This window comes from Acartia tonsa, chromosome 9, assembly GCF_053477335.1.
Source record: "Acartia tonsa isolate MP-2025a chromosome 9, ASM5347733v1, whole genome shotgun sequence".
NCBI classification, from domain to species: Eukaryota; Metazoa; Arthropoda; class Copepoda; order Calanoida; family Acartiidae; genus Acartia; species Acartia tonsa.
In genome coordinates, this window is record NC_137268.1 from 12937633 (window position 1) to 13081811 (window position 144179).

Sequence of the window (144179 nt, forward strand, 5' to 3'; positions counted from 1 at the left end):
CAATAAAAGCTTTCCGTTACGGACTGACCCTAATAATAGAAAAGATTCGCTTCCAAAAACAATATTGTTATAATAAGAAATTATCTGATTACAACATTTACAATAAACCCCTTGCACATCTTCCTAATTGACCGCTTTAAATAGCCTGTGGCATGGTGTGAGGAGGGGTAATTAAGAAAGGAAGGGGCAATTCAAGGCAGTATGGAAATTAAATGGGGGGGGGGGGGGGATTAAAAAGGTAGGATATTATTAGCAGATTAAGTCAGTTAGTTTCATTCATTCAAACTGTGCATTTATTTATTGGGGATAGGAAATATGAACAGTTTGTTTTGCTTTTTCATATTTTTCTTTATTCAGTAAGTTTTGTTATTAGTAGTGAAGCTACTCTATAATTCACGCCGCATTTCATTTTGTTAGTTTGTTGGGGAAAATGTGATTTTCTCGGCTGCTATATGAGATAGAAAAATGAAAATTTTTGTGATGATGCTGTGAGTATTGGTGCAAAAAATATGACGTAACAAAAAAAATTAGCCAATGAGACTCGAGAGGCCGTTATTGACCAATGGTAAAATTTATAGTGGACTCTCATTGGCTAATTATTTTTGTTACGTCATATTTTTTGCACCAATACTCACAGCATCTTTTGTGATTGTTCCATGTACCAATGAGCGTCAAGTATATAATTTACTTGGTCCGTCAGAGTATCAGTCATGCTACATAAATATTGTCCGTAATTCCCTCTATGTTTGTGTGTCTTTTGATGTTGAATTAATTGTTTAATTTACAAAATTACTATTGATAGGGTAGGTTTTGTTAGGATGTACTTATAATACTTTTAATCTAGGTTGATTCAAAGCAAAGACATAAGTTTCGAAGAAAGAGGCTTAATCCTTAAAGGTAAATAATACAATATTTTTTTGTAACTATAGGTATGATTGTTACAGATGTAAAAATGTTTTATTTATTTTGCATTTTAAAATTATAATGTTTTTAACATATTTCTAATAAAAATAAACTATTCTAAGACAGGCTAGGTTAATTGCTTTTGTAAACATTATAATAATATTCATAAAAAAAAATTAATTTATAATTTTCTATCTAGAATGTAATGCAACGGTGAAGTACATAAGCAGCTGGCAAACCGGCTTTTCCGGTCAGCTGATAGTTAACTCTGTGACGTCACGACCACTAACAGCTGATTTGGACGATACTGCTGAGTGGCGCATTGAAGTCATATTCTCAGGTTGGATAAATAGATAGATAGATGATGCTGTGAGTATTGGTGCAAAAAATGTGACGTAACAAAAAAAATTTGCCAATGAGAGGCCGTTATTGACCAATGGTAAAATTTATAGTGGCCTCTCATTGGCTATTTTTTTTGTTACGTCATATTTTTTGCACCAATACTCACAGCATCTAGATAGATAGATAGATAGATAGATAGATAGATAGATAGATAGATAGATAGATAGATAGATAGATAGATAGATAGATAGATAGATAGATAGATAGATAGATAGATAGATAGATAGATAGATAGATAGATAGATAGATAGATAGATAGATAGATAGATAGATAGATAGATAGATAGATAGATAGATAGATAGATAGATAGATAGATAGATAGATAGATAGATAGATAGATAGATAGATAGATAGATAGATAGATAGATAGATAGATAAATAGATAAATAGATAAATAGATAGATAAATAGATAGTCTATAGATTATTAAATTTATTTAGACATTGACAGAATTGTGTTTTTTTTTTAGATTTTGTGACACTACCTACATTCTACGGAGCAGATTTGCTAGACTTTAATGGCCACAAATTGAACCTGATAAATCAACCAAATAATGGATATCTCTCCAATACAGAGCCTTTGCTTTTGGATTGGGAGGTAGGATATTTTATGTTTTTACGAGAAGATTTCTATAACTTCTCCGTTTTCGGAAGCTTTACATAGGTCATAGGGATAGCCTTAGGCTCATATATTACCCTCTCTTCTCTAGATACTGGGATATACACTTGTAGGCGTATCGAAGTCCCCAAACATATGGTGTTAATTTAGTTCCAACTGCTTCTATGATAGCAATGTTTTTTTTCATGCTTTCAAATGTTGTGTAATTTTTAAAAGTAAAAGAATTAACTTACTATATTTATCATTTCTCTACTTAAAGACATAATATTGTGTTTTAGGGGGGTGGGGCTTCAAATATTTACTATTCCGGGGGAGGGGGGGGGGGGATGATACAATACACCTGGATTTACCTGGATTTATGATGGTTCCTGTGGCCGCTCGGATTGATTGATAAAAAAAGTTTCACAAAAAAGTTGCATATTTGTTCCATTTGAAAAATCATGACATTTTGAAACTGTAACTATAACACAAAAAATGATGCTTTTTTTTTGGGGGGGGGGGTTTATAGGCATCCACAAGAATATTGTTGATTATCAAATTATATATTAAATTTAGGTGGGATTTGAAAGTGGACAGCAGGCCCCTAGTATCCAGGGAATTAAACTAAATGGAAAGAAATGTGACTTACAACCATTTCTAGGAGAGACAAGCACACCAGTTCCTCAGTATGTCAACAATTTATTTATTACCTCCTATTTCTATACATATAATAATAAACAGATCTACATAAAGTATAGATGTGTACTATACAGATAACTACCTCCTCCCATTTTTCAATGACCTTTTTCGTCGGCTATCAAATTGTTTTCTCTACCTGGCTGTTTTAATATTCCCGTTACCATTGGTTGATTTTCAAAAACCGAATATAGAGTCGTCACAAGGTCATTGCGATAGGGAAATGCAGTTATTTAACCCTTTCTCCCTCTAGTGTTTTACTCTAATTAATAATGTAACAAGATGTTTGTCTGTATGTTTGTTTGTTAAGATCTTTTCAATGGCTAGACAAATTTTCAGGGAAGTTTTAAATTGGCCACGGGAAGGTTTAAGTCTTTTTTTATATTTGACCAGAGGGAATAAGACAGCTAGCAAACAAAAATAATTTTTCAACAAAGGAGAAAAAAATTAAGAGGAAATACTCAAAGATATGTACAATTTAACTTTATCAAATATAAAATTGAATGATTACACTTATACAAAATAGAATTATTTATTTTTAGAATTCCTGACCTAAGCCTACCCATTAGTAACAAGGTTGATTACAGCAAAGCTATCCAACTTTCAAATTTGTTCTTTCAGGCTCAAAGATCAGGTTACAGTAATTTTAGGGAGTTATTTTTAAGCAGAGCTCAACCCACTTACCCTAGACATGAATTAATCATTATTATCTTATTTTCTTATGGCTTGGGGAGCTTTATACTAGAAAAAAAATATTTCACTCTCTGTAACAAATTATGTCTAAAAAAGTACAATGTTATAAGCGACAAATTTACTTACAATTTAGTTTATACTTATACATTTATATTCTGCTTATTCAGTTCAAATAAAAGTGTTAATGTTCGTTTTTCCTACCGTTTTAGAGCCTCGCTTTTATGGATGTTGTCATCCTTGTTTTTTACTATAACAATTCAGGTATGCTAAACGCTGACGGTCACTTTTCTTACAAGGAAATACCCTACAGAGGTGATTCTGCACTGACTGATGGTCGTGATCATGGGGTTGATCTTATAGGTGGTTATTATCAAGGTAGTAAACTTATAGTTAATGGCTGCTTAAGTCATCAGATTATTCTAAATATTTAGAGCCCGGCAGCCGCGCCTCAGCAGCGTTTAAGTCTAAGGAATATCAACATTTCTAGATTTTGAAAATCAGCTGGAAGTCAAAACTTAACCCAAATATGGCAATCTCTATTTAATTTTTAAAAATGTAACATCCAATCGGTTTTATATTTGTGGCTTGATCTCGGCAAACGTGCAGCTACCGAGCCCTGCAAATTTGTCAAAATTAGATTTTTCACTTTATACTGATATTTTTATGGTTGCATCCAAAACCTAAGGTTGACCCCATTACAGAAATATAAATAATAAAAATGTAGTTGGTGAAAAATTTTTATTTTGTAAGGTTGCGTGATTGTTAAACTAAACTAAAAAGATTTCATATAATATTAGATGTTATTTATGATACATTATTTGTACAGATGGAGGTTATGTGAAATATACCTTTCCATTAGCAGCTTCAACTACTTTGTTGTCATGGGGCCTCATTGATTTTCAGGTTAAATTTCAATCTTTAATATAAATAAAAGTTATATTACTGAATAATATATTTTACTATAACATATATAAAAGAAACTAAATATTTTCAGCAAAATTTCAATTAAGACCTTATTAAAATATCTGGTGAATGTGCCTAGCAAGAAATCCCCCGAACCTTATTTTTGGAATCCCCCCTCCTTTTATTTCGATTTCCAAATTACGGAACTGGGGTTCTATGCTCTATTAGGTACTTTGAGGGGAACCGCTTTATATATAACTACTTAAACTAAATCATCCTTATATTGATAACAGAATGGATACAGACAAAGTGGAGAATATGAATCAACATTAAGAACAGTAAGATGGGCCACAGATTATCTAATCAAGTGCCATACAGCTGAAAATACACTTTTCGCACAGGTACAGCGATTCAAATATAGATATCTATCTATAAGTGTTTGCTTGTTGGCCAGGATGGTGACAGGGTTTCAATCCTGATTGTTACAAAATTAGAAGAATACCTGTTTGGTTACAAAATAATTAAGTACTATCCCTGTATTATCTAGTGATATTATCCAATTTATGTAGTCTTATAATATCATTAAATATCAATCTAGAGACGGAGTAATATTGTGTATCATCATGGGGGATATACATCAATTTATCGGGATTTTCTAAAGGTTGGTGATCCTGTATCGGATTGGGGACAGTGGACAAGGATAGAAGATTCCATATCAACCAGGCCTTCATTTAAGATTGATTCAGATAATCCAGGTAAAGATTTAGTGGATCTTGAAAAGAAATCGTTGAAGCGGGTTTTATCATATTCTCAAAGAAGCCTTTCTCCTATTTCTAGCCCCTGCAAGGACCTATTTCCTAACCCTGTGGGGCAATCATTAACATTTACTAACCTAAAATAAAAAAAGCTACTGTGAAAATACGATGAAGCTTCTGTTTTCGTTTTCTTTCCATGATCCCATTTAGTTGTTAAAATGCTCTTTTTTAGATATTCGTTAACTTAAAATTAAAACTATAAACTTTTTATCCTTTATGTGGGAAACTAACCAGAGAGAAAAATATATTAAATTAGGAAACTTGCCACATTTGGGCAAGGTTCGGTGATAATTAGTTATGATAGAAAAGTTTATCTGTAATTGAATTATAAGTTGGATTGAAAGACGTAAAACCAAATAGTCAACTAAAACAACAATAAAGCAATTTTGTTCTTATTTATAACAATCCACGGGCTAATACTGGTATTAATATTATGCTTTGCATTTTAGTATTCGTGGAAATTTGTCTGTAATACGTTGTTATACATGATTTTTCACAATGGCTGAGAACCGATTCTAATCCAACGGATAATTATCGGTGTTGAAGTCATACTGGAAAGACTTTTTCTATTCTACTATAAAATTGTTCTGTATCATACAGGTTCAGATCTAGCAGCTGAAGTTTCGGCAGCTTTATCAGCTGCTTCCATGCTGTTTGCCGCAACTGATTTTCAATATGCACAGCTGTTAATAAGTCATGCCAAACAGCTGTTCAATTTTGCTGATGTCTATAGGGGAAAGTATCATTACTCTGTACCTGGAGCCGATATACATTATGGGTAAGATTTATTTTGAAAGAGCTTTCCGCGGATATTAAAATGAAAAACTATAAGATTAACAGGATTAAAGGGGCTAACAAAACTAGCGTTAATATTAGTTTTTTTTATTTTAATATTCGTTAAAAATTCAACTAAAACAAAATAATTATTTTTCACAATATAAAAAAAATCTGCAAAGCCTTTGTCTGTTTTACATGATTTTTCAGTATCGCTGAGAACCGGTTCTAATCCAGCGGTTATTAAGCGGTTTAGAAGACATACTGGAAAATGTTATGTTTTTTCCCTTTCCAACTCAATTGCAACAAAATAATTTTTTCGCAATATTAAAAAAAAATATCTGCAATTTTTTTTCATGAAAAATCTACTAATTTTATTATGTTTACTAGGTCTAGTGGATTTTTGGATGAACTTATGTGGTCATCATTATGGCTGTACAGAGCAACTGGAGAACAACTATATCTTAGCAGAGCTCAACTTTTCTTTCAGAACTTGGTGCTTTGAATGTTTTTTATTATATATCTAATCAGCTATGTTCATAATTTTTCAAAATAAATTTATATATTTCTAAAAGCAAAGATTTTCTATAATTATAGTACGCACTTATCGTTGATGTTAGCATGTTATAATTGTTTTCAAACTTAGTATGAAGCTCAGCTTCTAAAATTATATTTTCTAACTTTTAATTCTAGAATACAAATGAGCTGTCAGATTTTTCATGGGATAACAAAACCCTAGGTGCTCTCAGTCTTATTGCACAAATTACAGGTTAATATTTTTAAATTTAGGAAATATCTTGGCCAATATAATTATCTTGGCTGCTACATAAGATAGAAGGCTTAAACTTCTTGTTGTCAGACTGCTATTAGCAGTTTTTAGATATTTTTATATTTTTCCCATTTTCTTATGTGTTTTTTGTTCCTATTTAAAAATTGTTGTAGGGTACGGTATAAAAACTAAATTTACCGTCCTTCTAAAGGATTTTAGTATCGGCAGATGAGAGGACAAGTAACTTTTTTTTTTCATATTTCAGCAAATCTTTGAGGTTTTCAGTCCGATTTTCAAAATTTTGGGAGAATGATATTGTTCTGAGCATTCAGAGTATGTAATTTACTTTGGCCGTCAATCTCTTAGTCATCATACTAAGTATGAATTTAAAAATTACAAATACGTGAGAGAGGTTTCGAGATTTTTCTTCAAATATATATTATTGATTTCAACAAATGCTACTTTTATCGCATTATCCGATTTTTTTGTGTTTTATTATTTATGATGTTGTCATCCTTTTTTTAATTCAGGGGAGGCAGAGTATAATTTGATTGTGGACAAATATTGTTCTGACTTGATTTCAAGACCACAAACCCCTGGTGGTCTTGCAATGATAAATTATCGAGGTTAGGTTGAAATTCTTTTGATCCTTCTTAACTTTAAGCTTTAAACCAATATATTTGTATAGACCATATCCTATTATCTTTTTCTTGTGTGACTAGAAAAAAATGACCCCTCCCACCAATTTTTGTTTTCTTTTTAAAACTACATCTTTTATCATCTTTGCTCGTAATGACCGTTTTACTTAAAATTAATATCTTATTTAGGTTTAATATATGCCTCAGCCTCAGCAAGTGTTATTTGTCTTCATCATGCAAGTAATATGGATAAGAAAGGAATTCAAGATTTTTTTTTATTTCATAAATTTCAGTTTACAATTTGAATAATTATCTTAGAAGTAGTATAGTTTTAAATAAAAACAAGGATGACAACATCCAAGAAGCGAGGCACTGAAACGGTAGGACAAACGGACATTAACACTTATTTAGTGTCAGAACTGAATAATCAAAATATAAATGTATAAGAATCGAAGCAAAATTGTAAGTAAATTTGTTGGAAAACTGCTTTATACAGGATAATGTTTATTGACATACTTACATATTTAGGACTTGTTGTCTCAGAAATCAATTATACCAACAATCAGATCAATCGGATGATTACATCACATAAAAATTTGTTGTTAAAAAGTAAAAAATCAACATGTTTAAAATGGACGTACGGAAATTTTGGTAATTTTATAGAGTTGCTACGCTTTCTAAATCGTACCTAACTACTAAAGGAATCAAAATGCAAAATTTTAAATCGATAGGACAATTCTAACGTGCCTAAATTAACGAAAAAAGCTATCCGTTACGGACGAACGTACGGACGGATCGACCCCAATTATAGAAAAGCTTCGCCTTTAAAATATGCTTACTGTTTAGGTCGTAATTTGTTTTGTATTTCTACAAATTTTCATTTCTAATTGAAGATTTATTCAAATAGAAAAATGGGGGGGTTTACTAAAATGAATAAAAGCACGAGTAGGCTAAAAAAATTCCAAGTCACATGTCTTGGTATATTGGAAAAGGTAACAACAAAATTTTTTATTGGGAGCTTTTTGAGAATATCCGCATTAAAATAAAAAAAATGCGCTTATCCCATATTTTCAACTATTTCAAAATATGGGAAGGGGTGGTTCTCTTCTCGCTAGTACTTTCAGGGAAAGAACTTAAGTATGTTCTTAAATATTGTGATATATGGTTTTAAAAATTTTCTTTTTAAAGTCTTGAATTATTACAGGAGAAGAAGTTCAAAGGATTGTGGATTTTTTAAAAAGCCAAGCTGATTATATACTAGGCAAAATATTTGATAAGAATAACAGCATACCTTAGTATTTTATGTAATTACAGAGTAGCTTTGCAGCTTTGCTACTAATATGATTTTATAAAGTTAAATAATTTTTTCCAATGCTAGCTTAGAAATTCTTTTAATAGATATGTAGGAATCTATGAGAATAAGGAAACCCTTAACTCGTAACCTAAGAAATTTTTCAGTGTCGCTTCGAAACCGTTTAATATCCGCTGGATTAGAACTGGTTCTCAGCCATAATGAAATACTATATATAGGTCGTCTTACAATTTTCCATAAATATTTAAATACAAATCCTAGAATTGACACCAGTTTTTGGCTTTTTTCATTTTATTAATCGCAGAAAGCTGTCTATAATACGATGTGAAAAATAACTATTATAGGATTTGGCCCAACCAGTGAATTAAAAGAGAAGTCAGTTAGTTCTATATTAGAATTATTGTCAAATGTTATGTTATACAGGATTGAACAGAGAATTTCAAAGTTATATGGTTGGTTATGGTGATTCCTATCCTTTAAGGTAAGAATAAGAATTATACATTCATCTGAGAATAAAATTAAACACATTGCAGTACCTTAAATCTACATGTCAAGCGTAATCTCTTTTATTTTAACTTATGGTTCTACCATCTCAAAGGCATTATACAAATTTCGATTGTTGTAGCAAACTGACATCTTAAGGTTATCAATCTGCTCTTTGATTAATTTTCCAGTATGGCTTCGAATCCGATTAATATCCGCTGAAAAATCATATATAGCATCATATTACAGACACATTTCCACAAATATTAAAATAAAAATCATAATCTTAATACTTGTTTTGTTAGCTCTACTTTGTATCTTTTCTCTAAATTTGATTTACATATAGATCGTAAAGGCCCCTTCTAACAAAAGTGGTTTTAATATTATATTCTTTTAAATTTAATATCTTCGGAAAGCTGTCAATAAACGATGATAGATATATAATACAGTATTTTCTCAAATCCCGAAATTGAATTTCTAGGGCACAGCACAAGTCATCGTCCTGTCCCACCTTCCAGAAATGTTCCTGGACAGATTTTGAATCTCAGGTAAATTCAGTAAGGGAGGTCAGATAATGGGCTGTAAATTACACTGGTTGGTACCCATTGTTTTAAAACCACATTGGGTTTTCATATAGAATTTTGATTGGTTGGCTCCATACTATTAGTGTCTAAAGTTTCCAACCAATTAAAAATCAAAAATATTACATCATTTGTAAAAACTTGGGTCTTAGAATAATGGTACAAAGAGGTTTCTAGGTTTTTTGTGGATGGTAAATCCTCATTCAACAGTTTTTGGGTATGTCCATGGCACCCCGAAACTTTCTGTGTGTGGAAGTAGGGGTATAATCGAATGTGTTTAAAAAAAGTATATAACCTTTTCTCTAATGTCCTTAAATCCATTTCTGAGAAATGTACTTTTAGAATCCAAACCCTTGGAAACTTTGGGGAGCAGTGGTTGCCGGACCAGACAAAACAGATCAGTATACAGATGAAAGAAATAATGGAGATCAAAACAGGAATATTTCATGCATTAATCTTATTTAAAAATGACAGGATCTATGTCTACCCATCTGCCTGTTTGTACCAAAGGATCTCTAAAATGTAACTTCTGTAAATTCTCAGGTCCTGTAAAGGTATAGACGCAGAAAAAAAAACTATTTTAATCTTTAATTTTAAAACTCAAATTGAACCCCCCCCCCCTTCTCAAGTTCCCCTTGGTGCCTTTAGTAGTTCCAATTACACAAGAGATTTACTGTTAATGAACAAAACTGATGAAATATAAATCTAGGGTGTCTCTAGAATATAATGCAGCTGCTCAAACATTATTTGCTGGTCTAATTCACTTTGAAGACAGACAAAAAGTAAAGATTGTGTTCAATTAAAATAAATGGTAATGCATGTTAGATGTACCTATGCAATGAAATAAGTATTTATGTATTTGTGAAGCTTTATTCTTTCAAATAAAGAAACAGATCATTTGCTGTTGTTATAGGTTAAATTCAAGTTTTGTATTGTGTTGTCTATTTATCCATAAATTTGTGTATTTGATCAAAAATTATAAAACAAAATATAAAAATGTATTTATACTAAAAGCCATGGGAAAGTGTGCCATTGAAATTGAATATTTGTAGAGAAGCGTTGTTGATTAAAAATAAAAAACAAATACTTTGCTTTGCTTTGAGTGAAAGCTATTAGAATATAAGAAAATTTCTTTGGACATTGGTTTTCTTTTTGCTCCACATTCTTATATTTGTTTGGTAAAAACTATTGGAGAAGTAATCTGAAAAAAATATAACAAAATTTATTTTAAAAATTTGTTATGAGGACTTTTTTAATCTTGATATTATTTTTTATTTAAACTTATCATTCATATTAATATGCCAAATGATCCCATAAATCTGTAATTCAATTTTTTTCTCTAGAATCTTATTCATGCTAATTTTCTTGTTTTGTTTGATCCTACAATTTACAAAATTGTGATTGCAGATTGATTACAAAATGGCCCAATTTTCACTTTCTTTTTGGTGTCTACATTCACTAACAAGTAAAATTTAGTTTTCATGACCTTTAGTAAGGGAAATGACAATGAAAGGGTAAATTCCCCTGCATTATAAATATACTTAAGAAGTACTCAAAAAAATCTTGGACAAATGTCCTTCCAGGACAATATTAGCCAATAATATGAAAGAATTTATCCAGAGAGTTAGTAGAAGACCAAATTTATGTGAAGTGACTCTATATAACTAAATTACATAATATTTACTTCATACTTGAAGAAATAGAACAAATAGTGAAAATGCTTATATTTAAATGAATACCATAAACATATAAGAGAAGAAAAACATTATAAAATTTATTTCAAAAGGTTCATAATTTAAATTGTAACAAATATCATTGTTGTTTTAATATTGCTCTCCTTATTCACTATTGAAAGCATTTAAGAAATTATAACTTTAATTGGCAAGATTTTCAAAATTAAAAGATTAAGAAAATATGATTTTAAGCTGCCTTGAATTGGAGATTTGTTATTAGAACCTGCACATTCAGGATTCTTAACTTTTGAAAATATTTCTGTGTCTGGTTATTTTCTTGGAGAGAATGATCAAAGGAAACATTTTTTCTTTCTTTTTTACAGATATACAATTTAAGCTTGGTAAAAAACGCTAAATTTAGAATTTCGGTAAAGGTAGAAGGCTGTATAGACGTTTTTGTTTGCCATTTGGGCCCAAGTATGTTACAGCATTTCTGCTTTTTTCAAGACTTATAATCACATCAGTCCAAACATTTTGTATAAACAAACTTGTATCATCATTCAGTAATTTAAGGGCCCAATCTTCTTTCCATAGAATGTCGTCTTTGTTTTTGTTATTTGTCTCTGAATCAGCTGTTTGAGTGTACACTTCACTGTCAGCTGTTTTATAGCTGGAGGATATTTTAATTATCTTATCAGCTTCAAAACCAGGTGACAATGTTTGGTTTAGTCTATTGACAAACTCATTTATTTTGTGTTTTTCGAGTCTGTCAATACCTTTGCTAGTCATAAATTTCAACTCATAATCAGTAAAGAAATGGAACCAGCCGTTACTCAGCTCCCTTAACCTAAAAATAAAAACCAAATTATAAAAAAGTTAAAAGGTTTTGTTTGCTTTGCTATTAAGAAGTTGACTACTGGCTGATATATCCTACTTAAGGAAGCTGCACTTATATCAAAGGATGGTTTAAACTTTAGGTCTTTTAGGTATAATTTGGATTGGTATACACACTTTATTTTACTGAATAAGAGTATAGATAGATATATAGATCTAAAAATAATTGCTCTAAAGATAATCAGCAATAGTTTTAAATTTTCAATGTATGCTATATTCTGTCCTGGAGAGTTTGTATTACATTTGGAGAAATACTTTTTTTAAAGACATAAATATTCCTGTTTTTGGTATTAAATAAAATTTTAATTTAGAGGGATAGAAAATTAAATAATGACAAAATTAAACATTCAATTTAATAAAAAAAAAGCTTGATTATATTAAAGTCAAATAAGATATATATGATTTTTATTTTTTGCTTCTAACCTTATAATGATGTCACCAGACCAAATGTAGAGGTATGCATTATCATCATAGGAATTGAACTGGTATCCTGTTTGTATAATTTTCCATACACCCCACTCATACAAGTAACCTGAAATAGATTATTGTAGGTTAACCCAAAGCATTTGTCTAACATCTTAAGAGGACAAAAATGCATAACATAAAATACTTTCGACTATCAGAAATTAAGTGTACGTCCCCCCCCCCTTTTATCTCAGTCCCTATTAGAGCTAGAGGGCTTAAAATTTTTGTGCAAGTCCCCTGATTGATTATAAATTTCCGACCTAAAGTAAGTCAAAGTCCATTTTCGCTTCCTTCACCCTTTTATTTAACAACCTTTGTTTTTAGGTCCTTTTTTACTTAAAAATTTCAAATGGCTGTAATTTTCTTATTTTTGAAGCTATAAGAACAATTTTTTAGCAGAAAATGTTTATCTTTATGTGAATTTTAAATTAGAAATATCAAAATATGAATTTCAGCGGCTGCAGCTGTACTTGGCAGCTGCCAGCCGCCGCAGTCGGCGGGAAAACGGCGGTGGATCTTTTTTATACGTTTTGTAGACATGTAAGAAAAGCTTAAGTTTTAATTTTGACGTCTCTAAGTCAAATATTGCGGCCACAGGAGTCTTTTAAAGATTTCTGGAGACCTGCAGGATCAGGACCTGCAGGATTATACTTGGAACCTGAATCGACTGAACACCTGTATTTTATATGAATATGTACAATAAAGGATATTTTAGTATTTTGATAAGATAAAATGATTTGTTTAAGTCAAAAAATATGTTTGCTCTTTACCTGGATGACCCTGCCAGGTTTGCTGGCATCCTGTGCCCGCCAGGATGGAGATATCAAAAAAATTCCAACTCTTAGTTATGTGTCATACCCATACTTAAAAAGTCACGCAGTTTCGGCTCTTTATCTTTCACACACAGAAAATGACATAGAAAAAAACCGGAGGAGGGGGGGGGCCTTGAACGCCCCCCCCCCCCACCGACCGTTAAGGGTTAATACTTTATATAATAGGAAAGTCAATAAACCTGGCAATATTGAACCATTGAACACTGGTACAACTTCTTGTGAGTCTACCTAAAAAAAACAAATGTGATAGGAGGAATGCAGTTTTTTTTTGTTTTTTTTTGCAACTTACATAATCGTTAACCGTTTTTTTACCCTAAGCCTATATTACTTACAATTCTAAGCCTAAGATAATTATACTTCTTTTTCTATCCTGCAGCAATGGATATAGAATATATGTAGATATTATGACAGGGGAAAAATTGACGTTAATTATGGACATCATTTATTGGTCAGATCGTCCATACGGTAGGAGGGGAGGGGATTGGGTAAAGGGTGGATCGGGGGTATCGTTAATTTAGCCAGATACAAGTTTTACTTTATTAGAGTAAATGATAATCTTATGTAAGATCCAAGTAAAAATAAACCCATTGCTGCAGCCGCACTATTAACAAAATTTAAAAATATGACAAATCTTTGACACTCTATCATCAGGTCCAACAACCAAGTATAATTAGAGGAATTTGTTTGGAAGTTCCAACTGTCATAGTAATATTCCTTGCATAGTAATGAGCTGTGCACCTGGCATAGTAGCAGTAAGAACATTTTTAAAGTCTTTAGTTATGACGCTGTGTTAAGCCATGATTCAAAACTATCACCTTCCAGACGGTCTCGTGTTTTAACTAAATCCCTAAGTTTTAGGTTATGCATTTGTTTCAGTTTAAGGTATTATATTCATAACAAATAATTTCAAGAATACAAAGATTATAATCAAACCTCAGATTGAAACATATCATGATGTGTTGTAGAATCTGATTCTGTAACAGATGGGTTGGTAGTTTCAAATTTAGATGATTCAGTAGTCACATTTTCTTCTTCAAGAGATGCAATATTGGCTTTACTGTCTTCAAGAGTATCTTCAGCTGTAATTGTATCATTTAAAGTTTCACCAATGTTAGTTAGTATATCATAATCAATGTATAGAGGATCAGTAGTTTCCTCATCATTTATCAAAGAAGCATCTTCGGCTGAGGTATTTGTAAATTGATCATTTTTATTGTTTGAAGAGGCTGCTTCTTGAAAAAGTATTCTTCTTAAATTAGATTGGGTATCTCCAGCTCCATCTGAAACATTACAGAAATTGAACAAATTTTATGGGAAAACTAAAATGCCTTTGTATCTAGAAAATGAAATTTGTTTCATATGACTAGTTTACATACTAAGAAAGCCATCAAAAATAATTATACTATCTTTTTAGTAACGATCCTGCTCTATAGTTCACTTTTTCTGTATGCCAATCCGTCAATCTGTTACATAATGGAGGAAATTTGATATTGTAGGCTGTCACTCCTAATAAAAATACAGTCTGTCAGTTATTTTAAAAAGATAGTTATTTATAAATCATAATGTTTTTTTCTCGTTTTCATTCGAATCCAGTGGATAGGAACCGGTTCTCATCAAAAAGACTGTGTCTAGCATCGTATTATATCCAGCTTTCTACGAATATAAAAATGTACAATCATAAGATTAATAGCAGTTTTTTAGCCCGTGCCTTCGCCACCTCAGGGCTAAAAATCTGGTTTTAATCTTATACTTGTACATTCTTTATCCGCGTAATGCTGTTTATAATACAATGCAAGAAATAACTACAGTGTGTTTTTTTATGAGAACTTTTTTGAAAGCAATTTTACCCCACTTATAGTTATCAGAAAATAATGATTAATAGCTTATTTTCTTCGTTTTGTAAGGCAATTAGTAGAACATTAAAAAAATATTTCAGTTTTCATTTAAAAAGTACAGTAAAATCAAAAATTCAAAACTTAGGTGTCAACATCTAAAAATGGTTTCAGCGCACTTTTCTTATACCTAAATTTTCTAAGAAAAAAATTTGATTTTCTGTAGTCGACTTTGGGGGGCCAGTACTCCCTCCCTGGTTGAGATATGACCTTCAAACTTTGATATGTTCTAGTACATGTCCCTAATAGTATCTGTATACATTTTTAGCTCTATATCTAAACTTTGAAGTCTTTTGCAGCCATTCTTGCAAAAAGGTTGAATATTTGAGCATAAGAAAAATGCGCTAAAACCATTTTTAGATGATGACACCTAAGTTTTGAATTTTAGATTTTACTATACTTTTTAAATGAAAACTGAAATATTTTTTTAATGTTCTACTAATTGCCTTTAAAAACGAAAAAAATAAGCTATTAATCATTAATTTCTGATAACTATAAGTGGGGTAAAATTGCTTTCAAAAAAGTTCTCATAAAAAAACACACTGTATGAACTCTCTCATTTACTCTTTTCTTTTTTTTCTTTCTTTGTGACCACTGAATATATTATCTTTATTTTTTGTGCGTCGCTACTTATGGATATTGTCATTATAGTGTAGTTTTTTATAATGATATAAAATTAAATATTTTACAATTTTTAACAAAATTACCTGTAATTATTTCTGCACTGTCATAAATTTGCACAAATTGAACCAATAAAACTGAAGATTAAACGAAATGATAAAACAGTGATAATTAAGTTTAATATTGTAAGATATTAGTTTAGTATGATCAATAATCGTATTAAAAATATTTTAGAAAAGTTAGGGTAGGAGTTTCATTTTTTTTTCATTAAAACCGTCAAAATAACTTTTGTTAACTTTGTTATATTTATTGTTTACTTAAAACTTAGAATGGCCGTGAAACTATAATTTTTTGCAATAAAAATGAGACAGTCGCTTGTATAACTTCAATGCCAAAAAAGGTGTTTGTCTGTTATTGAATCCATTTATAAATTTATCTTTCAGTTGTAAACGACATGAGGGATAGAAATATTTATTATTATCATTCATGCCTAAAATCACTGCCAACAAAGTCATTTTCACAATTAAACTGCTACATTAAGTTTCTGAAAAAAAAATAAAAATATTGAATTTAAACACAATTTATATTTCATAAACATTTAAAGTAATATGATGTATGTTTTCTACTTGTCCATGTATCTGTGTGTGTACACACCTTTGGACTCGCCAAACACTAGACTGACAAGATTTTCCTTTACAATCTACAAGGTCCAAGGAAGGTTCATAACTTTTTAGCATGAAAAACCTATATTATTTTTTTTTTATCTTTTAAAAACTGAAATAAAAAGTGATCGTTTGACCATAGGCGTCCAAGGGGGGGGGGTTAATGGGGCGATTACCCCCCATTTAGAATTTACCCCTACCCTGGGGGTGCCGTAGTATTTACCCCCCCCCCCAAACAATATTGGGGGGTGAATACCCCCCCAAAATAGAAAATCTCTAACAAAAAAAATTTTTGCGCGCTTCGCGCGCATTTTTAATACTAAATTTTTGATAAAATTTAAATTACCCCCCCAAAAAATTTTACCCCGGGGGTAAATTTTGGGGGGGTAAACAAATTTTACCCCTGCCAACAGATTTCAGGGGGGGTAATTACCCCCCCCCCCCAAGCAAATTTTACCCCCGGGGTAAAAATTTTGGGGGGGGGTAAAAAAAATTTGCAGCGCGCTTCGCGCGCCATTTCCCCCCCCCCCCCCAAAACCGAATTACCCCCCCCTTAAAAAGATTTTACCCCCCCCCAAAATAAAAAGCTTGGACGCCCCTGCGTTTGACTCCACACTTCACTAAGCGTCTTAGGGCGCTATCGCCAGTATATTTAATAGTTATTTCTCGTATCGTATTATAAACGGCTTTCCGCGGATATAGAATGTACAATTATAAGATTAAAACTAGTTTTTTTAGCCTCGTGTTGTGCCGAAGCACCGGCTAAAAAAACTGTTTTTAATCTTATGATTGTACATTTCTACATTCGTAGAAAACTGGATAAAATACGATGCTAGACATAGTTTTTTCGTATGGATGAGAACCGGTTCCTATCCACCGGATTCGAATGAATACGAGAAAAAGTATTACAACAAAAAAATACATATTTAAAAAATACATTTAAGTAAAAAAAATTACTAAAAATACAGTTTAATTCATTTATGAATTAAAACAGGTTATACATCTTTATTTCACTTTTAAATTACATAAAATAATTGTTACATCAAGAGGTTTGATGTTGCTTCAAGCAGAAACTGTAAAACACTGATTTCTAAAACCTACTTTTAGATAAAATCTAATTAGAAAATAGTTGTGGAGCAACTAAATAACAATTAAAATAAGCTAATATTGGTTGGTTCATTTCTACAAGAGACAAAATAAATTAAAAATTATTAAAATCGAAATATATTTCTTCATATCTTAGAATAGTGTATTTTTTTCAAAAATAGGTTGAAAAAAATACTAGCTTTAAAAAATAATATATGCAATAAAAACCTTTATAAGCTCCGCGACTTATGTACAAAGTTAAACTTAATGAGTAACGTCAATTTGATTAAGTTTCTACTCTTCAATATTAAAATCTTGTTTTAGCAACGGATTTGCAAAAATTATGTAATACAATAATAGATATAATATACATGGATTTAATGACTGGGAAAATTATGTCCTAAGTTTAGGTTGCTAAAATGGAGCTTATTTATTGGCCAGTTCGATACTTTAGTAGAAGGGGAGAGAATAGGATAAATTGGATGGTGGGTATCGTTATAATCGTCATCTGAAAGTACCAAATTAATGGAGTACACGAAATCTGGTTCAATTCCAATATTATTATATTGATTATCATAATAAAATTTTCCTTATAACTTAAATAATAAACGTATTATCAAACATTTGTTATGATATAATGCAATTATATTGAAGTCAAATTGTTACACAATAACAGCACATAGGGTTAAGCACGAATTTCATAATGGATATAGAATATATGTGGATATAATGACAGGAGATAAATTGTCGTTAATTTAGGTCACTAGCATGGACATCATTTATTGGTTCATACAGTAGGATGGAAGGGTATGGGGTAAAGGGTGTGGATGATAGTATCGTTATTTTAGCCAGCTACGTGTTTCACTTTATTAGAGCACATGTAAATCTGGCGTATAATCCAAGTAATAATATATCAATTGATTTCATGTTAATCTTTTAATTTACGCACTAGTACCCTCTTAGATAGTGTGTTTGTTCTAGGATCTAAATCACGACTAAAGAATGGTTGTCTATCAAGGAGGGAAGGGACATTGGGCTGTTTATTACACTAGTCCCCAAATTTTTATGATGACATTTTTGTTCGTTGTCTTAACCACGTTAGGGACTTTAAAGAATTTTAATTAGTTGGTTTAATAAGTTGAGCCTCCAAACGTTTCAACCACAAATTGCAATCTTTAAAAGGAGTATTTTGGTGTATAATCATTGTGGATGTACATTAATTGATCGATCATAGTCTTATCCCTTTAGATCCCTGGTTGTCTATGCTGTTTTGTTCTATTTTCATCTAATACAGCAAAATAATAATAACAAAAAATTATGGTATAGAGTACATAGTCAGTTTTTTAGACTGTAGCTTAATATTTCGATAAATAAATAAACCAATTGATTTCTCAATTACATTTTTAGATTGGGTTTTAGGATGGTTTTGCTATTTTTCTGCTCTTCAAAAAAAACTGGATGCTCGGGGCGCTTCTAACTCTCTAATATTAATGAATTGGACCCCCTTTCCTACAATGTTACTTGATGGTCTGTATGACAATTGGTTGGTTTTACACTTGCAAAGAAGTTAAAAATATAAATTTCATTTTGACCTTTAGATTAGCAGGCTTAAAAATCCTATATTTTTGCTTTTAAATCAGTTGTGTTTATATCAAAAAAGGCCTCATTTTGGTAAAGGGTATGTTATAAGAGATTTGGTGAAAGGTTTAAGGTCATAAAAAAATATTTTTTTTCAAAAAAAACAAACTCTAGTGAAAATTTTTGAAATATTAGTACAGCCGTTTAAAAGATCTAAATGGATAAACATACAGATAGATTCCACTACTTTATAATATTTAGTTTTTATTATTTATTTCTCAGTTTTGTATACTACATTTCACAGAGAAAGTAAAAAAATTGCCTGTAGCATTAACATTTGTAACCACAAGGAAGTCATATATCAACACAAAAATTAGTTTTACTATCTATAATACAAAGTAGCTTGATGTTTGTCTATCCGTCCGTCTGTCTGTCCATCCCTTAAGATCTCGGTAACTACTGAACCGATTGAATTCTGCTCTTCAGGGAATATACCTACTGGACCTGTAGTTGTTTTTGGCTATTTTCTTGGGGGATGGGACACCCACAACACCTCCAAAAATAAAACAAACAAAAAACATTTTTTTAATGTGGTGGTTGCAGAACCAGAGGTATTTGATTTTTTAAAAATTACCTCTTACTATTAAAGTATAAAAATAGAGTGGCACGAGATATACGCAACTCTACCCTGTGTCTACTTTCACCTGGGTCTTTGAATATTAGGTAATAGCGTCGGAAATATTAACACAGCCAAGTATCTACAAAGGAGCAGAACGTAGTTTGCTGGCAGAGGAAAAGGGTGGAGATGCGATCCTCAATTTTCAAATTCTTTGAACGTACATATAAGACTTTTACAGAAATGCTTCGCATCCAAAGCTATCTATCTATGCTTGATATAAAGTCAACACTTTATAGAGCAGATTATGAATATTTGATTGACGTGTGCCCCGCAATTATCCAGTAGCAATCAGGCGCAAGACACAATTACTTTAGCTAGGCCCAAGGCAATATTTGTATCCTTTTATGCATTCATAGGCCTATCTCTACCTATATTACACCATATATGGGTAACGCTAGCCTATTCATGGTAATTTGTATGTGATTTGCTAATAGTATATGTTTATTAAAGACATTATGTTTATTGTTAAAGTAATCATGTAAATAATCAGTACAAATATGTATGCCTACAACCATGCCTGATTTACGTCACATATTAACACACAGACATTTAATTGTACAGACAAACACTAAGATCCTGGTCCAAAGCTAATGTTATAGCATGTACCTCTTAAATTTAGTTAGTTATTTATTGACTCTCCTACCATCAACTTCTCTTTCTGGCTTTAAAAGGTAATGACTTAGTTGTTTGGCATGCATTGTAGTTTAAATTTAGGCCCCTTAGTACTTAGCATGAATTGAGCTTAGGCCTTATGTTAGAGTTCTAACACTTAGCACAATTCACTGCTTGGGACTTAGGGCACATTTCTGTCCTACTCTACTTATAATTTTAACACTTATCCTGTAAATATTTTCATACTTAACTTATGCACTTGTAATATAAATACACTTTATAAAAACATTTTCCTTCCTTAATACTTAATATACTTATATAATTCTGATCGAATAACAAAACCAACCATTTATTCTTAGATTAAAGCAACATAATACTTCGCGTGGGTCTTTTGTTGAGCTTCCACCAGCTCAACCAAATTCGTATTATACTTGTGGGAATAGAGGGTTAAGCATTCTAAACAAACGAACCGACGATGAGAATGTCTATGTGTATTGCAGTAACAGTAGGTTTTTAGTAGTACTCATAGAAGAGCGGTCTCCATATCTAAATTTGGACAAACGCCCCATTCGCACACACAATGGTGCAACTTACCGGTTGTATCTTGGAAAAAATTTTACTTCATAAATTTTTTTTCTTTTTTTTCCTTACCGTACCCGAACCGCCTAAGGCAGGTATTTTTACCAAAATCGAATAGTTGTAGTTATGGCAAAATCGGATTTTCCAAAACCTGTGAAACTATTTGAGAGCAAGGTTAGGACTATGAGGCGTTTGAAGAGATAGGGACTGAAAGGCACGACACAAATGCAATTGAGAGCCTCGTGTACGAGCAGTTGCACTAGCTGACACTCTAGAGGCCCTAGAGAATGCTAGCATATTTGTGGCCATTGGTCGCCGCCCTATAAGGACACTCGCACTGGTTGACACTCTAGAGGCCCTAGAGAATACCAGCACACCGGCACCTCCATGTCTGCCTCTCTTTAGTAAAACACTTGGGTTGGAATAATCTATGATCGAGCTATGTGCAAAACTTTGATTTTCGGACTTAGTCAGATTTTTGAGATTTAGGAGTTGTGCTAGGTGGCGGAGTATATATATAAATCTTCGGACTTAGTATGATTTTTACTTATTCGGAAATTCTCTAAGTGTTGAAATACTTGAATCTTTGATACTTAAACCAGAACTTATTAAGAATCAAGCATGGAGTAACTTTTCATTTATAAGCTATCAAAATACTATTTGTAAAGGACCATTTTGAACTGTCTTATTAAATGAAAACTTAGGAGCAAATCTTATAGAACACGGGAAACGCTGTTAGTTGGGATACATATTGTCTTTGGAGCCATGTTTCTGAAACAATATGCCGAAAGCAGTTAGTACTCTTGAGTCGTAGTAAAGGGCCAAAAGATTATTACAAACTTGTAGCATTTATACTCAAGTTAAACTGTACTAATACTTTGGTACCGTTAGAACCGATTTTCTGAGATTTGCACTTACTTATACATGCATAGGTCTTATATTCCTAATGTAATTCTGATTTATATGCGGATGTATCAAAATAACTATTTCCTCCACAATTTTGAGTTAAACAAAATATTTCAAAGTCTCAAAGATATTCTCAACATCGATCGGTTGGAATGATATAAGTGTAAACAAATTACTTTATGCAATTAGCAAAAACTCCAAAGATTTCCTGACGCTCTGAGCAAAATATTCCACTTTTTGGACTTAGCACCGTTCTATTTCTTTTGTTTCAGAGAAAATTTTGAATTTCTGGACTTATAGTAATTTTTATGAAATTGTGAACTTGGTTGGAAATTTACCAAAATTCGGACTTGTAATAATTGCAATTTTTCCAACTAGATTAACAAACTTCATTTTCCACACTTAAGAGAAAATTTTGTTTTAGAGTAATTCTGTCTTAGCCAAAATATTCCAATTATGGACTTAGAGAGATTCTATTTCTTTTGGTGAAGGATAATTCTAACACTCTAATACTTTATGACCTTAAAATCCTTAACTTATGGAGACTTGCACTTAGTCAAAATACTCCAATAATGGACTTAGAGTGATTCTATTTCTTTTGATTTAAGGGCAATCTCTAAAGTAGCCTTGTGAGGTGAACTGTTAGGAGAATTTTATCTCGGACAAAATACTCCACATCTGGACTTAGAGTGATTCTATTTCTTTTGTCTCAGGATAAATTCACTAATTTTGTACTTAGCATAATTTCATTGAAAAGTTTTTGGACTTAGTCAAAATTCACTAATTTTGTACTTAGTATAATTTCATCGAAAAGTTTTTGGACTTAGTCAAAATTCACTAATTTTGTACTTAGTATAATTTCATTGAAAAAGAATGTTTGACTTAGTCAAAATTTACTATTTTTATACTTAAGATACTTTCATAATTTTTTTCTTAGCCAAAATTTATTGATTTTGTACTTAGAATAATTTCATTAGAAACTTTTTGGACTTAGTCAAAATTTTCCAACTTTGGACTTAGAGTGATTTTATTTTATTTTGACTTAGAAAGTTTTAATTCAATCTCAACTTAGAAAATTTTTTTTTTACGCTCTTCATAAATACATAAATACAATAAACAGTTCACTCAACAATAAGTAGGACATGAAAACTAAATTTTTACTTACTTTGTTAATGCTAACATTTCTATTTCATGTACCACCAGAATTCAGCAGTGAAAGTGAAGACAAGTTAATTACTAGTGATAGTGACCATTAGTGATATAAAAGTATAGTCAACAATATAGGCCCTATATGTATTGAATAGCACGCTTTAAGAGACAAAGTTCTATAAACCAAACGCAGCAGGAGGTTGCAGCAGCCTACCTTGGGAGAGTAGGACGTCTCTAAAAGAAGTAGCAGAAGTACTACAGAAAGTACCCTACTGTCTTTAAATATCCGGAATTATCATAAAAAATTTTTTTTTTATATATCGAGAAACGTATGTTTACTTAGGCTTATTAGCACACAGACTATAACCGAGTAACATAAAAGTGTGTCTACATATAGCCCAGAGTTTTTATAACCTAACAGAATACCTTTAGATAAATAAGAAAAAAGTGCACTAAAACCAGTTGGATTAGTTTTCAAAAGTATAAGGGTATGTTTAATTCAAAGTTGATAGGTTCCTTTGAAGTTTGATTGACAACCTCCACAATATAGGTTGGCCACCTAGTGTAGGATATCACACTTCCTCAGAGTAAACTTGCACTTGAATATTGTATTACTACTAATTATAATTAGATTACATCCGGTTAGATAATTTTGAAAACAATCTTTACATATATAAATATAGGTGTATCTAAATTGTATATCTTACTACAGTTATAAGAATTGAAGTCATAAGTGAAGCCCCAATTTTGCGCAAATTACTTTATAGGATTGGAAGGAAAAACCCCTAATACAACTATAAGTAAGAGGTGGCGAGATCTTTGACATTCAAGCAAAATTGTTGCAATATTATTAGAATATAGACGATCCTTTGGGAGTGAACCTTAGTAAGTTATATTCATAATAGCCCTACAGGAATAAGTAGATCGTAGGCTATAAACACATATCCTTAGAGTGAAGTAAGAATTCAACAAGGATTATAAATTGCTGTTTCTTTTTCTCGACAACCATAATTTGCTAGGAAAGTCGACTCCTGAGCAAACTAAAGTTAATTTGTGAAAGTATATAAGCATACCCAAATTAACTCTGCTGCAAACATTACTTAACTTAATAACTAATTTGAATAGCTAACTAGCTCAAATTGACTTCATAAATAAACCTATATAAAAGTTAAGTAGAGGTGTTTCTACAGTTGAGCTTAATTAAGGATAGGAGTGCATTAGCGCACACTTCAGAATATCAATCAAAGCTCACACGCAAGTATATACGACGTAGAAACAACTATAGGTGAAGTAGATACCACACCCATCTATAGCTAAGCAAATTCAAAGAAAAGAATTGTTAGTTTAAACAAATTCTTGACCGTTTTAGACTATACCCATTATTTGTACTCCTCTCGAACTTTCGCTATTTTTATCTCAAAAATAGTACAACATCTCACAGGCTTTTAAAGAACTTACAAATAGTTCTAAGGCTTTACAACAACTATCATGTCATCTTCCCGCAAGCAAGGCAAGAAGGATGATGAAGCTGATAAGGAAACCACTCCTTGTCGGGGACGCTCGACAATACCTGGTACAAGAACCCCTTCAGCTAACACAGACACTAGAGACTCTGATGCTTATGAGGAGATACAAATATCCAATCTAGAAGAGCCAGAACAAATTAGTGAGAAGAATATGAGCCCTGAATTGAAAGAGATATCTCTGGACTCACTATCAACTCAAGTTAACTCACCAGACTCGTGGAAAACTGATTCCCGTGTGCAAACAACAGTAGCAGAAGAGCTTCTACTCTCACAGAAACTGAACACAATACAACTTGGTAGTCCTAACACGAGCGGTTCACTTGAAGTTAGGAGGAATCTCTGCACAAACTGTACAAAGAGTGTAGTGCACAAGAGAACCAACAACACCAACAGTTCGAAGTCTAAAGAGAAAAGAGCTAACCACAGAGACAAACAAACTGCCAAGATAGAGGCCATCTCAAATTATTATAAAAGAAAATCCACTGTTAGAGAAATGGCTACAAAATCACCCAATCCCAAACCTTATCACAGGGATAACAGGGACAGGCATTTTCAAAGGAATACCAAGCGGGATTATCAGGCTTCTTATAGATTATCACCTGGACGCTACTGTGTAGCATGTGGACAATATTCTCACAACATATCAGATGGATGTAGATTATTGTGTGATGATACAGGAAGGTTATACCCAACTGTATTGACATCAGCATTCTGCACAAACTGTTATAAGATATATGGTAAAGAGTTATACCATTCTCGACACCTATGTCCTGGAAGGCCAGCCATGATGGAACTGTACCATAGTGGTAAGGTGAAACCTAGTGGCGTATTTAGGCAAACATATGAAGAATGGGCTAAAGCCAATGCTAAGGAATCACCTAAAGATTGTAACCTCAGTGGAGTCAAAGCTACCACAGCGGAAATAATTCTCAATGAGCCTAACGATCAAATAGGAGACAACATTACACCAACTAAGGAGGAAGAAAGGAAATTGTACCTTCATTGCTCTGGTTGTATGCCAGAAGAAATAGATTGTAAATATGACTATGACGTACGAATGACAGCCTTACTTGACTCAGCAACAGATAAAAACATCATATCAGCCAGGTACTATAGCAAGTTGTTTGGCATAGTAATGAACGATGATAAAAATCAGTTGGAAGAAAGTCATGAGCCACCAGTCACATGTGCAGATCACAAGATCCCCGAACCCGGAGATGTAACTCTTATGATTCGTCCCACATCATTTTCAAGCCGTCATTACCCAATTCTCTTTTCAATTGTATCTGGAGACCATGAGGATGTCGCACCTATGATAATTGGACTGAATGGTATTAGAAGTCTACAACTAACATGGACTCCCTTCACAGACAAGTACCGATTAGCACCGTGTTTGTATTCTATTCTTCACCCTGAAGGACCACTGAGCAGTATCTTCTGTTCTGACTTCGAGCTCCAGCTCTGTACAGGAGTAGTTAAAAAGATCAAAGCTAAAGAAACCCAAGTGATAGTGATGAATATCAACCACTTTTTCAACCTGGCACCTGGAACACAAGTGATCCTCAGCGACGATCATATTTCAAACGGAAATGCAGGAATTAAGATCTTACCTGGACAAACACAACTCATTATCAATGATGATGGACAACTCAGTGGCAGAGCTCTAATAATCAACAACTCCAATCACACTATCACCAATACAGTTATCACTGGTTACATAGAGTCCAGCGACCAATCCATTGTCAGAGAGGTAGTCGTTGATTTCGATTTCACAGGATCATTCATATATGGACTACCTATGCTACCAGAAATAGATGATTCTGATGACGAATTGGAGCAACTTGCCATAGCCCGAAACACACCAGCTATTAACTAGATCACTCTAGTTACTAGTAACCAACCCAATAATATTCTTATACTAATCTGAAACACAAAATCATTACTCAAATCGATTAACTTTTCAAGCTGATAGATACACTCTAAATCATACAGCTATCGAACAGGGCACTCACATATCATGAGTGATCTTAATCTGATTATCATCTTAATGCTAATAAAATTCCTAGTCTCCTCTAATCCTGAATGAAGTAAATTCGTTGAAAACAGAGATGATGTTGTAGAGTTTAGGTTAAGGTATATGGTTAAGATTGGCAATCTCACACACTAATATTTTAAATCAATATACAAAATTGGGTAGTAATAAAGCTAATGTTTTAAGGTATAGCTCTAGAATCTTCATACATTCTCAAGTAGACAGAAAAGTCCTGGACAACCAGATGTGCCAAAATAACTCTGGGACTTTGCCTAAAGACTGTTATTACTTGTGAAGCAAATCTTACACTAAAATTCAACCTATGACAGACAAGACAAAATTGTATAAAAAAAATATATAGGACATGACCTAGATAGTACACTCCTCCACCCCAGGAGCCCAGTATACTTAGGGAATATCATTAAATTGATTGAACTATCTAAGGCCGAAGTCTGAATCATTGAGCATACATTTTAAATATTCTGAAGAAAGTTGTGGAAAAATACGCACATAAAAGAGAGAAAATTAGTTTAAGAAAATTTCACTTACTTTGAAAAGTTGTGACTTTTCCTTGGTTCTAAGTTTACATATCTATCGCAGTATAAATTGAAAGCAAGCCTAGCAGTTTTCAAAAGATATGGACTTACAGATTTTACTGAAAGAAGACTTTTTATGCGCATATTCACAACAGTATGCATAAACGAACCAATAGCACACTCGATCTCACTTATATTTTCAAGTTAAATAAAACTTTTGTCTCAATTCTAGCACAAAGGTGAAGCTTAGAGGACATTAAGATAATTTTGGCAGCTGGACCAATTTTAGTAGATTAACTAGCATATTGACATGTACAATAATCCCGTCAAATGAAGCTGGCACCACCTCTAGCTTTTATGCAGTAGTCTTATTATAAATTGCATTGCCAGAACTCACAGACCACTTTTATCACCTGATCTATTCCTTATATAATCATACAATACTATATCATTCCTGGTGACAAAATACCAAGCTTATCGTTGCGTTTGCAAGTCAAGGAAAACAGTATTGGAACACCTAACTTTAAGATTTCTTTTGTTATCCTGAAAACCCTATGAGTTATAATTCTTAAGTAACCTTGCAGTCAACATTAGGTCTAGGAAACACATGTCGGATACTTAACCTATCAACATATAATAATGCCTGAAATATATGCCCAAAACCATATTGCGACAAAAGTATATCTAATTTGTACATAACAGTAATAAAAATAACTATCGATTGAAGATCTGCGCGAACAAAACTATACTTTTCATGCTTTTATTATGAGAACACAGCAGCAGTATATATTGTGATATACCATAATCTCACACATCAATGATTTTATTTTTAAGATCAAGTAATTAAGCAAGAAGCCATTGCATACCCTCAAAGAAAATTTCAGTCAACAAAAAAAAATTTTTTTTGGCATTGCATATTGTACTCAGACATCTTTGAAAACTTAAAAATTTTTTATGCGAAAATTCATTCAGAACTTTAATATAACCCAAATACCAATGCATCTTGTCAACGAATGAATAACGGGTTTATTACATTTCTAACCAAAGTATATTTAGTATCACTGAATATACCAAAGAATCAATTTATTACTTGTTTAACCCTAAGACTAAAACAACAATATCCTTCCTGAGAAGAAAGGACAAGTATCAATTCTTAACAGAGACACATAAAAGCTAGGATTAACAAGCCTAAAAATAATGCAATAACAAATACTCATAAAAACTGACCTTAAAAACAATAGCCCCAATGTAAAGGCTTGAACTGTTATAACAACAAACACACTTAATAAAAATGCCATAAAATATTTAAGTTGTAAACGCATATGAGCTAAATTATATTTCATTCTATAAAAAGAGAACACTTTTACTATTCTTTCCTTAAAAGCGATATTATACGCTGTACGCAATTTCTGATAAACAGGGATAGTTAAAAGTTTAAATAACAAAATTCCCCTAGCTCTAATTTAAAAATACCATAACGTATCAAAACCTGCTTTAATTGCTAATTAAAGAATGCAAATACACGAAAACACATAAAAATATAAGGTAAACTTACAAAAAATTCGTGGAATTAATTAAAGCAACACTTTCTACATAAGACCAACTCTAAACATCACACATATCCTCTCACAGTACATAGTAAATTGCAAGTTTTCAAAATAAACATGGTTGAAAGGAGCTCTGATATAAATACAGACAAGTTAAATACCCTTTCAAAATCAAAGAATTTCAAACCAATTGACGAACATTTTGACACTTTCATAGAGGATACAAAAGAGTAATTATAAAGTCTTACAATAAACTCATGGACTAAAAGATAATTAACTAAACGAATACGCTTCCGCTTATATTTCCGGCTAAAGCAAAATCTGCAACCAGAAATATGTGCACATTCATCTCTTTATGCACAAATAAGCAGCGAAAAGATTACCATTATAACAAAAATGCAAACTTAAATAATACAAAACCTATAATTCTGGACACGTACAGAGTTCATATCTAAGAAACATTGAACATAAATTATAAATATCAGATTTCAAGAGGTATTAGTTCACTCCAATAACAATTACTTACATTTCCGTTTACCCTGTAAACTCGGGAACAATATAATAGTATGTTATTCTAATCTGATAACTGAGATATCATAATTTATGTAGAATTTTCCCACTCAAGGTTATATATCCAGTGGTAAAATTTACGTCTTCTCTATTGACAGGGGGAGACCAACCATATACAATACACGTCGACTAAATAAGTCGATCCCTTCAAAAATATTTATACGCAAAAATATATAGAAGGTAAATTGTATATGTATAAGTTTTGAATCTGTATAGTCTAAACAGAATCAAACGAGTAATACAAACTGTACAAATATACGCATGGTACTACATAACCCAATATATACAGAATTGAGTTAAAACACCTAATATAAACCATGTAAATTACACAGGCATAACAATATTATTAGACAACCTATATATACGCCTTGAACTGAGATGAACTTGATTAGTTATTAAGCCTATAACCAATCTACATACAAAAAATATGTCAAAACTTTAATTATAGTTAGAAACCGGAAACGCCCACTCAGAATCTAGCAGTAGCGAAAGTGGGATAATAAATAGATTTTGGAAAAATAAGTTAGTTTATCATAGAACTCCAAGCAGTGAAGACCTTATTTATTAGTGTAAGTGTATCAATCAGAAAAGTAACTTTTGATTTTGGATATAAGCATTTACTAAATAAGCTGTTTAACAATGTATCCTAAGATAATATTAATAATACTAAGTATGTACTACTATAGTACAACAGCAAATACAATGACAGATTTGATACCCACTCACTATCAAAGTGGAGAGTATATAGGCTACACAGCGGTAGCAATTCAATCCATTCAAGTTGATATATCTATAGGCAATACAGCGCCTGAAATAGCAATCTATGATGGCCTGAAGACGCAATTAGACATTAACTACGACGGACGCACATTCACCTCAGCACAAACTAAACTCATAGGCAAGTTATATACCAATAAGATTAGGGACTTGCTTATTGATGTAATGGAACTTATCCGCACGATCAAGGAAGCTATTGAAACAGTAACTCCCTTAATAAGTTCTAACCGTATTGAAGTGACTAATAATGTAAATAAACTTTCTTATAAGCTAGATCATGATAAGTTTGACTTTACACAGTTATTGCTTGCGGAGATAGTACCACAAATCGTAAGTGGTATAACTCTTCATGCCAAAGCAGCTAACTTTGTGCAAACAGCAGAATATTCTTATTTTGATAGCCTGAGCAACTTAGCCATCACAAACTTAGAAGAGCTTAAAGCAGACTTAAACTTCAGACTTACTCTAATTCAAGATCTTGCAAAAACGGACATCACAGACACTATTAAAACTTTTGTAAGGCAAGAGCTTAAACTGGACTATATTCATAATCTCGGATTGGAAGTCCAAAGCCGTTTAAGTGGTGGTACAACATCATTCACCACTATACTATCCATGGAATTAAGTTCTGATCCAATAAAAATCTACAGATATGCACCAATTCCTTTTGATGAATGCTACATCGATTCCATTTATTATTTGGATAAAACCAAAAGAGTATACAGACAATCTTACTATAACGCTTATCTACCGGTTGAGGCTGACCAGTGCCTTAAGGGACTACTTAGCGCTAATGAGACTTTGATAACCAAGCACTGTCCGCTGGCAAAACAGACTTATCCTTATGCCCATGTGCAAGATGGAATTGTCTTTACTAGCTTGAGTGAAAATACTAATCACAGTTTAGAGAATGCATCAATAACTATTACATCCACTCCTTTTATTATAACAGGAGGATCATATAATCTCACATTGGGAGATACGATCACACAGTTTGCACTAGGCTATGACCGACAGACCACGGCACGAACTTTACCATTTGCATCGGAATCATTGTGCCCACCTAAACCTAAAGAACCATTAACCATTAGAACCATCTTCGCTCATATAGAAGAAATAGCTATATACGTGTCAATAACAATTATCATGGTTCTAATACTAGACAGGGTCACTACATTCTTAGTCAGACTCTTGAAAAGGATATTAAGATTATTTCAGAGGAGCTTGCGTATACGTGGTAGAACGCTTGTCCCTCAACGACCAGATGCACATCATCATAACCTAACGGTAATCTACGGCAGGAGAGGTCACCCCGCCGCAACTACCGCTAGTTATCGACCTAGAAACTCAACCAGAATAGTCAGATAAACATACAAGTTAACCTGATTCCTATGACTTGATTTCTAATGTATCCAGATAGAAAGACCTACGGACATTCCCAATGATATAAAAGACTTTGCCAAACGGAAATATAATACTCTCGTACTTACCTATATAATATTGTACTTATATTCTTGTACGTTCTTATAAAAATCTATACGTAATTATTATATGAGTTATCTTAAAAGGTAGTGATAGAAACGGTAAGAAATAAATCGCATATAGTAACTATGATACCAGAAGAACATAGCAGGTAATATTATTACTTATTTAATCGTTATAAAATAAGCGAATTTTAAAACTAGGCTAAACGCTTCCTAAAGGTAACAATTTAATTTAATTATTATCATTACTAACGTGACAAACAAACAAGTAATACTTATAGAGTAGCTACGTAAATGGGAATTTTACACAACATATATTAAACCAGTAATTAACAAGTATATATGTTACTTAAAAATCTCTATATTTATTTTAACAAAAGTAGATAATCTTTAGAAAAGGTATAAAATTTTGACAAATATTTCTCTTTGGTGAAAATATAAAGTTAAAACAATTTTTGAAAACAGAATATAAACTTTTATTTAACAAATCTTTGGAAATAAAATTGCGATAATAAGAAAAATTTCTGACAAGTTTTAACAAATTTAGTTAATATACTTTTTGGACTTAAGCTGTATACTGGCACATAAGAAAAACTTCGAGATCATTAAAAATAATTGAGCGATAAATGCAAAAACTTATAAATATAAAATATATAAATAAATATATATAGGCACATAGCCTATCAACGATTCTACTCGAATCAGGAGAACTCTATTTGGTGAAAATAAAACTTAGACTTAGCTTTAATGAAGGACCTAAGAAAAATTTTACCCCGAAACTTAAGTTTTATGACTATTGTATTGAGACTTAAAAGGAATGTTAAGTTCTATAATTTAAAAAGGAAACGCTATTGACTCTAAGCCTTATTAATTAAATAAATCTTCCTTAATGAGATTACCCGATCAATGATACTACTTTAATTGCTCAAATATTAAAATTACAGACAGTCTTTACATGAGATCTCTTAAAGGTACTTGAATAAGCGTATTTAAATAGCTTTGTCTAACGTCAGTCTTTCAGTCTACTTAGATATTGGTTACAAAAAAAATATATATGCTATTTACAAGTCCTCTCTATATCACAGCACAATTAAAATTCACGATTAATGCACAGGGATGGATATAAATGAAATTTAGAGAAAAGGTACTGAGGCGCAAGTTTGATTAAATATCTATATATACATAACCCTTAAAAGCTAACAAGAATGAATAAATTGTGACATAAGGCTGAAATTAAAGTTGTTAATATACTATTGAGAAAAGAAAAAATTAATTCGCTTATGAAGAAAGTAATTGATATTAAATGAAGTTTTAAAATATGGGCAAAAGAAAATACAACCTTACATCATTACTTCCTTACATACTAAGTTCCTTACAAGCTAACATGTATATACATAACAAAATAGCAACGGTGTAAATTATTTGGTCTTGTACAGTATAAAAGTCATAACGTCTAATATTTTACTAAATAGTGATCACTACTTGACTAGTTACATAGATTAAGAGTTTTGTCACACATGTCTGAGCAGTTTTTGTCTAATAAAATCGCAGTGTCTACGACCAAGCTAACAATCGCCACTTCAACGCGTACGCTTAGGGCCGGCAGAACCCCGTCGCCGAGGGACACCCTCAGCATCGGACTCCTCCCTGCTATTATCTGACGAACGCGCAACTGAATTCAGGCTAGCCGTCTCTGAGGCAGTCTCTGGCGGAAGGGCTGGGGTTGGGGTCTCAACTGTAAGACGCAGCCGTTCTAAGCCTCCAACAATTCTCTCCGGCAAAGGGAACTGAATCTCACTGCCCATAGAACCGAACTGGCTGGATGGGATATCGATCTCGAAAACGTCCACTAGAGGGATTGTACTTTCCGCTTCCTAAAATAGGGAAGGAAATATAAATTAAACAGAAAGTCTTAATAAATACTAGGGAGAAATATAATAATGTCTACCCATATAGATTATTGGACAATCCTGATACTTTTAGAAAAAAAAAGATTATTACATAAATCCTCCAAAGTCATAATACTAACCATTGGAAAGGGATAAAACTATAGTTAAAATAAATTATTGTATATAAGCATAGCTAAACCCACCAAATCCTTTACTTTAAGTCACGTAATTTTGGCAAATAATAATATTAAAAGAATTTAGCAAACTTACCGCTGAAAGGTCTGCTGCAGATGGAGAATCAATGCGACTAAGGCATAAAGATGAACTATAGCTAGATCTCTCCGCGGACCCTCCAGTACTGGGCGGGCTAAACCTTAGCATGGTTGTATAATGCTGCTCCAGGTTAACTGAATTTGTAGCCTAAAATATAATAGATTTTATTAGTTTAATCGCAACACTAAAACAGAATTCAGGAAAATCAGGAAATGAGAATGCCTAAAATCCTGTAAAGCTATATGATTAGGTAGCGACTCAACCCACTTTATAATAGAATTAACATCTTAAAACGGTTTAAAAAGGACTTACGCAACCATACATTTTAAGGTTAATATTCTACCAATATAAGAATTTTAGTTGCAAACACCTCTAAATACGTGTACAAAGGTACGGCCTCTTTCTGAAAATTAATATAGAAAAAAAAACTAAAGCATCTATACTTACATGAAGACGCTCTGATTGATCGAATATCAATGGGCGGAAGCCAGGACTTCCTGACGGGCTGTCCAATCCCGCAGGCACATTACTTCCAGTAGGTCAATCCTCAGTGGTAGAAAGGCGGTGTACAGCAAACAGCCCAACTCTGGACCTCACCTCGGCTGGAGTTGATGGACTAACAGAGGGAGCCTAAAACAAAAGGAAAATATTAAAGTCTTGAAATAACTTCAAAACCCCAATGAGAAGCGTGTGGCACGAGCAGACTCTCAACCTCCCCAGAGGGAAATAATATTAATTTGCTAATTAAGATTATAGTAAAAGTTAACTGGTATCTCAATTTGATTGCGGTAACCGAGCGGATTTCTCTGGTGACATAAAACGATGACAAGCGGTGAGCGATATATATGGAAGAACCGAAAGTCAACGTTGAGGAAGTGAGAATAGGACAGAACAATCCTGCAACAACATGATGCTTTATTAGACAAAACGGGTGGCTATACAAAAAAAAGAATACAAAACAGAAAAAAAAGCACAAAAGAAGAAAAGCTCACCTGTGTATCTGACAGAATATCATCCATCACAGAAGACGCGGCCTCGTAGATGCCTGTATCCGACGGCTCCACGGTTGGCGACGCAACTCCAGATCTAGTCCTGTTACTGCAGTGAAGAAGCTCAATGGTCCGGACGCCTATATCACGGAGGCGCGTACATACATCTCTAATCCAGCGAGCCAGCGACCTGTCTGAGGTGTTATCTAAACGAGTTAAAGTCTCAAGCCCCACAGCGCCGAAGAAGACAACTAAGAGAGCACAAGAAAATAAGCCTAAACCCAACAACAAGTTGAACAAGCCATCCATGTTGAGTGCGTCCAGACTCGTCTTCTGGTCTCTCCTCGACTCGGCAGACCCAGAATCACCTCCGACAACATCGTCACCAATGTCACCGCAGGAATTCTGCATCACCGAATTGAGGAGAGACCAGATGATCTGTATCGTTCTACTAAGCATCAGTGAGAGATGCTTGTTGCCAAACATCTCCCCTTGATCCCTTTCGGACTCTGCAGCATCAAAAGTACTCCCATAGTCATCAACGTCAGCAAGGCTTGGCATCCCAGACGCGTCGCTGTACACTGAACTCGAGTCGTCTAAGGAGGTTTCGAGAAGCGAGGAATTGGCGAGAGTGGCCGCAGCCCCTCTCATCGACTCCTCGAATCTCTCCTTAATATTCTGATGCGCGTCCAGGCTGTCCGGAATATACATAATGAGCAGATGTAAATTTAAAATAAAGGACTAGCGATTCTGAAAGGCAATATAGAAAAATTTAATTTTATGAAAAAGACTGTACACACGAATTTTTCTAGTGTCTAAAGCAACTATGGTTGAGCTACCTACACATTAAAACTTTGATTTATCATTTAAAAGTAAACTTACTTAATTTAAAGAATGTGTAATTAATCTTACATAATTTAACGCTTAAAAATAGCTATCGTTAAGCTATTCAAACATTAAAACTTTGTTTTGTCATTTAAAATTAGATTCAATTAAGTTAAAGAATGTGTAATTAATTTTACATGATTCAACGCTTAAAAATAGCTATCGCTGAGCTATCAAAACATTTTCATTATGATGTATCAAGCAACTAAAACTTATGTACTAGCTAAATCTGAATATTTTTTTTTAATGATGTTTTAAAAGTACCTATAATTGAGCTACCTAAAACATACTCTTATGAACTATTTATTTAAAAGTACCTACGACGAAGCTAGCTAAATATAATTTTCATAAGCGACCATTTTAAATAAATACAGTTGAGTTACTTGTAACGTAAATAACCTATTAATTAAACGTAATTATAACTGAATTAAGTAAAACGAAAATCTTATTTTAAAATCTATAGCAAAATTGTTTTAGAAGATTTAAGTCAATATTCAATAAATTTTGATTACAAAAAGGGACGCTGTAATCAAAAGTTAAAACGAATAAAATGATGGAACATATCTGAGTCAATATAAGTTTTGCTTACGATGAACAAATTTAACTTTTGCAGACGGAAAACGTAAACAAAACAAGGTACGTCAATTTACCTGATGATTCAGATATGTCCTATCAAAACTACAAATATTATATAAAACAAAATCGTCGTAGATTGAAAATATACCCATATTGTTTCTAACCCACTTTTGATCAAAAATATAGTGATAAAGGCCTTATCGACGAAGAAAATATACTTCCTGAGTCTTAAATAAGTGGATAACGAATGCAATAATGGGCGTATCAACAATCTATAACATAAAAAAAAAAAAAAAAAAAAAACATTTATATAAAACAAACGAATTACTATATTTTATCACTTTTATATAAATTCTCTTGAAACTAGCAGTAAAATTAAACACTCGAACGCAAGCTCCGCTCGCAAAGACAATTGTTGTTAAAATGAGCATAATTATTGGGCCGCCAGCTATTTATAACCTCGCTCAAATCCAACCCCTATCACTTTTGACCGCCCAAACATAAACAAAGGGTTGACAACTTATTGTTACGTAAATTTTAATTACGGACGTCGAACGAGATATTTCATAGACATTAAGTCTAAAAGGTATACTTGACAGCGATGTAACGTAAGATATTAGTTTCAAATTGATTAAAATTTATTCATGTTAAAAATAAAATGAAATACAGCTAATACCAACAATGGTATATACCATATGTACATATACAAAATATACAAACAAGGGTTACCAACTATTGTCAGTAAAACCTTATACTTATACATATATACGAGTAATGTAACCAAAGAAATTAATACGATATGTAAATATTAATTGTACTTATAATTTTTATATAAAATATTGTTTAAATTCAGGAAACAGTTATATTTAACAGAAATAGAGATAACTAATCAATCCATTATAGGTCTATCTGTAACGAAAAGAATTTCTATAATATCCCAGGGATAAAATGATTAATAAAAGATTATTAAAAGTTCTTTTGTTTAGATTACCATAGCCAGGATACCCCAAGGAACCGGTTGGAGCACGCGCACTAACTCTTTTTAGGATCTACCATGGACCAGCCTGGAGATACCCTAGATGATCATGGAGTATTGGAGCCCTACCACCACCCTACCTTGGACGGATTACGTTTGTGTTCCTGTCAACACCTTGATGCTATAGACGAGAACAACAACATTATCACCACACCGGAATACGATGGATTCTCAGAGAACCTGTCCATCACCATTAGGAATTTCTTGTTAAATACAGCCCTGAATACCAGAGAAGAGAGTAGAGTGGAGACCGATAGTGACATTAGTTCCAGCAGCACACTATCCCTCTCTACCGATGACCTCAATCAACTCTACTATGACCTGGAAAATCACTCAATCACCTTGGACGAGAATGGCCACGAGGTAGCACAAGTAGACGCCCTTAGCTACATATCTACCTCACCCCCAACCTCAGTCTACACTTCGAAAGAGATCACTTCACCACCCAGTTCATCATCAGAAGAAGCTGAATTATCCAGAATAACCAAAGCAAAAACATTTATTGATGTGACAATGTTAGATAAAACTAAACCCCTCAAGAAAAGAATGTATTCTATTTGGGAGGTTTATCATCTTGTATACCCAGCCATGGGAATAATCTAATGAATTTTTCTTTAAATTTGATGTAGCAAAAAAAATGTTGAGAGGATAAAATGAGGGGTTTTAAAGTTTTTTTTTTTTTTGGGGGGGGGGATATGGAGTGAACTCATGGACGTTTATGGGTTGAGGCATATTTATATATCCCCGTAAAATATAGATTAATAGAAATCCTTGGGAAAAGCTTACTAATATCTAATAAAACTTAAAAGTTGATTATGAAATATCTGTCCAAGCCTAAAACTAATTGCGTAACATGCATACAGCTCAAATTATTTCCATCCAATTTTATTGAATAGACCTTTATATAAATAATCATAATAATAATGCATAATAATTGTCCAATTATTATTTTCTATAGTGGTGTCTAAGCATGTACAAAAATAATAATTGCTTCAAACATGTGCACAAATTTATATGGTTTTTAAACATGTGAAAATTGCTCACAATAGTACATGATTAAATCTACTTATAATTCTATAATGGAAAAAAAGTTAAATTTTAAAGCGACAATCAATAGAACAACTTTAATTGTATTTATTTGATATAATACATAAATAAACATAGATAAATGCGCTTTCCAATCGATTTATTATAAATATAAATATTAACAAAGTACCTTCAAGTTACATAACATAAATATTAAATTATATTTAGTTTTATTAGCATGATAAAAAAATTGTTAATCACCAAACCTCACACTGTACTTTTGGATTCATAGGAGAACCTTTTGGACAATTCCAGTCTTGGGAGAACTCGGGTCTATTTTTGAATGGTCCATTTACACGAAACCTAAAAACATAAGAGGTAGAGTAAATGCAATTGAAAATCAATTAAAAAACCCCTCAATAATGATAAAAAATAACCTACCCCCCAAAAATTATTATTATTAAAATGAAATACTGTCTTTTTGGGGTTATTTTCTTCTCCCTAACTGAAAAAATACATTTTAGCTTAAAAATGGGAGGAGGTTTAAAAAATACTTGCCTAAAACTAATATTAAGCAAACAAACTTAAAAAAAACAGATAAGCATAATAATTTGAGGTGTTTAAAGGAAGCCTGCAACAAATACATCGATCTAACGGCTGAAAGACTGCCACAAGCAGACCCAATACCCCAAATTTGAAGACTCCAGCTTTAATAACAAAAAAAATTTTAGCCATTTTAAAATGACATTTTATGTGCTATGAAAATTTTGAAAGATTTTCATTGCTTATGTTAGAATTGTTGAAACTAAACTACGTAGCCTAAAAAAAAATTATAAGCTTTTTTTGTCATACATTTAGGTTTCTATCATGAGCAATGGAAACCATTCAAAATTTTCATTGTATATAAGATGTCATTTTGAAATGCCTAGACCTTTTTTTGTTATTGAAGCTGATGGCTTCAAATTTGGGGTATTGGGTCTACTTGTGGTAGTCTTTCAGCAGTTAAAGCGTTGTATTTCTTGCAGGGTTCCTTTACTATAATGGGGACTGGGTAGCTAAAAAAATTTTAAATTTACCATACATATTGCATTTTTTTACACACTGCAGCACAAGTGTCTGCCAATCTGACATTGGCATTGCCTTATCATATTCCTTAATTTTACAACTTCTTATAAGCAACAGTATTATATAGGATGGCAGACACAGTTACCTGGATGGAGAATGTGGATCAACCAAAACTTGATTTTTCAGCTTTGCTGGTCTGGATACACCACACCATATACTTGCACTTGACAGCCAAAACAATTGATCTACGAACCAAATTATTAGAACAACAATTGATTGTTGAAATTAATTTTTAAAGATAAATTGTGGCTAAGAGTTTCTCACTATTTCAATGCCAAGTTGCATAAGTTTAAAAATCTTAAAATTAAACAGAAAATCTGCCGAAGTAGACATTATTCTAATTTTAAACTTTTTAAAAATGTTCTCAAAGAATTAAAATTAACTTCACGCAAGTAATAAATGGTCGTAATGTTTCAATTAGGCCAAAATTAATCTTTAAAAACATTGTTACTTATTTTAAAAATGTTATTATTGTATAAAAGTAACAGAATGTCTATATATATAATGTAGTATCTCGCTAACCACTGAACCAATATTTTACAATTTAGCTTCACATGGGTCTAGGAAAAATGCTTTTAACGCCCCTTGAAAGAAAATGACCCCCTCTTCATTTTTTCTTTTCAAAACTAAAATTGAAAATGGGAGTGATCATAATTATACCTTGAGTATAAGGTAATCCAGGTAAGGTTGGTTCTGCTCCATGCTTAGAAATCAGTCTTCTATACGCCCTTTACAAAAAATATTCAATATTTATAAAATTAACCATTTTTTAGACAGTATGAAAACAGCAAGATGAAAAGAAGCACTATATAGCGCCTATAAAACATGACGTCATACGATACAAATGACCTATGATAGGCCAATACACAGACTAAATTGCCAATGGTGGGCCATTTTACATATTGATTGACCAATGGTAGGCCAGTACGTCATTTTTTAGGCACAATAAAAAGCATCAGATGATAAAAATTTATAATTAGATTTCCTTATAATTATTTTTGAACTGCTTTATATGAATATTGTTTGTCTGTACTTAAGGATCTCGCTAACTACTAAACTAATATGGTTCTCCTCTACAATGTACATAGATATCATAGATTTTTAACCAGTTTTAGGAAGAGTACTACAAACCTCCAAAAAGAAATAGCCCCTATTTTTTTAAAACTAAGATTGAAGTTGGGAAGTGTCGAATTCCCCCCCTACCACACTAAGTGATCCTGGTGACCCTATGGGCGAAGCGTCTAGTATAAAATAATTACAGATTGTTCAAACCTTATAGCTTGTTTAATTCCACCATTATCAGCTACATTCTCTCCCTAGATAAACAGCTGCATTTAACTTTTTACAGTAAGAAACATTAAGAAATTATAATATTTTTATTCATAACTTTTTTTGAATCTAAAATATAAAGGCATAACGAGATAGGACATTGGGTCTAATATTAATATTTTGGATTATTTATATAACTTTTGAAAAATATTTAGTAAATAGAATATCTCAGAAAAGTTATTTTCAAAGCAGAATAAACTCACTGGAAATATTCAACAAAGTTTAAAACAAACAAATAAAAACAGGACTATTATGGTGGGTTTTAAAAATATCCCAAAGGGGACTATCCACGAACAAGAGCACATGATTCTAAGTACCTTCCAGCATTGACCCTGAGTATTTTCTTTCAAAATATAATAGGTCACTATCAATAATTATTATATTGACGAGAAAATTTATGTTTCACCACGTCAAGTTGAAGAAAAGTAAAAACAAGGATGACAACATCCATAAGTAGCGAAGCATAAACAATTAAATAAGAATTTAGATATTAGTTGACAAAAGCATGCATATTAGGAAAAAATCACGAAACCTTTTCAACATTTGTTAATTTCTTAATATTTATTTATATTTCAGTACTATGACTAACAGACTGACGGTCAAAGTAAATTACAAACTGGATGCTCAAAACAACGGGAAATTTAATTTTGATATTTATAACTACAAAAATTTAAAAAAAAGGACCATAAACACCAAAGATATGAAGAAAAATGTGAAAAATATAAAAATAGCCAAAAACCTGCAAAAAGGCAGTCTGACAGCCATTGATGTGTTCTTGAAATGAAAGGAAATTTAATCTTGATATCTATAACTGAAAAACTTTGGAAATTGGGCCATAAACACCAAAGGTATGGAGAAAAATGTGAAAAATAAAAAATAGCCTAAAACCTGCTTAAAGGCAGTCTGACCGTCATAGTTGTTTTCTTGAAACGACATGAAATTTAATTTTGATTCTATAACTGAAAAAATTTTGGAAATCGGACCATAAACACCAAAGATATGGAGAAAAATGTGAAAAATACAAAAATAGCCTAAAACCTGCTAAAAAGCGGTCCTATCGACATTGATGTTTTATAGTTAATTGTGCTCCTTGATAATGGGAATGTTGTCAAAAAATTTCAGCCTTTTATCTTTTATAGGAGCCGAGAAAATCACGTTTCCCCCAAACTAAGACGGACATACGGACAGACGGACATACCGACAGACGGACATACGGACATACAGACAGACGGACATTTCAAATTATAGAGTAGCTTCGCTACTAAAAATGTCCAAGATGTTTAGTCAAAATTCTATCAAACGTTTTGTTGAGTTCGGGGTGTCTTTAATTGTCCATGCTGTCAAATGATTAAGATAAAAAAATTCAAAAGCACATTTACTATATCTCATATGTATGTTTAATAAACTAATGCTAATATGGATTAATTTACAATCTATATAACACGAGTATTCGCATATGTATCATCAAATATCCATTTTATTAAAAGAATTAGCGTCATAACAGTTTTCAAAATCAATTAAAATACAAAAAAAAAAATGGTGAAACATAAATTTTCTCGTCAATACAATAATGATATATGGTGACCTATTATATTCTGAAAGAAAATACTTAAGATCAATGCTGGAAGGTACTTAGAATCATGTGCTCTCGTTTGTGGATAGTCCCCTTTAAAATATAAACATTAATAAATCTGATTTCTAAGACAATTAAGTTGTAACTATTGCTACTATTGCTCCTAAAAATCTGTAGTCTCATTTATATTTAGAACTATCATTACCTGAGTATTAACACCATTAAGGTTAAATGTCTCTCCTTCAATTTCCACCGTGAAATTCGTGTACTGATCTATAATATTGAAGACAATTAGAACTTACAACTTTTAAATTCTTTTACTAGACATCAAACAATAATAAATTGTAAAAAATATGAAAAGCTGGATAGACACAATTAAAATTGTAATCTTAAGCAAATTTATTGGTCAGTTCGTTTATCCAGTAAGAGCAGTGGAGATTGGGTAAATGTTATTTTAGCCCGCTGCGATTTTTATTTTTTAGAGAAAATGAAAGTCAGGTTTAACATCAAAGTAATAATATATCCATTATTAGACGCCAAATGTTTGAATCATACCTATAATACATTTTGTCTTTTGTATATACTGCTCTTTTGACACAGAGGACCACCAATCAACTAGATTTCCTTCAAAATAAAGAATTATAAGCAAAAGTATGGAACAGAACAAAATTAACATCATATATATACTAAAACCTAGTTGAACTTTGGTATACATGGGTCAACCTTAAAAAGTCTCTTAGTTTTGTACACTGCGCTTAAAAAACTATCATTTTTCATAGTTGCTTTGTAGTAACAAAAGAGAGCTTTTACTTTTTTTATTACTAGTTGCTTCACCCTAGTCTCTAGGGAAGGGCTAAGAAGATGAGAAAACAGCTTAAAACTTGAAAGACAATTATTATACTTCCCTAAAAAATACAACCTATTTTGAGCAGCAATATTTCATAAATTTAGTTTCAGACAAAATCCCCATCATTCTTTATAATATAGAATTTTGTTTTATTGTAATTCTAACATTTATCTAACATTTTATAATACTGTGTTCATGAATAAAAACTCTGTCATATATTACCTTCACCATCTGTTTGACTGCCTCTATCATCAAATCCATGTGTGATTTCATGACCAATTACCAAACCTATTGTGCCATAATTCATATATGCTGGTCTTTCTGCCTAAATTATTTTTTTGTTTCATAGAAAGAAAGATTTATATAAATGATATATAATAAAAGCACACATTTAAAATGGCAAAAATAACAGGTATGTCTTTTAAGTCACAATTTTAGGATTTGTAGAAAAATTGTAGCTAAAAACAACTTACATCAAAGAAAACCCCCGCAAGAAAACCAGCAGGAAAAATCATAGAATTGTCCTCTCCATTATAGAAAGCATTTACTACAGCTGCGCCTCCATGAGTTTTCCAACTAATCATAAGGTTAATAAATTGATAAATTGGTTAATATGAATTATAAACAATGATAAATAGATATAATAGTATATAGTCATGAAAGACAGGTTTGTTTAAAAGTTGGTGGAATTTTATTTTCAGTATGGCTTTCAAACTGATTAATGTCCACTGGATTTGACCCAGCCCTCAGCCCTACTTAAAAAACATGTATTGTATCGTACTATAAACAGTTTTAGTAAATAGTGAAATATTAGTAACAGTTTTTTCAGCCCTGGCCTTTGACCTCTTGGAGTTAAAAAATCAGAATTAATATTGACATAATTTATTGGTTTACTATTTACGGAAAGCTGTCAATAATATGATGCAAGAAATAACTATAATTAAGTTATAAACACATAGTCAAATAAACAAAAGTAGATATGTACCTCGTTTTATCAATTTCCTCTCTAAATACATTAACATAATACTTATTCACAAATCTTTTTAGGGTCAGGTAATTCTTCAAATAACTGGAATCGTTCATAGCAAATCCTTAATACATACAGTTCTATTCATGTACAATTTATAACTGAAAAACTATATATTACAATTTAATCAAGTTTTTAATTCTGTTTAGTGTGGATACCTTCATAATATTCATTAATTAGATCATTATCCAATATTTCTTCTGCATACCCCATAAAAGATGTTATCAAATCAACCTAAAAATAATGATTGATATTTTTTCATAAATTGTCTTGTTAAACATTGTTATTGTTTATTGACCAAAAAGTGTACTATGTCTAAAAGTTGTTAGACCATTTAATCAATATGTTGGACAGTTAAATACTTACTGTAAATTTTGCAAAGTCATTTTGGAATTTCAATCTTTACCTTTTCATGAGCCTTTATTCTAGTTTCTTCATCCATCCAGTTTAGTTCATCCAGGATAGTTTTAAACTCAGCTCTGATATTTGTTTCAATGGAATCTACCACCTTTTTTATAGGATATTAGTTAAATGTCTACACAAATTTGCCTCTTAACTAATATTGGGAACTATTATTCATACATGCAAAGAAATTTACAAAAATGTTTATTATAACAAGTCCACATAGTATTTAAATACTTCTTTCTACAAAAAATATCTACTAATAATTTAGAATAGAAGAAATCATGTATGGTAGATTAAGAGTTAAGACTCTAGGGGGCTAGGTGTCGCTTTGGGTACTAGACCTCTCTCCACGCACCTTGGAACATACATACAATACTTATGATTGTTGTGTAAAGCGTCCATTCACCCATCAGACAACCAACTCTCTGAGATGCACGACCTTTGTCTAAAAAGTTCCAACTGTGTATGGTAGCGAGTTGTGACGCGGTGTCAGACGGAGATTCGAACCTATCACCTTCCCGACGAGCGGCTGCGGTGATGAGTCACGGTCAGGGTTATGTATGGTAGATATCAACACATTATGTTTGTAGAGTATATAAAAAAAATGTTGAAACAACCATATATCCATTCCTTTTTATCCTCTAGAGGAAAATAGTTTCTAGCATACATGGAACCTACTCCATTAGATAAGCTTCCCTCTTTGAAATATAAATTTGAATCTCCAAGTCCTTGTGCAAGGGTATATTTTCTAATGGTGTTTGAATATAATTATTTTGAGACGTGGCTAGTTATATGGCTGATAATCATAGGTATTGTTCTTAAATGGCTTTAATTTTTACAAATAACAAAATAAACAAAAAGCTATTTAGTTTTTCATTATCGTAAGGGAATACAATGAATGATTTTTATCAAATAAGTGAAATATTTGTAACTTAAATATAAATATTGCCTTCCTGCAGTCATTTTAACACAGGTTTCCCATCTAGGTGGTTCTGTCTTGGTCCCTCTCAAAACCTCTTTATAATTTTGAGTAATTTCTCTAGCTTCTTCATTCAGAAATGGAAATGCATCTTTGACAACTCTCCAAATCATATAATTTGCTACTATCTTGTTGTCTGTTTTCTCCAAGAGGATTGACAGTTCTCTAACAAACTTTGGAACAGCTACATTAACTATTTCTTTACTGTTAACCTTTTGAAAAGAAAATATGTTATGCGATCAGTTCAATTGAATAGTAATCAACAAGACATTAAACGGTCATAGAAGTATACAACAAAGGTTTAAATTGAAAATAAAAAAAATGTGTTTATCTATCACAATTATACACAAATATACTGTAATAACAAATATCTAAGATCACTCTAATATTATATACTCTAATAGCAGTATACAACTTTTCAGTTGGAAGGAATAATCAAACATCAAACAATCAGTCAGTGAGTAAAGAGGATGCTTAAGAGATGCTTTACATCAAAAAATTTACTTCCGTAAAGAAGTTGTATCAACTTTTTTTTTTATAGCTAGCCGGTCCTTTTAGTAAGTAGTAGATGTAAAATTTTTCATAGAATTCAGATATGCAATCGGTTTTTTTGTAGACCTCTTATTTTTTAAGTAATTTAAGTTAAAAAAAAAAAAAATTAAGTCGATTTTAAGGTACTAAAATGCAACAAAAAAAAGAAAGAAAATGGCCATTATGAACAAAAATAGTAAGATCTTTAATTTGACACCTTACTTTTTCAATTCTGTCAGGTAATTATTGAAAAAATCGATTTTTTTAAACCCACGAGAATAAAAACTTTGAACTCAATTTTATCATTTCACAAGTAAAAAAATATGGGTTCATATATACCTTTAGAATCAGAAAAATATTACGAATCCATTGTAAGCAAAATTGAAAAAAAAAGTTTACAATATAGTATATAAACTACAATAAAAGGAATTATATGAAAATATCATATTATATTGTACAGGCAACGTCTTAACTTTTGAATTGGGTATAAAAATGGGAAGGGGGTATAGAGGGGGTAAAGAGGGGGTAAAAAAGGGAAGACGATAGTGTTGCCAGAACAAAAAATACAATTGGCCATTTTTATATTTTTTTATTTTTTTACTTTTTTTCAATTTTGCTTACAATGGATTCGTAATATTTTTCTGATTCTAAAGGTATATGTGAACCCATGTTTTTTATGTCTGTTTGAGAAAATATTTAGGTCTAAAGTTTTTATTAAACCGAGGTTAAAAAAATAGATTTTTTCAATAATTACTCAACAGAATTTTAAAAGTAAGGTGTCAAATTAAAGATCTTACTATTTTTGTTCTTACTGGCCATTTTCTTCTTTTATTTTGTTGCGTTTTAGTACCTTAAAACCGACTTAATTATTTTTTTAAAAAACTTAAATTACTTAAAAAATAAGAGGTCTACAAAAAAACCGATTGCATATCTGAATTCTATGAAAAATTTTACATCTATTACTTACTAAAAGAACCGGCTAGCCATAAAAAAAAAGTTGATACACCTTCTTTCAACAAAACAATTACACTTGACAGATTCAATTAGGTTAACTGCTTTTTTGTTATATACCACTTGCTACAATAAAATTAATGTGACAAATTATGTCAAGAAGCGTTAGGTCTAGAAAAAAGGAAAAATGAGTATCAATCATTGAAAACATTTACCTGGTTTTCATTGATGGGGTTTTCAAGCATATCATTGATAATATTAACCCAATCAACATGAAAAAGTTCTTTAACATCAGCAAGAGGCATCTTATTATTCAAAGCTGTTTTGTTTCTTCGTTCTTCTTTTTTGATTGTTAGTTCAGCTAACTTAAGTTCAAAATCAAGAACATCTTTCATTAGTGTTTTAGCAGTTTGTTCATCAGTGCCTAAATATTTTGCTGCTTCTACCATGTATCTAAAATCAATTAGCAATATTTTTATCAAGTATCAGTTATGAAAAAGTTATTCTGTAAAAATATGTATAGAAAGTCAAAAAGCCTAAGGTCTAAAAATACAATAAAGTTTATATTAAGTATAAAATGAAGACAAAAAAAATATTTAAATACCTAAAATATGCCTGAACATCCTTATCCTGAGATCCTTTCACTAGATATTCTCTTTCCAGTCCAAGTTCTGCTTGATCAATCTTTAGAATCCTAAAAATAATCTTTTAACTGGCTATTAAAAAAGAAATTTTGTCATATTTTTGGAATTCATTTGACTAAAGAACTGTTAGAGGACAATTTATCACTGAATATTTAATTTGTTACCTTCTAGATGAATTGTCAGCATCAGTAGCAATAACAATACTAACAAGGCTCTTAGCATCAAAACCCATTCTGTTAATTTCAGCATTTAAATTTTGCCAAGAAAAATCATCTAGGTAAGATGTATGAGTTAAACAATTTTGCAAATAGAGCATTTCTTGACTCGATTTGATAAGTTTCTAAACAGTTTATCAATTTTTTTTTTGTAAAATTATTGTTAATATATTGAACTAATTAACCCATAACCATTCCTGAGTTAAATTGAGTGTTGGGTAAAACTGGCCAGCCACCGAGCTTGTTGATTATCTCTAATAGGTCTTCTTTGCTAGTTTCTAAGAAATATTTCTTTATGATTTAAAAAAAAATAAAGATACCTAGGAACTGTAAATACAAAGTGTTGTTTCTGATGAAAGAAGGTTGCAGATTATAATAATTGTGGTAGGGTGAAGCGGTTCAGCCCTACAAAGCGAGCCCCTAGCCTTAAGGATTCTATCAATAAAGTACTACAAGTAGTTACTGTTTGAAAGTTATATTTGAACTGAATATATACAACAAGTTAATAGCTTTATATACAAACAAATTACAATAATGGGTTAGGTAGAAAATGGGTGTGGAGAAGATGGGGGAGCCTCAGCCAGGTGAATAGTAGAGGGTTAGGCTCCGGTAGGGGGTAAGGTAGACGTCCCCCGGAAAAGGGTAGGTTACTGGAACATGCAGAGGGGAGGGGCAAATCCCTCCCCCTATCAGGGGGTGGTAAGTTGACCGCTTTTCTGTGATGGTCAAACAATGACAGAATGGGTTGGCTAGAATTGTGATAAGGAGGGGATTAACGTCTGGGTGTTATCGGTAGTCTCGGAGCATAGCATGCTCTAGGAAAGGCCAATCTGTCTGTCTGACTACCACATAATAACCATCATTGATTTGAGGTTAGATAAGAAAAAATGATTGAATGAAAATTATAGAATTTTGTTAGAATAAACCCAAAGGTCTCATGGTCTCAAGGATAAATAATTGTTATCCTATTATATAAAGTAGTAAGTGTTTTCTTGTCTATCCCAAAGGATCTCACTAACCGCTGAACCGATATTGTTACCTTTACAGTGAAGCTTCTTATAGGTCCTGGGAAGGTGTTAAACTATTTTTAGGGAGGATGTCAAATTTTAAATGGGATGAGGTCGACTTTTCTCCCTCCTACCTTAAGTGCCCCTAGAGGCTTCTAGGGGGCAAAGCCGCTAGTGATATAATAATTAAATATTAATTTCCTTGAATATTATCTAGATCCATACAACTTGAATATAATTTTCTTGCAGATTGAAACACCATTGGTTCATCAGATATATCTGTATATTTTCAAAAAATGGATTGAATGGTAAAACATTGGGATATTAATTAAAGCATTTATTTTAAAGATTGAATAAATGATAGACAATAAGCTCTCCAGCCTTGTATTGTCTTGATTTAAGGTCTTAGTATAAAAAGAATTGGAAAAAAATCATCTAATTCATCCATTCTTTTCCTTCATCTTCAAATATTTTCTTAAGCCTGGCATAAAAAGCATCTCTAGTTGTGTCAAATGCTCCAACTTTAGGTTTATGTTCAGGAATAACTGCTTCTGAGTTATATCTACCACAGGCATAGTTGTAAAAGTCTTCACAGGGATCCTAAATAGTATTTTTCATTAATTAAAGTTTTTTTCTAAACATAGCATATATATAAATTTAAATAACAAAATAGAATAAACAAGATCAGAAATCTAAAATTTGTATCAATATTGTAATGTTACATGAAAATGCTTATCTACAAAAAAAAGTAAATATGTTTTTGTTAAACTATTATTTTATTATGATTTATTGGAAAAGTGCTGTTGACAAATAAACAATAAGAAAAATCAGTATTAAAATGCACCCATTTACTATTATTTGAATACATATAAAATCAATGCCAAATTATTATAATTGAAATTAGAGATTTTAAGCATTTCTAGCAAAACACGTTTCCACAATGAAGTCAAATATGCTGACAGCAGAGAGTCCTAGCCACAAACCAAGAGCAGATCCTAGATCAACAACAAGGTTGAACATGTCATAAGCAGAAGTATCGGTGTGTACAATAACTTCATCAAGAATGTTGAACTGTAGAATTGCAGCATCATTTCCAGTCCATTGGTCTAACTTCTTTAATTTTATGCTCATTGTAAGACAAGATGGCTTACAGGGTTCAATGAGATGAGTTTTCAAGCCTAAAACAAAGTTACCCACGTCTAGAATTGACTGCATTAAGTCATTATCATTATGCTTTCTAATTTCTTTACAAGTTGAATTTCCTGTAACTTCTGGAAACCAAGGAAACAAACATCCAAATTTTTCTAGCATAAAGACTTTCATATTGTTTTCAAAACACTTCCCAAATGAACTTCCAATTTTTAAGTAGTCTATGCAGTTAGTTCCATCTTTTATCCTGGAATCATGCAAACTAAATTCCACATCATAGTTGAAACCTTCATAGAGGCCATTTCCAGTTGATCCTATGCTGAGAACTTCATAATCTCGCCCATATAATCTCAATTTAGTTGCCCTGTTAAATGATCATTCAAAACCATAATTTTAAATTTGAGTATATTTTTATTTACTTTTTGCATCTTCAACGACGAAAAATAAATAGCCTGTTACTTTACTAATCTACTAGCGGCTTTGCCCCTAGTTCGTAGGGGCTTCGCCCAATGAGGTAATAAGAAGTCAACCCTCCTATATAGAATTATTCTTAGAGCTTTAGATATTTTCAAAAAAGTTATTCTTTGTCTTATTACTCTGTGGTAAAATTAAACCCAGGTTGTGTACCGTATGCATAAAAATTTCAATTTGTAATAATTAAACCCATGTTGTTCAATTCATAAAAATTTAACAGAAGGACAGACAGAGAGACAAACAGACATCATTCTTCTTTGTAATATAGATTACAATTTACCAAGTGGCTTAGGTTAGTGGATTTATTTGGTATTATGAAAAGGCATATTAATTTTTATTAGCGCTTGTGGCACTAGATTTGAAGGAATGTGGAAGGGCAGAATAATAGCCTAAAACAACCATACCAAGACTTATATAAAAAAGCATAACTGTAAATGAGAACCATATTGGTTCAGATGTTAACAAGTCCTTTGCTACAGACAAAAAGCATACAATAGGATACTTAAATTACAAAGATACTTTTGAATAATAAACTACCTAAATGAATCAACCAGATATAAGAAAGACTTTTCAGATGTTTTAATGAATTTTGAACCACTTGAAATATTTTTTAATTGTTTACAAAACCCCTGAGATCCAGTAAAAACCAAGTCATTCTCAATTATTTCCCATTCATTTTGATCATTAAGAAATCTAGCTTCATAGTTTTGATAATCATAATCGAACAGGATGTTTTGCATTTCTTGATAAGATTTATCTCCAGTTTTGCCCTTCCATGTTATATAATCATCTTTATCATCCTCAAGCTGACCCATCAGAAATTTTTTGTAATGAGCATATTTAAACTCTTGGACCTTTGTTTGGTTGAATTGTGAAGCCTGACAGACATAGATTAAGGGTTTCTAAAAAATGTTGTCCAAATTTTGTCAAAAACTTGATTCAGTATTGCCCTTATCCTAAGCTAGTGGAGGGCGCCATTCATTACAGTGACATAATTTAGAACACCTGTCATACTTTGTGAGATGGAAGTAAAAATTTGATTGATTGTAGAGCTTGAGCTGGTTCTAGTGGCTATACAAAAATGGCTTAACCTTCTCCATAACTACTTAGGCTCAAACCCTAAAAAATGATGGTGAATCAATCAATAAAATTTGGACATTTGCCTGCAACTCATTGAACTTAATAGTTGATGTAAGATCCATTACAGGTCGCTCAACATACTTGAACACTGAGTTATACATTTGATAAAGAAAAATGCCAAAAAGAAAAAGTTTAAATAAAGTTTTCACCACTTTAAATACTTCCATTACTAGCGACGTAATATGTGTTTTGGTTAATAATGTTCAAAGTCAACTAAGTGCTTATAATAGAGCATTAATATTTAGATAACATTTTCTTTTCAAAATTAAACTACAAGGAAATATATCAAGATTAAGGTAAAACATATTCTTTTATTTTAAAAGAATATTTTTAAAAAATCTATTAACCCCTTAAATTGTAATTTCTTCGTCATTTATATATAATTTGTAAATAATTGAGGGGTAGTGCAAATAACCCAATAATGTTAGCAAACACTATATTTAATTTATTTCTTAGTTAACAAGAGTTTCTGTTTATACTAGAAATTTGTTCAGTTTTATTGATTTGTAAATAACAATTTGTTGTTCTATAAGATAAAAAAAGATTGATTCTTCAACAATTTTCATAGAAAGTTTTAGGATATTAGATATTATATAAAAAGTCACTAGAGGCTAGGGATGAAGCCACTAGTGCATTAAATGTAGACTGTCTGCTTAATTTATTTCAAAGTAAATTTTTATGTTATTATGAAAGGTAATATTTTTCCTACAAATTACAATATTTGTCTTTCTTTAATTCTAGTATCAATCAATAGTTTTAGCCAATATCTAATAATTAAATTTCCAACTAATTGTATGCATTTATTTTATTCTGCATTCTTCTATAAATAAGAGTTTTTTTTCTCCAAATTAGTAGAAATTAATTTCTAAACTTCTAAAAACCTGAATACCAAACCCCCCTGATATTTTTGTTTTCACACTCTAACGTTTCTTCTAATAGGATGATAAAATTCTTCACTTCGCTTATACAATTGTACTTGTTTTCCAAGGAATTATTCTAGACTTACTGAAAATAAATTCTATAATGTAGCTTTGCTATTTTAAAATGTAAACTTACAGCATGGGTATCAATGTTATTGATAAGTTGAGCGGCAGCTGTCACACATTCTGCCGTTATACACACTTGCCCAGATTTTCTGCGTGCCTAGGTATAAAAAGCTTGTTTCAGAGTAGCTACACTTATAAAGAAAACAGTAAAAGTGTCTGACTATGACGTAAGAAAAAAAATAACAATTAACCAATGAGAGGCCGCTATATATTTTACCATTGTGAATACTGGCTTCTCATTGGTTAATTTACTGTTTAAATAAGTTTTATTTGATTTAATATTCTTTCTTTTAAGGTTAGAGTTTCCTTTGTTCAAATACATATAATTACAATCTCTGAATGAGGGGTGGGGGAGGAGATTGACCTCCACCTCCCCACTTAAAATCATAGTTTTAATAAGAAAAAGTAAAAAAAATAGGTGTTGGTCCTTTTTTCTAGGTGGTACCATCCCCCAAAATAGTTAGAACCTTCCCAGGACCTACATGGCCTACATCAGAAGCTACACTGTAAATAAGAACCATATCGGTTCAGCGGTTACAGAGATCCTTCAATGCAGACAGAAACTTTACTGTCTCTTGGAGCGTTACGAACTGGCCAATTCGTTTGTATATTAAAAGCTTTCAGTTATCTACATTGAATAACAGCTGAGAAAATCACATTCCCTAATAGCATAATGGACTGACAGACGGCTTTGTTAACTAAATGACTGATAGAAGGACGGAAATACAGACAAAGTGAACTATAGAGTAGCTAAGATTAAATTAAAAATATAATACCTTTATTGTAGAAATAAAGAGTAGCATCACAAGCAAAGTATGTATAATCAACCGCATTTTATCTGTAACCATTTTAAAGAAAATTTCAAACTTTATCCAAAATCATAATAAGTCATTTGATTATAGGCATTCAAATACAACTAAATATTTCTGGAATAACCTATTCTTTTTAGATGGACAAAACGCTAATAAATAAAAAAAATTCATTCGTATTGCTACTACTCATTATCTATCTGGCGGATGAACCCTAACCATGTAAATGTATTATTTGAAGGGAGAGAGAGGAGCTAAAAAATAGCCTAAATACACGAATTTAAAAATAACCTAAAACTATCACATGACCTATTTAAAACTTCCCTAAAACGAACAACTGAGTTTTTTATGTCGTTAGCGAGATCATATAAAGAAAACTAGCATTTACACTAGGGTTGGGCCGGATATCCGGCAATATAATCTTTTAAAATTTTACAACAAAATCTCTGCTATTTTAAATTTTAAATGGCTGTATTTTTCTTATTATTGAAGCTAGAAGAACAATTTTTTCTAAATATGTTCATCTTTATGTAAATTTTATATCAGAAATCTTAAAACATAAATTTTGGGTGCTGCAGCAGTACTTGGCATCAGCCAGCCGCAAACTGGCGGTCAGCAGGTTAACGGCAACGGATTTTATGAAATTGTAATATGTCATCAAGACATATAAAAAAGGCTACGTTTAAAATTTGAAGTCTCTACGTCAAAATTGCAGTCACAAGAACCGTTTAAAGATTTCTGGAGACCTGAAGGTTCAGGACTTGCATGATTAAACCTGGAACCTGAAATCTACTTGAACACCTATATTTCATATGAGGATGTACGACTATAGGACATTTTAGTATTTGATAATATTAAATGCTTTTAAGTAAAAAAATTCCAACGTTCAGTTATGTGGGCGGGCGTTCAACTATTTGCATAGAAGAAAGATCAATTAATAGTTACTTAATATTTAAGTTTTGACCTTAATTTTATATAATAATATATATCTGGCATCTGAAATCAGTCGTATATCCGGTATCCTGCCAAATAATATCCGGCCCAACCCTAATTTACCCCCTAGCTAACGGTGACCGGCGAATACGAATTTTTTTTATATAAAAAATGTGTTGAAGTACATATTGAGTATTGCGTTTTTAAAAACAATTACACAATTGTAATTTTTATGTTTAATTAAAATGTGATATGATTTATGTAAATGATCATTATTTTCATGATATAACATGATTATAGCAACATATAATAATAAACAAATAATAGAAAATGTGTAAGAAAATTAAAATTCACTTTGAAATGATATTTCTAAGCATTAGGACATATAGGAAGGTAAAACAATTTTTATAAAAACAGAAATATAATCTATCTATAATACAAAGTAGAATGATGTCTGTCCGTCCGGTAACCACTGAACCGATCGGATTCTACTCTTCAGGGAATACACCTACTGGCCCTGTGGTGGTTTTAGGCTATTTTCTTGGGGCGTGGGACATCCCCAACACCCCGCCAGGCTAGAAGCGAAGCCGCTAGTGTAAAGAATATAAAGGGATGCAGAAATAAGAGGTTTGGTGATTAATCTGCTTAGTATATACAAATTTAATTGTCTAGTTAACAGACCTATTGTACGAACAACTCCCTCCCCCCGTTTTCCAATGACCTTTTTTTTGTCTGCTAGCAAATTGTTTTCTGCTACTTGGCAGGCTGTATTAATATTCCCGACACCATTAATCAAGACCCAATTGACAGTCGGCACAAGGTCATTGGCAAAGAAAAATACAGAGTTTTACTGTAATGTCTAGTTCAGGGCATAAAAAAAAACTTGATCTCCTTATTTTAATTAATTGTAATAATCCCAATTTCACTAAAAGTTAATAGGTGGTTGATGAATGGTGAAGAGAGAGAGTATTATTACTTGACTCTCCTAATATTTCCTTACAACTGGTCCTAGTTTCTCTTTCTTGATTTGTAGTTTTCTTATCAGTTGAATCTTGGGTCAAGGAGTTTTAAATTCACTCACTCTTTATGAAATCTTATGTACCATACCCAGGGATCTAAAGGGATAAGACAATGGCTGAAAAATTGATGCTCATCCGAAATGATACACGAATAACCTCTTCTGTTAATTATAATTATTGGTTGAAACGTTTGTGCACTTAACTTAATGATTCAACTAATTAAAATTTAATAAAAGTCCACAAAGTTGTTTGGCCTATGAATTAGAGAACGTTATTATAAGACTTTTGGGACTAGTGTAATTAAAAGCCCAATGTCTCCCTAAACCACACCTAACTAAAGTTTTAAAAATGAATAAGTTTACCAATAATAAATCTAAAATACAAACAATAACTTCGTTTTAAATATTGATATTTATTTGTAGAGGTCATAAGATCAGCTAATAAAATATATTCAGCTACTTTGAATTTATAGAATGTTAAACAAAATATTACTTTACTTTACTTTGATTAACCAGGGGCCCACATCCTGGGCCATCAAAACTAGTATAAATTTTTATGATTTTTATTTTAATATTCGTATAAAATTGCTTGCTATACTATGCTATACATAATTTTTCAGAATTTCTGAGAACCAGTCCTAATCCAGCGGATTTTATCCGGTTTTGAAGCCATTTCGAAGTATAAAACTTACCAGTTCTAAAACCTCCAATAAATTGTAATATACGTAATTGGTTCTGGCAAAAATCACTAACTTATATAACTAAAATTTTAAATATTTAAATATACACATGACATACATTTAAATAAAATTAATTATTAAGACGACTGTTTTATGTTGACTAATATGTTCTTTACAGATTTTATTTGGAGTGTAATTATAAAACAGTAATTTTTTTTATTAAAAATCTATATTAAAAAAGGATATAACTCAATCATAAGTTTTCCAGATAATTGTGGACTACAGCCGTTTAAGGGATCTTACTGGTCAAAAAATTAAATTTTACTTAGAGATATACTAGCGGATTTATCAGTAGCCTTTATAAGCCAAGGAGTCGATTTTAACCACCATTTTAAAACAATTTATAGATCGGGACCATATGTCTAAGTGGCATTGACTCCTTATAAAATAGCCTAAAACCAGCCCTAGACTTTTATTATGCATCCCTAAAATCTAAAGACTGACCCGTCTGTTATTTGATATTTTTGAAAATGTATTCGCTGGCTGTGCAACAAAATATTTGCTGATATATGTAAACATCAAACAAAATGTAAATCTAGATATTTTATCAAGAGTGTCCCATTTTTGCGCAGGAGAGCTGCTCATTAACTTACTTCTTCCAGTTTTTTCTTATGTTATTTATTGGCAGGGAGGGCTGTTTATTATACTAGTCCCAAAGGTTTTATAATAACGTTTTCTTATTCGATGGCTTAACAACTTTGGGTTCTTTAATTGGATGTTGATTTGTTGGTTCATTAAGTTTAGCGTCCAAACGTTTACACCACTAATTTTGGGCATCATCTTTTATATCAATATATCGGCTATTGTATTATACCTTTATATCCCAGATTTGCAGGGCTTATTATGCTTTAATTTTATTATATTTTATTTAGTTTGGATAATTTTGAAATATTATTTTTTATCATCCTGAAATATAAAAAACTAGCGGCTTCGCCCCTAGCCTCTAGGGGCTTTGTCCCAAGAGGTTTGATCAACCTAATTTTTGTATTTTAGATTTAAAAAGAAAAAGTAAAAAAAAAATTTTTGGGGGGAGGGGGTATTTTTCATTTTTTGGGGGGGGGTAGAGGTTTCCCACCCCCCAAGAAAATAGCTTAAAACCATCACAGGACCAGTAGGTATATTCCCTGAAGAGTAGAGCCCAATCGGTTCAGTGGTTACTGAGATCTTAAGCTTCAGACGGACAGACAGACGGACAGACGGACAGACAGACAGACAGACATCGTTCTACTTTGTATTATAGATATATTAATAATTAGAACCATGATTTTTTAAATTTTATTTCAAATATGTTTATAAATTACATCTATATTCTAGACATACAATATATAAGAGTAAAATAAAAATTCAACTATTTGCCAGTATAAAACTAAACTATTATTGCAAGATTTAAATAAAGTTTAGTTAAATACAGGCAAATAATTACTTTCAAAGCATTGAACAAGAGATTCAAATCTGACAAACAACATATCACAAAACAATAAGGAGCAGTTTTTGTACATTATTATGTTAAACATAATTTTTAGATTTTAATTTTAACTGTTCTACAGTTCATATAATTGATATGTACATCGTATTGTACTATGAGAGCATTTTTAATGTATTTTTGTACATCCTTAACTCTATTACAATGTTCAACAAAATCATAAGTTGAAAAAGGAATTTTTGGAAATGTGAAGGAGACATAGAAAAAGAAAAGTAAACAAAAAAAAAGAGTAGAGATAAAGGGAATAATTATTATAGAGGGAAAAATTAAGAGGAAAATTGTAATTTTGTTGAACAAATAATATATGATTAAATCATTATTATAGGATTTTATGTACATGATAACAGTTACAATATTAAAAATTGAAAAACTACAATTTTTCTTCAATTATTGTCTTCTTATTGGGTAAACATTGAGGTCTGGAACTGGAGTTTTCTAAAACAAAAGATATACAAATTCTTAAAATATTGTGATGATAATCTTGTTTTTTTTTTACCTTCAACATTAAGATTTATTTTATCATATTTAATAACATATTTAATAAATGCTATTGTCTAAAAAGTATATTTTTCAATGAAAATGATTTCTTTAATTAACAAATTTTAATGGTTATTTCTTTTAACCCTTAAAGCAATATTATTTGACATTTAGGAATATTTGACCAATGACAAAGGATAAAAGTCCAATGGTAGGGATAAAGAAGTGTTTAATCCCTTCACACTTTGAAACCCTTCATTTTACCCCCCTCAAAAGTTTTAAAATACATTAAATTTTCCCACTCAAACCTTTGAACTCATTTTACCTTTCATAAAATAAAAAGCTTGGACATCCCTGTGGAAAAGAATGATTGTTTACCTGAAAGAGCTGACAGACGGGCTAGAAATGGGTGTAATCCAAGGGCTGGCTCTTTGGGTCTTTCTATGTCTCTCAAACTTTCCTTCAACCTGTTACAAAACAACTAAATTAATTTAAATCCCTAAAATTGTTGGTTCTTTTGCTCTAAGTGCCCACAGAACACCCCCTTCCCATAAATAATTTGAAAATACGGTGGAGAAACAAGGTAGATTTTTCTATAACTTAACCTCTGATAGGGGCCCTAATCATACCGGGCTACCCAATATAACCTAACCTAATCTAAAGTAAAACACTAACACACGAAAAACTACTACCACAGTCATTAATATACTAATCACTGAAATCACCGACTAGCTGTTTTTAAAAAAAATATCACAAAAGTTAGGACAACTCCTTTGGAAGATTTTTTGGTAATATTTATGCTGAAATCTTTACAGTATTTTTTTTCAATACCTGGAGAATAAATATATAATTTTTTCACTACCTGGAGAAGAGATTTATCCTTGGTTTCCGGTATGTAGGAAAGGGTAAATACGATTGACAGGAAACAGGCGCCTAAAAAATATAAGGTTAAGAATATTTTTTGGTGGAAAGCTACTCTATATTTCACTTTGTCCGTTCATCCATCCGTCATTCAGTTCGTAATACTACGGGGGAAATGTGGTTTTCTGAAAAACTATTCAAGAGAGATGACTGAAATTTTGGCTAATGATTCGTTGTACCAATGAACATACAGATTATAATTTATTTATCTTCAGACAAAGTTACTTATTATTTCATAAAGGTTTAGTGATTTTTATTACATGAGTGATCGCATATTCTCTATCTCAATGAACATCTGCTATGTACGTTGTGTGCTTCACTACTTTTTGATGTTGGCATTCTTGTTTAGAAATATACACGACTTAGGAAAGTGCGTTTTTGAAAATATTATTGATTTAATATTTTTTTATTTTAACTATACCAGTTGCGTGATTTTTTTAACAAGAAACTGCAACAAAAATAGTAACCTGCATAAATCCAGAATACTCCATGGTCTCCAATGAGTCCTTCAAGCATGGGGAAAGTCTTGACAACCACAAATAGTTCAACATTTGACAGGGCAATAGTTAAACCACCTAATTTTAAATAAAGTATATATAAAGTTATTTTTTGTTAAATAATCTAAAATATAATTATGGTCGTTTCGTCCGTTCATCCATAATTAATAACATTTAATTTTAATTTAGGGTTGTTGAAATCATCCTAACGATTTCAAACTTGGCATGATCATTCTTGTAAAAATTAGAAACGATGTAGAAAGCGCAGCAACTCTTTAATCGATTGTTCTATAGTCTGATTTAAGAGCTTTTCTTTATAGATGTTTTCATCCTTGTTTTCCTCAAAATTCAAATTGATAACTCACCTAACAGTGATCTCATTTCTGCTGGGTATAACTCGGCTGAAAGTAAATAAGAAAGTTTTTAAAAATTAATTTGCCTTGAAATAACATCTCCTAAGAAAAGTGTACTTTAAAAATCATAGATAAAATAAGCATGTAGTGTTGGGGTGGTCTACCAACACCACTTCCCATTTTTTCACCCCTTTAAGAATTTCCCCCTCTCTGGCAAACCCTATGCACGCCACTGGTTCTACAAAATTTTATAAAATAACAAAATCCTATTATATAAAGTAGTAAGGGCTTTTTGTCTGAAGCTTAAGATCTCAATAAATACCGAATTTATTGGGTTTCTTATTTAGGTAATCTTCACGCAGGTCTTGTGATTGTTTTAGGCTACTCCCTTTGATTTAAGTCTTGGTAAGGCTTAAATCTGTTTTTCTATCACATCTCGGTACCTTCGAATACAAAGCCTCTAAATGCTAGGAACGTAGCCGCTAGTATAACCAGATAACTTACCTACATACATGAAGGGAATACTACATAATCCCAGGGGCGCAGCCACCATGTAGATAATGACACAAGTCAAGGGTAGCCAGTCTAGTTTAGCCATATCTGCCATGTCAGTGTTCACTTGAGAATATACACAGAAACCTAAACATAATAAGGTACTTTTACACAAAGTATCTTGTTGAACACTGTTAAAAACCACCCCTCTCCCACAAATTTTATTTTGAAGTTAATTGAAAACAAGTAAAGAATAATTCTTGTTCATTACTTTGGGTTAGGTTAGGTTATATAGAGTTATAGGTAGCACAACACGTTTGGGATAAGAGCTCTGTAAAAAAAACTGCCTCTTCTTATTTTCCATTTATTTAAAAAATATGGGTGGGTGGATTAATCAATGATTAACAAGCATCTGGTATAAGCATTATAAGGCAACTTTATTGAAGCAAATATTTTCAATGATTTATGATAATCAAAGAGGGTAAACAATCCCGTTCATATTTAAGATTATATTATACAAACATAAGAGAGAAGAAAATTAGAGAACTGATTTTTAAATGGGTTTTATTTAGATTTGTGTATGGGAATATTTTCACAGTAAAAGGAAATATATTTTATTCTTCATGCTGCATTACATATAATTGAACGACAGACAATTGTAAAGAAAATTTGATGTAGTTTCGTTATATAATCAACATTTAAACTTACCAAGAACAACTAGAGCAGTTCCCATGACAAAAGCTGAGGTAACAATGAGTAGCTTTCTTGACAGTTTCTTTATCAGTACCAGGAATAGTAGGGCACCAACTAAAATAATAATATTAAGACAAGTTCTATGCAGTTATATAAAATTTTAATCTAGTCTAAACGAGCATAAAACACAATAATTTAAAAGTTCATCTATTCATAATCAATTGAAATTTTTTTTACATTTGTGAACTTAGCCGTCAATAAGGTTCATAGGTTTCTTTAGGGTGAAGAGCACGGAAAAAACTCCCCCCCTTCCCCCTCCCAAACAAAAAAAATATACAGCTCGCTTCGCGCCATAGTTGAAAGCCCTTTTTGCAAATCAGGTAATTTTTTACATTTATCACAAAATAATATTTCAGTGGGGATAATTACTCCCAATGTAAATTATACCGACTTGGTAAAAAATATATTAAGAGGGTGAAACAATACTTTAGAGCACCTCTCGCGCAATTTACCCAACCCCTACAAAAGTAAAAGGATTGTAACCCAAAAATATATTACCTAGCTGGATAATAGCAACCAGAACTGCAGCAAGGTGTTTATCCATTGATCCTCCAACCTAAACATTACAATTATATAAAACTAATAGGATGTCTCCTTGTGTGTGTGTGTGTGTTTGTTCCTTAAGATCATCTTTACAGTGAACCATCGTATAGGTCCGTCCAGGGAAGGATTATATCTTTTTTTAGGGGGCAGGATTACAACCTTCCCTAGAAGAGAAATCCCCTCAAAAATTCCTGTACCAATGAGAATCCGATATATATGCTTGGTCCGTCGGTCTTGATATATCTGCTCTACAAGTAACTTTGAATGTTAAATTTGAATGCTAAATATTTGTTTTGTATTTCGCTACTTATGAAAGTTTTCATCCTTGTTTTCTTTGTATTTAATTGTATCCTTTAACAAGTTACATTTTATAGCTTCTTAAAAAAATATTTCACGGGTAAAACCAAGAAAAGGGGTAAGTTTTTTTTAATAAAATTGACTGCATGATAAAAATATACTAGCTCTATGTTGTAGAACTAAACTTGGTAATAAATTATTATACTGCAAAAAAACAATCAATTAATTATATAAATTTATGTATCAAAGTAAAATAAGATAAAATTGCATTGTATTATGATAACTGTGTTTTTATTGACAAATCGTTATTTTTTTGTTTGTATTTTTGTTTGCACTATGATTAATCTTATTTCTGGAGCATAACTACTTCATAATTAGTTCAACCAGTTAGTTTGTCTACAGTAAAATTAACGTCGTAACAAAAGTGGAAAGTTATTGAAATATATGACTACATCCATAGGTAGCGAAGCTCATACGTTTTTAAGAAATACTAGTGCAAAAACTCATACGACTGACAGGCGGACAAAGTTAATTAATGAGTAGTTGGCTAACAAAAATAGAGTTATTCTTTTTGAAAAAATTTCTTAGCATGATAGATAGACAAAACGGTCCAAATAGATTATATAATGGATGCCCATTGGTATATGTCGTTTATCATGATAGCCGAAAAAAAGCGTTACAGACTGATGGACATACAGACAGAAAAAGTGAAGTATAGAGTAGCTTGTTTACTATTTAAATCTGACCTTAATGAGGATGTCGATGGCATAGAACTCGATGGCAAATTTTCCCGAGAACAGCATGAGTAGGAAGAGAGTGTTGAGAACTAGGAAGGGACGGAAATACTTGGTCTCAGTGAAGATACTCTTCAATCCCTAGATAAATATATAATTGTAATTGATAATATAAACAAGGTAGGGAGGGGACATTGGACTGTAAATAACACTGTTTTATAACCCCCCCCCCTCACCCATTCATTATTATAATTATGGTTAAAAACTAATGTTTATATTATATTTTGGTTTTTTTCATGTAATTGAAGAGGGGTGCCTACACCTAACCCCTACTGGGGTCCCAAACCCTGCAGAATCTAAAGCCAGTGGTACCATAACCATGCGTGGCTACCCACTACCAAAATAAAACCTAACCTAACCAAAGCAACAATCAAAAAAACAAAACAAAAACTACCTCCTGTCTTATTTAATTTCAAATTAAGGATGGGGTAATCTTTGCCTAGCTTAGAAAGATAATACTCCATATACAGGGTGTCCCTCGTAAACTGGTTTTTTTGAAACGCTTATTACTCCCTTAATATTTGAGCTATCTTAGTAAAATAAAAAGTATTTGACAGCCTGCTACTGACCATTTTATGGGGTAACAATGAAAAATCCACAAAATAAACAGGAAAAAATCTACGAGGTATTACATAAGAGGCTAATTTTATTGAATTTAGACTAACCCACAAGAAAATATTTGCTTTGTGAACTTTAAGATTAGCTAGGGTTCAAACGGCTGGTCGCTCAGACTTTCTAAGCACAAAAATGGAATAGGCTTGACATGGCATACCAGAAATTCTCAATATTCAAGAATCTGAAGTGTAATATAAGTGAACAATACGTAAAAATAGGCATAATATTGATCTTTTTTGTTAATTTTTCATGTGAGCTCGCTTCAAATGCACACAAGAACCTGAAATATATCAGACTTTTTAATTATAATACAATGCCAGTTCTTATAATGTCTGAAGTAAGTCTTTGGGATCCACCGTTTGACCACCAGCTGCTTTAAAAGTTAACTAAGGCATATTTTTCTTGTGGATTAGTCTTATATTCACTAAAATCAGCCTGTTACGTATTACCTTGTAAATTTTTTTCTGTTAACTTTGCGGATTTTTCATCACTATATCATTAAATGGTCAGTAGTAGGCTGTCAAATACTTTTTATTTTACTAAGATAGCTCAAATAGTAAGGAAGTAATAAGCGTTTCAAAAAAACCAGTTTACGAGGGACACCCTGTAGAATGTGAACGGTTATGAAAGTGAACTAGAACCTGCATAAAGGAAACCTCTTCCAGTCTTGTCTTGAGATGTTCCTGGATCTGGAAACTTTCAGAGATACAATTCTCATCCTTTCCTCTAAAAAAAACAAAATATCATGTCTTTTATGATCCAAGAAATTGTTTTTTTTTAACCGAATATTGGGCTGATCTTTAAAACAACAAGGCGGCTTTTTCTCTTTTAAGCTATTTTTAAATAGATGAAAGCCCTAAAGGCAAGAATCAAAGCAAAATGTTATTTAAAACATCATAGATTATGAAAAAAATAGTTTTCCTCCATTTTGCATATGGACCACAAAACCCTTTTTTCAGTATGGCTTCGAAACCGAAATCCGCTGGATTAAATACAGTTCTCACCCATAATGAAAAATCATGTATTGCATCATATTTCAGACAACTTTCCACAATAATAAGGGCCAATGCTATTGTAACTGGTTTTAATCTTTTAATAGTTTATATTTACATGTTTTATTTTAATTTTGCATTTCAATATCCGCAGAAAGCTGTCTTTAATACGATCCGATAAATAATTATTTTTGTAGATAAACAAAATAGATAAATAACTGTAAATGGACCACAGACCTGAATTTTTCCAAAGCAGCGTAGCCCCTCTTATCATCTCCACGCTGGAAATACCAATAGGGGGACTCGTCCAAGCAGAACACAAAAATACCTTTACAAAAAAATTAAAATTATAGCATATTCTTATATAAAAGTAACAGAATTTAAATATAGGTGTTTCCCCTAAAGTATTGAGGAAGAAAGTAGTTTAAAAAATTCTGACGCCAAAAAATGAGGAATGGGGAGAGGAGGAATGGGAAAGAAAGCCCCAAAAAAAGAGATAGATAATCCCTCATTTTTATGACGTCACATGCTGATTTTTTTAGCAGCTTTCTCGGCTCACCCCAAAGTGCCTATCGGGTACATTCCCCTTCCCCACTTATTTGGGATGAGATTAAAGATAAGGAGTGAGTTTGGGGTACCTTTTCACCAATGCCTAACCTCTGTGGGGGCAAAAACACACTTACTCCTATTCTAATCTAAAAAACCTAACCTAAAGTAAATAATTAAGAAACTAAAAACTACCCCGCCCCCTTCTTTTTTAAATTCTATTTCAATATAAGAGTGGGGATGTTCCATCAGGTACAAAATAAATGGATTTACCCAGAAAAACAGGTACAGGTGTACATGTAGCAGCGGCCAGGTGCCAGGGAAGGTTAGATCCAAGGGTGTACATGACCAGGGTACCAATAGACATTATAGGTACTGTTAGTCCTAACATCCATCCACGATTCTTGGCCTATAATATGTAATGTTAAAAATTGGGCATTTTACAAGAAAAATAAATTTTTCTGTATGAGATCTTCAGAATCAGGAACATTCATTTTTTTATTTTTGGGGGTTAAAATGAGGGGTTTTAACGGATTGAGGGGAAGTAAACATCCACCCTATGACGTCTATGTTTAAAAGGATTATTAAGGGTAAATTAAATTATAGCTTCGCTACTTAAAAAAATACCTGGGTTATTTCAGCAACATAAATCTGAATACAAGGAGAATAACCTGCAGCTACAAATCCTATAAATAAATGGAGTGATGATAACATTTAATTATATACAACAATATCTCCATGTTAATAGTTATACACAATTCTCTAAAAAAATATTGCAATAACTGATAACAAATGGATAAATAAAATAAATAACATCCTTATCTTCAACAAATGTTGTTTACCTGAAATAAATCTACCAATGAGCATCATGGCCAGATTTTGAGAGGCTGCAATGAAAATCCAACCAATGAGATCTACAACTGATAGTATCAGGACACATACTCGTCTAAAAATTAAAACTGTTCAAGGGCAGGGTAAAGGGAATGATATTCTGACAAACAATCGAAATTAAACTAAACTGATATTTGGGGGGGAGATATAAAGGTCGTAAATTTTACTATGTTTTGCCCCCCCGGCCAACGACAGCTGAAAATCCCTAATAGGTTCCGTGATTTCTTTCGAATTAGTTTCGTTGTTGGTATAATCTATAACCCTTATTATACAGTATTTATATAGTCGGATTTGTTCTCAATAAAAGAAAAAGAAATAAGTCTGAATAAAATTAAAGTTTCTTAATCCTTATAAAAAAGTAACAGGATGGCTGTCTGACTGTGTGTGTGTGTGCGTGTGTGTGTATCTGCAGCAAAGAGCCTTGTTAACCACAGAACTTTTATGGTTCACATTTTACAGTGAAGCTCGGGGAATGTCAATAACTATTTTTGGAGAGGGTAACACCTCCCTAAAGAAATCACCCCAAACAAATAAAGTTTCTTTTACGTTTTCTTTTTAACCTTGGACAAAAATGAAGGGTTGAATATTTACCAATCCCCCATCCTTCAAGTGTCTCTAGAGGCCTCTAGTATGTCTTTAAAGTAGAACGTTGTCTTTTGTAAAATCCAAAGATCTAAAGACATTACCTTCCATATTTCTTTCCAATAACTGCTGAAAATATTCCACCGAACACTGCTCCAATTCCGAATATACTTGCTGAAAATAAAGTTACATTTTTTTATAGATAGATTGATACAATTGAAAAAAAAGACTTTAATTGTAGATTTATATTGTACAAGTTTCTTTTGTTTAAACCTTTGTTTAATGGTTTAGCCTTTAGGCTATTTGCAATTTTAGAATAAAAAATATTGTACTATCAAAATTAAAAAGGATTTAATATAAAAAGGGCAGTACTATATAAAATTTTACCTATCCAGGAGCCTTGGTCAGTATCTGCAGTAAAAGGACGGTATTTTGTTGAGGTTAGATTGTAAATTTGGTTGGCTAAATCTTCAAGTGGCTGAAAATCCTTAAAAACATTAATTTAATTTTAAATATCTTCAAAGATTAATAAACAATACATGAATTATAAATTTTAAACTTATCATTACCAAAATAACATTTATATTTTCGGAATTGTATTAGCAAAGCCGTTATTTCCAAGTAATCAGATTTGATGGTTCTAAGTAATACTTTTGATGTTAATCCATAAATCATGCTAAAGAAGGTGTATCAACTATTTTTTTTATAGCTAGCCGGTTCTTTTAGTAAGTAGTAGATGTAAAATTTTTCATAGAATTCAGATATGCAATCGGTTTTTTTGTAGACCTCTTATTTTTTAAGTAATTTAAGTTTAAAAAAAAAAAATTAAGTCGATTTTAAGGTACTAAAATGCAACAAAAAAAAGAAAGAAAATGGTCATTATGAACAAAAATAGTAAGATCTTTAATTTGACACCTTACTTTTTCAATTCTGTCAGGTAATTATTGAAAAAATCGATTTTTTTTAACCCACGAGAATAAAAACTTTGAACTTAATTTTATTATTTCACAAATAAAAAAATATGGGTTCATATATACCTTCAGAATCAGAAAAATATTACGAATCCATTGTAAGCAAAATTGAAAAAAAAAGTTTACAATATAGTATATAAACTACAATAAAAGGAATTATATGAAAATATCATATTATATTGTACAGGCAACGTCTTAATTCTTCAATTGAGTATAAAAATGGGAAGGGGGTAAAGAGGGGGTAAAGAGGGGGTAAAAAAGGGAAGACAATAGTGTTGTCTGAACAAAAAAAATAATTGGCCATTTCTTTAATTTTTTAATTTTTTAATTTTTTTCAATTTTGCTTACAATGGATTCGTAATATTTTTCTGATTCTGAAGGTATATATGAACCCATGTTTTTTATGTCTGTTTGAGAAAATATTTAGGTCTAAAGTTTTTATTATACCGAGGTTAAAAAAATAGATTTTTTCAATAATTACTCAACAGAATTTTAAAAGTAAGGTGTCAAATTAAAGATCTTACTATTTTTGTTCTTACTGGCCATTTTCTTCTTTTATTTTGTTGCGTTTTAGTACCTTAAAACCGACTTAAATATTTTTTTAAAAAACTTAAATTACTTAAAAAATAAGAGGTCTACAAAAAAACCGATTGCATATCTGAATTCTATGAAAAATTTTACATCTACTACTTACTAAAAGAACCGGCTAGCTATAAAAAAAAAAGTTGATACAACTTCTTTTCATGGAATTAAACCAAGAAAAGGTATATGAAGATAAATTAAAATATTAGTATAGTCCTTTTTTAGAATAGTGCCATTCCTTATCATATATTTCATAGTGAATATATAAATTTAACTTTCATTAACATATCCCTTAATACTAAGATAATAAGATAATTCTACAATAATGGATAATCTTCTATTTTTATCTTAAAACTCACGATGGTGACTTTTTTAAACATACAGAAGGATAATAGCTTCAAGCAAAAAGATATGGAGTGGGTTTAAGATTGCAAATTTAATTTCGCGCATTATTTAAAGAAGTTTTAAATATTGCATAGTTAATGTCAAATTTGCTAATCAGTAGCAAAGTAACATTGAATTATTTAGTTCTGTACATTTACATTTTTTTGTTGTAAAATATATGATAAAACTATTTTGATATTTAAACTGCTAAAGTGCATGCAATTATAGTAAATAATAATAGTTTAAGAAAGACAGTAAAAACGTAATAAAATCTAATAGATAATAGTTCAAGAAAAATATGTCAAATGCTTTAACATTAAAGAACAAATAATTTAGCAAAACAATAATAATAGGAATTATTGATAGATTATTTGATTTATTTAATACGTCCAACAATTAATTTTAAGATAGGTGTTCTTGAAATGAAATATATTTCTCGATTAGCCAAAGAATAGGCTTTTTCTATAAGAAGTAAACAATATAAGTTAAAAAGGAAACAAATTCTATCGTCAGAAAAATTGGACGTAAAATAATTCCTTTTCATGTAACATAAATTAATATGTATAGGAAAACACATTTATCAACTTTGCTTAGATTTACTAAATTACAATATTTTTGAATTTTTTTATGCAAGCAGAAATCTTATTTATTATCCATGGACATTTCTCTGAATAAAACATAGCATAATATAAAATATCAATATAAAAATATCAAAACAAATTGGCTGTTCTCTGAAGTAGCCATTATTATAAATTTTCATTGAAGTTTAAAATTACGCTAATTAATTTGAAATATCATCATTTTATCACTGTAAAAAAATATTTTCTTTTAAAGCTTTTAGATCATCTCATAAAAGTTCATCTCAAATTAAACCTATCTCTTTGAGGCGGGGTTCTCCTTTAATTTTAAGACATTATCAAGTGAACTCCCATTTTAGAATATCATTAGCTTAAATAACATCCAACTGACAACCAACTCTTTTTAGCAAGACCATTATCTGGAATCCTTACTACACATATTAATGAGTCTAACCTGTTTACGGACCAAGGCATTCCGCTTATTTTTACTATTAGTGCCAAACGCGTAACATTTCAGCTGTAGGTAACATTTTAAACGTCTGTAGTATGACGTAGTGTTTGGCAGACTTTACTAGACCCTGTACATTAAGAAATAGGAAATAGCTATGTACTAAAACTAAATATTTGGAAAGAAAATTCGAATTACATGAATATTTTTTACAGTGTGTATTTAAGTATAACAGAGAAAAGAGAAAAATAACTGTTTCTAATTAGTTAATTGTCATTGCACTTTATTTCAAAATAAAACAATGATTACCAAGGAGGTAGGAGATATTGGACTTTTATTTACACTGGTACCCAAAGTTTTATAACCACTTAGACTCAAAATTGTGGATACTTTTACTTAATTTTGATTAAAAACTAGTAGTGTCCAAATTTATCACCAACGATTTTAATCTAAAGAAGGTGTTGTAATCAATTTATCGTCCATTTTCTTATCCCTTGATTAAAATTACTAAGATTTTAGTAAAGATTCAAATAAATTTTTGTTAAAAGTGTACATGAAAGTGTTCCTGTCGCACATTGGGTATTTTTGAGCTTATTTTGAAAACGAATTCAAATTAAAAGGGGACGTGTATATTTTTCCCATGTCTAACCTCTGCGGGGAGCCCTAACACAGCGGTTCCAATGGATATTGAATATGCGTGTATATCATGACAGGGGAAATATTGTCGTCAATATAAGGTGCTAACATGGACATCCCTTACTGATCAGTTCATTCATTCAGTAGGATGGGAGGGGGTAAAGGGGTTTGATTGGGTTTGGGATTGGGGGGTCGGTCTTTTAGTCAGCTACAAGTTTCAATTTTTAAAAGTACATGATAATTTTGTGTAAAATCAAAGTGATATTTAATCCATAGCTGGTCTAAAACATCCGCTGTACTAATTGGGCGGGGCTACCTATTATGAAATAGTTGCGCTTCTAATGTAAGACTTACCGGTCTTATTTGAGGTAGAAGAATGGCAGAATAACCCAAAGAAAGACCACTTGAAAAGGCTGCAATATTTATAGCCAACAACGGTAGTAACTAAAATAAATTAAATAAAAATCATCGAAAATAAAAGTAAAAATCGCCGAAAGTCTGAAGGGTATGAAATAAAATATTTGACAGAAATAAAGCTTTACTAAAAAATAAAATAAGCCTTTAAGAAAATCATAACTAATTGTTAGGCTAGATTTAAAAAAAGTGACACTTAGTACCAAATAGTTAGGTAATGCTGTTGTGATGCTTCCAGCTATGCTAGAAAATAAAATTTACCTGGGCAAATAGAGAGGCAGTAACGGAAGACTGTTGTACAGGTCGTACCCACAGAAAGCTGCGCATCCTATAAATAATTTTGGCTGTAAACCTAAAAGAAACCCAAACCCTTATGCATAAATAAATTGAAACTAAGGGGAAGAAGGCTAGCTTTTTGTTTGTTTGTTTATTACTGTAGGTTAGGTTATATTGGGTATTGGGTAGCCCTGCTGGGTTATGGCACCGCGGGTATAAGTTTCGCAAAGGTAGAGCAGAGGAAGAGGTAAGTTGTAAGTTATAGAAAAAAAACTAACACCAAACCCCCCCCCCCCCCTCCACCTCTTAAACAACAAAGGGTAGGGGGATTCATGATAAATAGTCACTTTAAGGGAAAGCACCAAATATTTGTTTTTTGTTTATTATTTTGGCCTGAAGCTATCCATAATGAAGTGGCCAATAACTTTATAAAAATTATTACCTTGTATCTAAAAGGTTTTAAAACAACTGGTCCAAAAGTTAAACAAAATTATATTAAGTAAATAAACAACTTGATTGATATATTTATCAACCTTTATTTGCAATAACTTTAGAGAGATAAAATAGTACTGTGCATATTGTTGTCTTATTATTACATGTTCACAGGAAAAGGACACAGGAATAAAATTATTATTCCATTTACCCATCCCTCACTTTAAACAGTTTAATGAAAATTAGAACCTAGTAATAGTGTCTAACTTTTTATCTTTGTGACGTAACAAAAATCGAAGGATGATAAGGGAGGTGGGAAAGGAAACCCCTAAAAAAGAGATGGATTTTTGTTACGTCACAGAGATAAAAAGTTAGACACTATTACTAGGTTCGAAAATTAAGGCATGCCTTTTCATGTGAAAATTTAAAAAAAAACATTAAAAATCTATTAGATACAAAAGTTTTTAAAAAATCATAAAGTCGAAGATTAATGCTTTCATAAAAGTAAGGAAGAATCCTTTCAACCGCTGGATCGATATGATTCTCCTATTCAGTAAAGCTTCTTGTGAGTTCAGGAAAAGTTAACAATTTTTGGGGATGATAACTTCTCCTCCCAAGTGAAATCACCTTTTAAAAAAAGGAGGTAGACTCACTGGAAATAGCTTACCTCAATTTTTTAGTTTTAGGTGGTATGTGCGAGTATACTTCGTCTTCTTTAGAGGCAAACTTTACATTATCAGGATTTGTTCGGCTAAAAACAAATTGACGTTAGTAAAACAGATTGACGTTTGTATATCTATAATACAAAGTAGAATGATGTCTGTCCGTCTGTCTGTCTGTCTGTCTGTCTGTCCGTCTGTCTGCCCGTCTGTCCGTCCCTTAAGATCTCGGTAACCACTGAACCGATCGGATTCTACTCTTCAGGGAATATACCTACTGCTCCTGTGGTGGTTTTAGGCTATTTTCTTGGGGGGTTGGACACCCCCAACCCCCCCAAAAATGAAAAAAAATCCCCCCTCAATTTTTTTTTATTTATTTAAAATTTGTGGGGGCATCTCCAGAGGTGATTATTTTTTCTTTCTTTAATTACCTCTTGGGGCAAAGCCCCTAGAGGCTAGGGGCGAGGCCGCTAGTATTATTATATTTTATTCATCAGGGGTCGGAATTTCAATCTTATTTAAACTGTACCAATACTCCGTTTATAAAAATTATGCAGCTGCCATCCTAAGGTTTTTGGCAATCCTCATGCATACACAATTTTTTAGCTGCAGTCACATTAACAGCTGCCATAAACACAATAGTTGGATCTACACTCTTATAAATTGTTGGATTGCGATCCCTACATATGTATTCTAATTACGAAGAAGATGTTTTATAGATAAGAAACTTTGTGGACATCTTCAGACAATGGACGAAAAATTTGTGTACATCCCAATGATAATCAACAAAATTAATTATTCTTTTAAAATTGTTGGTGGAAAAATGTGAACACCACTAGTTTTGTACCATCATATGAAGATTGAAAAAACCCAAATATTTCTAAGCTAACCCATGATATAATATGATTATAAAACTTTGGGTACAAGTACAATTTACACTCCATAGTCCTCCCTTCCTGAAATTGCTAGAATTACTACCTGGGTATAGTGTAGAGGGGAGGGGTGGACATCCTGTTGATGGGTGTAGCTGGTGTAGAGGGACGGTCAATCTCAATCCTATTAACATCATCATTCAGTGCTTTGGTGGTCATTTTAAATATTAAATTTTGCATCTAGAAATTGGCGGATCCCTCAAAATGTCTAGTCGAAAACATAAACCCTCCCAATTTTGCAATTAACTGCAAAATAAACGGGAGTTACTATATGATGGTTTGTTTCTTACTTCATGTCAGATGATATAGAGAACTGAATAGCCCCGCAGGAATATGCCAAGCTGAGTTAGACAAATACTACCTAAAACTATTTCGAAAATAGAAGGCTTCAGTGCTCAATAAAAAATTTGATGTAAAGCCAAAATTTGTGTAAAAATTCGTTGCTAATAAACTTTTGACGTGTCACAAAGGGGTATAGAAGCTTCCATTTGAATATTAAATAATTTGATATTGTTGTTATACACTTTGCTTCTAATGAATATTACTTTATTGTTGTGAACTAATAATAATAAGCTGATAAGATTGTTTGTAACAATAAAACAAATAACAAACTACTTTTTTAAAACTTTAAAAACAACATTGAACATATGTCATATCGTGTCAAGAAGTAATATTCGAGTTATTGGCACACAAAAACAAGAACTCTTATACACAAGAACTTCATGAAGGAAATCAGTATTTTCTTCATGTTTATGTTATTGTGAAATGTCAGGTGTGTGACACTAAAATTAGATTAGGGTGTAATGTCTTGGGCCAAAACAGGCGCAACTGATTTCCATGCATATATTATCAAGAGAAGGATCGTACAATCAAAGGGTTATTATTTTCATAACTATCGTTGATTGGAAATTTTTTAAAATTTTACCTCGGAAGCAAGCTCTCTCTTTTTAATTCGAAAATTGTACCTAACAGTGAGCTATCAATTTCTAATTTAAAAATTGTACCTTGGAAGCGAGCTCTCTCTTTCTAATTTAACGTGAGGTATCTTCACTTTTAGAACTGGACCATCTCTGAAAAAAACAAGGATTCCAAAATAGATAAAAGCGAAGTTCTGAAACCGTAGGACATTCAAACACGTGTAGAATGTCAAAAATGAATGAGCAGAACATAAATTTATGAAAGTTTTGTTGTAAATCTGGTTAAAAAACAGGATACTGTTTAGTGGCATCTTTACATTTTTAGAACTTAATTATAGAGATGCTTCGTTCATATCATTGTACTTTGTTGTCCTAGGAATTTGTATTCCAAAAATGTTGTAACTATATAAAAAAAATATTTCTATGGAAAACAGTACTAAAATTTAAAAAATGTTTTTATTTGCTTTTAAATGCCTAATTAATCTAATAATTGATACAATTTGTTTTCTTTAATTAAGCCATTATTCACATGACTGACTTTATGCTTAACTCAGTAAGTGATATAAGTAGTGAATTATCAATGGAAAAAAAATCAATTAACTATTTTTGATATTGCACAGTCTAGGTGATACATAAACTAAATATTTTCCATTAAACTATTCATGAATCAGTGTGTTAGTACAAGAAGCTGCAGAATAAATTTTTTTTTCGATTTTCTATTGATTGGCATTGATAGTTTTTGCACCAAGACGCGTGATTTATGTTCTATTATGACACTTAACCATACACTAGGCACTGTATCGTTATCATCTAGTAGATATGTATTGGAATGGATAGATAAAGTAGATAAAAAGCCCAAAACCATCTAGGTACCTATATGAAACTTATACGAAAATGAATACTTAATCGGTTCAGTGGTTATCGAAATCCTAAACTACAGATAAAAAAAACTTACTACTCTATTTAATAGGAGTAATACTGACAGAATTACTTATGTAGGTTATTTATAGAGTGACTTGAAAAAAATAAAACACAAACCTTTTATCACTCAGCTTTGACGGCATTTTAAAATTTTTATTCTCCATGGCTAAGCTGCTCTTTGTTTTGTTCTTGTTCTTGTTTAGTGATTTGAATTCAATTTGTTCTGCTTTGCTATTGTTGTTGTGATAGATAAATAGTTCTGTAGTGATGAATAAATATCTTCTTGTGAGGGTTATAATATATATGTATTATATATGCTGTATGTGTTTAAATATACCTAATATTAGCATTAAAAGTGGTACATATTTTAAATTTTGTTGCTTTTAAATAAACTGCCTATTATAAACTGATAAAAAAAACCTTCCTTTAATAAATTTAAATAAGGAAATAATATTTTTTATGTCTAACCCCTACATGGGGCCCTAAACCTGCTGTAGTTAAGCATAGGCAAAATTGTTACCTATCTTATTTCTAATTTATTTTAAAAATCAAAAGAGTTAGGAGGTTATTAGTGCTTAAAAGGGTACTTTATGTGATTGCGACGTTATCTATTTATGTCCAAAAATTGTCTAAATTTAGATTAGAAGATATCTTGATAAAGGTTTTGAAAATGACATTACAAAAAAGGCAAAATTGTACACTTTTCTTAAACAAAGCTTTTCTATAATCTTTTCTTAAAGTCACTACGATATGGACATTTGCATTTATTGATATGAAAAAAATAATCATTTTGTAAGTTTTGGCAGAACATCTTTATAAAATGATGTATGTTTTTGCTATTATCTTTTAATGATTATTTAAATTGGAAGAAATTGGGCTGTATTGGTTCACTAGAGTTGGCTCAATATAACTATATCGCTATTGGCTAGTTTTCTATAAGTATATATCTATTTATCTATTTCTCAATAAATCAATTTTCCTCCCCCGCCATTACTATCTAAAAGAAAGAAGTAAATATTTATTAATTTAAATGATTTTAAAAAGATTTTTTCAATTATATTTTTTTCACATTGCCATCATCAAAGGGTTAATATGATTAAAAATTTTAGTTTTAATATTTTAACACAAAGGAAGTGTCGCCACAATCGAATTCGTTTAAAATACAGTTTTCTTAGATTTACTCTATTATGAACGTATATTTTTTATTTATGAAATAAGGATTAAATACTTCAATGTAATTCAAATATCTACATGAAGTGAAAAACTTAATTCATTCCATAAACAAATAGGATAAAGGCTTTATCGCTTTGGTCAATGAGAGTTTAATGAGGATTATTGGAGCACTATGAGTTTTGAACACTTTACCATTGGAAGACTCGAGCTCATTTATAGACGTTTATTTCCTATACAGATCTGTCATGGATCTTGATGCAATAAAGCAGGCTGTTTTGTAGATGTTAAAAATTGGAAGATTTCAGTAAATAAAAGTAATCGCAAATATACTTAGTAAATAAAGTTGAGTGTCCAAACGTTTCAATCACTACGGGTAATTTACAGAAAGATATTTTTGTGTATTATCATCTGGGATGTACATCAAATTACCGGTCATTGCCTTATCCCTTTAAATCCCTGATTTAAATTGGCATGTGTAATTTTTTTTCTTTAGATGTTGTCATCCTTGTTTTTGGTAACATTTTGTACATTGTATTTGAACATTATAATTTACTTTTCTAAATAATGCAGTACTTACGGTGTAAGTGTCATTTCTGTATTTACTTTTTAGCAGGGATCTAAAGGGATCAGACAATATTCGATAAATTGAAATCACCACTTCTGTAGATTAAAATTAGTAATTAGAATTTAATAAAAGTCCCCAAAGTTGATAATATAACGAATGATAAAACAAAAAGTTTGGGGACTAGTGTGATAAACAGCCCATTGTCCCCTCCCTCCGTGACTTTTTACTCTTTTTTTATTAGTTTATTTGCAGTAGTCACCTTTACCCTAGAACAAATACGCTTACACAACTTGGTTCCTTCACTCAAAGTAACTAGCGAGCACAACCCCCATCTTTTTTTTTAATAAATTGAAAATAACGGAGATGGAGGGGTAGTTTTTTACTTTGCCTAACCCCTGCAAGGGATCATAACCTTACTTTGTCTATACCTGCGTTGCCCTAACCCTGATGGGCTACCCTGTACGGTGTACCCATTATGACCTAATCTAACCTAAACTAATGTAAAAAAAAACATGAAAAGTAACCACACCCCCCTATTTTCAATTTATTTCACATTAAGGTAAGAGGGGTTCTGTGCTCGACTAGGGACTTTGTGGGAAACCATCCCTTACTCTTATTGAAATTCAATTATGTTAGCAATTACCACCATTGTTAAATTTCATGTCGACAGAAACTCCTAAAAATTGTATATCGGTAAAATGCTAACAAAAGAGTGCTTTTGCATATACAAGAGTCGTTTTATGTTAAAGTATTTTAAACCTGTTAAGAAACAATAAAAAAACATATCTTCAATAAAGAAAATATGCATTAAAATATTTCCAAAATCATTCTTTCTCAAAATATTCAAAATAAATCGGCAGCACTCCTAAAAAAATGCATATTTTAAATATTACTTACATGCTAAAAAAATTTCTACATGCAAAAATGCGCAAAAAAAATCTGCATTTTACTGAGATAATTTAACAATAATTTATGTTTCTATAAAACTACTAAAAATTAATACCATAATTCTTTGCCTATTATTTTTTTAAAAAAGTATGCTAGATCAAAGGCCTATGTCAATTGTTAGCAAATATGAAAATCAAGAAAATCTAACATGTAAATGTAATTACTTGAAGTTTTCCTATATCTTTGCTAAAATGTTTAAACAGCTACAATTTGATAAGGGGGCGGGTAAGATATTTGATATAAACACTAGGTTCACGTCTAAGGGGCGGGGATAGTGCAAAAATAACACTATTTTTTTTTCCGGGGAAAAGGGGGGGGGGTAGTGCAAAAATAACACTACATTTTTCCGGGTGGTGGTGGGGAGGGGGGGATAAGTGCAAAAATAAGAGTGGTCAAACTTAAAAGGTGATGCATTTAATACAATAGATTAAAATAATACTAGATCAAACAAAACTATATCTATGCTTAGAAGGAAATCTAATTTCATCATTTAAAACCAATACTTTATATCCATCCAATAGTGACCTTGCCCCTAGCCTAGCCTTTTGGCAAAGTGGGAATGATATGGTTTTTGTCCCCATATTTACTTTTTATTTTTATAACTGGATAAACACACATCAATAAGTTTCATGTTTATTTAGAATTAAAATATTAATGCATTAAAAATCATGTACAGTATCGTATTAAAGACAATTTTCCACAAATGTTAAAATAAAAATCATTAGATTTATTGGCCGGACCTTTGGTCCCTTAAGATAACAAAACTTGTTTTAATCGTATAATCTTTCATTTTAATATCAGCGGAAAGCTGTTTATAATACGATACGATAAATAAGTATTCCTACTTATCAGTTTATTTGGCTTGAACTAGTAAAATCAAGAAGTAATGAGTAAAATCAACCCTTTGGCACATTAAAATACAATATTGACCTTTTCAAAAGTCTAAGTAAAAAAAGAGATGTATGCAAAGTTATTTATCGCATCGTATTATTGGCATCTTTCCACGGATAGTAAAATTAAAAATTAAAAAATTAAAATCATTTGTGTTAGCCCCGAGCGACCGAACAGGATATTATTAGGGTTCAAAGCCATAATGGAAAGGATAATAAAATTCAAATAAGAAACAAGTTCTGTTTTTATTGACACTTTTAAAAATCTTGATTCGTTGGTTCAAACTACCATTGTTCAAACTTTTCATATAATAATTTTCAGCCACAAAAAGGTTAATTTTGTTTATCATCATTTGCTATGTAAATCAATTTCACGTCTGTTGTCTTATCCCTTAAGATCCCTGATATTAGCCCTGTAAGTCAAACCCCATTGAGTAATTTATCTGTCTAACATACTCTGAGCTATTCTATTAGACGTCTGGCTCAAAGTTTACAAAAATTGTTTCATGCAAAATTAATTGAGATGAAAAATGATTTAATTTCCCAAATTAAAGAGGTAAACAAAAAAATAAAAGCGGCTAAAAAGCCGCTTTAAAAGAGACGGACTTCCATGGATGTTAGATATACAAAAAATGACCCTTAATAACTGGGATGTTGGCAAGAATAATGAAAGGTCTAGCTTTAATAGCAGCTGAGTTACTCTTATTTCTAAAGTATCGTTATTTTAGCCAGTTACGAGCATCACTTTATCAGAGTAAATGAAAATTTGGTGCAAAATCCAAATAATAATATATTGATTTGTTAAATAGACACTTTAAAACTAGATAGAAGCAGATTCTTACATAAAGTGTCTGTAAGTTTGTTAGAAAAAAAAATCATCGGCATTGCTTAAATAAAAATTACTAAAGGAGGATCGCACTTATTACTTTATGCATATTTAATATGCTTTAATACAAAATAGTAAGGATTTATCATTCTATGGAAGCCTTTTCTTTTATTCCCTGTTTAACAAAGCTCATAGATGCTCGGGGCGTAGAAAAAAAGGTATAATATAATAGGAATAAAAAATAAATCTATGAAAATTTCATCATGCTTACAAAAATGAAATAATCTGTAAACGGTAAAATTGTTGATCATCATCTAAACAAAACTTAATATTTTTTCAATGAAAAGCATTAAAGCGAGAAACTTTCATTGAAGTGTTGATCGATTATAAAGCATCATGTTCGTAAAATTAAACCAATGAACTCCCAAAAAATTTGGTTCTTCAAAAATAATTTTAAATCTTGGGATTAGACGATTGATGATAAATTTAGCTCATTCCTAATATGATGATAAACAAAATTAACCTTCCTGTAAATTAAAATCATTGGTTAAAAAATTTGAACTTTGCTAGTTTGAACCAATCAATATAGTTTTACAAAAAGAACCCAAAGTTTTTAGGCCAACTATAAGGAGAATGTATTAATAAAACATTGGGTACAATTTTACTGAGATTGCTGACTTAGGACTATATCGTAATTTTGTAGTTTATGGAGAGTTATACAAGTACATGCAAGGTCAGACAATAATTCTAAATTAGATGCGCTGAAAAAAATGCATATAGATTTAACGCATCTATAAGTAAACACTTTTTGCATATTGTTTTTTAAGCATGAAGGCGCTGATTTAACGCAATTGCACATTTCTTTAACCGTTTAGAACTAATAACTTAACAAGAAAAAATGGAATTATACTCTAAAAAACAAAATAAATATTGTCATAGTTTTATTTCCAACGCTAAAACATTGTTGCCTTTGGTGATGGAAAATAGTCATTTAAGAAAGCCACGTTAGGGTTAGTAAGTTCCATCTCTTAAATAAATTAAAATAGGTGCTTTCCCTCAAAAAGTGTATGGAGCCATGACCCCCCCCCCACACACACACTCTCTGTATCTTTGAAATAAATAACAAATGAGGGGAGGGGTGTGTTTTTTTCTCTATTCCTAATTCCTACAGGGCCGTAAACCTTCGGGGCTATTTTAGCGATGTTCTAACTCTTCGGGACTATCCAGTATCAAATATAACCTAACCTAAACTGACCTAAAGAAACAGAATCATTCCTCAACACTTTTTTGTATAACTCAAATATATCACTTTCAAGTCCGGCTATAATATTTCAAAACAATTATTCAATGATTGTTAAAAATGCACAAGTCTACTTATCACAATGGCATAGACTCGAAATAAAGTATTACCAAACTTTACCAATAAACTGTAAACAAATATGATAAATATACAAGCAAAATAACAAGTTAATGTTGAATTTCAATTCCTTCTCGTCCCTTCTTAAGCATAAAATGAATTTGAAAATTTTGAAAATAGATTTTAATTTCCTTATAAGGGTGTTGTTTTTATATGTCGTCTTTATGACAGGTAAATATTTTATAAATATATTTCTTAAATTATATATAAAAGAAAATATTATACAATAATATCAAATTAAATCAAAAGTATTTCAACTTGTTTTATTTTTTTGGTACTAAACTCATCCCTGACTTGAATGAGAGAAAAAGTTTGTTTTGAATCAGATTGCCGAAAGAACATAATATTAAAATACACAATAGTCTCTTTGTGAGTTTAAATTTATAACATTATACTTTGTTAATGAATTAATGAAAATTATTTTGTTTAAAATTTGACTAAATGACATCTCGTATAATATACTTTACATTCCATCTTAAAAATAAATCTGTAAGGTGTATATATATGTTTAGATATCTGTAAAACACCAATTTATGACTATTGATTTTTGATCAGCTGTAGGTTTCAATACTAGATGTTTTTTAAGTAGCGCAGCTACTCCAAATCTAGAGAATAAATCTAATTTTGCTTAGAATTTACTTTTAGGTGTTTTAAACATTGTAAATTAAAGATTTTATATTGATAATAAATATTTTACAACAATATCTTCTAAAAACTGTGAGGAAGTTTGATAGAATTACATTTATTTTGCAAGCTTGTTTGAAAATATTTCATTATTTTTATAATTCTGACAAAATAGATTTTCTGTTTAAATAAATAACATAGCCACAAAAAGGTTTAAGTAGTTATTGAAATATTTTATTACTATTCTTGCTAATTAAATATTCATTAACTATGTTTAATTTGCATTTTTAAAATAGACAAGAAAAATATCCTACTTAAATGCTAATTTTATGAAGTTATCTTAAACCTTTTCCAAAAGTTTGTTTTATAAAACTTTTTTATTTTTCATTGATTTTATTGATTATATAGGTTAAAAATATCAAAAGTATTTTTCAAAGGCTATAGATAAATTTTGATTAATTTCAATTTTTGATTTTTAAAATTTTTTTTTAAATCTGCAAGAATATGCATGTCTTTTCAAAGAATAGATTATATAAAAAACAAAATTAAACATATTCAGGCTATCAAAAAGCAAAAAATATTCTTTTTTACCATTAAATCGCAAATATTTAAAATCATTAGATTTTAAGCTTATTTTGCATGGAAACACATTCTTTCAGTTATTTTTTCTCAACAATGGATCTTAAATGATTATTACTGAAAACTTTTATGAAAATGTTATTATCCAAAACTAAAAATAAAGGAAATAATTGCCGTTTGCGAAAATGTGTGCAAAAAGTTGCCAATATCTCGTTAGAAGGGACTTAATGGATTTGAATTCTTACTGCTTACGAGTTAGTGGACTATAAACTATTAGAAAAGTATCACTTTAAGGTGAAATTTTGAGGGTCAACTTTTTTTCTTTTAAAATTCGCAGTGTTATATTAACAAGCAATAATTTATTGCATTATTTGTCTTAAAACTAAAGTAAAAGTATAGAGGTGGCACAAGCTATATGTAACTCTACACAGGTTGGGGACTCTGTGCTGACTTTCAATTGTACTTCGCTAGTTCTAGATATTGTCATTCTTGTTTTTGTGTAAAAGATTTTCATAAAACTAAATATGTACCACTTTTTACCTTAGAAAAATAGATGTATTAAATACAAACTGTATAAACTGATAGATAACTACTACTCTTAGTAAACTCTGACTCTGATTTTCAAACTTGTAATACTAAATCTCACGCGCGAAGCAACTCTATGAAAAATCCTCTCCAAGGTAGGTAGGTAGGTATGTACTTCCTTGGGCTAGGCTAGTCACTGAGATCTCTCCGGTGTGGTTAGTTTGGGGTGGTCAGGCTTTAGCTAGCCGGATACTTGGTGACGGTTAGGTGGGCGGCTGGGCAACCTACAAACAAATATAAGTTTATAAAAGCTTTACATTAATTTGTGTGTGGTGCTTTCATGCAAATTACCATTTTAAGCACCATAACTACTTCCCCTCCTCCCTTTATTGTTTAGAAAAAATTAATACAGTTTACTTGGTAACCTTGCAGAGTTTGGGCACTGAAGTTATGAGTCCCGAAGGTTTAAGACCTCTATTATGGATAAAAAAAAAAGTATCTTTAATTTATTTTAAACAAACGGAGTTATCATGTCTAAAAGTCCACTTTTTGTAAAAGACCTTATTTTATGATATGTTTTTTTAGATCGACAATTTCAATTTTATTCATGACAATAACAGTCAATAGATTGCACAAAAAATGCATATATAATGTATACTTGTATAATGCTTCTTCATAAACTTTAACTAAATTGTCCTATTATCTTAAGGCAATTAAATAAAAATGGTTTAAATGTCAACATAAATTCTTAGTTTTAAAGCTAAATTTAATTTTATAAAACGTTTTAGAATTTGTTAAATATACTTAACGGTTTTCCATAATAATAAAAAAAATTACAAAAGTCATCAATTACCCAAAACAAGTAAAAAATTTAACTTTTTGCCCATTTTATATGTAGTATTGAGTATCACATAGTATAAAGGGATAGGACAATAATCTTAATATCATGAACTAAAGGATGTACTGCAATTTAGTTTAGAGTTTATAAGATACAAAAAAAGATATTTATTCACATATAGAATGTACTATATATACATTGTTTCTATGCGTTACAACAACTGCATTTTAATTGCTTAAATCGTTAGCTTCAACAAAGACTTAATTCCCACATTATTTAATTAAAATTATATATCTGTTTAAATTATAAAATAAGCATTTTTCCATTAGTTTTTATCACTTTCTGTAATTTCATGTTATTTTTGTATTTAAAATCACTATAAAAAATATAATTAATTAACCTTTCTAAAATTAGAATATTTTTCTTTGGCTTTCCCCCTGCTCTCACTCTAGTTGTGATCACCACAGCTCCTAAAACTTGACTGCTGTTGGAAGTTGGGCTGAGGGTGACGGTTGTTGCAACAACATAGATTTGTAGACATCTCGCAATACCACTTATGATGCCCCATGTCCAAGGACGTCGAAAATTTTTGGATGGTTTGTGGTTTGGGGTAACAAAATTTCAGTATGGAGGTGAAGAAATAAAATTTTTCTAAGGGGAACAGGGGATTTTGTTTACCCCTTAACTTTTTTTTTACCACATTTTGTTAGATTAATTCTTGAGTAAATATTGCAAATATAAGTTTTCTAGTTGAATTGATTTATTTTTTCTTTAAATTAAAGAAAAAAAAAGAATATTTTATATTAAGTAAGTGGACCTATAATGTTTCTACCCCTATGTTTATATTCTAATGATACTATTATCTAGTGTATCTCAGTGCAGTGGTTGTGTTTTGTCTTGGTTCACATACATACATATATGAATTCATTCGATGTAACAGATTTTTTTATTTTAGCCTTTTTGATTAAAACTATTTAAAATTTAGAGGCGCTATGATTTCTGCGTTAGCATAAAATCTAAAGAGTTGTTTACAAAAAAAAATTGCTAGATCAGATTTCTAAAAAGTATAACACGATTAAATTTCAAATGTTATATTTACCAAAAGACACAAAAAATGGCGCTTATTAAAAAGAGAATTAAGTCGTGTTTTTAACAAATTGGGATTAAACTGTGATATTAATTAATTTATAATGATTTAATTAACAGATATATAGTATATGAATGTATATACAGATAACTACCTTAGTACCTGCCCCCATTTTTAATGATCTTTTTTGTCTGCAACAAATTATTTTCTTTTACTTGGCTGTGTTAATATTCACCACACCATTGGTTGATTTTCAAAGACCTAATTGAGAGTCGGCACAAGGGCATTGAGATGGGGAGATACAGTTAATTAACCCCTCTAGTGTTTTACTCCAATATTTAAATCTATCTTTAATTGTTAAATATTATTTGCTGTTTTGTAAACATAAGACATATACAATACATAGAACATATAACTTTAACACAGGGAAAAAAATTCTACAAAATTTAGAAAATCTTCAAAGTTATTTTTAAAAATCTACGAAATAATAAAACTCTATACATAAAGTATACTTTTTTAGGGAGCATATTCACTCTGAAAACACGTCCAATTTTGAGAGCCAGAAGGAAAGAAAAAGGGCAAACGCGCGGTTTATGTGCGTGCGTGGAAGCGCGCTTCGAGGGATAACATTAATTTTTTCACCTACAACTTTTGGAAAAGCTAGCTCTAATTTAAAAATAAAATTTAATTTTACTTTGTTTAGGTAATTATTTTGTCTTTCATTAATTTCAGGTTTTTAAAATCATTAGAGCTAGCTTCTTTTTTGGGTTTGCATTAAAAAATTCGTGTTATTAAACCATAATTGCACGTATACATTTATCATTTATAAACGCAGGTAGCGAGGAAAAAATCGTTTGTTTAGAATTTTGCATTGCTCTGTATCTTTTTAAAAAGTCATGTTTTTTCATTGCTAGTAGGCTTCAAAAGTTTAAGGGTTGTAAAATGAAGGGTTGGTCAACTTGTTGAGAGACAATACCTGCCAAACAACACTATCCTATTATATTAAACAGTAGATTGTTTTGTCTGAAGCTTAAGATCTCAATAATTAATGAACCGATTGACTTTTCCTTTTTGGGAATCTTCTCTATGTTAGATTCTATTCTTGGGATGGTTTTGGGCTGTTTTTTTTTTTACAATCATATATATCTTTAAAAACAAATACTAGTGGCACAGACGCTAGTATTGACGTTTATAAACATCTACAATTATGTTAATAAATACCACAGCAATGGCAAGATTTTAAAGAATTGGGAATTATAGCATGCCTAAGTAGCAAAACAAAAAAAAGTCTTGTATAGACATTGGACCATTGGCTTAGCGTGCCTATATTCCCCCCTTAATTTCTCAAGAGGGGGGGGGGGCGGGTTCTACACGCCACTGCATTGTACAAACAGAGTTATTGAATGACGTATAAGACAAATGTTCAGTAGTTATGAGATGGAATAAAATGGACAAAATTAAAAAATTCAAATCATGGAGTTGCTTCGCTACCTAAAAAGTGCATTAGTATAATTAGAAGTAAAAATTGAAAAAATACTTACAGTGTTTTTTGTTAATAAATCCCTGAATAGAATATTCTCATCAGATAGATAATGTAAGTCAATTTTATTAACGATCTTTAAGCTAGAGATAGAAAGTCAGATGGAATATAGGCTATTGGGTATTTACGTTACTAAATTTGATTTTTTTTATAAATAACTTTGAACAAAAACAAAAAATATTTTATTAAATTTACTTAGAAACTTTATTAAAATAAATATATTTAATAAGAAAATGATAGAACGTACTATTTTTGTTGTGTTCAAAGAATGAACAAACAACGTAATTGAAGAATAAAGAAAATATAACATTAAAAAAATCAAGGAGATGTTAACAGTATATCTACATGTAAGTTTTTCATAGATATAATAGAAAAGTTTTTAACCCTTACAAAACAGCTGTAGCTTGGCCAATTTTAAAGCTAGGATTACCCAATTTTAGGTGGAACATTTATTTTATATAACAAAAATTAACTTTTTCTGACCATCGCCGAAAAACGGCAAGTAACGGAAACCGCCATTTTCGGCGGTTACGGCGGTAAAACGGCGGTTAACGGCGCCAATTGATATTTTTATCTGTTTTTTGTCATAATAAAAGACCAGATACAAAATTTGGCTGGTCTAGAGCTGTTTTGAAATTCGGCGGCTGGGAGCTTACAAATGGCAAAATCACAGGAAAATAGGAAAATTTTAACATGCCTAAATTAATAATTAGAGCTTTCCGTTATGGGCAGAGGGACGGGCCGACCTAAATTTTGAAAATCTTTGGTTTCAGAAAGTTTTTGCTTTTAAAATAAAATAAAGTTGGCTCGGCAGCCGCAACTCAGCTGCGTGTAGGACTCAGTTAAATCAGGATGTATAAACCTGTTCCGAAAGAGACAATCCATCCTTTTGAAATATTTTCATGTACACAAGTGTGTTTAAATTTAAGGCTTCTGCGCAGCTGCCGAGCCCTAAAAATAAAAATTAAAAATATTTCAAAATAAAAACATATATTTTGCCAAAATTTTATATTACAATAACTGATATAATGATATTTAGAATTTCAAATATAGTTTATCGTAAATGAATGTTTAAGGCTTCATAAAATAAAAAAAAATACTAAAATTAATTCTAAAACTTGTATTAAATAATATAGCTTATATATACATATGTTGAATATGTTTTCCTTTAGTAGCTTGCAAATATTAGGAGAAAATTTGGTTAACAGTATATCCTGTAACAATTATTGTTTTTTTTTAACTTAACCCTTACAGATCGGGCCCCAATTCCCACCTTAATAGATCGGGGGGGGGGGGGGGGGGCTCCAAGTCCCCCCCCCTCTATCTCGGCTCCTGGTACAGATAAAGACGTAAAATTTTTTTCTGGTGGTTCATGTGTATTAGAAAATTACTTTTTCTAGTCATAGCAGTCAGACCGCTCCTTAGCCGCTTTTTAGCGGCCAGCCGCTAAATTTTAAAACAGCTGTAGAGCGGCCAATTTTGCAGCTAGGATGACCAAATTTTAGGACGAACTTTTATTTTTCATAACAAAAAAATTACTTGTTTTGATCATCGCCAAAAAACGGCAAATAACGGAAACCGCCATTTTCGGCGGTAAAACGGCGGTTGGCGGCGCAAATTAATATTTTTATCTGTTAATTATTGCTCAAGGATTTACCAAAAAAAATATAGGTCTCTAGCTGTAATAGAAGCCACGATATTCATGATATATGTCTGTAGTAAAAGCCGGACAAAAATCAGTCATAAAGTCGGTCAGGGAGCGGTCAAACGGTCATAACATCAGATTGAAAAAACAAGAGGGAGGGGCTCTTGGAGCCCCCCCCCCCCCCCCCCCGATCTGTAAGGGTTAACATACTTCTAATTCCCTTACTAATTTAAACAATATAACATTTATTGTATAATTCTTTATGCTTTTTTATTCATTGTAATTTTCTATTACACTATCGGCTGCATCAGGAAATTTCTAAAACCAACCCTAGACCTATGTGAAGGTTCCCGGAAATGGAGAACATAATCAGTTCAGTGGGTAGTGAGATTTAAGCTACAGACAAAACACAATAATAAGATAAGCATTTGTTAATAAACATTTTTTCCTTGAAATATATTTCGATATATTGCAGCAGTAGTTACTAATTTAAGTGTTATCGTTCAGATAAATTTTAAAAGTGAAAAAATTAATTTTGTTTAATAACAAGTGTCTTGACAGGCGGTTGAGTAGAGATCTTATATTACCAGCAACGTAGTGGCGGCAGACAAGCACCATAGCAACTGCCCGACGGAGTTAATGACTCGGTGTTTACAAATTCTATTTTATTGATAGAATGAAAACAAAGGTCCTAAATCAAAAAGAATAACATTAGAATCACCGAATACTTATAAATACAGTGGATTAAATTCTTTTTAAAGGATTGCTTTCATGAAAAAATAAAGAGATTCCGTGATAACCACGTTCTTTGGTTTTGAAAATCAAATCATTTTTAAGTGTAAAATGTTAAAAAACATTAATATAATGAAAATAGATGAAAAACACACATCATACCGCGCTCCGATTATAATACAAAGAAACTGGCTCCAAGAGACACGCACGCTTCCCAAACAATGCCGCACTTAGGATTTTGCTCAATTCAGCAGTAAAGGTCGTTGTCAACACCTTTGTAAAAGGAATTTAACAAGGAAAAGGATTTTTACATGAGTGCACGACATAAAGACCCAAATAACAGGATTCCTGTTGATACAACAAGTATAAGTTATGTAGATAAGGTATATTGTCAATACTACACACCTTACTGATGGCCAATATAAACACCGCCAAAATCATTTAAGTCAGTTATATTTTTATCCTCTTTCTTCTCTTCTGCTGAAATAACTTTTGAAACAGTTTCATCTTTGGATGATTGTCTTTTGACTCCATCACTTTCTATTTCATTTGATTGATATGTGTTTGGGTCATTAACACTGTTTTGATTTGAAACTGGAGCATTTATAAATCCATAAGGATTATCATCTATGCCCTGCCCACCGCCAACAAAAATGCCAAAATCGTTAAGATCTTCTTGCATCGGGGCAACACTGCCATTTGAGTTGCAAAGAAGTTTATGTAGCAATGCCTTTAATAATGTTGCTGAAACTAATATGTATGTACTAAATGTTAGATGATTTCAAAGACCAAATACAAAATTGGGATATGTTCACTGCCCTGAAGGGAAAAATATATATACCCCATGCCCCCTCTATGCGTTTACTTTAATAGCCTTCCAGTGAAAGTTAATTGCAAAATAATTTTTTCTGATTATATCTATTCCCGTAATATAGAGTATATACAATTATTATATTCAGTTTGAGCAACATCCCTTCAATCTGTCCACAACAAAAGAACTATATTTGATAACATATAAAATCTGCACTGAAAGACACATTAGTGAAGGCCTGATAATTTGGCCTCATCGTACTGCGTCTAGTTTGTTATTGAAAATTGTAAAACAGACCCTCCATAATTTGCCAAAAAGGAACAATGATTAATTCTAACATTTTTTGATGATATTTTAAGAATTTAATAACATGTGAATATATCTTTGTATAAAAGAAACAGAATGTCTGTTCGTACCTTAAAATCTTGCTAACTGCTTGACTGAAAAGGATCTCATTTGCAGTAAAGTTTCTTGTACATTCAGAAAAGATTTATAACTATTTTGGGGGAGGATACCCCTACTCTCCAATTATTTTACTTCTTCTCTTAAACTAACCTCAAGTTTCCCTTATGGGCTTATTAATAAACAATAGGGTGGGTCCATTTCCCCCTATTTTTAGATTTTACTGTTATCATAAGTTGCGGAAGTCATATATATGTATGATAAGCCCAATTCTAATTTCAAAAGTGACTTGGCTCTTATGGCTGCCGGCGCGCGGGGGTTATAAAAAGTGCCCACCCCCTTATAAAACCAAAAATTTAACTTCCTTAAAACACAGGCTTGTTGCATATCAAAATGACCGCATTGAAATGCTGATTACGAATATGAAAACTGTTTTGAAAAATATTGCTCCTAGTTCGAATAAGATCTCATTAACCCTTACAGATCGGGGGGGGGGGGGTCATATTGAACCCCCCCCCCCTCTAGTTTTTTCAATGTCATTTTTTTTGTAGGTAAGATGGAGAGCTGTGACTTCATGACTTTTTAAGTTTAGTAATTATGCGTCGGCAAGAGTTGATTTTATTAGGATATCTGGTCTGTGTCGGTCATGGTGTCCGGTCAAAGTCAGTTGGGTAGCACAAAAATTTTTAAAAAATTCTAAATAAATCTTAATTTCTACATTATGACTTTTGTGTATAAGGTAAAAACCTAAAAATTTTTTGGTGAATAGTGAGATATCAATGACCTTATGAGAAAAATGGTGTTATGACCGTTTGACCACACCCTGACCGACTTTATGACCGATTTTTTTCCGGCTTTTACTACAGACATATATCATGAATATCGTGGCTTCTATTACAGCTAGAGACCTATAAAGTCTTTTGGTAAATTCTTGAGCAACAATAAACAGATTAAAATATTAATTGACGCCGCCAACCGCCGTTTTACCGCCGTAACCGCCGAAAATGGCGGTTTCCGTTATTTGTCGTTTTTCGGCGATGATCAGAAAAAGTAATTTTTTTGTTATGAAAAATAAAAGTTCGTCCTAAGGAGCGGCCTGACCGCTATGACTAGAAAAAGTAATTTTCTCTAAAAATACACATGAACCACCAGAAAAAAATTTTACGTCTTTATCTGTAACAGAAGCCGATTTAGTCAAAATTGTTCATTTTGGTAGGTTATTTGAAAATCATTTCAGACTGAATCAATATTTTTCAAAACGGTTTTCAGATCTGTAGTCAGCATTTCATTGCGGTCATTTTAATATGCAACATGTCTGTGTTTGAAGGAATTTATTAAAACTACAGTAAAACAGCAAAAATTGTTAAGAAACAGTTATCCACGGTCATATCCTAGTTGTATAGAAGCTACGAAACTAACAATTGAAGAAGCTCTTTATAGTGCACTAGCGGCTACGCCCCTAGAGGCCTCTAGTGGCACTTTGAATGTTTTTTTTTAAATATCTAATAACAGAAATAATTCGTTTATGTTTTGTTGGAGTCTCTTTTTCGGGAGGGGTAATTTTTTTCTAGGGGCGATTTCTCCTGATAGGGTGGTGGTACCCTCCCCCAAAATAGTTTTAAACCTTCCCGGGACTTATGAGAAGCTACCCGATCGGTTCAGCGGTAAGCGAGATCCTTCGGTACAAACACACAGACAAACACACAGACAAACACACAGACATCCTGTTACTTTAGTATAAGGATTTTAAAAAATGACGTCATTGCTGACCAATAGTCAATTATAATGTATACTCGCCTGGTAATTTAGTCTGAATATTGGCCTATGATTAGTAATTTTTATTGTATGACGTCATTTTATAAAGGTACTATGAACAACAGCTTCTTTTAGACGCAGCAAGATTGAAGACCTAAGTGGTATAGATTGTAATGGGACCAGGTTCAATGGAAGGACAGTAGCCAGCACGAATATGGAGCCTAATATGTGGCCAATGGTTACGGATTTCATGCTGGTCCATGGCAGCTTTCTTATCTGGCAGTAAACACATTTTTATTCATATGACATATATTTATTTTTAAAAGCGAAGCTTTTCTATAATTAGGGTCGGTCCGTCCGTCCGTAACGGATAGCTTTTTTCGTTAATTTAGGCATGTTAGAATTTTCCTATCGAATTCAAATTTTGCATGGTGATTCCTTTAGTAGTTAGTTACGATTTAGAAAACGTAGAAACTCTATAATCATTACCAAAATTTCCGTACGTCCATTTTAAACATGTTGATTTTTTTACTTTTTGAACAACAAATTTTTATGTGATCTAATCATCTGATTGATCTGATTTTTGGTATATTGATTCCTGGGACAACAAAGTATAATGTTATAAGCGAAGAAACTCTATAATCAAGTCCTAAATATGTAAGTATGTCCATAAACATTTTTCTGTACAAAGCAGTTTTTCAACAAATTTATTTACAATTTTGTTTCGACTCTTATACATTTATATTCTGATTATTTAGTTCTGACACTATATAAGTGTTCATGTCCGTTTGTCCAACCGTTTCAGAGCTTCGCTTTTATGGATGTTGTCAAGGCTATAGTCAAGGAAGAGGGGGAAGTCGACCCTCCAATTTTAATTTTAGTTTTCATAAGAAAAGGCACTTTTTTTATAAGGGCGTCTTTTTCTTGAAATTGTGGTGCCCTCTTCAAAATAAAAACACAGTAATAGTGTCTGACTGATTATGACGTAACAAAAAAAATAGCCAATGAGAGCCCATTATTGACCAACGGTAAAATTTATAGTGGCGTCTCATTGGCTAATTTTTTTTGTTACGTCATAATCAGTCAGACACTTTTACTGTGTTCTCAAAATAATCATAAACCATCTTTGGACCTAGATAGTGTATCCTGACAAATATATTATACTTTTAAGAGACAGGAAGCTTCTATAGGTCCTTTATCTTTACCTCATAAAGAGAAATCGCCCTTGGAAAAAGTTTGAATCTCCCTCAAAGAAATGTTTTCCTTCTCAAACTAAAATTGAAATTAACCCATTAATATCCACCCCAAGAATTACTTAAAAATTTGACCTTTTTCAGACATACTCTACTTACTATGGATGGTATGCATGCAAATCAAAAGAAATTTTTTTATTATGACCATTATGACAGAAAATATGACCACGTAAATAAATTAACGTTTGGCCACTCTCTACCCCGTTATCAGATGATAGAAAATAACACATTGACTACTAAAATTGATAACAAAAACGTTATTTATGTTTCTTAATTCATAGTAAAAGTTATTTACTTTTATTTCTGATGGTACAAAATAAGAAAATGGTTTTAAAAAAAAACATTTCTTTTTTAATTATATAGCTTAGTAACAAATAAAACAGGGAGGGGGGTCTTTTTTATTACACCACTCCCAAAAGTATTTTAACAAAATTTTCTTAGTTGTTGGCTTTACAACTCTGGGGACTTTTTGATTGGTTGGTTCATTAAGTTGAGTGTCCAAACATTTCAACCGCTAATTGTACTCTACAGTGTGTATAAACTTCAGGGTTGTACATCTATTTATTGGCCATTGTCATATCCCTTGAGACCCAAGCAAATATAAGCTAAAAAAAATGTATAACATCATCAGGAATTAGGGAACAATTACACCTTTTTTCTTTCAGTGTATTTTATGTTTAGTTTATGTATAATGTTCTTATATATTTGCCTAATAAAATTATTCTATAAATAACTTTATTTACTACTAAAAATTTACAAATTAGTAAAGCTTAATTTTCTTTTCTCCTTATTCCATTTATCAATTATAGAACACAGCCTAAATCCTTTTCTATGCACGGTTTAACAAATGCGCGAGAGAAATTACCATACCATATACCTAAGAGTAATTTCAACCAATCATAAATAAGATTCATTTATGCCCCGCCTTCATTTTACACCTTGTTTTCCCTTACTTTCAAGATAATGAGTTGTTAAGATGTCAAATGGCGCGCATTTCCGGTCAATTTGTTTTTTCAGGTTATATTCAACACCCCCTTTTTTCTTGACCATCGAGTTTTTAAGAGTTAATCCTTTTTTAAATTCCCGCCCCCCCCCCCCATCCTACACCCAATTAATTTATCATATCTCTGTTGTAAAACAATATCTTGACTTGCTTGACCATCCACATTTCCTGTTTATCTAGGGATAAAGAGATATCTATTTTAGATGAAAATCATTTATCCTCAAAATCATTGAATTTTTGGATCATGTTACTTGTCGATGCAGCGCTTATCACATGTTACTTGTAGATGCAGCAAACTCATACATGTTACTTGTAGATGCAGCAATATCCCCCCTTCCATTTCCTATAGAGATACTAATAAAAAAGTGTAGAGATAATAAAAAAGTGGGACGAGTTTTTCTGGTTTAATTTGGTTGGAATAGAAGGGAGGGAGGGGGTTGTACATGAAATTGCCCTGAGTTATGTTTTTTAGAGGGTGGAGATTTTTTAAATCAAAGGTTTAATTTAGAAATTGGTGGAAATTTCTCAGGAGAAAAAGAGTGGGAGGAGTTTTCCTTGTATAATTTGGTTCAAGATGAAGGAAGTTGTTTGGGGTTTTGAAGTTCTTTATAAATGACTAAAAAGCTTATTTTCGATAAAAAATATAACTAACATTGTCTGCCTATCTCCTTTTTTTTATCTCCCTTTAACATGTTACTTGTAAGTGCAGCAAAGTTAAACATGTTACTTGTAAGTGCAGCGCTGCATCGACAAGTAACATGATCCGAATTTTTACACCTAAAGAGTGTTAGAATTTTATAAAAAAAATTTTTTTTAAGTGTATGTAAAGAAGTTTTTTTTACTACTTAATTGAAATATTATAATTATTTAAATGTTTAGTTCTTTATATTAGTCTAATTGCGTTCTTAAAAAATGAATTTAATTTCAAGGGTATATGTCATTTAACTATCCCTTTTTCCAATTTAGCATTATAAATATCTTACCCTCCTATTTTTTATTACTGACGAAGCGAAGCTACTATATAAATAGTAACACAGCTGCTCTATATTTTGATATGTTCGCTAGTACATCGTTCAGTAACTAAATATGGGAAAGGTGAATTTCTCTCAGCAAATAGGCTCGTGAATTTTTGGTGAATATCCTGTATGTATTTTACTTGGTCTCTCTGTCTGTAGGTCTTGCTATAAAAGATACAAATCAATAATTAATTATATGTTTTGTAATTTTCTATATAGGTATATATCTTCTTTCTCTTTTTTTTCTTCAAATTTTCTCGCTCTCATTTTATGCACATTGAACATTAGAAATTATCTCACATTGTCTGTTTGTCAATATTTGATTTTTATGTCTTCACTGCTTATGAATGTTGTCATCCTTGTTCTTCTCTTTAGCCCTCTTCTTCCTACAATTTTACAATTGAAAGTTCGATTCTTAAATCAAACTTATTCTTTAGATGGTGAAGTATTATAAAGAACAAAATAGTAAAAATTATATATCTATATATTTATTTTAATGTAATTGCATTAAAGAATATTTTTTAGATAAAATTATTTTGAAAATATGAGTTACCAGTTAAAAAATGATAAATATTTAAGGACTGACCAAACACCCCAAACATGATTTTAGGGCATAATTTCTAGGGGATTTATATATTATAAATACTATGGGGGAATCTTCAGCCATACGTAATGATACTTACGTAACTTTTTCAAACACTTTTCTCTCCATGAAATTTTAAGAATCTCTTACAATTTTTATTAAAAGCTAAAAATTTGGATTATTGATTTACACAACATTCAATAAAATTTGTAAAAACACCATATCTTTGGGTTGATTTATAACTATAAAAATTATTACCCTCTCAATTTTCAATTTTTGATTAAGCCCTACATTAAAGCTTTAAAATTTTAATTAGTTTTTTATTGTTTTAATATTTTTAATTTCTAAAATTAAAGTGATAGCAATAATCTTTCAACATCTATTTTCATTTTTTATAAGTATCATCCCTGTCAGTTTTTAGAGCCCTCTAAACAGAGGCTAATTTAACGTAGTTATATTGACGTGTGGGTACGAATGGGTTAATCTTCAAGGTGCTTCAAGACGTAGCTGTTATTGTGCAATGAATGAATAATACAAAGTATTCCTTGATCATAATATAAACTTCTAGTAGAAGAGATGCTAAAATGGACATTATAGGTACAACAGGACTTAACGTTCCACTGTTTTCAAATTTTATACCTAAAAAATTATCCTTTAGTGTTTTTGTCTGTCATATCTACATATAATACAAAGTAGAACAATGTCTGTGTGTCTGTTTGTCTGTTTGTACCGAAGGATCTCGCTAACCGCTGAACTGATATTGTTTTCCTATACAGTGAAGCTTCTTACCAAGGTCCTGGGAAGGTTCTAAACTATTTTTGGAGAGGGTACCACCACCCTCCTAAGAGAAATCGCCCCTAGAAAAAAATTACCCCCCCCACAAAAAAAAAAAAATTTCGTTTCAATTTAATTTTTTAACTAAAATTTAAATTGGGGGGAGTATCCTCCCAAAATTTTTTTTGCTTTTCTTTTAAAATCTATATCTAATTAAATCCTCAAGTGCCCCTAGAGGCCTCTAGGGGCGTAGCCGATAGTTTAATTTAAAGCAGGGAGAGAAAGAACAGTTGTTGAATTTACAACCCCTTTTTCCACCATAATATGTAATCTGGCGATGTAATAATTTAATTAGCCCACATCTACCAATCGTAGCCTAAACCAATATGTTGTAGCTACTCTATAATTCACTTTATGCTTTACTTCAAATTGTCTGCCAGTCTACGAGGGAAATGAGATTTTATTAAGTTGTGATTTAAGATATCTGAATCTAATTTTCTGTTGGTCAAGCTTTTTGTTTGTTATAGAGGTTTCGTGATCTAAAAAAAGGTTTTTTTCTTAACATTAGCTCTTTAATTCATTTTCCTTTTTCCATAATGAATAATTTTCGATGAAATTTCTAAAAAGGAAGGAGATTTTGGGATTAGTTGCATATTAACATTTTTTTCTTAATTAAAAGAATCTTTATGAAAAAAAATGTTATCATTTTTAATTAGAACACTAAGGATAATTTCCTGAAAGATACATATTGAGTAATGAATGATTTCTGTACATTATTCTTTGTCGGATAATATTCCCTCCGCCAATTATCCACCCTATGAAAGCCACGACAAAAACTCCAATGGAAATTTTCCTCTGGTCAGTCTCCAACAACCATTCGTTGTCTGGTATTTTTTAAATGCAAATTTTGATAAAAACAAAGACGATTTGGTACATGAATTTAGGAATGTAGCCCTAAAAAATAACACTGCATATAATTAGTTTATGGGCAAAACGATCAAAGGTAGGTAATATCAATCCCCCAAAATAATTATAAACCTTTCTTCAAAATCTATCGATCGGTCAGCGAGATCTTAAACTACAGACATTGACATAATACATCCTGTTACTTTTATTATTAACTAGCGGTTACGCCCCTAGAGGCCTCTAGTATCCTTTAAATGTTTTTTTTTTATTTGTGCATGAAATTTTTTTTTTTTTTTTTTTTAATATCTAATTTGAGAAATATCTTGTCTATGTCAATTGTTAAATTCATGAGTCCACGCAGCGCGACTAAGCTAGCAAGACTATGCTAGCGACACTATGTGGCGGAAATATTTCAATTTTTTTCGATTTTATTGTGATTTTTCTTGGGAGGGTGGTGGTACCCTCCCCCAAAATAGTTAAAAACCTTCCCGGGACATATGACAATCTACCCTGTTAAGGAGAACCCAATCGGTTCAGCGGTTAGCGAGATCCTTCGGTACAAACACACAGACACACAGATACACAGACACACAGATACACAGACACACAGACATCCTGTTACTTTAGTATAAGGATTATTGCATTTAATTCCTTTGTACAGAAGAACTCTGATAATAGACAGCATGATAAATATTAAACATGGATTGGCAAGGCACATTAAACCTGATTTTAAAAATGTGTTTTTTTGTATATTATTAATTAAAAAGTCAACATAATTCCCTAAAGCTTTGCAACGTTGCTTTAAAAAAGGATGCATACTTTTGATAATATCTGCATAAAAAAAAAACACTCCTAGCATTCCACAAACATGAGCTGCTATAACAGATAGATTTCCTATAAAAAGTTTCCACATCACGGGCAGACAGAAAAATATGCTTCCAGCCTTTTATATACAGACATTTAATTTTAAATCTTAACATTTTAAGAAAAGTTGGTATTATCCTCAGGATTTTCTTTCAATATTGAACATTTTTCTGGTCATTGTAGAGCACTGAATCTATGCCTCTTTTTTCTAGAATAAATTCAAAATTACCAAACCTGCAGGGCCCTATACCTGCGGTGCCCTAAGCTTGAGGGGCTACCAGTACCCAATATATTATTAAACAAACAAACAAAAATCCCCTCCCGTTATTTTTAATTTAATTTAAAAAGAAGGAGGGCGTTGTTTGTACTTAACCAGGTACTTTGATTCCGAGAAAAAAGTAAAATTTTGTCAAATTTCTGAAGAATTCTGTTGTCATATTTAGAAGAATACATTATTAACTCACAACAACACAATCTACGTCAAATGAATTGTTAAAGTCATAATAATAATGAAGTCATCTGGAAAGTTTTTGTCTTCGTACGTTGGTCTTTCAGCGATTCTACAAAAAAAATATATATGTTAAAGATTTCGTAATTTTTAAAAATAAATATACACATCTCCTCTATAAATCACTCTTAATCTTTGAATTTTTTGCTATGCTATTATGTTGACATCAACGTAATTAATATTAAGAATTGTTGATTTTAAGGGTGGGGGGGTGCACATGTGATTCCCAGACCATTTTAGGGGAACTACCGACTTTTTTATTTAACTTTTAAATTGGGTATTAAAATAGATTTTTACAATGTAATCCTTCTCTAATTGAGTTACTTTTAAAGATTGAATAGTACATTGTAATTTTATTTATGTACTTGTAAATCCGTCTTTTGCAGGTTGTTTTCCATTAAAAAAATGCTCTTTGAAATCAATAGATCTAGTACACTTTGCTTTAGATGGAATCTTCCTCGCCCTTTTTTAATAATTCAACCTCTTAAAAGAGTACTTTTAATAGATAACAAAAACGTAATAAAATTTTCAAATGTGCTTTTGGAGTAATGAAAAGGCTTCATCATAAAATGTTTAAGTAAACACACAAATATAGCATAAAATGGTTATTATCCTCTTGTTGTTTTAAGTTTTATATCTTTGCTCTTTGCGGCATCAACAAAAAAAACATATAAAAAGTTGTAATTACTGTTGCCCTGTCTGCTATACTTTGTATTGGCCAAGACAGGCACAACTCATTACCATGCACAGTAATATGTAGAACTAGTCTACAGCTCACGTTGTTCACTGGTCTATAATGATCTTGAGAATATTAAATATCCGTACTGGAAAGGTAGAAGGCTGATGCAAATATTAAGGTATACAATCCGATGTATTAAGAATTTGTAGAGGGCCCGATCTTTCAGGTTTAAGACAGAAGGCTTATTTTATGTTGGCTGACCAATGCATGTATACTCTAAGAATAATAATATGTCTGTCGGTCTATCGGTAATGCTCTTAAATAATTTTCCCAGCTTTTATCGAAGATATTTTTTGTGTAAAGATTCAAATACCACTAAGTATTATTACTCAGTATGTCTTTTGTGCACCCTTTTTGCTTTCATTTGCTTTGCCTTTTATTTTTTTAATTCAAGAGCTTCTATAGTTATGGATTTTGTCATCCTTATTTGTCTGTTAAATGTTAGTAGCGAAGTCAATAAATTTAAATTTAAAAAGTTTTACTTTCTGTCTTAAGTGCTCTGAAATAAATGAATTACTGTAGAAGAAATGTTTATTTTCCCTTCTGCTATTTAATATAGAAGGTTTAATTTTTTGGAAAGCAATGCACTTCTGTCCAACTATAGCTAAAATATTTGTTTTGGATTACATTCTTTATCAAGATTATAATGGAACATAATTCATTTTCCGCTGTTATTTAGTAGAGAATCTCATTTATAATTCAAAATGTCTGTCCGTTCGTCTGTTGGCTAGGATTAGATGAAAATGTGATTTTCTCATTTATTAATCAATGTCCATCCGAATATCTTTCTCTCTCTCTCTCTCACTCTATATCCCCTAATTCTCTCTCGTTCTCTCTCTTTTTTTTTCTCTCTCCCTCTATCTCTCTCTCTCCTAATTCTCTTTTGTTCTCTCTCTTTCTTTCTCTCTCTATCCTCCCGTTCTCTCTCTCTCTCTCCACTAATTCTCTCTCATTCTCTCTCTTTCTCTCTCTCTCTCTCCCTCTCTCTCTCTCTCTCTCTCTCTCTCTCTCTCTCTCTATCCCCCTGTTCTCTCTATATATATATCCCCCCATTCTCTCTCTCTCTTTTTTCTCTATCCCCTCGTTCTCCCTCTTTCTCTATCGACCCGTTGTTCTCTCTCTTTCTTTTAAAAATATTAAGTTGCACATAAAGATTACGACTATTTTAAAATATCTGTTTAACTGATTTATTCAGTATTTTTTTGTTTTATCTATATTTAATGTAACAATACATGATCGATATAACGTTTTGCTTCATTTTTTTAAACATTTTTTAAAAGAATATACACCTAATATTTTTCATTTCAAATTTTTGTTCTGAAAGGGTTAAAATGTTTAGTTTAATATCAGACCACATTACGGCAGTGTCGCACGAATCAATTTATATTAACCCATTAGTGCCGAGCGCCACTTCTATGGGCCGATCGAGCTGTAAGTTTCAGGGAAGCTTTATAATGGTCAAAACGGAATTCGTATTTTTTTGTTTTGCTCTAGTGGCGTGCACAGGAAAGTTGCAAAAAAACCCGGTTCGGCTTGGCCATAAATACCAACCAGGCATTAACACCCGTTTTTGGTGCTTTCCCCCAGTTTTAAAACCCGGTTATTTTGACCAAAAATCGAAAAATGTAATTTTTGAACGCCAAAAGTGAGATGAACACTTTTTAGAACTTTGATACGATCCGTAATTGAAAACTACACAACCTCATGTAATCTAAAGAGCTACAAGTATAATACGAAGCAATTTATTTCAAATTTCGTGTTTAGCCGGCGATTGTTGTTGTTGTCAAAAAAGATCTATTAGTGAAACCGGGTAATAAAAATTTCAGACTCAAAATGGCCATGCCGAACCGGGCCTATATAGGGCGTAAAAAAACGATAAAAAAATCATATAAAAAATAATAATTTAAATAAAACGAATTCACAAATAGATGTACTTGTCAATAAACTTTAGATTTAACGAAAAAAATCAGCGACTTTACTATAAAAACAAAAAAGTTAGATGGGGTATTTTGAATTTTCATGATTTTCAAACTTTGTTGATCTATACCGGCAAACGGAAGTAAGCAAAACTACCTGCTCCAGGGGGAAATGAAAGCCAGGGTAGTAGAGGGGGGATTCATACTGAGAATGATGCAATTATGAAGCCGAAAACCGTTTTTTTTACATTTTCTGGCACCGGGTTTTAAAACCCGGTTCGGCACTAATGGGTTAAAACTAAGTTTTCCTAGATTTACTATATTATAAATTTAAATTTTCTGTGTTATGAATAGAAATCAAATACTTTAATGTTATTCAAATAGCAACATGAATTAAAAAAACTAAATTAATGATGCTAAAAGTAGAATAATGGGTCTTATTGTTCTGGTCAATGAGAATTTAATAGGGATTATTGAGTTTTTAACATTCTTTACTTAGAGAATTCGAGCTCGATTATAGACGTTTATTTCCTATATAGATCTGTCATGGATCTTGATGCAATACAGCAGGCCGTTTTGTACATGTTAAAAATTAGAAGATTTCAATAAAAGTAATCGCAAATATACTTAGTTAATGATGTAAGAGTTATATGTCTTTAGGATACTATCAATGATCTAGTCTGGGTACATCAATATAAGGTATATTGTCTGATTTTGTTTTAAGTTAAAATATAATCTTTGCTTTCTATAAGTAAAAATATTTTTATTTTAAGATTGCTTATAAGACATTTTTGAGCCATTACATATTTTACATCTTTGATCACCTTGACAATAAAAAAATGAATATTTTCAAATGTTATCGATTATTAAATTAGTTAGTCTGCCTGTATCCAGTTAGTGATTCCAATATCCAGAAGAACGCCAATTCTTCTCTCTATTGGTTCCAAAGAATTGTGGTAGGACCTAGAAAGAACAGTGTACAATAATTCAAAAGAAATGAGATTAATAGATTTCGGCAATTATCCTCAACATGCCTATTTGAGCACTGACCCCCCCCCCCCTTTTAATTAAAAACAACGGGAGTGAGGGTTAAGTGATGGCTAAAAAGCAGAACAAATTAAGTTTTTGAAGAAGATTAGGAAAAAAAAATTTAAACTGTAATAGTAAAAAAAAAATATTTATCAAACTTTATTTCTTTAATCTATATACCGTTATCATTTATTTCTTATAATTTCATCACTAATTATTAGGGTTGGGACGGATACTTAATTCGTCGGATACCGGATATCCGGCTGAATTATAATTCTGGATATCCGGTATCCGGCCATAACCTGATATCCGGCCGGATAACCGTATATTGAAGTAGCAAAAAGAATTCTTTCATAAAAATCGGCTGCCGTTTAGTTGCCTACAGCCAGCTGGCAGCTGCCAAGTACAGCTGCTGCTGCCAAAATTCATGTTTAGATTTCTAATATAAAATTTTTTTATAAATAAACATTTTCTGAAAAAAATTCTTTCTGGCCTCAATAATAAGAAAATTACAGTCATTTAGAATTTAAAAAATAGGGATTTTTGTAGTATAATATAAAAGATTATATGCCAGATATCCGGTCGGATCATAAAAATGCTTATACAAACCTTATAAGCTGACCGCACAGTAATGAACAGAATAATATTGGAACAACTGAATATGGTAACAAACCATGCTCTATGTCAATCCTTTTAACAAATGATATAACTTTGTAGAATAAACTTTTTGAAAAGTGAAAAGACGTTATCTCAATTTAATGTTGTTGTTGAAGCTATTTATTCTAAAATATTTAGATATAAAAATGTTAATTTAGGCATTTTGACTTTTGTAATGCGTTTAACAAAATAATCAAAATCATGTTTCTTTCGTACAGGTATCGGGAAAAGATGATAGACGATATATTGATGAACATAAAATTTAATGCCAAAATTTTACCAAATGCAATTAACCTTTAACAGTCAGGCCCCTTGCCGCACCTTAATCGGTTATTATCTCAGTTCCTGTTAGAGCTAGAGGGCTAATTTTTTTGTGCAAGACCCCTGTTTGATAATAAATATCCGACCATTAAAAAGTCTAAGTCAATTTTCGCTTCCTTCATCCTTTTATTCAACAACCTTTGTTTTTAGGTCTTTTTTACTTAAAATTTTCAAATGCTGTAATTTTCTTATTTTTGAAGCTAGAAGAACAATTTTTTTCCAGAAAATGTTTATCTTTATGTAAATTTTACATTAGAAATATCAAGGTATAAATTTCAGCGGCCGCAGTTGTACTAAGCAGCTGCCAGCCGCCGCAGTCGACGGTCGGCGGGAAAACGGCGGCGGATCTTTATGAAATTTTAATACGTTATGTAGACATGTCAGAAAAGTTTAAGTTTAAAATTTGAAGTCTCTAAGTCAAAAATTGCGGCCACATGAGCCTTTTAAAGATTTCTGGAGACCTTGAGGATCAGGACCTGAACCCGCAACCTGAAAGTGACTTGAACTTGTCATACCCATACTTAAAAGGTCACGCAGTTTGGGATCTTTATCTTTCACACACAGAAAATGAGATAGAAATAAACTGAGTTAAGGGTTAAAGTTATTGGTTGAAAAGTTTAAAAATCAGTTTTCAACAAAAGTTTTTGAGAAAACGAATAAGATAACGTGCTTATAAAACTTAAACTTGAAGTCCAATGTCCCCTCCCTTCCTGCTTTTTTATTTGTTGGAGTTGGACGGACCTAACCTTAATTTCCTTTTAGAGTCCTTTTATTTATACTTTATGTTGCTATATTAGATACGTGACATAAGAAGTGAGAGGAGAGATAATACCATAGCTCCAAACGGGCACAACCTATAACAATGTAACTGGACAAAGTGTCTCAAAAATCAGCCATGTGACGTCATAAAAATGAAGAAGATGAGAGGAGATGTGGAAAAGAAAAATCTCTTATTTTTATGACGTCACATGGCTGATTTTTTAGACACTTTGTCCAGTTACATCTAGAGCATCATCAACTACTGTTAAGATGTGATACTCTATCACCCTTTTATATTAGGTTAACAGTCAACCAACCCTTTGATTGCACGGCCTTTTACAGTCAAAGTTACAGTTAGAGTTAGTTCAAGTTATATCTTTTGCCTTGTATAATTATAAACTGAAGAAATAGACTTTTTCAAACTATCATCAAAATTCCCTATATAAGAATTATTTCTTTCATTTTCAATTATTATATCACTAATATTACTTAAATCTAACATCATTCTTAGTCAAAGGCACTTCAGTTTATTAATAATCTTTTATTGTTTTATTTATTATATATATTTTCATTTTCTAAATGACAATGTTTCTAAGTGGAATATGGTTTCTAACTGTATTTATTTTAATAGTTTAAAAAAGAGAGCCTTTAGAGTAAAAACGGTGCTTTTAAAATGTAAACAATTTTCTTTTAAAAATCTAAATATTTTCTGTAATATTTTTTTTTCATTTCTAAACTTTTTTGTTGACAAGCAATGCAGCAAGAATAGTAATGAGTTATACATTAAAAATAAGTCGACTACAATTAAGAATAAACAACTAACTAGCACGATACCACTAAGTCATAGACGTTCAAGGTAGGGGGGTAAAGGGGTGTTTTACCCCCTCAAACTTTGAAACCCCTAGTTTTACCACGAAAAAACTTGGATACTCCTAGTCCCCTCGAAATAAAAAAATACATTTATTAATCCTCCCAAGACCTTTGAAAAATTCACATTTTATCCCCTCAAAATAAAAATCTTGGACGTCCCTATATTTTCCTGTATTCTTTATATAATAAAAAATCAAATTATATTGTTGCTAGACTGCTATAACTTAAACATGGTTGTTTCATATGAACGCTAGAGTAACGTCAAATATAAAAATAAACATTTGAATTGAATAATATAATATTTATTTAAGTGTGAACAATGAATGTTTCTTATCTAACAAGGATGACAACATACATAAGTAGCGAAGCACAAATAATTGTGAATACGTAGAAGTAGATTTAAAGTGTATTTATTAAAATCAAGAATATATTTATTGGAGAAAATAAACACAAAACCTTGTTTTATTTTGTATGATGAAGACGGTTAAAGTAAATTACATACTAGATGCACATAACAATGGGAAAAAAATATTTTGAAACTGTTAATGCAAAAAAGTTTTAAAATTGGACCATAAATACCAAAGATATGGGGAAATATGTCAAACATATAAAAATAGCCAAACACCTACTAAAAGGCAGTTTGGCCGCCATTATTTCTTATCTTAAAACGCCAGAAATTTAATTTTAATATCTTTAACTAAAACTTTTTTTGAAAATTGGACCGATAACACCAAAGATATGGGGAAAATATGAAAAATATATAAATAGCCAAAAACCTGCAAAAAGGCAGTCTGACCGTCATTGTTGTAGGAAAATTAATTTTGATATCTTTAACTGAAAAAATTTTGAAAATCGGTCCATAAACACCTAAGATATGGGGAAAATTTTGAAAATATAAAAATAACCTGAAACCTGCTAAAAAGCAGTCCAGTTCTCCATCTTTTATAGGAGCCGAGAAAATCACGTTTCCCCAATTCATTAATTACAGACAGACGGACGGACATTGTGAATTATAGAGTAGCTTCGCTACTAATAAAAAGGGGAAATATTTAGTGCTGCCCAAGCTTTTTATTTTGATTTGGGGTAAAATTAGGCGTTTTCAAATATTTAGGAGGGTAATATCATGTATTTCTAAAAGAAATTGAGAGGGGTAAAATGAGGGGTTTTAAATTTTGAGAGAGGTAAAGATATTTGTATCTTTATTTGACATATCCTTGGTAACAAAAATACTAAATATACTAATACAAATATACTAAAAAATTTCTTGTCAACGTTCAAGTATAAAACATCCATGTCGGCCAGTCAGTTTTTTTGCAGGTTTTTGGCTATTTTTATATTTTTCCCATTTTCCCTCATATCTTTGATATTTTTGGAACGATTAAAAAAAATGTTTGTATTGCGTCTGTCCATCTGTCTTTCTGTCCGTTTCCCTGTTAGACACAAAGTGGGGTAAACTTGATTTTCACAGATCCTATATAAGATACATGACCGACTCTTTTTGTCAACAATCTTATCATTATTAAGCATATTCAGCTATGAAAAACTCATGGCGGTTGGACTGCTTTTATTTATATACCTAATTAATTTGGAAAATAATGTAAATAACTTATAAAGGTTCTTTTTGTAATTTTTTTTGTAAAATTTGAATCTTCGCTACTTATGGATGTTGTCATCCTTGTTTCTATTATATTTTATTACAATTTTAAAATATGCCAAATTAAATATAATCATGTGATGTATATAAGGTTTCTGACAGTATTGATAAATATTCATCTATGATTATTACTTTTTAAAAAATTGAAAATCAGAGCAAAAACCAGATATATATTGAAATCAGTAAAAAAAAGTGGTTAAAAGGGTGATTTAAAACAATAGGACTGATATGGATATTTCATATTTTTATATGCCCCCTAACGATGGGAATATTGACTTCACAAATTAGAGGACTAGCTTTAATAGCAGCAGTGTTAACAATATTTTCCCTATAGCATTACGGACTGACGGACGTTACTAAAACATTGCCTGATTAAAACCTAGGTTTATGAGAATGGCTAATGATTGCAGTGGCGAAAGATGGCTTAATTAAATTTTGATGGCAGTGGATGACATAAATTGTTTTTTTATGGGTTGCTTCGGATTAGGCTAATGTTATGCCAATTTTAGGCTGCAGCTGTCGAGTTCATCTCTTTAAAATCCAATTCTATAAAGCAGTAAAGATTTCGATAGTTCTACTAAACGGATTGAGTTCTACATTTTGTTTTTTGCTTTCCCCTTTTATGCAGTGCTTCTAGTTGCGCAACAGCAAGTAAATTATAACATACCAAATTTGATATAAATATTGAATATTGATAGGCTTCATAAAAAATGTGTATTAAGTTGAGGAAAATTTTGTGACTTCATATAAAACAATTTATTTTGAATTAAATGATTTGCTTTATAATTAGCTTTCCAAGAATTTAGTAAACTGAAAAGTAATATGATTAGTTCTAGTTTTGTTGGACCGGGCCTTCAGCCCCTCGGGCCAGCATTGATATGTATTGATTTTATTTTTTTTTTCTTAAAATTTTTTTTTTTACATATGTTAGTATATCCATATTATTTTTTTTGAGGGTGAAATTTAAACCATAATTAGCTGTTATAGTTCTAGATATTGTTGAATATCAAATGTGTCGTTTTTTGTAGTTGGCAATGTTCGTTTGTATGTCTGATATGTTGAGCTTCACTTTAAAAAAGCGAAGCTTTGTTATAATTAGAGGCGTTCCGTCCGTACTTCCGTACCTCAGTACGTCCGTTACGGTTATCTCCTTTCGTTAATCTAAACAGGTTTGAATTGTACTTTTGATTTCAAACTTTGCATGATGATTCTTATTGAGAATAGGTACGATTTAGAAAATGCAACAAAGCATCTCTATAATCAAGACCTAAAAATGTAAGTATGTCCTTAAACAGTATCATGTATTTCAGCATTTTTGCAACATTTTTTTTATCATTTTGTTAGGACTTTTTCAATAATATACTGCTTAATCAGTTCTGACACTGACTTAATGTTCGTTTGTCCTTCCATTTCAGAGCTTTGCTCTCATGGATGTTGTCATCCTTGTTTTGATGAAATCATTCTTGTTGATATTAGCATGATATGATGACTATTTGTCTATAGTCTTATAATGATAACAATAGCAGCACAATGGGTTAACAGGGGTAATAAAAAAATATATTATATCTTTAAACAACAATCTTTATCGATCATTCTCTCAGTGGAAATTGTAATATAAATTTTATACATCATCTTTTGAGAGAAATTTAATAATGTAAGTGTTTTGTTATTAAATTTATATATATGGAATCAAACAAAAGATACATATAGCGAAGTTATTCTATAAGTCAACTATTTTGGTCTAGCTGTGTTTTTTAATAAGATTTAATGTTTTCGTTATACGTATCTATCTTAGTAAACTTAGGCATGTTAGAATGTTATTTTTATCAGACCTTGCATGAAATTTCCAAGTTATCTTAAAACAACAATCTTTATAGATAATTCTTTCAATGGAAATTTTAATATTAAATTTTTGTCACCATCTTTAAAAGAAATTTAATAACCTAAGTGTTTTAACCAGGGGCGCCCAAGCTTATTTATATGGGGGGGATATAAAATTTTTACCCCGGGGTAAAATTTGCTTGGGGAGGGGGGTAATTACCCCAACTGAAATCTTTTGGCAGGGGTAATTTAATAATGTAAAAAGGTACCTATCTAATGATGAAATACTATTAAATATTTAGCAGTAAAAATGCGCGCGAAGTGCGCCGAACATTTTTTCATAAGAAATTATTTATTTTGGAGGGGGGTATTTCCCCTCCAAAATTGTTTGGGGGGGGGGGTAAATACCCCCTCCTAAATGGTTGGGGGTGCCTACGGCATTCCCAAGGAAGGGGTAAATTTTAAATGGGGGGGGGGGGAATCACCCCTTACCCCCCTGGACGTTCTTGGTTTTAACTAACTTTAAATATATGTAAACAAGATTGAAAACAAGATACGTCGTAGCAAAGTTATTATATATTCTATATATACATATATTCAACTATTTTGGTCTAACTGCATGATTTTTTAAAGTTTCTAGCTTATTGGTATTATAATCAGCCAAAAATTAACAAAAGACAGTTTAAACATGTTGATTTTTAGAATGATAGTTAACCTTAAAGATTTTTTATTGCTTTGTTATTTGAAATAGTGGTTTCAGTACTAAAACAGATGATTCTTACAGGCGTAGCTATTGAAAACTACAACTCAATTTAATCTTTTCATTTAATTTTATAGCTTTCAATTTATGAAAAAATATCATTCTTGTCGAAACGGAGAAACAAATATTAACGATTATTCAAAATATAATAAAAGAGCTTATTTACAGTTGAACAATTTTAAATAAAAAAATAATTATAAATACCAATTTTATGGTTTCTATTCAGATGCATTTTGTACCTTATAAATATAATAAGTAACAGGATTGCTATTTGTGTGCCTGTCTGACTAAACTGAAAGATATTTCTAATCGCTGAACCGATATGGTTCTCCTCCTATGTATCTTCTAATTGGTTCTAATTCTTTCTCCCCCTTCCCTCACAAAAAAAGAATAAATATAAAACTAAAATTTTAAATGGGCATGGGTCCACTCCCCCCCCCCCCTCCACACCTTCAGAGCCCCTACGAGGGGCTTATCCGTTGAAGACTGGAATTTTCTAATAGGTTCTCCTATGAATTCAGAAGTACTGTGTAAGGTTTGGTGATTACAAATGTATATAATAAAAACAAAAATCGTCTTCCAAGTAGTTTTTGGCAAAATTTTATTTTAGAATCATTCTGTATGAATTTCTTTTTAAATGCCTTTCAAATTTTTAATATATAATTAATAGACGCAAGGCATATTTACAACTATCAGATATACATTTAGATGTATTGTTTTGAAAAAATGCATAAACCTCCGCCAAAAATATAGCCATACTTAAGATAAGTGCCTTAAATACATCGAACACTGGCATTTATGCATCAAAAATTGTTAAATATATATCTATTCCTTGTCATATTTTCATTTAAACTTTTTGATATGTCATGTCCGTTCTATATTTATGTATATTCTAATTCATACTTTTCTGTGATTTTCTGTGAAAGGTTGCGTGATTACTAATAGAATTTTATAATCTTAGCTTAAATAATTATCAGTTTAAATTTTTTCTCGTATTTATTCGAATCCGGTGGATAGGAACCGGTTCTCATCCATACGAAAAAACTATGTCTAGCATCGTATTATATCCAGTTTTCTACGAATATAAAAATGTACAATCATAAGATTAAAACCAGTTTTTTTAGCCGGTGCCTCCGGCACCTCGGGGCTAAAAAAACTAGTTTTAATCTTATAAGTGTACATTCTATATCCGCGGAAAGCCGTTTATAATACGATACGAGAATTAACTATTCTCGTATTCATTCGAATCCGGTGGATAGGAACCGGTTCTCATCCATACGAAAAAAAACTATGTCTAACATCGTATTATATCCAGCTTTCTACGAATATAAAAATGTACAATCAAAAGATTAAAACCAGTTTTTAGCCAGTGCCTTCGGCACCTCGGGGCTAAAAAACTAGTTTTAATCTTATAATTGTACATTCTATAACCGCGGAAAGCCGTTTATAATACGATGCGAGAAATAACTATTATCTTATCTCATTCAAATAGAAAATAAGCGTTTTTACACTAAGTAAACTTTTGGACACTAAAAACACCCTCCATTATTAGAAAAAAAACAAAGAAAGGAATGGGGTTAGTTTTTGTTTGTTTGTTATAATAACTTTGAGTTTGGAATAAAAAAAAAATTTCGATAATTTTAAAATAAGGAAGTAAAAGGGGTTGTCTGAAAAATTATCATTAATTATAATTTCCCCATGCAAGGCCTTTCAAATTTGTCATTGCTATACATATATGAATGAAATGGTTTGGTAGAGTTTTTCCTACACCGTGTTTACATTGAATCAATTAAACGATTTGGGATCTAGAATTTCTATATTCGTATATTTATTTAAATTATTAAATGGAATCATTATTTTAAGTTTTTATGCATGAGGTTTCGTGATCTTTATAATTAATACTTACTAAGTATTTGCCATTATTGAGCAAAATTGATTCAATCAATTGAATACTCCATTAATAAATTAAACGACCTTGATTAAAAAAGTTATAAGATACACAATTTTAAAAAGCTAAAAAAAATGAAAAAGATCTAAAGTTTAAATTTAGCTTGATAACATGTTCATCGTTTTTTGGTCAATTCGTTTGTCCAGTAGGGTAGGGGATGAGGTATAGGGGTGGAAAAGGAGAATCGCTACTTTAAAAGTTTAGCTTTCTGCAAGTTTCACTTTATTAGAGAACATGAAAATCTGGTGTAACATCCAAGTATTTATCCATTAAATTAAGTATATAAGTAACAGCAGTGGCGTGCGAAGCACTTTGTCTAGGGGGGGGCATTTTTAAGATTTTGTAAAATTTTGCCCCCCCCCTAAATCAAAGTGCCCCAGGGGGGCACTTTGCTTTAGGGGGGGGGGGGCATTTTGATTATATATACTAATTTTAAATAAGGGCGTTTTAAGGGGTGGGATTAATTGATTATGGGCCTTCTAGTCCTTGTCCCTTCTTCCCCATCCCTTCCCCCATCCCTATTTCCCATTTATATTTCCCATCTCTTCTCCCCCATCCCTTCTCCCCACCCTGCATTGACTGAAGGAAAGGGAGCTAGAAAGCATCTTCGAAAAAAAAATACGGAAGATAATTTAACCTTCCCCTCCCCCCCCCCACAAAACATTTTTTATGGGTGGAAGGAGATGTTATAAGATCTCATCAGGAAGAATAAATAACCCCATTCAAAAAAATTTGGGGGGGGGGAAATAAAAACAACCTAAAAATTAACCTAATATGTAAAACTGATTTTAAATATTTCTTTCTCGTATTCACTTGAATCTGGTTAATAGGAACCGGTTCTCATGAATACGAAAAAACTATGTCTAGCATCGTATTATATCTAGTTTTCTACGAATATAGAAATGTACAATCATAAGATTAAAACTAGTTTTTTTAGCCGGTGCCTTCGGCACCATGGGGCTAAAAAAAATAGTTTCAATCTTATAATTGTACATTCTATATCCCCGGAAAGCCGTTTATAATACGATATGAGAAATAACTATTATTGTATGACAACAAGGATGTCGACATCTTTAAGTAGCAAAGCACAAAAAAATCATTAATAAGAATACAGACAAGTAGATTTAAATAGCATCTGTTGAAATAAATATATATTTTAGGTAGAAAAAGTCACAAATCCTTTTTCCTGTATGTTGTGTGATGACAGTCAAAGTAAATTACATACTGGATGCTCGAAACAGCGAGAAATTTTATTTTTTCTAATATTATAATCCACAAAAAAATTTATCGTACCATAAAAACCAAAGATATAAAGAACTGAAGAAAATCTCTTAGAAATATGGAAAACTTTGGGGTATAGTCTCTTTTGTGGCAACGCCTCTTAAGGGGCATTTCGTCATATTTTCATAGTAGCTTTTAATAGGGTATTCTAGGTTAAGTTAGGTCAGGTGATTTCCCCACAGGGTTAGGCAATTGGCCCGCAGGAGCTATAAATAGGGAAAAAGCTACTGTGAAAATACAACAAAATGCACCTTTATATACCCGAAATTTAAAAGATACAAAATAGCCAAAAATGTCCTGAAAAGCAGTCCAACATCCATGAACTTTTAATAGTTACTCCATAATGATGGGAATGTTAACATTAAGTTTTAGCCTTCTATCTTTAATTGCAGTTGAAAAAATCACATTTCCCCCTTAGCATTACATACTGACAGCCATAGTGAATTATAGAGAAGCTAAAAAGTTATATCAACATATCCTACCCTCTTTAAAAGGCACTTTAAAAATCTGTTAATTTTTCATTCAGTGGTGTTTCCAAGGATTTATAAGGGCGGTGCGTGAAGCGCACCTAAAAATATTTACTCCCCCTTTGAACTTAAATCAATTAAAGACAACAATAGTGGCGTATTTGATCAAGTTAGGAATACAGAGTGTAGTTAGTTTTAAGGGTTTTTAATGAAAATTGCCATAAAAAAACATGTCTTTTTGTAAGGGTATGTACACAAAAAAATGATAAACTTATCCTGAAAATAATATGACATCATATATAGTTATTCATTTAGACAGACATACAGTGTTGAGAAAAAGGCTTAGATAAATATCAATGCTGTTTCTTTTTTATATAAAATAACTTTTTGATTAAATATTTGTTGTTTACAAATGTTTTTATAGAGATAAAAACAAAATATACAATAAGATAAAAAGTAGAAACCATTTGGAAGTGCGCAAAGCGCAATTTTTTTTCTTCAAATATGCAGGGAGGGAGGGGTTTTTGGGCTATTTATTACACTAGTCCCCAATATTTCATATAAAATTTTCTTATTCGTTGGCTCAACAACTTTGGGGACTTTAACCCTTTACAGTCGGGCCCCTTGCCGCACCTTAATCGGTCGGGGGGGGGGGGGGGGGCGTTCAACGCCCACCCTAATTATCTCAGTTCCTATTAGAGCTAGAGGGCTAAATTTTTTTGTGCAAGTCCCCTGTTTGATAATAAATTTCCGACCTTTTATAAGTCTAAGTCAATTTTCGCTTTCTTCACCCTTTTATTTAACAACCTTTGTTTTTAGGTCTTTTTTTATTTAAAAATTTCAAACGGCTGTAATTTTCTTATTTTTGAAGCTAGAAGAAAAATTTTTTCCCAGAAAATGTTTATTTTTATGTAAATTTTACATTAGAAATATCAAAATATAAATTTCAGCGGCCGCAGCTGTACATGGCAGCTGCCAGCCGCCGCAGTCGGTGGTCGGCGGGAAAACGGCGGCGGATCTTCATGAAATTTTAATACGTTATGTAGACATGTAAGAAAAGCTTAGGTTTAAAATTTGAAGTCTCTAAGTCAAAAATTGCGGCCACAGGAGCCTTTTAAAGATTTCTGGAGACCTGGAGGATCAGGACCTGCAGGATCATACCTGGAACCTGAAAGTGACTTGAACACCTGTATTTCATATAAGGTTGTACTACTAGAGGATTTTTTAGTATTTTGGTATGATAAAATGCTTTGTTTTAGTCAAAAAAAAATATTTTTGCTCTTTACCTGGATGACCCTGCCAGGTTTGCTGGCATCCTGTGCCCGCCAGGATGGAGATATTCAAAAAATTCCAACTCTCAGTTGTGTGTCATACCCATACATAAAAAGTCAAGCAGTTTGGGCTCTTTATCTTTTACACACAGAAAATGAGATAGAAAAAACCAGATGGGGGGGCGTTAAGGGTTAATGGAATTTTGATTGGTTGGTTAATTAAGTCGAGTTTCCATACATTTCATCCACTAATTGTAATCTATATAAGGGGTAATTTTGTGTATCATCATTGGGGATGTACAAATTTCTTTGGTAAAAATTTTATCTTATACAAAATAAAATACTTCCTATTACCTGGTCTGTTATGTTCAGTGAAAAAAGATTATAACCTAATTTCTGCACTAATTAAAACATTTGGTAAGGTTAAATGAATAGTAACTGTCTATTTGGCGCAAAGCGCAAAAATTTTATTTGGAGTATTTCTTGATCTTTTTTTGGAAACTGGGATAGTTTTGCTTTTTGTAGGGTAGGGGGCAAAAAGGGGCTTTTTTGTTGACCAGGGGGGGGCAAAATGGGGCATTTTTCAACATTTAGGGGGGGCAGGGGGGGCGGTGGCTAGGGGGGGCAGGGGGGGGCGTTTTGGTCGCTAGAGGGGGGCGATTGCCCCAAATGCCCCCTTCGGTTCGCACGCCACTGAGTAACAGACAAATTCTTTCTGTTTATAGAATAGAATTGCTGGTTTTTAAATACATAAGACCAGGACTAGCTATTTTAACAACCAATTCTACAAAATCACGAAACCTTTCAACATAAGAAAGAATTATATCTGGTTTTTTTTGTGTAACTGAACAGGGGTTGGTAAGAAGGGTAGGAAAACGGGCAGGGGGTTGTGGGGAAATTTTCCTTTAGAATTGTTTGTCAGAATTACATTCCCTTTTACCTGCATAAGACAGTTAAAAATGATTTGAAGATTCTCCAAATATAACGACTCAAAAAAACCTATGTACATATTACAGTCAATTTGAAAAGCCGTCCATTTTACCATATTCGGGATAAAAAAGAAATATATAAATAGAGGAGAAAATAAAATAACGTTGAAAGTTGGGTAATTTCCATGTAAAGGAGTTATGGACCATTTAAAGTTTTAAAAAATCTCGCAAACCATTACCTATAACTTCTCTTTAGGCTTGAATTTCCATTATGACTTTGAAACCGATTGATATCCATTGTATTAAAACCGGTTCTCAGCAATACTAAAAGCTCATGTAAAGCATCGTATTACAGAAAATTTTCAACGAATATTAAAATAAAATCATATAATTAATAATAGTTTTGTTAGCCCGGTACTTCGACCCAAAGTGTAAAAAAACTTATAGTTTTACTTTTACATTTTGCATATATTCGCGAAAACTGTCTATAATACGATGTGATAAATAATTATTAACCATTGAAGTATTTCAGTTTTTTTATGTTTTAAATTCCTAGCATCTTTAGGCCTAATTCATTTGATTTTATGCAGTCTCAAATGTTTAAAATTAAATATATTTCAATAAATAAAAGTAGCCATTGCTGACATTTTATGGACTGTAAAATACTAATAATGTTGACTATATGGAATTGAAAGAGGCTATGGCGTTTATAATACTAGCGGATTCGCCCCTAGCCTCTAGGGACTTTGCCCAAAGAGGTAATTAAAAAAAAAATATTTCTGGTGCTGCCATTTATTTTCAAATAAATGTCCAAAAATAGTTGGGGAACCACCAGAGGACCAGTAGATACATTCCCTGAAGAGTAGAGCCCAATCGGTTCAGCGGTTACTGAGATTTTATATTTTTTGGGGGGTGTTTTTTTAGTTTTTGGGGGGATGGGGGTGTCCCACCCCCCAAGAAAATAGCTTAAAACCATCACAGGACCAGTAGGTATATTACCTGAAATGTAGAGCTATGTAAAAAAAGGATCAACACTAATAAAAATCATAAAAGAATATAATGATTGTTACCCTGTCAAAAAATGTACTCGTTATTATGTCAACATAAGTATGGAGTTATGATGTCTTTACATTATTGACATGTCAAATAATATCAGCGAAAACAATTTGTTAAAACCACATACCAAATATTGCCTAAAACTTTATATCTGCCCTGACAATTTTTTTATTTACTCGACATAAGCTTATGAAATTGCATATCGATAAAATGCCAACAATTTTGACAGGGTACGTCTAAGAGGGGGTGGTTGTTGATCAAGGGGATTATCTCACTCCTCCACTGGGAAGTTGTCTGAAAGTTAATAGTATAAATATACAAATGAATACTTTTTGAGAAGAAAATTACCCCCGATACTTGACACTTTTCATCAAATTTTTATGAAATTTTATTTTTTCCGTCTGTTGTGTTTTTTTTTGGTGAATAGTGTAATATAGCGTGATAGAATATAAAAAGGGGACGCAAAAGGATGCTTTTTTCGGTGGGTTGACCAAATTATTATGAATGAAAATGGGTGTTTTCAAATGGTTGGGGGTAAGATGCTAAACATTGTTTTTTTTCTAAGTAAATGTTTATAAAAAAAAATGAATTGTTTTTTCATTGTAATAGTCAAATATTTTTTTATAATTATTTTTTTGCAACACATATCAATATGTAAATAAAATCAAATAGCAAAAATCATTTATTTATAAAATCATTAATAATTGGATCACTAATGGCTTTGTAAAAATAAATGTCAAATTATTTTACTAAAATGAAATAGTAAGAGTAAAATCATTAAAATTAAGATAAAAATAAAAAGCCAAAATATAATTAAGTTAAGCTTTTTTATATCAAGGGTGTAACTTTTTATTATGATATACAAATAAGCATAAAATCCATATTTTTCAAATAGTAATTCCTCGAAATGATTGGGTTCTATGTATGTTTTCAAATCAATTCTAAATAAACAATATGTCCCCTCACAACCTCGATCGTTTATACAAGCATTATTGTGACAGATTGAATACTACTCTGTTTTTCTCACAAGCGCTGTCACGAATGTTAATATTAGTGTGTTCCACCTATGGATGTATTGCAGGATATTTTAAGTAGCGAAGCTACTCTAAAATTTACTTTGTCTGTCCGTTAGTACGTAACGCCATGAGGGAAATGTGATTTTCTCGGTGAGATAGACAGCTGAAATTTTCAGTAAAGATTCCTAAGATATATTCACATCTAGTCTATACATTGCTTTGTCCGTCTGTCTGTTGTTTATACATAAAAAATAATAAACTTAATCATAAAAATGTTTTGTGATTTGTTTTGAATTTTTTGCATATATTTCTCTTTCTTTTCTTTTTAATAATGATTGAACATCTGCTCTGTAACTTACTATGCCCGTTTGTCCATTCCATTTTGTTGGTGCATCGCTACTTATGGATGTTGTCATTTTCAACTCCTTAACCTAAACCGTTTATGTTTATAGAAGACTATATCAATTGAAGGAAAGTAATAATTATTACAAAAATAAAAATTTGGCTCTGCATACTTTTTCAAGAAGGATAATATAATAAAATATAAAAAACTTGCAACCTTTCACTGTTATTTTTGTTTATTTGTAAGTTTGACGTTTTAGGACCATTTTTGTTAGTAGTGATGCTGCTCTATAATTCACGTCTGTCCGTCAGTCCGGCCGTCCCTAACGCTGTAGGCAAATATGATTTCCTCGATTGCTATATAAAATAGACATCTTTTTGAGAGGATTTCTTGTACCAATGAGCTTCTAGTATATGATTTACTTTGTCCGTCGGTCATGCTTTAAAAGGCATAAATACTGAAACTGATCTTTTGCTTTATAACTCACTTTGTCCATTTGCCATCCACGTTTTTTTTGTGTTTTTCTACTCATGAGTGTTATCATCACTGTTGGTATCATTCTCATAATTATATTTTTAGATGTTTTGCTACCTAAACGTAGTTATTATTTGATACTAGGTATCCCTATCCCACGCCTAATCTATATATATAAAGGTATACTATTGTATCTGGATATTGAGTGACAAAATAATATCATATTTATTTTAACTGTCGGCTTTTGAATCAAAAACTCCAAGTGTCAAACACATCACAAGGTTTTGATATCTTTTGGGCAAGTGTCCATACGACCCAACATAAAAAAGTAAACAATGGTAGCAAAGCTTTATCAAGAAATACAATTGTGAGTTATAGGTAATTAATGTAATCACGTTATAGTTTATATCTTTATTAGCAAAGCTACTCTATAATTTAGTTTGTCTTCCGTCAGTATGATTTTTTATAAGCATACAACTTACTTGGTCCTTGCGATATAGACTTTGATACTCGTATTTGTTTTGATTACTCTATAATTAACTTTTTTTTCTCAGCTACCATTAAAGATAGATTGTATATTTTTATGAATCACCTTGTTGGTTAGTACATACTAGAATTTATAGAATATTCAATACTAAGAATGTTGTGAACTTTTTTCTTACATCGAATAGACACCAATTTTGGGGTAAAATAGGAATATTGTATTATATTGTGGGACGTAATTGGGGGGATATATATTTAAAGGATTGATAGATTAATAGGGAATTGTAAGAAGAAGAAAAAAGGGTATGTTGAATTAAGCAGGAATAAAGGCATGGACGTCCAAGGGTTGGGATAGAGGTGTATTTACCCATCCTCAAACTTTGAAAAAAATACCTTAGATTACCGCCTTCAAACCATTGAAAGCTCTTGAGTCTTATTTTACCACACTCAAGACATGACGTCCCTAAATAAAGGTAAGTAATTCTTAACTTAGATACAAATACAAAGAGGGTCAATTTGATATTGTAAAGAAAAATAATGTTAATTTACATTTTTTATGAGCTTTTGTATGAATAAGTATTTTTTGTGTTGAAATGAAAAAACAAAATTATTTCTATTTTTAATTTCCAATTTCCTTTATTTCCTGATTTTTAAGAGTTTAATATATAACTATTCCTTTTTTCACCCCTTTTACAGAAAAATGGTGTATTTTTGGATTACAGAGGTCAAAATTCAACGGTTGTTACATAAGATACAAGGACAATAAAATTATTGGGTAGCAAGCGAAGCAAAACCACAATAAATAATCTTATTGTTCCTTGTTTTAAGTTATATTAATTATGTATCGCATCGTATTATAGACAGATTGCCGAGGGGTTAACAAAGCCTGTTTTAGTTTTATGATTTTATTTTAATATTCTTGGAAAATTGTCTGTAAAACTATTCTATACATGATTTTTCTGTCCATGATGACCAGTTCTAATCCAGCGATATTAATCGGTTTCGAAGTTATATTGAAAAACTAATTATATATAGTTTATTGTATACAAACTTAAAGCAAATTCTAATAATCATAAAAACCTTTCAGTGCAATATCTTTGTCTGAAAGTTCTATCTTTGCACGATTAGGTTATTGGTCCAGGGGCCTTAGGGGATAAGAAAATAAATTGAAGTACCCTTTATTTGTATTAAAATTATTGGTGGAAAAGTTGAGCATTGCTTGTTTTAACCAACCAATCAAGATCTAACAAAAAAAACCTATGTTTTCTGATACAACAAATGAAATAGCGCATTCACAAAACTTTGAGTAATTATAAACCTAGCTTTGATATCGTTTTATACTTTAAATGTTTTCTAGAAGTAGCACTGATGCCTAAATTTATTATTTGAAATAATTATGTATTGAGTCATGGAGTTGCTTCCTAGTAAAAGTGGTTGAATGTATGTTTATGCAGGGAGGGAGGGGACAATGGAGTGTAAATTTCAAATGTGCCTAAATTCTTATACCTGCGTTATCTACAGAAGGGTTATTATATGTATCATCATTAGGGATGTATCTTAATTTATCGTCCATTGTCTTATGCATGAAGATCACTGGTCAATTTGTCATAGAAACGAACAATGGCGCAATAATGTGATAAGGATTGCAGGAGTTTAACATCATTGGGAGTGTATTTTAATTTATTATCCATTGTCTTATCCCCTAAGATCCCTGATATTTGAGTGTGTATTCTGATTGCCATATGGTACTAACAACCAACTACTGACTCATAATTTCACGGCTATTTATTAGTTTTGTTATCAAAATAGAATTATATTATCATTTGTATTTTTATTTTTTAAATATTTGTTTTAACAAGGATGACAACATCCATAAAAGCAAAGCACTGAAACAGTAGAACAAACGGACATTAACACTTGTATAGTGTCAGAACTGAATAATCAGAATATATATGTATAGAATACATACTTACATTTTTAGGACTTGATTATAGAGTTGCTTCGCTTATAATATTAAACTTTGTTGTCCCAGGAATCAGTATACAAAAATCAAATCAATTGAATTATTAGATCACATACAAATTTGTTGTTCAAAAAGTAAAAAAATCAACATGTTTAAAATGGACGTACGGACATTCTGGTAATGATATCGAAAAAAGCTAAACTTTACGGACGTACAGACGGACCGACCCTAATCATAGAAAAGCTTCGCTTTTAAAAATTAAGAAGCTATTAATTGCATGACATGAAGAATATAGCCTAATTTGAACCTATAAATACACCGTGAAAGATATATATTTTTGTGTATCTCTAAACCAAAACTTGCCTAATGATGTACATGATTATATGGTCAAATTCCCTTCAGACAGAAACCCTTTCATTGCAAGACCTTTGTCTAGAAGTCCTTATTGTACAAAGTAATGAGTTTTGGGCCAAGGCAATTCTTACACTCTAAATATTTATATTCAGTAACTTGGCAGAGCAGCATTAGGAACAATTTTAATGTTTTTATTTTCAGGCAAAGATTTGAATCTATCACTTTCCGGGTTTCATACGTAATTTTAACACAAAACAAACTGTCATTTAGTTAGTGTTTGAAGAAACGGTAGAAACAAAATAGGTAGGAGAAAACAAGAATGACATCATCCATAAAAGCGAGGTTTGATAAATTACAAAATTAAGCGTAAAAAGGACGTACCGACCTACTTTACGTAACATAAAGTTTTTCTTTTGTAAAAGTTAGATTATTAACAAAAATTTTAAACAAGAATTTTTTTGTGTTGTTTAAGAAAAATCTAAAGCAAAATATGAAGTTTATAAAAGAATTTTTTGTTTTCCCTAAATAGTTGTCTGTAATTATTAAATAACTTTATACAGTTTTTGCTTTAAAATTAAAACAGATAATTAATAAAAATTTCTCATGGATTTTTCATAATCATGAAACATTTTAAGGCGCTTTTACATAAAGTACCTTGTTGATCACTGATGCCCCCTTATTTTGAAATAAATTGAAATAAGGGTGGGAGGCGGTTTTGTTTGTTTGTTTATTACTTTGGGTCAGGTATGTTCGATTATACTTGGTAATGGAAAGTCCCGCATTATTAGAGCAACCGCTGAACCGATATGGTTCTCCATTACAGTGTAGCTTCTCATAGATCCCTCCCACCCCTCAACAATCATCTCAAGGGGCCCTAGAGGCGTAGCCGCAAGTAAAACTTATAACTCAAGTTATAAATATTAATAACAATTTAAACACTTCACTTGATCAATGTTTTATTCTCGTTATATATTATTTTATACATATTATTACTTTTTTTTGTCTCCAACAACGAAAACTTTGACTTTTTTAACGATTATTCCTAATTTGTTATGATTTCAAAAATCAGCTCAAATATCAAAATTTAATTTTTATTATTTTACTGCAATAAATGGGCGCGTTTGTTTCTTTAACCCCTTCACTTGTTCAACCTCAAATATTAAATAATAATAATAATATTGGGATATTTAAATCTTTATGTTTTCATTTTGATGACATATTTTTAGAATTTCTAGACGTTAGGAAATGCTTGAAGAAATGATCGTTAAAATTAGTGCAACGCGTTCCCTATTTGAGGAGGGTTTTTAGAAGAAAAAAAGATTAAAACGGAACAAAAGATGAAAGAGACGAAAAGATCAGTTTATCATAAAATGTTTATGAATCAATCAGTGACGTGCAGAGGGTTTTGGCAGAGAGGTGCGCGAAGGGGTGTTATTTTATTGTAATTGGTAAGATACTCTCTCCTATATAATAAACATTTCTAACAGTCAAGCGTTCTTTAATATGTAAAATTTTTAATATACCCTTGGCTATTTGCCAGTACGCTTCTATGTAAAAGTTTGCCTATAGTATGATGTAAAATCTAGTCGTTAAAATTATAAAAGGAAAAAAAACTTATAGAGGAAATTAAAAATGTGTCATCCTCTCAAAATAAAAGATTTTGTAAGGCAGTAGAATTAAATGCAGCTCAGTGCAGTTTATATTTCTGTGTCAGGGATAAGGGATTATCTGATCAAACTTATTCCAGCATGGTTCTGCTGGTAAATCTTTTAGTTTTCATTTTACTACCCGCGTAAAAGCTGTCCATAATACGATGCGAAACTTTTTTAATTGAAACATTCTTGTGGCTGCGATCCTAGCATACAGGGGAGGGAGAGGGCATAGATCCTTCGCTACAAACAAACAGACAAACAGACAGACATCGTTCTACTTTGTATTATAGATAGCGGCTTGGCTTCTAGCATATAGGTTCTTGGAGAAAGTTTAAAAAACACACAGGGATCGGACATATGCTTTTTCTAAAAGTTCAAAGAACACATTTGGTTCAGTAGTATCTGAGATCTTTTCCATAAGAGGCAAATTATGTAAAAAAAGGCAAGACTTTATTTTCGTGTTTTAGATTTTAAAGAAATTTTTTTAAAAAGTTATTATTTTTGGAGGGGGGAGGGAAGTATTTTTTTATTTTTTTGGGGGGTTAGGGGTGTCCCATCCCCCAAGAAAATAGTTATAAACCTTACCGGGACCTATGAGAAGCTACCCTGTAAAGGAGAACCTGATCGGTTCAGCGGTTAGCGAGATCCTTCGCTACAAACAAACAGACAGACAAATAGACAGACAGACATCGTTCTACTTTGTATTATAGATAAATGTTATCATCCTAGTTTTTAAAAAAATAATCCCTTTTCCCTGAGCCCAATCCTTTATTTCTTACATCTCTCTATCAGATTTCAAACTGTTGACAGGTTTAGAGTTATTAGTAGCGAAGCTTTATAATAACTTGAGTATGTCCGTCAGTCTCCGTTTTATTTTTCTAAGGGTTTGGCATTTGATGTTGAAGTATTGACATTTTTATACAGAATAGAAAGCTTTAGCTAGATGTAAAGTTTTATTAAGAGATTTTTTAAAAATTGAAGTCTTTTTTAAGGGATTAAAACATATACATATTGTATATTTTCTAAATTTGTTCCTGAGAAAAGATCCAATAATAACACGCTTTACATACATTCTACTGTTCCGTAAAAGAATGATTTTCTCCTGTGAATTGACGCTGCGCTACTTTTAAACAAAATTGCCCTTGTTTTTGTCATTATTGACAATAGTTATGTTTTAAGTCTTAATTTATACGTTATTTTTATATTCGTTGTTATAATAGTCTCAATTTTTTTTGAGCGTAGCTTTTTCTATAATTAGGGCCAATAACCAACCATGTTTGTCAGTCCGTCTGTATGTCTGTAATTAAAAAACTTATAGTTCTTATATTGGTAATTTAGGCATGCTAGACATATTTCCCTCTAATATGATATCAATTGGGATAGAAATACCTAACGTTGTAACATTTGTTCACTTTTTTTGGAGACAGTATAAGTTTCTTCTATGACTGAGAACCGATTTTAAACCAGCGGATATTGATCGGATTTGAAGCCATACTGTCATGTATTACTTTTATGTCATTTTAGAAAAAGGGTTTATTTATTATTATATTTTCAAACGGCTCCTCTTTTCTTACTTTAAAAAAATATGGTTGTAATATTAAAGGATGTTAGAATTTGAATATCGATTTGAAATCTTACATGACTCCTGTAACAATCAGAAATAGAATTAATTATAGACATTGATTTTTTTCTTCAAAATTAGTTTATTGCATTTTTGCATTATATGCGATCTTTCACTTGAAATTTTTCGTCATCGTCATGTTGTCATCCTTTATAGTTTATATAATTTTAAATTTTGTTTATAAAAATAACATCAATTCCTGTCAATAATAATTTTTGACATAAATTATAGACGCTCACGCTTACAATAATTTTTGTAAAAGTTTTCCCTTATAAAATCACGAAACCTTTCATAGTAAATTGTTTTATTTTCAAGGAGGCCTGTATCGTAATTGAAGTTCATTCTTTACTAGCGGCTACGCGTCTAAAAGGCACTTGAGTTAATTGTGGGATTCATTGGCAATTTCTCGTGGGAAGATGGTGGTGAAATTAATTCTCAACCTTCCCAGGACCTATGAGAAGCTTCACTGTAAAGGAGAACCATATCGGTGCCGCAGATTTCGGTACTCACAGACATACATATAGATACCGTTACTTTTTGGATAAAGACATCCTTGTTCAAAAATGTATTAAGGGCACCTCCCAAAACTATGCTTATGTGTGACACCCACCCTTAAACAAATAGTTGATTGATGTCTTAATTTGTAAAAATTTGCATTAGATAATAACCTAATTATAATTTTGAATAAAATAGATAACTATTTTGAATAAATGATAAAAGTAAAAGAATAAAAGGGGCAAGAGCCATATGTAAATCCAGTCAGGGGTTTGTGTTGAATTTCAATTGGGTCTTTGAATATAATAGCGTCGGAAATATTAACACAAAAGATCAGAAAGCAATTTGCTAGCAGATAAAAAAGGTCTCAACCACTTGAACCAAATAGTTTTCTGGATTATACAATATCTATAATTATACATTTATTGAATATAAAAAAAAATAAAAAATTGTTGCAAATGAAAGACATTTTTGATTAATAATATTTATAATAGTTTTTTTATCGCATCGTATAGACAGCTTTCCGCGGATATTAAAATGAAAAATCATTAGATTAAAACAAGTTTTGTTTGTCTCGAGATGCCGAAGGCAAAACTGGTATTAATTTTATTATTGTTATATTCGTCGAAATCTGTTTTAATACTATGCTATACATGATTTTTAAATCTTATCCAGCGTTTATTAATCGCTTTGAAAACCATATTGGAAATTGTATTATCTGCCGCTATGGACTATATTATTATTGTTTTGCATCATTATAATAAAGTAACAGGATGTTTTTCTGTCGGTATGTTTGTATCAAAGGATCTCGCTGACCGCTGAAGCGATATGGTTCTTACATAGAAATTTTCTGGTCCTGGGAAGGTTTTTAACTGTTTTGGGGTAGGGTACCACCACCCTCTCAAGAAAAATCACCTCTAAAAATATAACCTACCCCCCCCCCCAAAAAAAAAAAAAATATATTTTTTATCTAAATAAAATTAAAAATGGGGATTAAGAGTGGTCAACTCCCCCCCCCCCCTCTCAAGTGTCCCTATAGGCCTCAAGAGTCGTAGCTGCTAGTATTGCATATTTGAATAAATCTAAATATTGTAAACATGCATATAATTAGCTAATTAGGTTGTAATGAATATGTAATTATAGATGGAAGCGTTCACCTAGAACAGCTAAATTATCAATAAATCAATAAATCTATGAGTATAGATGTATAACCCAGACAAATTACTAGTTTCCAGTTAGCAAATGTATTTCTACTCTTTTTAACCTACTTGGCTGTGTTAATAATTCCAACGCTATTGGCTGATTTTAGATAAATATTGTAAAACAAGGTTTTTTTTAAATTAGTTATATATGATAAATTTGTGAAAATTAAATCTATCGTTTCATTGTGCGAGTTTCTCATTGACACAATTGCTATTTGCTATATAATAAAAAAACCTAAGCTAAATTGAAAGAACACTACTTATGCCTACAAAATTATGCATGGCAGCAAATATGTAGAACATGCTTTCTTGGTTTTAATTTTAAACAATAACAGTGGATTAACAGCTGCGCATATGGTGTGATTTTCAGGTGAATAGTTTTTATAAAACCCGGGTAATATGTATGGATATGTGTAACATGTTACCTTCTGGCTATAACTTCAACACGTAGTAACTAACACAGGCTGAATAGCAACCCTATATATTTTCAAAATCGCAAATTTTGTCATAATATTAAGCATAAAGATTATTGTCATTATGTCTATCACTTAAGATCTCATTGCTACATGACCCGTTGTCATTCGGCAACCACAGTGGGAAGCTGGTATAAATTGGCTGAAGTATATAGATTTACGTCATATTCCCTTCAAATATGACGTCATTAAAAATAGTTCGACTAAACAATTTATTGTGTTCATTCTTTAATTATTAATTGTTATTACAGAATACGTGGACAGGGGAAATATGTTGCCAATTTAGATTGCTTCAATAGTCCTCATTTATTGTTTATTTCGTTCATACAGTAGAATAGAAGTGGATGGGATAAGGGGTGGATAAAGGTTATTGTTGTTTTAGCCAGCTAAGAGTATCACTTTATTTAGAACACAGATGAAAATCTGGTGCAACATCCAATTAGTAAAATATCATTTACTGTTAGTTGGTATAAATTAAAAACAATAACAAACTGGAAGTTGCTCTTTTAGCTTCGTCTTAAAACTTGACAGAATTGACGTCCAAGAATGTCCATCTTGTCCATCGCTCGTGTTTTCGGTGACGCTTTCTTAGGGATATAGCACCTGAAGAATAAGATGCATATCTGAAGTGGATTCTTAAAAAAAGTTTGCCCCACTAATCGCTTAGTGGGGCAAAATTGTTTTCGTGAAAAACCCTCCAATATCACATAAAAAATCTACAAAAATTAAATAAAATCTTATGTTCATAACCCTTCTATGATTTTGTTTATTTTTGTAGATTTTTTATGTGATTTTAGAGGATTTTTTTTTAAATAATCCACCTCAGGGCTCGACAGCTGCGTGTAAGCCTCACAGAAATCAACTTTTTAAATAATGTTTGTAAGTAGCCAACGAATGAAAGAACATATCACAGTTAATTTAAATTTTTGTATTGTATTTTTGGATCTACTGCAGTTCACGGTAAAATATTGCTGGTAAGCAATATTTGCAAAAATCTATTAATTTTAAAGGATGCTAGCTGAACGTACAAATCATACCCGCACACCATTTTAAGCGGTATAAGAAGGCCTACAAATAATCTGGAATAACCAAGATCCAATTATGCACAGGGAAAGCTTCACTGAAGAAAAAACGCGTAATATAGGTCTTTTTCGCTTTGAAATATGCCGCTTAAAACAGTGTGCGGGCATAATCTGTACGTTCAGCCGTTTGGCAGCTAGCGGCCTTTAAAATTCATAGATTTTTGGAAATATTGCTTACCAGCAATATTTTACCGTGAACTGCAGTAGATCCGTATTTTTTAGCTTATTTTGCTCAGTGTTGAAAATCAAATTACAATTTAATAATTCCTTAAATATTATAAGGCATAACTATGATATCATATTTCTTATAAATTACATTATTCTGTATCTTCATTGGAATTCAATTTACAATTCTATGGCGGTAATTTAATACTTAATGTTAAACTTTTGTAATGTTATCATTTCAAGATTATAACAACAAGAATGCCTATCTCCAATAGCAGCCAATAAAATCACAATTCCCACATACCGATAGGGACTGACCGATTGAGTTTTCAATATTTCAATAAACATTTAAAAACAAAAAAAAAGCTCAGTATACTTTAGAATTACTATAATTAATGAAAAAAATCAAACAAAAACATACTTTTTTTTGCTTTTTATTAAAAATATGAAAAGTCTGATTTATTGATTCGCATTACTGGTATAATAATAAACAGTGATATTCATTGGGAAAATAAATTTCGCGCATTTTGAAAAAAAGTTAAATTCAATTTCAATTGTTTAAATCAATTAAATGCAGGGAGGGACTTTTGGACTTTACATGATCCCAAAAGATGTTAAGATGTTACTTTATTCTGCGATTCGTTAGCTTAACAACTTTTGAGGAGTAGGTTGATTAATGATTGGTCTATGTAAAGTAACAGTGTTTCAACACACAGTCATACATCCTGTTACTTTTATACAAGGATTTTTTTAAAAATCAATTGAAACACTAACGCTTTTCTAATAATGCTTCAAATTTCTTTACTCTTCTAATGGACAGTAGAAATGAAAAAAATATTTTTTATTATTCGTGGTAAATTGTCAGCATACATGATTTTTCAGTATGGTTTCAAATATATACTGGAAAACATATTCCCTGTGAATGATATGTGGTGTTATTGGTTTTATTTTGTGTTTAAATCATTGTTATTTTTAATGTTTTATTATCGCCACAAAGATATTTATGTCACAAAATACTTGCAAAGACTCTAGGGGCTGCTACGCGGAGAACCTCCTAAAATAAGGTAAAAGTCACGCTACTCTAAATTTTATTTTAAGAAGAAAACGTAAACAATTTTGACACCTTTGCAGATTGAAATTATTAGAAGATTTATCCATTAAACTACCTGAAGTTTTAAAGAGAGAACGTCTTAATCTAATATTTTTTTCTACTTTGCTTTTTTAAGATTAAAAAACCCTTGGTGGAAATGCTTAAACACTGTTATTATATTTTATTATATTTAGTAGGATTATTTACATTACAAGCTTCAATACTTTACAATTTCAGTGGTACATATAGTCTAGAGACAGATTGCTACCTAAATCTTAAATATAACATATAGATATTTTTTAGTTTTAAAGTTTCGAAAGTAATTTTTATGTCATTAAAGTAAAAGAATAGAGGAGGCACGAGCAAGAACGTCTAAGTTTTTTTTTATTGCGGAGGGGGGGGGTAATTACCCCCCCCCCCCCCCACCCATTGGACGTCCCTGGGCACGAGCTATATGTAACTCTACCCACGGGGTGGGGACTTTCTACCAACTTTTAATTAAGTCTTTGAATATCAGCCAATAGCATAGGAAATATCAACACAGCCAAGTCTCTAAAAAAGAGCAGAAAACAATATGATAGCAGACGAAAAAGGGCCCAACCACTTGAGTACGGTAATTGACTGAGTTATACATCTATATAAATACATTCATTGTGATTGCTCTAACTGTAGGGGAAGTGTTGAGTTACAGTCTAAACCATACCACGTAAAACAAATGTTTAAATGTACCTGCTATATCAGGCGCTTGATACAAATGGTATAAATAGGGTGAATGCCTTTTTATAATAAAAATGTAGGTCAATCGGTTCAGTCGTTTATATTTTCCTTTTTAGTTTTGAGACACCCTTACTCAAAATGGTTATTAAACTTCCCTGGGTTTGAAAGAAGCTTCACTGTAAAGGGAAACCATATCGGTCTAGCAGCTAGCGAGGTCTCAAGTTTTAGACACACACACATAGTCATTCTGTTACTTTCGACTGTCATAAAAGGATAAATACTTTCTTGTGTAAACTTAGAAAAATGCATTTAACATCCAAAAATGGAAATATTTACCCCTTAGATAAAAAAATGTGAAAAAAATATTCTGCAATATTTTTTATGAAAATAAATATTTGTTTGGCGCTAAAAACAAATGAGCCAAAAATTTATGTTTTCTCCTTTCCCTCACTTCCCACCTCTTTGAATCTTTTCCCCTCCTTTCTTTCTCTAAATATTTCATAAAGTTACTCTATAACTTCCTTAATCTATTAAAGAATTATCCACATTATTTAAAAATTCGTATGTTGTTTATAATTTTCACTAGCCAGACGGAAAGGTTTATATCAATTTGTATAAAAATATATATTTTAATTAATTATAATGGTTGTTTATAATAGACAGCTTTCCGCTGATATTAAAATGAAAAATTGTAAGTTTTGAACTTTATTTTTAGTTTTATTTTCGTGGAAAATTATCTGTAATGTGATGCTATACATGATTTTTAAGTATGGCTGAGAACCGGTTCTATTCTTCGGATATTAATCGGTTTTGAAGCCATATTGTAATAGAAGTCTCTCAGACTAAGCAGTGAATATTTTTATTCTTGTTACCATTCATGCCTTCGTTTACCCCTTTTTATGTATACTTTTATCTTACCCTCCTTCCCCTTTGTCCATTCATGCATGAATGTTTGCACGGAAAATTTTTCAATGGGCAAAGAAAATTCTGAAAGAATTTCTCTATAATTTTTAAAAAATAAACAAGGATGACAACATCCATAAAAGCGAAGCAATGCAACGAAAGGACAAACAGATATTAACACTTGTATAGTGTCAGAACTGAATAATGTATAAGAGTCGAGGCAAAATTGTAATTAAATTTGTTGAAAAATTGCTTGATACAGGATGTTTATGGACATACTTACATTTTTAGGACTTGATTATAGTGTTGCTTCGCTTATGATATTGTACTTTGTTGTCCCAGGAATCAGTATACCAAAAATCAGATCAATCGGATAATTAGATCACATAAAAATTCGTTGTTTAAAAAGTAGAAAATCAACATGTTTAAAATGGACGTACGAACATTCTGGTAAAATAACGGACCGAGCCTAATTATAGAAAAGCTTCGCTTTTCATAATTATAAAAAAGTCATACTCTAAAATCTAGATACAAATGAAAATTATTTTATGCATAATTCCTATTTTTAAAATATATGCCTGAATTTTTAGTATGGCTCAGAACTGGTTTTCACCCAGCAAATATTGTAAAAGAAGGTGTATCAACTTTTTCACTTTTTATTTAAGATAGCTAGCCGGTTCTTTTAGTAAGTAGTAGATGTAAAATTTTTCATAGAATTCAGATATGCAATCGGTTTTTTTGTAGACCTCTTATTTTTTAAGTAATTTAAGTTTTTTATAAAAAAAATTAAGTCGATTTTAAGGTACTAAAATGCAACAAAAAAAAGAAAGAAAATGGCCATTATGAACAAAAATAGTAAGATCTTTATATTGACACCTTACTTTTTCAATTCTGTCAAGTAATTATTGAAAAAAAACGATTTTTTTAAACTCACGAGAATAAAAATTTGAACTAAATTTTATCATTACCAAGGCAGAAATAGGCATTATATATACTGTTAGAATGAGAAAAATATTACAAATCCATTCTAAGCAAATTGAAATAAAAAGTTTACAATATAGTTTATAAACTACAATAAAAGGAATTATATGAAAATATTATATTATATTATACAGGCAACCACCTTATTTTTTGAATTGAGAATAGAAATGGGAAGGGGGTAAAGAGGGGTAACTTGGGGATGACGAAAATGTTGTCTGTACAACATAATACAATAGGCCATTTTTTCATTTTGTATTTTTTTACTTTTTTTCAATTTTGCTTACAATGGATTCGTAATATTTTTCTAATTCTAAAGGTATATATGAACCCATATTTTTTTTACCTGTGAAATGATAAAATTAAGTTCAAAGTTTTTATTCTCGTGGGTTTAAAAAATCTATTTTTTCAATAATTACCTGACAAAATTCAAAAAGTAAGGTTTCAAATTAAAGATCTTACTATTTTTTTCATAATGGCCATTTTTTGCCTTTTTTTTTGTTGCCTTTTAGTACCTTAAAATCAACTTAATTTTTTTTTAAAAACTTAAATTACTTAAAAAATAAAAGGTCTACAAAAAAACCGATTGCATATCTGAATTCTATGAAAAATTTTACATCTACTACTTACTAAAAGAACCGGCTAGCTATCTTAAATAAAAAGTGAAAAAGTTGATACACCTTCTTTTACAATATTTGCCGGGTGAAAACCAGTTCTGAGCCATACTAAAAAATCAAGTAGATAGTATTGTTTTCCACGAATAATAAACTAAAAGTCATAAACAATAGGTATATAAAACAAAACTGGAATTTTAATTTTACTATCCGCAAAAAGCTGTCTATAAAAATGAAACGATGCGATACATAAGTCTTTTCTACATACATTCTATATTTTTACTAGTCTCTGAAACCACTTCTAATATCCCCCTAGTTTACAGAAGCACTTTATCTCTTTAGTTTTTATATTTTAGTAAAAACCAAGAAACATTTATCTTCAATGCATATTGTCAACATAGTTTTCATATCAGGAATGTATGGTATACTGTATCAACAAATGTCTTAAAATTTCTTAGTTTTTGTGTCTATAATCATCTGACCGAAATCAAATTTTTAATAGCGAAACTACTCTAGAAATGTTATGCTGGTCTGATTTTTATTAGAAGCGGTGATTTTACTCTGCCCCATTACTGCACTTCCTTTCCCCTTCCTTATTATCCCCTGTTATTCCCTTCCCTTTACCTTTATATACCCTTCGCTTCCCCCCTTCCTTAACCCTAAAAGGTATAAAAAGAGAAAATTTGGCGGCCCATCATAATTTACATTTCCACACGATGTTTTTTCTCTGTCTTTTTAAAAGCGAAGCTTTTCTATAATTAGGGTCGGTCCGTCCGTAACGGATAGCTTTTTTCGTTAATTTAGGCATGTTAGAATTGTCCTATCGATTTCAAATTTTGCATGGTGATTCCTTTAGTAATTAGGTACGATTTAGAAAGCGTAGCAACTCTATAATCATTACCATAATGTCCGTACGTCCATTTTAAACATGTTAATTTTTCTACTTTTTTAACAACAATTTTTTATGTGATCTAATCATCCGATTGATCTGATTTTTGGTAAATTAATTCCTGGGACAACAAAGTATAATGTTATTAGCGAAGCAACTCTATAATCAAGTCCTAAAAATGTAAGTATGTCCATAAACATAATCCTGCATAATCCAGTTTTTCAACAAATTTACTTACAACTTTGCTTTGACTCTTATACATTTATATTGTCCGTTTGTCCTACTGTTTCAGTGCTTCGCTTTTATGGATGTTGTCATCCTTGTTTAAGTATGATGTGCTTATAAATTCAATTAGCTTCGCATCTATTGTTAATAATTGCTCTAGAATTCTTTTATATTTTTTTGTCATGTACAATATGACTTAGAAAACAATACATTTCGTTTTAATAAAAAATTTCTACATAAAGCAACCTTGATATTCGTGAATTTTACTCTCTAACTCTCTCTCTCTCTCTCTCTCTCTCTCTCTCTCTTCTCTCTCTCTCTCTCTCTCTCTCTCTCTCTTTCTCTCTTTCTCTCTCTCTCTCTCTCTCTCTTTCTCTCTTTCTCTCTCTCTCTCTCTCTCTCTCTCTAAATATATTTAGTGTGAAGTACAACAAGATTGGGAAAATGCAAAATAAACATATCTTTTATTTACAAAATTATGTATATATGTAGTACCGGTTTCGCCCCTAGATGTCACTAAGGGCACTCGTGGAAAGGAAAGGGTGAACTTTTAATATTTAGAAAAAGAAAAGGTAAAAAAAAAACTATTTTTGCATAGGTTTTATTTTTTCTTGGGTAGATTTCTCTTTCAAGGGTTGTTTTCAGGAACCGAGAACATTATCGGTTTAGACACAAATAAATCTTGTTACTTTTATATGAGGACATAACATACGAAATTACAGAATGTTGTTAGTTTTCATACAGGCAACGCTTTATTCATTTAAAATTTAGGCAGAACCATATAAATTTATAACGCCATTAATGTTATTTTTAGCCCTCCGTTTTTAGATATTGTCTTCCTTGTCAAAATAATACAGTTCCGTTTTTAAAATAAATTTAGAAAATTTAATCAATAATCATGAAAAAGTAAAAATTTATAGAATTTTAAAATATGTACATAAAACTAAAATGTCCAGCTACTGTCGACAGGAAATTAAAAAAAAATAAGATTTCTTAAAAAGCAGCAAAATTTGGGGTGAATAATTACTGTCTATTTCTTCCTTAGATATCCTATTATAAAATGCACTTAAGTTTTTTTTTTGTCTGAAGCTTAGGATTTCAATAACTACTAAATTTTTTGAGTTATCATTTATAGGGAAGCTTCACAAGGTCACGGGTAGGTTTTAGGCTATTAAAATCTTAGATTTAATCCTAGGGATGGCTTTAGGCTATTATCTTGTCCCATATCTACCCCTTTGAATACAGAGCTTTCTAGATATTATGGGCGCTTCCAAATTCTTGATTTTTGGAGAGTTGAAAACTATTTTTTCAGCGGTTTCCAAGATCTTTTAGAAATTTTAATGCAACATTTCTAACAGCTAGTTCAAGTTATAGGATAATTTTAGCTTACTTGTAACTTGAAGCTTGAATGTATGAACATATTTCAATTTAGTTAAAATGTACTGATCTAACCGCTATATTTGAATTTTTATTGAAAACATTATTAAATTTTCAAGGACATTTCAATGCAGGATACTTTTTCAAATCCAATTTGGTTGTTTTACACCTCTCTCCTAAATATATACCAAAGTATCATGATGTGCGTCGTCAATATGCTCATTTTTATATTTTTGTAAAAAAAAACTGTTTTGCATATTATTTACTAAGTATATTTGCGATAACTTTTATTTAATGAAATCTTCCAATTTTTAACATGTATAAAACGGCCTGCTTAATTGCTTCAAGATCCATGTCAGATCTATATAGGAAATAAATGTCTATAAACGAGCTCAAGTTTTCCAAGGAATATTTGTTGAAAATTCATAGTGCTCCAATAATCCATAATAAACTCTCATTGCCCAGAACGATAAGACCCATTATTTTACTTTATTAAAAATAAATTCCTTTTTTTAATTTCATGTTGCTATTTACCTTATATCAATGTATTTAATTTCTAATCATAAAAAAGAAAATTTAGATTTATAATATAATAAATTTAAGAAAACTCTGTTTTAAAAGAATTCGATTGTGGCGACACTTTGTGTGTTCAAATATTAAACTAAAATTGTAATCATCATCATTAACCCTTTGGTGATGGTAATGTAAAGAAAAAAATATAATTTAAAAAATCTTTTTAAAATCATTTAGATAATTAAATATTTACTTTTTTTTAGATAGTAATGCCGGGTGAGGAAAATAGATTTATTGAGAAATAGATATGCATATAGAAAACTAGCCAATAGGGAGATAATTATATCGAGCCAACTCTAGTAATTATAATATTTCAAGTATGAACTTATCAGCTTTGACATTCAGCGTGCATTTGATCGTATTATACCCGAAGTGTTACATAAAATAATTAAACATATATTTCCTAATGGAAATTTTGCTCAGACATGGATAAACCTTACTTCTAAAGGCCGTTTTAGAGCTAAAGTAGAAAATTGCTATTCTGAATTTATTAACATTATCCTTGGAACACCACAAGGAGGCCCAAGCGCCGCTACTCTATTTAATATTTTACATCATATATTTCCTTCTGTACTTGATTCTATAGTTTTTCATCATATCTCTTTGAAAATAAGTAAAAAATTTTTAAAATCTTTAGCATTTGCTGACGATACTTGGAGGTTTTATTGTATTCGATTCTCGAGGGATATTGAAAAACTATATTGCATGCTAAATGAATTAGAAAATAGTACTGGTTTAAAAATAAACTTCTCTAAAACTAAAATTCTCGTCCATGGTACAATCCCACCAAATCTTAGCAAAATAGGAACTATTCAATCTAGCCTTAAACATTTGGGTATCCATTTATCATTTGATATGAAAAATGCTGCCCAAATCACTTATGATGAATTATTGAATAATTTGAACAAAAAAGCAAAGTTTCTTCCCCTTAGAAATAGTTACAATATCTTCAAACGACGTAATCTTTGCATGTCTTTACTTAATTCAATGTGTTTCCATATTTTTCGTGTTTACTGTCCTAATATTGAACAAATAAAAAAACTATGGAATATCATTTCTAAATTCTTGTGGTCTAATAAATCTATGGATGGTATATCACATCGTTTCAAAGTCTCAGAAAAAAGAATTGAACTTGATTTTGTCAATGGAGGATTAAAATTTTTAAAACCAGAAAATCAAAGTTTATCTATTTTTATTCCCAGTTTACTTAACACTCTACATCATGCTTTTATTTATCCAAATTCAATTCTAGGAATTATTTTTCGTCACAAACATGTAGATTTAAATAACCTTTTAAGTAACTTTGGTTACTCTACTTTTCTTCAAAATAAGAACTCCATTAAATCGATATACCCTAACTGTAATGATAGATATTTTAATCAAATTATATCATTTTTAAAAGATTTGGAAACTAATAAAAACACTTGTTTAAAAATTCCATTAACCTCTACTTCTATGCTTAAACACAAATTATCATCAAATGAAATTTCCCTTCTTAAACAAAATAATATCATTACAGTTGCAAATATTTTTGACCACAGAATAATTGGAGATAGAATTATCATACTTCCTACTCTACATACTAAAATAACAAATAACCCTGCATGTACTACTCTAGTTAATAAATTAAATGTTTTGAAATCTATTGCATCCCACTTTCCAGTAGTCACCAAAAAAGAGTTTATGAATTTAGGAAAACCCCTCATTAACCTAAACAATTTTAATCCGCAAATATTTTCTCTACACTTCAAAATCATGTTAAGAAATAAATTCAAAAAACAACATCCTGCAATAAAAACTCGTTTGAGAGATGGTCTATTTTTTCCTGACACTGAGTCTTTTGAATTGAGTTTCAATAAATTATTCTCTCTTCCTCTACCCCTATATTTTAAAAGTTTCTTTTTTGAACAAATATGCCGCACTCTTGTATCAAAACGAAAACTAGGTCTTTTTGGTCATAGTGACTCTACCAAATGTAATCTATGTAATGTAGAAAGTAGTATAGAACATTCATTATTTTTTTGCCTTTACCCAAAATTCTTCATAAATGCACTTGCTTTATATTTAGACTATTATTTTAATAATGATACCCCTGAATTCATTTATCTCAAAGAAAATTTTTATCTTTTTAATGTTTGGTACCCTATATTTGCTAAAAATGAAATATTTTTTCAACTATCATTGCTAATTCTAATTGCCAAAGATCGCTCATTAAAAATTAGTAAAGATGAATGTTTATCAAGATGGACCATTCTAAACTGTTTCTCTCAATCATTGTTTGTTGTAAAATCTGCTTTATCAATTTTAAATAATATGGGTCTAAATTCTGATTTTCTTAATGATTTTCTTGAGTTTCTATTAAAACAAAAAAATAATATCTCATACTTCAAATGTACATGATTTATATTCCGTAATTCGTAATTTATCTATTATAAACATTTAAAAATACATAAATTCATAGTTTGTTTCATGTTTAACTCGAAATAAATTATATAAAAACAACAAGTATGGTCTCGAAACCGATTAATATCCACTAAATTAGAACCAGTTCCAAGCCATACGGAAAAATTATGTATCGTATCGTATTATAGACATTTCCCAAGAATAATAAAATCAAAATAATAAAGTTAATACCAGTTTTGATATTTTTTGTTTTACTTTCCGTCCGCTGTTTTGCGCAAAATTAAAACCTTTTACTGGCCAAAGTCAATAAATAAGGAAATTATGCCCCAAAACATGAATATCCCTGTAATAAGGTTTCCCCTCTGGCATACTGGATTTACTTGATTTACCTCACTCAACTTTCTAGCGTGTTGTACAGTGAAAAAACTACCCCCCCCTTATTTTTGATTTTCTTCAAAATTAAGGGGGGGGTTAAGTCTTTGCCTTGCCGAGCTTTTTTCCTCCTTGCCGTTTTCCAGACATTAAAAAACTACCCCCCCCTTATTTTTGATTTTTGTCAAAACTAAGCGGGGGGGGGGGTTTTCGGTGCTCCAGTCTACCACATGTAAGCAAGTACCAATATTTTATTGATTTAGGGGTTAAATAATGTAAAATCAATTTCAGTAGCTAAATTGTTGTTTTAATTCTAAAACAGTTACACATGGGTCAATAATTGAACTTTAATCATCATAAAACAAGAAGCGAAGCTCTAAAATCAAAAGGAAGGACAAAAATAAATACAAGATACTTAACTAGGACATTATTTTATTTTAAGGATTCAATTATAGAGATGCTTCGCTTATAATACTGTACTTTGTTGTCCTATAAATCTTTATTCCAAAAATCAGATTAATAGGATAATTACATTTTACAAAAAAAAAGGCTAAAAAATCTTGTGACAGATTTGCCCAGAAAATGGCCTAAAATGGCTAAACGGCTGTGACGCCAGCCGTTAGCCGTTACTTTACAAACTTTTGGTTCGATTTAGGGAAAATAAACCTAAAATGGATTACTCATGCCAAGTTTCATAGGGAAATTTGGATTTAAAGTGCCATTTGTGACTGACTTTAAGATGGTTGCATTTACCTCCCCCCCCCCCCTCTAATTAATAACCCATTTTTAATTACAAAAATTAAGGTAGTGATAAATGAGGGTCAATGTATCTTTTTTTTCCAGTTTCCTGTAGAATTTTTGTCTTGATAGCGAAGCTACTCTATAATTTACATTGTCTGTTTTTCGTTCGTCAGTCCGTAACGCTGTTTTTATTACAATAAACAATTATCTTTCACCCATGAACATACAGTATATAATTTACTTGGTCCGTCGGTCTGGCGTTCATGCTAAAAACATATAAAAACACATTTTAAAGGTTTCTTGATAAAAAAAAAAATCTCGCAAACACATTGCTAAACAGCCAATTCATTCAACCTGATCAACTGTATTTTATTTGTTTTTATTTTATTCAATCAGTAGTTGTATAAACTAATACTAAATCAATTTTAGAAAATAAATCGACTACAAGTTTTTAATATTTTTTCTTGCTGCGCTACAGCTAGACACAATCGTCCTTGTTTTAGTTGAATAATTAAGTCAGGTCTGATTTCCTATGGTCCTCAAATATGGACGTGTACTCCGATAAAAAACTTTTTTCGGAATTTAGATGGATTTCTAGGACCATAAGGTATGTTAAAAGCAAAGCATCTCTGTAATCAAGTCTTAAAATATAAGAATGTCCAGATTTAGCATCCTGTATTCAAAATATTTTTGAATACATTTTTTTCTTTAAACTTCTGAATAATTTGGCTAAATAATGTTCCTGTCCTTCACTGGTTTTGATTTGTATCTTTATATTTTGAACTTTAGGAAACTGTAATTAATCATCAGTTATGATCAATAAGAACCTTTTTTGAAAATCTTTAAAATAGGCTAAATTAGAATATCATTATCTTTTGGTGACATTTTCTACCCTTTTCAACATAAGTTATATTCCAGTATGGCTTCGAAACCGATTAATATCCGACAATTATAACCATACTGAAAATCATTGTATTAAATACAAGTTTCCACGAATATTAAAACGAAAATCATAGAATTAATGTCAGTTTTGTTACATAGTTATTATAGATATTCAACACTTATAATTTTGAGTTTAATTAAATTGTTTAAAATTCAAAAATATACCATTTTTTGAATAAAACATATTTTAAGGGTTTGGGCCTAGAAAGAAAAATACAACGGTTTTAAGATTTTGTCCACTGATTTCCATCATTTTACTCCATTGTTTCAAAATTCAATATTTATTCTTAAAATATACATATAATAGGGTGATGTTAAAAAACTTTTAAGATCAAGGATGAGAGCTTTCAAAAATGCTAAGCCCAATAGATCAAACGGACAGACCTAAGAAAATTTTTAAATATAGAGCAAAAGTATCTTTCTTTATTGTACCTAACAGTAACAGGAATTATCATGCAGAGTTTGAACTCGGTAGGACAATTGTAAATGGCCTAAATTAACGATAAAAGCTGTAGGAACTGTAGAACTGAGTAAGTTGTCCTTCTTACAAAAGACCTTCTTAAGTTCTGCGTTTTTTTAGGCTTATTAATGGAGGGCTAATTCCAAACAACTATCCTGTCTTAACATTTAAAGCTAAAATCTATTTGATATACATTAAGGATATAAAGGGACTTCAAAACTAATAATTGTCTGGATGAAGTTAGGGCTTTTTAAGAAAGCGTTGATTAAGTATTTTTAGGTTATTTTACAGAAAATATATCTATTAATTTTTAAATCCTCCTTAAATTTTGAATATAGTGACGCTAACATTTTCATATCAGGGGACAACAATCTTATCTGTTACAATTCAAATTTGGAAATGCTCGAAAGAAATATAAAGAGATTTTTTTCAATAACGCAATATTTTTTCACCATTTTTTCTCAGAGTGTAATAAAACAAGGATGATAACATCCATCAAAGCAAAGCACTGAAACGGTAAGACAAATAAACATTAACACTTGTATAGTGTCAGAACTGAATAATCAGAATATAAAAGTATAAGAAACGAAACAAAATTGTAAGTAAATCTTTTAAAAAACTGCTTGATTCTGGATTATTTTTATGGACATACTTACATTTTTAGGACTTGTTTATAGAGTTGCTTCGCTTATAATATTGTACTTAGTTATCCCAGGAATCAGTATACAAAAAATCAGATCAAACGGATAATTAGATCACATAAAAATTTGTTGTTAAAGAAAGTAGAAAAATCAACATATTTAAAATGGACGTACGGACATTCTGTTAATGATTATAGATTTGCTATGCTTTCTAAATCGTTCCTAACTACTACAGAAATCACCATACAAAGTTTGAAATCGATAGGACAATTCTAACATGCCAAAATTAACGAAAAAGCTATCTGTCTCGGACGGATTTACCGACCCTAATTATAGAAAAGCTTCGCTTTTAAAAACAAATGGTGTCCTTGTCCGTCCAACTGTCCTTTTGGCTAAAACACTTTTTACTTGCTAAGAATTAGATATAATATAGTAGGTAAAAGTTTTCAGCTAGGAACAACATCTAATGGAACAAAAGCCCAAGAGGCTAGTGGCGCATCCCAAGATTTATTAATAAATTTATGTTTGAGTTATGCAAGTTAACTTTCAATTTCTCTTTAACCCCTCATCCTATGCATCCTTAAATTCCAGGGATGTAAGGTATACGACAATGGCCGATAAATTAATGTATCCCCAATGATGATATGCAAAATTACCTGTATTTCTGTAGATTACAATTGAAACGGTTGAAACGTTTAGAAACGCAACTTAATGAACTAACCTATCTAAATTCAATATAATTTTTTTAAAACTTAAGAAAAGGATAAAACTTTAGGGATAAATGTAATAAATATCCCAACATTCCAACATCCAACATTACCTCACTCCCTGCCTTAATTCAATGATTAAAAAAAAATTTAATCACGATGTAACAATTTTCCTATTTCTATTTCCTTTTGAATTTTTCCTCCTCGTGAAGCTAGTAAGGTCCACAAAACGTTAACTGTTAACTAAAAATTGTACATGGCGAACACAGAACCCCCCCCCCCCCCTTCCCTTATTTTGAAATAAATTGAAAACAAGGGATGGAGGAGATATTTTCAAATTTAAAGAATGGATGTTTTAAGATAATAAACATGAACAAAAATCTATGAAATATAGTTCATGTATCTAACTACATTGTAGTTTATAATATTTAGAGTTACAATAGAATAATACCCTCTAGTACTATTGTGATTCTCTAATGTTATGATGTCTCTAGAAAGCCTCGTATTAGTTATCCATCAAACCACAGAAGGATGCGCGTATTGGTTCATTAATGGATGCCGCAATACAAAAACATATAATCAAAAAGTATAATTTTGTTCATAAATAGCGCATCAATAATAAACCTACAAGGTTTTATTTTTAGATGAAAGTAAAAGGAGGTTTGTGTGTTTGTATGTGTAAAGAAGGAACAAGCTACTTGTGAATTCGGTTCTCCTTTTCAGTGAAGTTTTTTTTTAGTTTCTTAATTAGCGGAGGTTTTTAAATATTTTTCCAAGAGACATCGCCTCTATAAGAACCCCCCCCCCCCTATTTTCTCAACACAATAAATAAGAAATTAAAATCGGAGGGGCAAACACCCACCCCCTGTTACATAAGTTCCCGCAGAGGCCTCTAGGCTGGCATCTTTTCTGTTTTTGCTTTTAATATATATTTTTTTGGACCAAATTTAGTTTTGAATATGTGTATAGTGGAGAACTAATCAATCTAATAGCATCAGGTCTATTAATTAAAATTGTATCTATCTTTATTTTCAAAACTTTCCCTCTCTCTTAAGCTTATTTTCTTTCTTCATTGTGTTATTTTGTCTTTCGTTTTAAATAACTAGCGGCTGAACCCCTATCATCTAGGGGCTTTGTATTTAAAAGGTATAGAAAAAAACATAAACCACCTTAATACCTAAATCTAAAAATAAAATAGTCTAAAACCAACCCTGGACCTATGTGAAGCTTATCATAGATAACTCACTCTGTTGAATACTTATTAAGATCTTAAGCTTCAGTCAGACATAAAAATCTTACTACTTTATATTATAAGATATAATAATTAATTTAAACTATTTTGGAACTTTCCGATTTTTCAAGGCAAGCAGACGCATTTTGCTCCTAGCGGCTTGGTAGCGGATTGTTTAAATGGAAAAAATCGCGTTTTGGCATTCTAAGTAACTAGTGAAGAAGATGTTAACTGCAGGTCGGTGCCTTCATAAGCCAACATCTTTTGTGGCTATGTATTGTAGATTAAATGAAAGGATAAGACAATGGCCGTTAAATAGATGTAGATCCCCATTGATATACACAATATTACCCATTCTGTAAATTTCAATCAGTGGTTTAAACGTTTCAACACTCAACTTAATAAATCAACCAATTAAAAGTCCCCAAATTTGTTATAAATAAAAGGTTATAATAAAACTTTGGGGACCAGTGTATTAAACAGCCTAATGTCGCCTCCCTCCCTGATTGTAAAGCCACAGTTGTACTTTTCCTTGAGATAATTTACGGTTGCGGCAAAATCTTGCTTTACAACGGCTGCCGAGTCCTATCCAAAATGAATATGTACATGCAAAGATCAATCTATAAAACTTCAGGTCCAATAATTAAAATCTAGGCCTACAAAGCCCTCGGCAATAATTTTATCTAATATATCAAATTGATATTCAGTTAAATATGTATTCTATTTTCTAAGATAAAGATAAGATTTTTAAAATATATTTACAAAAAGAAAAATACCTAAACCTTTTAAGTTAAATTTAAGTAGAACTCTGAATTTTATATCCTGAAAATTGTTATTTTGGGTATTTTTGAAGATTCGCGCCATGGTTCTAAGCTCTGAATTTGAAAAAATAAAGTAAGTTTTTACATATCCCACCCAAATATGGGTGTTTACCCTTATTGAAAAAAATGAGGGGCTAATAACCCACCTTCTTATAAGAAATATTCCTGTAGAGTGAAAATTTTCGGTTGGTTTAAACAGTATTCATAGGCGTCATTTTATCCCAAATCCAACAAACTCTCATGCAGAGATTCTTCACCCTCCCCACCCCCTCTAAAAATGCTTGGACGTCATTAATTTACATGCAATGTTATACATAGATTGACATGTTGATTCAAACAACCCTACGTTTGCAATTTATAAGTATTAAGTAATCCGTGCGAAAACCTATACTGACTTTTTCATTAAAGAAAATAAATATCTTTCCTTGATATTAATATGTATTCTGTTCAAACTAATTTTAGTGATGCTTCCATATGCCATGCTTTAGATAATCTTCTATTCTGTTGGAAAATAAGAACCTTTTTTTCATAAGTAGTATTTACAATCTTTTAAATAATGATAAAATAAATAATATAATAGAAAAAAGTAATAATAAGAAAGAAAATACAAAGCATCAAAGACTCTAAACTGCACAGAGATATCTAGTGCTTTCCGTAAAACGGCCTTTAGAGCAAAGACCCCTCCCCGTCCTTGTGTTTTTTCTTATTCCTAATTCATAAAGGGTTACCCAACACTCAACAAACAATCAAATGACAAAACTTCCCACTTCCTCTTTTTTAGATAAATCAATAGAGGGGGGGGGGGGACGGTCAAACCGTGTTCGACAAGGTACTTTAAGGGAAATTGTCAGAGAAACTTGTAAATTTTTAACTGTAAAAAGGTCAGTCTAATGAACGGAATATAAAAAAGTAACTATGCAATATGAATCTTTATTTCTTAACCCTTACAGATCGGGGGGGGGGGGGCTCCAAGAGCCCCCCCCCTCTAGTTTTTTCAATCTCATTTTTTTTGTAGGTAAGATGGAGTGCTGTGACTTCATGACTTTTTAAGTTTAGTAATTATACGTCGGCAAGAGTTGATTTTATTAGGATATCTGGTCTGTGTCGGTCGTGGTGTCCGGTCAAAGTCGGTTGGGTAGCACCAAAATTAGAAAAAAATTCTAAAAAAATCTTAATTTCTACATTATGACTTTTGTGTATAAGGAGAAACCTAAAATTTTTTTGGTGAATACTTAGATATCAATGACCTTCTGAGAAAAAATGTGTTATGACCGTTTGACCGCTCCCTGACCGACTTTATGACCGATTTTTGTCCGGCTTTTACTACAGACATATATCATGAATATCCTGGCTTCTATTACAGCTAGAGTCCTATAATTTTTTTTGGTAAATCCTTGAGCAACATCAAACAGATAAAAATATTAATCGGCGCCGCCAACCGCCGTTTTACCGCCGTAACCGCCGAAAATGGCGGTTTCCGTTATTTGCCGTTTTTTGGCGATGATCAGAAAAAGTAATTTTTTTGTTATGAAAAATAAAAGTTCGTCCTAAAATTTGGTCATCCTAGCTGCAAAATTGGCCGCTCTACAGCTGTTTTAAAATTTAGCGGCTGGCCGCTAAAAAGCGGCTAAGGAGCGGCCTGGCTGCTATGACTAGAAAAAGTAATTTTCTCTAAAAATACACATGAACCACCAGAAAAAAATTTTACGTCTTTATCTGTAACAGGAGCCGAGAGAGAGGGGGGGGCTCTTGGAGCCCCCC

The 144179-nt window shown here is 31.3% G+C and overlaps 5 protein-coding genes across 6 annotated transcripts; 2 read left to right on the forward strand and 3 right to left on the reverse strand.

The window, feature by feature from the left end:
* Positions 1-283: 283 nt before the first annotated feature.
* On the forward strand, positions 284-7495 carry LOC145328242 (uncharacterized). The gene is made up of 15 exons (XM_080171857.1): positions 284-356; positions 845-897; positions 1103-1243; positions 1775-1902; positions 2479-2588; positions 3141-3232; positions 3553-3666; positions 4118-4194; positions 4488-4595; positions 4856-4949; positions 5610-5787; positions 6174-6279; positions 6477-6552; positions 7083-7178; positions 7380-7495. The coding sequence occupies exons 1-15, from the start codon at positions 316-318 to the stop codon at positions 7493-7495; spliced, it is 1530 nt and encodes a 509-aa protein (XP_080027983.1). The 5' UTR covers positions 284-315.
* A 902-nt stretch (positions 7496-8397) lies between these two features.
* On the forward strand, positions 8398-10104 carry LOC145327725 (uncharacterized). The gene is made up of 4 exons (XM_080171280.1): positions 8398-8451; positions 8926-8983; positions 9467-9533; positions 9909-10104. Exons 2-4 carry the CDS (start codon positions 8952-8954, stop codon positions 10029-10031), a joined length of 222 nt encoding a protein of 73 aa, XP_080027406.1. The 5' UTR covers positions 8398-8451; positions 8926-8951; the 3' UTR covers positions 10032-10104.
* A 662-nt stretch (positions 10105-10766) lies between these two features.
* On the reverse strand, positions 10767-16490 carry LOC145328243 (uncharacterized). 2 transcript variants are annotated; one of them, XM_080171859.1, is made up of 6 exons: positions 16435-16490; positions 16031-16081; positions 14365-14705; positions 13611-13659; positions 12557-12665; positions 10767-12086 (listed from the first exon to the last, which is right to left on the reverse strand). In XM_080171859.1, exons 1-6 carry the CDS (start codon positions 16457-16459, stop codon positions 11657-11659), a joined length of 1005 nt encoding a protein of 334 aa, XP_080027985.1. In that variant the 5' UTR covers positions 16460-16490; the 3' UTR covers positions 10767-11656. The 2 variants fall into 2 exon arrangements, with proteins under 2 accessions (XP_080027985.1, XP_080027984.1); XM_080171858.1 differs by having other exon boundaries at positions 11332-12086; positions 14365-14711.
* Positions 16491-38434: 21944 nt separating this feature from the next.
* On the reverse strand, positions 38435-53645 carry LOC145328585 (neprilysin-2-like). The gene is made up of 21 exons (XM_080172329.1): positions 53560-53645; positions 52794-52880; positions 49425-49574; positions 49176-49257; positions 48165-48245; positions 47917-48025; positions 47713-47802; positions 47324-47561; positions 45599-45838; positions 45277-45373; positions 44649-44749; positions 44401-44476; positions 44201-44306; positions 43689-43791; positions 43438-43540; positions 42924-42992; positions 42574-42641; positions 40739-40782; positions 40127-40194; positions 39552-39651; positions 38435-38704 (listed from the first exon to the last, which is right to left on the reverse strand). The coding sequence occupies exons 1-21, from the start codon at positions 53629-53631 to the stop codon at positions 38599-38601; spliced, it is 2190 nt and encodes a 729-aa protein (XP_080028455.1). The 5' UTR covers positions 53632-53645; the 3' UTR covers positions 38435-38598.
* A 3899-nt stretch (positions 53646-57544) lies between these two features.
* LOC145328244 (trehalose transporter 1-like protein) lies at positions 57545-83541 on the reverse strand. The gene is made up of 24 exons (XM_080171860.1): positions 83455-83541; positions 82232-82500; positions 74787-75006; positions 73836-73901; positions 72878-72955; positions 71908-71991; positions 70794-70860; positions 70473-70562; positions 66907-67006; positions 66624-66693; positions 65889-65992; positions 65674-65732; positions 65320-65455; positions 64738-64828; positions 64150-64234; positions 62846-62974; positions 61758-61815; positions 61215-61313; positions 60519-60653; positions 60027-60062; positions 59632-59739; positions 59106-59176; positions 58622-58710; positions 57545-58201 (listed from the first exon to the last, which is right to left on the reverse strand). Exons 3-24 carry the CDS (start codon positions 74831-74833, stop codon positions 58165-58167), a joined length of 1839 nt encoding a protein of 612 aa, XP_080027986.1. The 5' UTR covers positions 74834-75006; positions 82232-82500; positions 83455-83541; the 3' UTR covers positions 57545-58164.
* Between the last annotated feature and the right edge of the window lie 60638 nt (positions 83542-144179).

Excerpts from the sequence above, each read along its gene's own strand:
- LOC145328242 (XM_080171857.1), top strand. The coding sequence starts at position 316 with ATGAACAGTTTGTTTTGCTTTTTCATATTTTTCTTTATTCA. Across the intron at positions 357-844 it reads TTCATATTTTTCTTTATTCA|GTTGATTCAAAGCAAAGACA; the intron begins GTAAGTTTTGTT and ends CTTTTAATCTAG. Across the intron at positions 4,950-5,609 it reads GATTGATTCAGATAATCCAG|GTTCAGATCTAGCAGCTGAA; the intron begins GTAAAGATTTAG and ends TGTATCATACAG.
- LOC145327725 (XM_080171280.1), top strand. The coding sequence starts at position 8,952 with ATGGTTGGTTATGGTGATTCCTATCCTTTAAG. Across the intron at positions 8,984-9,466 it reads GGTGATTCCTATCCTTTAAG|GGCACAGCACAAGTCATCGT; the intron begins GTAAGAATAAGA and ends TTGAATTTCTAG. Across the intron at positions 9,534-9,908 it reads GGACAGATTTTGAATCTCAG|AATCCAAACCCTTGGAAACT; the intron begins GTAAATTCAGTA and ends ATGTACTTTTAG.
- LOC145328243 (XM_080171858.1), bottom strand. The coding sequence starts at position 16,459 with ATGACTTTGTTGGCAGTGATTTTAG. Across the intron at positions 13,660-14,364 it reads ATGATATGTTTCAATCTGAG|GTAGACTCACAAGAAGTTGT; the intron begins GTTTGATTATAA and ends TGTTTTTTTTAG. Across the intron at positions 12,087-12,556 it reads TCTGGTGACATCATTATAAG|GTTAAGGGAGCTGAGTAACG; the intron begins GTTAGAAGCAAA and ends TTTTATTTTTAG.
- LOC145328585 (XM_080172329.1), bottom strand. The coding sequence starts at position 53,631 with ATGGTTACAGATAAAATGCGGTTGATTATACATACTTTGCTTGTGATG. Across the intron at positions 45,839-47,323 it reads ACCCCATCAATGAAAACCAG|GTTAACAGTAAAGAAATAGT; the intron begins GTAAATGTTTTC and ends TCTTTTCAAAAG. Across the intron at positions 44,750-45,276 it reads TCCTCTAGAGGATAAAAAGG|TGGTAGATTCCATTGAAACA; the intron begins AATGGATATATG and ends CTATAAAAAAGG.
- LOC145328244 (XM_080171860.1), bottom strand. The coding sequence starts at position 74,833 with ATGGAGAATAAAAATTTTAAAATGCCGTCAAAGCTGAGTGATAAAAG. Across the intron at positions 73,902-74,786 it reads TCAAAGCTGAGTGATAAAAG|AGATGGTCCAGTTCTAAAAG; the intron begins GTTTGTGTTTTA and ends TGTTTTTTTCAG. Across the intron at positions 58,202-58,621 it reads CCGTCTGTCAGCTCTTTCAG|AAAACTCCAGTTCCAGACCT; the intron begins GTAAACAATCAT and ends CTTTTGTTTTAG.